Consider the following 132471-nt stretch of genomic DNA (forward strand, 5'->3'; position numbering starts at 1 on the left):
TTTTAAAACCTCAGTATAGGTAGTCTTTATTTGTATTTCTTTGAGGTAATAAGGTCTCAATTTGGTTATTGTAATATATGTGTCACATATACCACTGGTTGTTAACAATACCGACAATCGCCAGGATCATTTTTACAGACATTCATGTCCATTTTGACCATAAATCAGAAGATTCACAAAAGTCACTCAATGTGGTCACCACGCCTCCACAGCATGGTAATGAATGGCATCAAAAGCACATCAGACTGATAAGAAAGAACAATTACTAAAAACGGAGAGAGGGAGGAAACCAGTTCTGCTGTTCGTAGGAACAAACATATATACACACGCAGGACTTTTAATTTTAATAATATTATGAGAGCTCACTCATACGTAGGAGGTGTCCATAAGTCAGGTGTTCATAATCTGGTCCTCATGAAGGGTCCTGATAAAGGGTCTCGACCCGAAACGCCAACTGTTCATTTCTCTCCATAGGTGCTGCCTGACCTGCTGAGTTCCTCCAGTACTTTGTGCGTGATCTGGGAACGGCCTGCGGTTGTTGTTTTGCAATTGTAACATGCCATGTGACTTGTCTGTTGCCTGGGGATGCACACCTTTGCCAGGTCTGCCCTGCCTGTAGGGGTGACCTCTGTCACCCTGAACTTCAGGGCCCTGCATTATTCCGGCTGGGAGAGCTGATATCAGTTGGATTTCTCAGGGTGCCTCACACTACATGGGCTCTGGTGGGGGGGGGGGGGGCACTCTTTCTCCATGAGTGAAGATCAACTAATGCTGGAGGTGGGGGGGAGCATGGATTTGACAGGATTTAGAGCTTCTCAAAGGTTCAAGAAGTGACATTTTGAGTTCCCCTGAACTCTACAGGAATTTCAAGCTCTACCTCTCCCTGAGGAGGGATCTCCTGCCACCATCACCTGAAAATATTTATGGACACCATGTATCCAGGGAGCTTGTGTGACTCCTTCACTCTCAGGAAGCCTTTGGTGCCAATCATATTTAGAGTCATAGAGTCATACAACACAGAAACAGGCCCTTCGGCCCAAGTCATCCATACCTACTAAAATGCCCAACAAAGCTAGATTCTCTAAACTTTTCCAATCCACATAGCTGTCCAAATGTCTGAAATGTTGATATTGTACCTGCCTCACCCACTTCCTCTGGCAGTTCGTTCCACATACGTACCACCCTCTGTGTAGAAAAGTTGACCTTCAGGTTCCTATTTCCTCAGGCGCCTCTACTTCCTCAGGAGGCTAAAGAAATTTGGCTTGTCTCTTTTGACTCTCACCAACTTTTATCGATGCACCATAGAAAGCATCCTATCTGGATGTATCACGGCTTGGTACAGCAACTGCTCTGCCCAGGACCTCAAGAAACTGCAGAGATTTGTGGACACAGCCCAGCGCATCACGGACACCAGCCTCCCCTCCTTGGACTCTGTCTTTACCTCTCGTTGTCTTGGTGAAGCAGCCAGTGTAATCAAAGACCCCACTCACACGGGTCATTCTCTCTTCTCTCCTCTTCCATCGGGTAGAAGATACAGGAGCCTGAAGGCATGTACCACCAGACTTAAGGACAGCTTCTACCCCACTGTGATAAGACTATTGAACGGTTCCCTTATACGATGAGATGGACTATGACCTCACGATCTACCTTGTTGTGACTTTGCACCTTATTGCACTGCACTTTCTCTGTAGCTGTGACACTTTACTCTGTACTGTTATCATTTTTACCTGTACTACATCAATGCACTCTGTACTAACTCAATGTAACTGCACTGTGTAATGAATTGACCTGTACGATCAGTATGCAAGACAAGTTTTTCACTGTACCTTGGTACAAGTGACAATAATAAACCAATACCAATATTAAATCTTTCCCCTCTTACCTTAAAGCTATGCCCTCTAGTTCTTGATTCCCCAGCCCTGGAAAATAAACTGTGTGCACTCACCCTATCTATGCCCCTCATGATTTTATACACCTCTAATAATGTCACCCCTCAGTCTCCTATGCTCCAAGGAATAAAGTCCCAACATGCTCAACCTCTCCCTATAACCCAGTCCTTTGAGTCCTAGTAACATCCTTGTAAATATTTTCTGCACTCTTTCCAGCTTAATGGCATCTTTCCTATAGCAGGGTGACCAAAACTGAACACAACACTCCAAATTCAGCCTCACCAACGTCTTGTACTCATATTTTATACTTCTTTACAACATGAAAGGTGGCCACTCGGCCCCTTGAGTCTATGTTGTCTCTCAGATCAATCCCACCAGTCCCATTCCCCCACTTATTCTGGTATAACCTATTCACTCTCCCTTATCCATCATCCTCCCCCATTGCACTGCCACCCAACTGTACTAGGGGCAATCTACAGCGGCTAATTAACCTACCAACCAGCACATCTTTGGGATGTGGGAGCAAACCAGAGCACCCGACGAAACCCAACAGTCACAGGGAGAACGTGCAAGCTCCACACAGGCAGCACCAGAGGTTAGGATCGAACCCACGCATCTGGACCTGCAAGGCAGCAGCACCATCTGCTGCTACAGGGCATGGAGGGCTGGTTCTTGCAATTTTCCTCCTTCCTTGGCTCCTCAGCCCTCTCGATGCTCCCCATCGGACACTGGGTAGACTTATGGAGAATGCCATTTGAATCCTTCAGATGGGATTCCGTGTCAGCACAGATCAAGGAGTGCCCTGCTGTACTCGCCGGGGAAGGTCTAATGGTTCGCCTGCATGATGCACAAGCTGGACGTTGTCATTGGAATCGTCCCAAACCACCTGATGGCAAGTTCTGGAGACACAGAGGGATCTACTGAACCTGTCTCAATGTGGTGTAGCACTCCACCCAATAAGCTCTGCCCTGGTACCAGATGATGCTTCTCTCTATGGCTGATTGTTGACACAGGCATCCTCCTTCCCTCTCTCCCTCCTCCTCTTCCCCACCCTCCTCCTCCATTTCCCATCCTCCTCCTCCATTTCCCATCCTCCTCCTCCTCCTTCCGCAGTTTTCCATTGGTTGCAACTAAACTGGTGGAAGGAGAAGGAGGCAGCAGGTGGCCAGGATGGTCAACAGCAAGCAACTCTGGACTGAGCGGGTTAGCTGGGGATTGGACCATGGTGCCACCCTGGAGAGGTGCCGTCAGTGGTCTGGCCTGAGTGGTTGAGGGCTCTGTCAGAGTGGCAATGGCAAGAGCGCCAATGATGTCAGCCTAGAGAGGATAAAAAATTTATAAATCATTGGGTAGAGCACACCAGGAGTACTGTGTGCAGTTCTGGTCACCACACTCTAGAAAGGATGTGACTGCATCATTGGGTAGATCACACCAGGAGTACTGTGTGCAGTTCTCGTCACCACACCCTGGAAAGGATATGTCTGCATTGGAGGGGGTGCAGAGGAGATTCACCAGGATGCTGCCTGGATTGGGCCAGTTATGAGGAGAGACTGGAGAGGCTGGGTTTGTTTCCCCTGGAGCACTCCGGATGCAATAAAATTATGAGGGGCATAAATAGGGTAGAAAGTAAATAACTTTTCCCCACAACGCAGGTGTCTTAGACCACAGGCACAGGTTTAAGGTGAGAGATAGAAGGTTTAGAGGGGATCTGTGGGGACGTTTTTTCACACAGGCTGGAGTCAGGAGTGCACTGCCTGAAGAGGTGGCGAGGACAAGAGCTCTCACAACATTTAACAAGTGTCTGGACGAGCACTTAGATCACCAAGGCATTGTGAGCTGCAGACCGAGTGTGGGTAAATGGGATTAGCATAGATAGGCATCCAATGGTCAGCATGGACATGGTGGGCTGAAGGGCCTTTTTCTGTACTATATGACTCTATGCTTCTCGGATCCTTACTCTGAAGACACACAGACTATTGGCTGGTTTGAGGCATCAGGATGGTTGTAGTCAGTTGGAATCCAGACTACCATGCAGCCTTGAAGTCCTTCCCTATATTCAGATCCAGCACCACTATAGCAGCAGCAGTCTGTACCTGGCTTGCAGCGGACAGGTGCAGCACTGAGACTTTGGGTATGGTGATCTTATAACACACAGAAGGAGGCCATTCAGCCTATCAAGTCCATGCCAGCTCCCAGGGAAGCAATCCCATCAATCCTATTCCTCCTCTCCTCTGTACGCCATCCCCAGTTTATTTAGTTTCACACATATCTGTCACATCCCTTTGACTTTTTTTGCCGTTAACCCACACTAAGAGGTAACCTACAGTGGCCAGTTAACCTACCAGCATATCCTTAGGAAGCGGGAGGAAACCAGAGCATCCGAAGGCAACCCAATCTGTCACCGGGAGAACGTGCAAACTCCACACAGACAGCACCCGAGATCAGGATCGAACTAGGGTCTCTGGAGCTGTGAGAGGGTGATTCTGTTTCCCTGCCAGTGTGCCAGCACTTCCTGGCTGACAAAGACACCCTCCAGACACGGCTTAGAGTCCAGTGCAAGATTGTAGAAGAACAATCTGCATTCTTTTATCCTCCGCACAGTGTTCTCCCTAGCAGGGTGATGCCCCGTATACTCCCGCCAGCCTTTCCCTTCACATCCCTCCATCTGAGTTGCTGGGGGAAGGACCAGTATGCGACCTCACCCTCCAGGGAATTGATACAACAGCTATCCCACCAGCCTGACCCAGCTGCAGCCTCAGTACCAGCAGGACGTTCATGCCTCTGTAGTACTGTCGACATTCCATGAAAAACATGGATCTCAGTTTTCACACAATGTCTGGTTCCTGTACCTCGCTGAAGTCAGGCTCCTCAGGGGCACTGCCTAGACTGAAGCTCCAGCAATCTTGCAATGATAAAAGCACGGGAATAAGGTTACGGTGACTGTCATCTACAGGATATAACAACAATCAGAGGTGGGTGACACAGAGGAATGAGGGGTCTGGGAATGAGAGGCAGATTGGATATGGGCAGACTGTCATCCACTATGTCTTCAGCTTCCTAACTCTGTGGCAGCTGAGCATATTAAGGTTCGTTTCTCCACACAACTGAGCCATTGTGAATGGAAGGGGCCCCCTCCAGTGTGCAGCACCAAGCACTGGAAAAAATCTTTGTCCACTTTTCTCAATGTGTTTAAAGGGGATGGTTAGCAAGGTGGAAGAGAGAGTGTGTGTGTGTGTGTGTGTGTGTGTGTGTGTGTGTGTGTGTGTGTGTGTGTGTGTGTGTGTGTGTGTTTGTGTGTCTGTCTGTCTGTCTATGTGTGTATTTGTGTGTATTCATGCTTGTGCATGTGTGTGCATTTGTGTGTGTGTGCATGTGTGTGTTTGTGTGTGTTCCTGTGTGTATCTGTTCATGTGTGTATATATGTTTGAATGTAAGTGTGATTATGAGTGTACATCTGTGTGTGTGTGTGTGTGTGTGTGTGTGTGTGTGTGTGTAAGTGTGTGCGTACATGACAGGCATAGACAGAGAGACTTGTGAACTGTGTGTGAGTGCTGAGCCACAGTTGTGTGTAAGTGTTGCAATGTCAGGATGGTTATCTGCTGACTGTGGGATATGGCACTAATCGTGACCGTGAAGTGAGGGTGTTGAGGTTTTCCCAGCACGGGACCCAGGTCTGCGGTGACTCACCTGTGGGATTATTTACTTCCTGCCACTGATGTTTCACATCAACACAGAGACCACCCCACTCCCTCGGATCAGAACACCTCCTGCAGCTCTCAACCTCATCGATAAGGTTTTCAAGGCACCATCATTAAACTTGTGGCCTGCTCCCTGCCTGTTGGAAGATCTCTTGCAGCCATAATGAGAATACATGCAATTCAAAATCTCCCTGAGGCAGCAAGTTCATTCACCTCCCATCTGGTGTGAGAGTGCTGGGCTCAGTTAGCACCAGAACTGTTCCCTGTGCTCACGGTAATGCTCAGTGACAGACATTTGATATGTAATAATAAGAAAATAAAGGCACAAAATTTAAAATGTGTCTATACCCCTACTCAAGATAAGTGGTGGAAAACCAATCATCAGTTGGACTAGAGTCAACAAGTTCCCTTGCCTCACACGGCCCAAAGTTAGTGCATGTGCTCAAGTCTTGTGAAGCCTGTTGTAGGTAGTTCAGGTCTCAGAAGCTTAAAGAAAGGCAGTGCTTATTGCTGCCCTGTAGACCATGAGTCGTGTACAAAGTCTGAGGTCCTGATCTTCAAATATCTTCTTCCTTAATCAGACAAAAGCTATGCTGCGCATTGAAGATGGTGGTGAATTCCACCATCGATGAATGACTTCGCTGAGAGACGGCTCCTGAGATCTGGAAAGTGATTCACATTTCCCAGGGTCTAGTCGCTAACATTTATAGTCAGAGGGCATTGTGGTGCAGCAGGGGCAGTTTGGTAGAGGATGTTTGTCTTACAGATGTTCAGTGCAGAGCACTGGTGAGAAACCACCAATGCCATCTGCAAGAACCTCCAAGCTCGCTAGAAGGAGAAGCAAACCAGTGTGGGCATTCTCTCCCAGGCCAATATCCCCAGCTTTGAGGCACTTTTTACACTCAGTGTTTACACTGGGCAGACCATGCCCTCAACTGCCTATCACCACACTCCTAAAACAGATGCCCCAAAGTCAAAAAAACTATAGGTATTAGAGATCTAAAATAAGTTTGGAAACTGCTGGAAACACTCAGTGGATCAGGCAGCATCTATTGCATTTTCTATTTTTATTTCAGATTTCTATCATTTGCAGTTCTGATTTTCTGCTGAATTCACCATCACTTCTCCTCAGGAATGTTCACCTGCTCCTCATTCTCACAAGATCTCCATCCATCTATTTTGCCTTGAAAGGTCTTCAACCTGAAACGTTAACTGTTTCTCTTTCCAAAGATGCTTCCTGACTGCTGTGTGTTTCTAACATTTTCTGTTCTCATTTCTGACACAGACTCTCTACTCTGAGCTCTCTCACTGGAAGACATTACCAGACGTACAGGAGACCACACCGGGAGCACCGGATGCAATAAATGACACCCTCGGACTCACAGGTGAAGCGCTGCCTCACCTGGAAGGATTGTCTGGGACCCTGAGTGGTGGTGAGGAAGGAGGTGTAGGCACAGGTGTAGCACTTGGTGAGACCCGACAGAGATTGGGTGACCGGTCCGTCGAGCACCTTCGCTCCGTCCGCTGCAACAGCTAGGACCTCCCGATGGCCACCGACTTCAATTCCACATCCCACACCCCATACTGACATGTCTGTCCATGGCCTCCTCTACTGCCACATTGAGACCAGATGTAGGTTGGAGGAACAACACCTTATATTCCGCCTTGGGAGTCTCCAACCAGATGACTTCAACATCGATTTCTCTAACTTCCAGTAACCCCTCCCCTTCTTTTTCTTCCCCCCCCCATCCCCTTTTTCTTCCATTATTCCTGCGGCTCCCTTCCCCCACCTTGATGACCTGCCCATCTCCTCTCCTCCCCTCCTCCATCCTTTATACCATGGTCCACTGCCCTCTCCAACCAGATTCCTTCTTCTTCTGCCCTTTGTCTCTTCTACCCATCACCTTTCAGCTTACTACATCCTCCCCCCCCCCACCACCCACCCACCTACCTCCCCCTCTCACCTGAACTCACCTGTCCCCTGCCTGTGTGTGTTCGTCCCCCTCCCCCCACCTTCTTATTCTGGCTTCTGCCCTCTTCCTTTCCAGTTCTGATAAAGGGTCTCGGCCCGAAACGTCAACTCTTTATTTCCCTCCATAGATGCTGCCTGACCTGCTGAGTTCCTTCAGCACTTTTTGTGTATTGCTTCAGATTCCAGCGTCTGCAGAATCTCTTGTGTTTAAGTTTTCTCATCAAGTCCTGCACAATTGTAGCTGAACTTCCCTCCTGATTACTGTCTATTTCTGTCCATACCTCTCACTGCCTTGGTGAAGCAGCCAGCATAACCAAAGACCCCACCCACCCAGGTTATTCTCTCTTCTCCCCCATCCCATCAGGCAGAAGATACAGGAGGGGACATACAACCAGGCTCAAGGACAGCTTCTATCCCACGGTGATAAGACTATTGAACGGTTCCCTTATACGATGAGATGGACTCTAGACCTCACGATCTACCTTGTTGTGACCTTGCACCTTATTGTCTACCTGCAGTGCACTCCCATGTAACTGTGACACTTTGTTATTTTTTTTTAACCTGTACTATCTCAATGTACCAACTCAGTGTATCTGCACTGTGTAATGAATTGATCTGTACAAACGGTACGCAAGACTAGTTTTTCACTGTACCTCGGTACAAGTGACAATAATAAACCAATACCAATATTTCCTGGACCTGCATTCCTGTGCAAGGATTTTCAGTTGGCGTTTGCCAATGTGGTGATAGACGTGTGTCTTACATCTGCATGACTCAGTGAGAAGTAACGTTGGGACGGGCTTCATTGGAGAATAGCAAACACTGGTGGAACTTCTGTAAAACCCATGAAGGTCTATCATAAACATCATTAACTATCGACAAATTCTACAATATACGATCTTCAGTACAGTAGGATCTCTGGTGGTAACAGTATTGAATGGGAATGATCACACAGTGCAGATGTAACTGGCCTAGTAATCCAGTGAATACAAGTTCAAACCTTGACCCTGAAGTCTGGAGTTTAGTCCCAAAGTCCGCAAATAAAAAGTTGTGGTAACAAGAAAATGAAGGAATCAAGTTACCGTAAACATATCAACTGCTTTCTGCTGCTCAGGGTGGATGAGCAAACTTCTACAGATTCCCAGTGAATACACTGGAAATCTGGCCACTGAACCCTGTGTCACACCAGTTCAATTGAAATGACAGTGTGCAGACGCACAACTACAAGGGAGTTCCCTTTTGGTTAATTTAATTCTTTCAATTAATATTTTCAACTGAGTGAGGATTTGACCTTGATGCAGCTCACACACCAGAGTGTGATGCTCCCCTTGTTCCCTCACATGTGTGTGTAGTGATGAAGGTCACTACTGCTGGTCAGTTTTCACTGGTCTGAGGACCTAAGGCTGATTACAATGTCTTGATTTACAGCCTGAGGTCTTCTAACTCAGTATTCACCTCTGGGTCACTCTAGCTGTCTCCTTGCCATGACAGAGTACCAGAGCCGCTGGACGCTGTGGCAGTTCAGTGATGGTTGTCCTATTCATATCCCTATTGCCTCAACTCCCTGACATCTTAGATTGACAGATATTGATCAGTCTCAGACTTAAAATAAGCTGTTGATCCAATATCCATGGAAGAGATTTCTGGACTGCATTGTCCTCATCCATGTAGAAGTCTTTCCTATGCTTAGACCTGAAAGACTTGGATTTAATTTTTAGCCTGTGCCTTCCAGTTAGTTTGCTCAACCAATGGAAAAAGTTGCTCCCTATCAGTTCCTCCAATCATAGAGTCATACGGCATGGAAACTGGTCCTTCTGCCCACCAAGTCCGTGTTGACCATCAAACACCCATTTATAATAACTCTATGATAATGCTCCAAAAGCCCCAGCTCACTCAACCTATCATCATAAGACATGCTCTCCAATCCAGGCAGCATCCTGGTAAATCTCTGCACATCTCTAAAATTTCCACATCCTTCCTATAATGAGGTGACCAGAACTGAACACAATACTCTAAGTGTGGTCTAACCAGAGCTGAGATGTCACCTTACGGCCCTTGAACTCAATACCCCGACCAATGAAGGCCAACATAACATATGCCTTCTTAACAACCCTATCAACTTGCGTGGCAACCTTGAGGGATCTATGGACGTGGACCCAGAGATCCTTCTGTTCCTCCACACTGCTAAGAGTCCTGCCATTAACCTTGTATTCTGCCTTCAAATTCGATCTCCCGAAGTGTATCACTTCACACTTATCCGGGTTGAACTCCATCTGCCATTTCTCAGCCCAGCTCTGCATCCTATCAATGTCCTGTTGTAACCTACAGCAACCTTCTACACTATCCACAACACCAACCTTTGTGTCATCTGCAGACATATTAACCCATCCTTCCGCATCCTCATCCAAGTCATTTATAAATATCACAAAGAGCAGGGGTCCCAGAACAGATCCTTGCAGAACACCATTGGTCACTGACCTGCAGGCAGAATCTGCTCCATCTACAACCACCCTCTGTCTTCTATGGGCAAGCCAATTCTGAATCCACACAGCCAAGTGTCCCTGGATCCCATGCCTCCTGACTTTCTGAATGAGCCTTCCATGAGGAACCTTATCAAACGCCTTTCTAAAATCCATGTACACCACATCCACTGCTCTACCTTCATCAATGTGCTTTGAGTTCTTTCTCAAAGAACTCAATCAGCCACGTGAAGCATGACCTGCCCCTCACAAAGCCATGCTGACTGTCCCTAATCAGTGTATGCTTCTCCAAATGCCCACATGTCCTGTCTCTAAGAATCTTCTCCAGTAATTTGCCCACCACTGAAGTAAGACTCACTGGCCAGTAATCCCCAGAGTTATCCCTACTCTCCTTCTTGAACAAAGGAACAACAGTTGCTACCCTCCAATCATCTGGCACTACTCCTGTGACCAGTAAGGACGCAAAGATCATCGCCAAAGGCACAGCAATCTCTTCCCTCGCTTCCTGTAATAACCTTGGATACATCCTGTCCCGTCCCAGTGGCTCATCTATCCCAATGTTTTTCAAAAGTTCCAGCACATCCTCTTTCCTCACGTCAACATGCCCTAGTGGATCAGCCTGCATATGCCATCCTCACAAATGTCAAGGTCTCTCTCACTGGTGAATACTGAAGCAAAGTATTCATTAAGGACCTCCCCTACTTCTTCTGACTCCAGGCACATGTTTCCTATTTTATCCCTGATCGGTCCTACCCTCGCTCTAGTCATCCTCCTATTCTTCACATGTGTAGAACGCCTTGGAGTTTTCCTTACTCCTACTCACCAAGGCCTTCTCGTGCACCCTTCTAGTTCTCCTCAGTCCATTCTTAAGTTCCCTCCTGGCTACCTTGTAACTCTCCAGAGCCCTGCTTGATCTTTGCTTTCTAAACCTTAAGTATGTTTCTTTCTTCCTCTTGACAAGATATTCTACATCTCTTGTCAACCACGGTTCCTTCACTCTACCATCCTTACCCTACCTCAATGGGACAAACCTATCCAGAACCCCATGCAAGTACTCCTTAAACAACCTCCACATTTCTGTAGTGCACTTCCCCAAGAACATCTGTTCCCAGTTTACACACCCAAGTTCCTGCCTAATAACATCATAATTCCCCCTCCCCCAATTAAATACTTTCCCATATCGTCTGCTCCTATCCCTCTCCAAGGCTATGGTAAAGGTCAGGGAGTTATGGTCACTGTCTGCAAAATGCTCTCCCACCAAGAGATCTGAAACCTGATCAGGCTCATTGCCTAGTACCAGGTCCAGTATGGCCTCTCCTCTAGTTGGTCTATCCACATACTTTGTCCGGAATCCTTCTATCCTGTTTCTGACCTCCACCCACACTGGCTCAGTAGATGATCCCTCCAGGACGTCCTCCCTTTCTACAGCTGTGATAATATCCCTGATCAGCAAAGCTACTTCCCCACCCCTTTTACTTCTCAGGGACATTATCAGGTCAATTTACCATTTGGCTGCTGTCCTCAAAAACACACCTGAATGTACACTCATCCTTGTTTTCATGGCAAAGGGGTTGGGATGATTTGTCTTTAAAAGGGGAATCAGCATGACCTCCTATGATGATGGAACTAACAGAGGTGTCATCATCAAAAAGCTGAAAGGACATATCTAGAAGGAGAAATGGTCGACAGGCCTTGTTTTCTGTTTGAGTTATTGAATTAGAAACAGATTACATTTCTTGTAGTGCATCCTAATCAAAGTTTCAGTACACAAAGGACATCATTGATCATCAACCAGGTAAGAGAATTTCTTGCCTGAGTCATAGAATCCCAGTAAAAAGACTAAAGACTGAAAGACTTCTGTCCATTCTTATAGGGGCTTCAAAGCTAATTTTTTCCTATCTGAATACACAAGAACACAAAAAACAGAGACTTTTCAGGAGGCGTTTCCTGGGTGTAATAATGGGGTGAGCAGCAGCTCGCTTTACAATTTCAAAGGACATCACATGTATTCCGTTGTCAGATGATGCCAGAGTTCACATCCAAACTCTAGCCTTGAGGTGAGTGTAGGATGTAGGGAAGGCAGTGGGGGAGTTTTCCATCTCAGTTAGAAGTGAAAACTGTCCTGCAGTACTACCTTCTAGCACTTGTTGTAGCAATGGGACCATCTTAATTACTTCCCTAGCTTAGATAAACCATCAGTAGAGGTCTGGAACTGCAATATTCCGTGGCACAATGAATGTAAAAACAAGATGTATGTTCAGTGCAACCTTTTCTGAATGTTCCTCTCTCTGATGTTTTGGAAATGAGCCAATGAAAAAGGACATCACAAATGCTGCTTATAAATTTTGTAACCCACACAGTCTTTTTCCCAGGAAAAGGGAATCAAAGACTAGAGGGCATAGGTTTAAAGTGAGAGGGGAAAGATTTAAGAGGGACCTAAGGGTCAACTTCGTCACCCAGAGGGTGGTGCATATAATGAACGAGCTGCCAGGGGAAGTGGTTCAGGCAGATACAATAACAACATTCAAAAGACACTTGGGCAGGTACATGGATAGGAAAGGTGTAGAGGGATATGGGCCAAACGCAGGCAAATGGGACTAGCTTAGATGGGCATCTTGGTCAACATGGACGAGTTGGGCTGAAGGGCCAGCTTCCGTGAGAGGTGTAACGCAGCAATTTCACCTCAGCAAGGCAGAGAGAACTGTCACCTCCCTCAGGGCCAGCATCCAACTTCAGGTTGAACCCAAACCATGTAATTAATGTTTGTAAAATAGGAAACTTAAGCCAGTAAACTATTGAATTAGAATTCTAACTCTGACTTGTTAGTCTCTCCTATCCACGCAAGTCCTCGGGAATGGAAGAGTTAATGTCCTACAAAGGTACTGAGAAGGTGCCATAATTTTAATTGTCAGATGACACATAAAACTGATGACTTTCTGCCTCTCAGGTGAACTTGAATGTTCCACAGCACTGTTCAAAGAACAAGGGAATCCTCACTGGTGTCCTGGCCAATAGTTTTTATTTTCTTTCACTGGCGTGTGTGGAAGCTTGCTGTGCACAACGTCAGCTGCTGTTTCCCATACCACAACTTTTCAAAAGTTCTTCATCGAAATATTTGACAAGCTCCCACTTCCATCTTGGTTTGCATTGCAGTTGTAAACCTAAACCCAAGGAATGCATACACAAGAAATTAAGGTTGACTGCGTGCCTCATTTACAATTTATTTGCTATAAGTATTCTTTATCACCAAAAACTAACTGAGTAACATTAATTAGTCATTTTCATGTCTTAAGGAATTAAATACATCATTGAAATAATTTGCAGGTTTCTTCAATGGGACACGTGAAGGCTGCAAGGGTTGATTTTTTGACTGGACGCTCCAAAGCTCATCCACTCTGCTTGGAAATGTATAAAGTCACCTTCTGGTGGTACTTTGAAGTCCATATCTGTAGCTTCAATAACAATTCACAGCCATGTTTGTATTGATAAGCAGAGAAATCAGAGATCAAAAGGAGAGGGACACAGGCACACAGGTTTTGACACAGGATGATCTATTCTCTACGGAGCAAGCTTTGGGCAGCTCTACGGTGTTCATGGGGATCTATTTATCTGTGGGTATTTTTCAAAGTGCCTTTGACTCCTCCCCATAGTTATGGTGGTTTTGAAATAATGTGGCTGACAGTAGAACTAACCTCAAGTTGGCTCACGGACGCTCCTCTTACAAAGCCACAACTGCACAGATCTCCTCAACCAGAATGATCAAATGCCATAAAAACAGGTGCACTATCCACAAATTCTTGTTCGCTGATTTCTGTTCTATTTGAAAATAAATAGGTCCAAACTGACACTGGAGAGAACCAGATTCAGTGACAAATTTCACAAGGTTCTCGCCGTTATATCAACCTGGTCACACTATTTCACTCTATCAGAGAAATTTCCTTTGTTCCCCCCACTGCCTTCCTTCTACCTAGTCTAGCTTGGTTCTCTCTTTCTCAGTTCTGACGAAGTGTCCCAAGGCTGAAATGTTAATTGTTTCTCTTTCCACAGATGTTGTCTGGCCTGCTGAGAGTTTCCAGCATTTCCTGTTTTCATTTCAGGTTTCCAGCATCTGCAGTATTGCTTTGATTTCCTTTTACAGGTCATAGGGTAATTCAGAGCTGTGGGTTTAAGCCCTGCTCCAGCTGTTTGAACAAAGAATCAAGCCTTGCACTGTGGCACAGCTAGAGAAGTTGTTCTTTCCACATTTGGTCCCTCAGGTAAATGTAGAATTTCCAGGGTTCCATGTGAACATGAGAAGGAGAACTCTTCCCTGGACTAATCCCCCACTGAATTTACTTGGCTGTAATTGTATTGTGCCGAATGCCTGCTGTCTTTCAGACGCTGATCCCACATCAAAGGTGTCAGTATTTTGGGACCACCAAGGATGATGAAAGGTACTGAGGAGGTACAAGTGTTTCCTTCTTCTTTCAATACATTGACAAAGCTTCCCCAGCCCTTCTGTATCCACAGAGATCACCACTGTATTAAATGTGTGCTCTGGGCTCCTTCCAGATCATCTCAGGAGTTACCCCTGAGCAGGATGTATAATGCCTTTAAGTGGATATAGGCAGGCTAAGTAAATGTCAGATGGAATATAACATAGAAAAAAATAGTAGTTTTGAAATGGTTAGTGATTGAAAGGTGTTGATGTCTGGGTGTCCATGTACCTGAATCACAGCAAGTTAACAGAAGGCAATGAGAAAGGCTAACTGTATGACCATCTTGATTGCAAGAGGATTTGACTACAAGAGTAGAACCATCTTTCTTTAATTATATAGGGTCCTGGTAAGACTATATCTGGAGTACTGTGTACAGGAAGGATATGCTTGGAATAGAGGGAATGACCAGACTGACTTCTAGAAAGGAGATTGTCACATGAGGAAAGATTAAACAGACTGTGCCTAAACTGTCTTAAGTTTAGTAGATTGAAAATGCACAAAATTCTTAAGGCGCCTGACAAAGGATGCACAAAGAAGGTTTCCCTTTTAGGGCTGGTCTTTTTGGAACAGTCTCAAAATGAGGGATCAGCAATACCTCTTTGGAATTCTCTAGACTGGGGCAGGGCTTGGTCGTGGAGGCTCAGTCACTGATATTTCTAGATATTAAGGAAATGGTGCTGAGTAGAAGGTCAGCTGAATCTTGATGAATGATGGAGCAGGTTTGAGGGGTCTGATAGCCTATTCCTGCTCCCATTTGCCATAACTTAATGTACATAACTCCTTTCAACAGAGCATGGGACCCACACTATTTAAATGAAAAACTGTAAGGATGGATTGTAAGCAAATGGGATTTTCCTCTGCTTCCCTGTCTGTTGTCTCTATCGACAAACCAACAAACAGCTGGACGGAACCTTAGCCCTCGTGCCTCATCCTGTGTGGGTTGGGTTTCAGCTGCCAGCTTTTCCTTCAAGAAATCTGCAGCACACAGCTGGGCCCAGTGTAGGAGGATGAGCACAGTAGGGAGCAACTCAGAGCTCAGGTTAGTCCATATTTATTGGGCTGCCCTAAAGAGTTAGGAGTGTACCTTCATCAGCTCTACATGGGAGAGCTTGGCAACTGTTGTGATTGTACCAGTGACTGCCCTGTATGGAGTTGACACCTGGGCAGGTTACTGGAAGGTGGGCTCGTGCCACCATTGTTCACTATGCCTCTGAAAGTGAGACCCCAAAACCATGACACTACATGGGGCAGCAATGTTTCTCCTGTCACGGTCTAAAGTCACGGTCCCATTTTGTGTCACCGCCACACCTTATGTGTCTAAATGTGTCTGGAGTGAAGTGCTAGAATTAGAAATGAAACTGTAAAACCATTACCGTCCTACAAACCCATGCGGTCAGGGAGCATGTGCAAAGTCCACACAGACTACACGTAAGGTCAGAATCGAACCCGGGTGCTTGGAGAAAGCTGTTGCCCTTTAAGTTCAGCTGCTTCTTTGGAGTTGGTTCTCCTCTTGCCCCTACTTCTTTGTAGAACAAGAAAAGCTGCATTGGAAATACCTGCAGTCTACAGGTCCTCCCCAGCTTACAAACGCCCAACTTACGTACAGCCCGTACATACGAACGAGCGTTTGGGAGACCAGCGGGATGGATTTGCCAGCTGCTGTGGGCTTCAGGTATCTTCTGCCACTTGAGAACTCAGTTTGTGGTTGCATTTCCAACTTGCAAACTGTGTGGGTTACGGACAGTTCACAGGAACGAAACCCTGCCGTAACTTGGGGACGATCTGTATTATGAAATTCAGCTGCACCACTACACAACCACAGCCCTTCCTCCCATCAGTAATACTGCAGCTGCAACCAGTGATCATAAAATCTTCAACAACTTGCCGTTGCATCTTGCAAGGCACCTCACTGGTGTAAGACCAGAAGACACAAATAGTCAGTTCTTCCGATTTCAGGATTGAGGAGGGTCTTTGTAACTCCAGAAGTTACATATCCAGAGTGGTGCAAGTCCATAACATTTAGGGAATTGAAATACGAGGCACCGGAGAGTCAGGAAATGATGGTTTTTCAATTAATGTTCCAGGCTGTTGGTATCACTGGCGAGGTCAGCATTTATTACCTGTCCTTAATTGCCCTTGGGTCACGTTCTTGAACTACTACAGGCTGTCTAGTGAAGGGACTCCCACAACGCTGGTGGGTAGGGAGTTCCAGAATGTAGACCCAACAACGATGAAGGACCAGTGATTTGTTTTCAAGGGTGACATAATGCTGCACAACTCCAAGCACCCGAGTTCGATGCTGACCTTGGGCGTAGTCTGTGTAGACTTTGCACATTCTCCCTGACTGCATGGGTTTTTAGTGGTTTTACAGTTCCATTCTAATTCTACCACCCCACTCCAGACTTATTTAGTTACTTGAATATAAATTCCCATGGTGGGATTTGAACTCACATCTCCAGATTAATGGCCAGATCTTTGCTTATTTATCCTGTATCTTCACGCATTATACCACTGCACCGAGGTAGCACCGGCTGTATCAGGACATGTCATGGTGGAATAGGATAGGTAGGAATTTGTTGGCCAAAATTAATTAGAGGGGTCCTGTCCCCTTTTGGAAAAATATTGGAAAGACATTTTTAACATTATTTCATCTGTATTGAATATTGATTTACAACCTTATCCTATTACTGCAATTTTTGAATTACCAATGATGGAATCTGGCCATTTATCTGCTTCTGCTCGTCGTATGATCGCTTTTGTCACATTAATGGCCAAGCGATCCATTTTGTTCAAATGGAAGGATCCAATGCCTCCCACTACTTTTCAGTGGTTTTCTCAAACTATATCATGTTTAAACTCAGAAAAAATTAGGAGTGGTACTGTTGATCCTTTTCTTAAATTTGAGGAAGTTTGGAGTCCATTTATTCAATATTTCCATATGATATAAGCTGACCTTTTTCAGATCTCTTTCAATAACCCTTGAATACAGAGGAGCGGAGTTGACGACATAATAATGTTTTTTTTAATTGAAGAAATATCAGTCCAGTTTTTTTTGAAGTTTTTGGGTTTTTTTTGGTTTATTATTAATATTTCTTTTGATTTGGGGGTTCTTTTCTCATATAATTAAATCTCTTTTCAATTTTCCTTTTGTATTAAGTTCACTTAATAAGAGAGCGGGACGTCTAGATTACTTTTTTTTTAACTCCTTGTGATTATATATATTAACTGTTAAGATTGTTATCCTGATCTCTTTGTACCATATGTATAATTACTGATGTTATATATTAATTTGTACTAATTTGAAAATTAATTAAAAGATTGAAAAGTAATTAGGAATATCTAAATAACTATCACAAATAGACTACAGGTGCTGGAAATTTGAAACAAAAATAACCCAGAAAATACTGGAAATTCTCAGCAAGTCAGGCAGCATCAGTGGAACTAACACGAGCTCTGTTTCTCTTTCCACAGATGCTGCCTAACCTGCTGAGTGTTTCCAACATTTTCTGTTTTCATATCCAAATGACGCACTGACTGATCCAACAGCCTAGGAAAATCTGAGTTTGGTTGCAGTCTGCTGCTGATAGGGAATGAAAATGTCAGCCAGACGAACCGACAAATGGTGTGTGTGTGTGTGATATGTGGGCTGCAACTTAGAATGATCTGGATGCAATTGCACATTTGAATGGGCCACGTGTATTGCTGATGTTGGCTGCATGTGGCCATCCAACAGATGGCTGAGCTCTTCCACTGATTGCCTGCTGGCTTGAAACCACTTCAGGCAGTTGTCCTGGGTTAGGAGGAGATAGCTGTACCAGATTCCGTGCATATGATTAGTGGCACAATGGCAGCTCTGGTTCCTGAAGTATGAGCCTTCCTCATCTTACACCAACTCAGTCAACCATCAAATACATCCAAACTAAACCCCAACACTACTCATTGACTCCATCAATAGCACTGTTAATGTAGTCAATAAGTAAACTACATTAGTGATTTACTCATTGACTACATCAACAGTCCTATACCTGACATATGCCTCCTTTATCCTGACCAGAGCCTCAATATCCCTCATTTATTGTCTTCCTCTTCATGGTTACAATGGTACAGAATCAGAATGTCCCACACCTGATGACTAGGTTCAATGCCCTAAGTGGAAGGCTAGGACTACATCCTGCACTTGGGTGAATTGTTACTTCCCAGGTTCCTGTTGATACTCATTTTATGTGGTCTCATTTCCTCATGTGCTCCTGTTTGAACCAAGTCTTTACATGCTACCCACTAGCGCTGCCTGCTCTGATTGGATGTAATTCCCCAAGCTTCATCACGAGCTTCTCCATCAAATGCTCTGCCCTCTTGCTTTCTCATTGGCCACCGAATTCTTACAGGTCACACCTTCCCACATCTGGTTGGAAAAGTGAAAGGACTCTTCATTATCCAATAGCCTCTTTGATTGACAGCATTTTGTTTACCAACTTGACCAGCTTTATAACTAAAAAATCTTTCAGCACTATGTACCACTAATGTCTTTTAAACTTTTCTCCTGAGTTTGCTCCCTGTAGTGTCAGAGATTAAGTTACAATGAATGAAGCTTCCCAGTCAGTTCTAGATGGTTGGGGTCCTTAGTATCCAGTGTCGTACATGAAGTACGAGCTTCAGGCAGGGGAACGTTTGGAAATCTGAGCTGATTTTTAACAACCATTTTTCCTCCCAGCTCCCCACCGACTATCGTATCACCACCTGTTGAGGATTATCTGCGACATCTTCAGGAGTACTGGAATAGGAAAGTAACAAGTCAATTCAAATGAGAACCAGTCTTCAAAAAAATCTGTTCACAATTTAACTTCCACTGATACTTTAGGACCATCAAAATCAGTCATCAGGTGTGGGACATTCTGATTCTGTACCATTGTAACCACGACGGGGAAGACGATAAATGAGGAGGGATATTGAGGCTCTGGTCAGGATAAAGGAGGCATATGTCAGGTATAGGCAGCTGGGATCAAACTATAAGGGAAACAAGAGTACACTTCAGAGGGAAGTCAGTAGAGCAAAAAGAGGAGATGAGATCTCACGGATAAGGTATAGGAGAGTCCTCGGAGATTCTATGTATATTAAGAGCAAAAGGGTAACTAGGAAGAGTGTAGGGGCCCTTAAGGATCGGTGTGGTCATCTATGTGTGGAGCCACAGGAGGTGGGCGAGGCCTTAAATTAATATTTCTTTTATGAGAAGGTCATGAAAGCGAAGGAATTCAGGGAAGAGAATAGTGATGTCTTGAAATATATTGACAGTAGGAAAGAGGTGTTGGTGGTCTTAAAGCGTATAAAAAGGAAAAGGAAAGTAAATCCCCATGGCCCTGGCAGAGATATTTGTAACATCATCAGCCACAGATGAGGTACCAGAAGACCAGAGGGTGGCTAATGCTGTGCGTTTATTTATGAGACTGCAAGGACGAGGCAGGGAACTACAGGCCAGTGAGCTTAACATCAGTGGTGGGAAAGTTACTGGAGGGGATTCTGAGAGACAGGATCTACTTACATTTGGAAAGGTGAAGACTGACTAGGGATGGTCAGCGTGGCTTTGTGCATGGAAAAACATGTCTCACAAATTTGATTGAGATTTTTGAAGAGGACACCAAGAGAATTGACAAGGGCAGGGCAGTAGGTACCATCCACACGGACTTCAGCAAGGCCTTTGACAAGGTACCACATGATAGGCTGGTCTGGAAGGTGAGATCACATGGGATCCAGGGCTAGACAATTGAATACAAAATTACCTTGGTGCTAGGAGCCGGAGGGTGGTAATGGAGAGTTGCTGCTCAGATTGAAAGCTTGTGACCAGTGGTGTGCTGCAGGGATCGGTGCTGGATTCTCTGTTGTTCATCATCTATATTAAGGATTTGGATGAGAATGTCGTTGGCATGGATAGTACGTTTGTGGATGACACCAACATTGGTGGTGAAGTGCACAGTGAAGGTTATCTACCATTGCAACAGGATCTAGATCAATTGGGAAAGTGGGCCAATGAATGGCAGATGCAATTTAATTCAGACAAGTGTGATGTTGTATTTTGGAAAGTTAAACCAGGGCAAGACATACACAGTAAATGGGAGAGCCCTGGAGAGTATTGTAGAACAGAGAGATCTGGTGGTACAATTACTAATTACCTGAAAGTGGCAACACACGTAGACAGGGTAGTGAAGAAGGCGGTTAGCAGGCTTGTCTTCATGGTTCGGGGAACTCAGTATAAGAGATGGGACATCATATTACCACCATACAAGACATTGGTGCACCACACTTGGACTATTGTGTGCGGATCTGGTTGCCTAGCTACAGGAAGGATGTCACTAAGCAGGAAAAGGTGCAGTAAAGATTCACAAGTATGTTTCTGGGGCTGGAGAGCTTGAACTATCGGGAGGCTGGATAGGCTGGGGCTTTTTTCCCTGGTGAGTAGGATGGTGACAGGTGACCTACAAGAGGAATATAAAATCATGAGGGGCAGAGATAAGGTACGTAAGTGGTCACAGTTTTTTCCCATGGGTAGGGGGGTCTAAAACTAGAGGGCTCAGATTTAACGTGAGAGGGAAAAGATTTAAAGGGGACTTGAGGAGCAACTTTTTCACACAGAGGGTGGTGGGTATAAGGAATGAGCTGCCTGAGAAAGTGGTAGAGGCAGGTATAATTACAACATTTAAAAGTCATTTGGACAGGTACATGGATAGGAAAGGTTGAGAGGGATATGGGTCAAACTCAGGCAAACGGGACTAGCTGGGGTAGGCAACTTGGTCAGCGCGGACGAGTTGGGCTGAAGGACCTGTTTCTGTGCTGCATAACTCTAGCACTCCGAATGTTCATCCACCCTCGTTGAACTTTCAGGATGTATCAGGGAAGGCGTTAAGTGGCTATCTCCTGTATTAACACATTGTTAAAGATATAACCCTGCGCAGCTCAGGACATGTCTGTTTTGCCACTTAATATTCTGGCTGTTTGTATATCCAGCAAGCCATTCTTCAACACTGCAACAATTGTAGTATATTTTGGGCAACTGGTGTTTTGTGAACCCCTCGGACCAGAATATTCAAAGGAGTATTTGAATATTCTGTCAGGTGGGGTGTGCTTCCACTGTAAGTATGCAATTCTGTAAAGTCAGCTCCTCCTTTCCTTAACTATCAAACATTAGAGTATCACCAAGCAACTTCTTCCAACGTATGAAATCCATTGATGGTGCAGCTAGTGGAGCAGCTGCCTCACAGCTCCAATGACCTGGGTTCGACCCTCACCGCTGGTTCTGTCCAACCGGAGTTTGCACCCTCTCCCTGTGACCACATCAGCTTCCTCTGGATGCTCCAGTTTGCTCCCACAATTTACAGCAGCCAATTAACCCACCAACCTACACTGATTGGTGGGTTAATTGGCCACTGTAAATTGTCCCTAGCATGTAGGTGAATGGTAGAATATGGGAGACCATCAAAGGCAATGTGGGGATAATAGGATACCAGGAAAATCAATGGAAATGGGATTGCTCTGTGAGCTGGCACGGACTGATGGGTTAAAATACCCTCCTTCTATGTCATAAGGAAAAATAGGATCATGGCGGAAACATACAGCAAGACTTCTCCCCTGGTCCTGCCATTTCCCCCTAAAAACAATGCACGTTCAGGAAAGATCCAGTCCCCAGTGCACCCAAAACAACCATTCCAGATACTGATACAAGTTGAGAAAGCAAATCTCAGGGCTACCACTGTCAAACTCAGCTCTGCCCACTCCCATTGTTCAATGTTGATCAGAGCTGGGAAACGATGGCTCTGGAGTGGAGTGTAGGAGACTGGAAAAAACAAGGTAAATCACTGAGACCGTTGTCGACAGTGTTGATGATGACATGAGATCATTTAGTGAATGAAGTCCTTTTTTTTCAAGATTGGGACTGAATTTCACTGTCATGCCAAATGCATAACCTTCAAACAATGTCTTTAATGTGGATTGTCTGACCATTGCTGTTTGTGGAAACTTAGTCTCTTCAAATGGCTCCGTTGTTCCATACGTTCCATAATGGCTGCACGTCAAAGGCACTTTTTGCAACGTTAACTCTGGAACACTGTCATAATTTGATCATTTACATTTTGAGAGAGTATCGGTGCGCGAGGAAGGATGGGTCAGGGGTAAGCAGGTGATTCTAAGACAAGTAAGATCTCATAGTATCAAATCAACTTTCTTTGGAGTTAAGACTGACAGGTATTATATTCCAACCTTACAGGATTCAGTGAGGCTTGTGGACAGAGCAGGCAATCTAACAGATCTGGAAGCTGTAAGATAGCCATTGTGAGGGTGAAGATTGTAATTGTTTTCCTTTGATCTAGCCAGTAAATGGAAGGGATTTTCATCAAGGTTGATAAAATGAACCAGCTATTTGTATGATAAAGGACAGTTATTGTTACCTTTTACTTCATTTAATAATAACTTGCGAAAATTTTTGACTTCTTAGCAGGAAGACTGGACTTGGGGTCCTGCTGCAGGCAAAAGTGGGCTGTGAGAAGGGGCACCCAGCACCGATCCGGAGATAGAGTCAGCAATGCTCAATGGAGAGCGGCTTCAACAAGACCAGCTATCAACATTGATTTGTTAAAAAGCGACATGATCACATAAATTATGAAATAAATACCGAAGATCCTGTTTGGCATATTCGTCATAAAGTGGAGGCAGCACAGTGGTGCAGCAAGCGGAGCAGCTGCCTCACAGCTCCAGGGATCTGGGTTCAATCCTGACCTCAGGTGCTGCCTGTGTGGAGTTTGCATGGCCTCCTCGTTACCCTGTGGGTTTTCCCAAAGATGTGTAGGTTGACAGGGTAATTGGCCATTGTAAATTATCCCCTGTGTTCAGGGGTAGAGAACACAGAGAAGGTTTATATAACTAATAGCTGTAATGGCTCGTCAGTGACACAGAAAGAGACAGAAACAATGAGGTAAACAATCTTTTAAAGTTCCCAGTCTTCTTGTAACAACATACAAATACTTCACAAGCAAAAAACTGCAGATGCTGGAAATCTGAAAGAAAAACAGTAAATGCTGGATATATTCAGCAGGTCGGGCAGCCTCTGCAAACAGAAAAACCAAGTTAACATTTTATCAGATCAAGCAAATGCTAGAAAACAATCTTGTTTTAAGTTGTAGAGAAGGGGGAGGTGTGGAGAGAACAAAGGGACTGCCTACGAGAGGGCTGAGACCGAGAGACTGGATGACAACAGATGGTGGTGTTGACTGAGGGAGAGTGAGGGATGCTTGTTAGTTGCAATTGATCTGCCCAGAGGAGTAAACAGAGGGAGATAAACGAGAACAGAGTAGGGAGAAACAAAGCTGGAACTCTGCAAGCTCTGCTTTAAAACCAATATCCATGTGTCCATCCATCACCACCTTACTACGATGCTCCGTGGGATATTACTTCACCATGTCCAACTTGCCGCCATTGTGATGAAAACAATGGAGTGGACAGCATCACCAAGGAGATGGAGGAGACTGCAGGTGCTGGGATCTAGAGCAAAGAACAAGATGCTGGAAGGACTCAGCAGGTCAGGCAGCATCTGTGGAGGCAAAGCGATTGTCGAGATCCTGCATCAGGACTGAATGCGTAAAGGTTGAGATAACCAGAATAAAAAAGTGAGGGGGAGGGGTGAGGCAGGAGCTGGCAAGCAATATGTGGATCCAGGTAAGGAGGGGTTCATAGAGCCATACAGCATGGAAACAGGCCCTTCAGCCCAACCGGTCCATGCCGACCAAGATGCCCATCCAAGCCAGTCCCATTTGCCCGCGTTTGGTCCATAATCTTCTGAACCTTTCCTATCCACATACCTGTCCAACTGTCTTTTAAAAGTTGTTCTTGTACCTGCCTCAGCCACTTCCTCTGGCAGCTCGTTCCACACACGTACCACCCTCTGTGTAAAACCATTGCCCCTCAAGTTCCTTTTAAATCTTTCCCCTCTCACCTTAAACTTATGCCCTCTAGTTCTTGATTCCCCATCCCTGGGAAAAAGACTGTGTGCACTACAATGCTTATAAGCGGCATTTGTGATGTCCTTCTTCATTAGCTCATTTACTAAACAGCTGAGAACAGCCTATCTATGCCCTTCATGATCTTATACACTTCTGCGAGATTATCGCTCAGTCTGCTATGCTCCAAGGAAAAAAGTCCTGGCCTGGCCTGTAACTCAGGGCCTCTAGTCCTGGCAACACCCTTGTAAATCTTTTTTGCACTCTTTCCAGTTTAATAACATCTTCCCTATAACAGGGCGACCAAAACTAGGTTGATGGGCAGATGGGAGTGAGAGGTGAAGGAGGGAGTGGTCGAGACAGCGACAGAGGCTGGGAGGTGATAGGTGGAGGAAACAAAGGGCTGCGGACGATGGAATCTGATAAGGGAGGAAGGTGATGGGTGGAACCAGATAGGGGAGGGATGGTGGGAAGAGTAGGAGGAGGGGATAGGGGACCCAGTGGGTTGAGATTGTGTGTGACAGGCAGACGGAACCAGGTAGGGGAGGGGAAAGAAACTGACAGTAACACCACTAGCCAAAAGCATTCAAGACACACAAGGTATAAGAGATATGGGGAGAGCACAGTGATACATTGAGGCAGTGGATCAATGATTGCATTGAATGACAGAATATGAACAAAGGGCCAAATGGCCTCATCCTGCTCCTACGTTTCTTTTGCTTCTATGTTTCGGAACCCACCTATATTGTTAGAAACAGTTTGGTATTGAGTTTAATGGTGTAATTCTGTAGATAACCCAACTATAAGTGGCTCCATTTTTGTTTTTGCAGTTTTGATTTTTAAGATAAATGTTGGCCCCAGATTCCACAGCCATGGAGACACAAGAGACTGCAGATGCTGGAATCTGGAGCAACAAAAACAAAGTACTGGAGGAACTCAACGGGACAGGCAGCATCTGTGGAGGGAAACGGACAGTCAACATTTTGGGTTGAGACCCTAGCCATGGTTTCAGTTTGAAGAGTTTGGCTTCGGGGATGGAGCTGGACTGAACTAACGAAAAACGAATGACCTTGATTTTTCTCGTAATGCTTGATTTTTCTCATTTTCTCATTAGGTTTGAACTTGAGGGTGCCCTCTGGGTTAACTGATAATAACTGGAAATCAAAGACAAGTATAAATGGCCAAGAGAGCGAGCATCTACTCAGACGACAGGCCAGCAATGAGCAAGAGCATTGCCATGTAATACCAGCGTTTAATGACATGTCAGCCATCTTACAGAGATATTCCCAACCATGGGTACAGTAAAATGAAACACAAATGTCAGAGACAAACACTGACCTCACACACCTACATCAATAATTTGTGTACTCAATGACCAATTCTCTGCAAGCCAGCTGCAGAGCAACTCCCCGATATTCCGTGAAGAAATCAGACATCAGGCAAACATGAGGTAAAATAGGTGTGTTATCACAGCAAGCATGGATCTGATTTGTACAATTAACAGTGAAGACTCCTGTTCGAACCTGTGATGCTGTGATTTCTAGGATGGTTTGACCCATTTGCCAAACAGAATAGCCAAGAGATTCAGCGAGCTGACAAGTTCCTTCACGTTGCCTGAAGATGCACTTGCACAGCCAACCAGATTATTCTTTGAGCAGCAAAACAAAGTAAAGAGGACATGATAGAGTATTTGAGCTCTCCTTGGCCTGGCGCTACACAGCTTCAGCCTGGCTCAGGAATCTTCAGCAGATCAGAGATCACAGATAGAGACTCTCCAAAGTCAAATAAAAGCATGATAAGAACACAACTTAGAAGCACTCACATAAAGTGCTGTGACAAGACTACGGATAGGTGAAGGATAAAATAGCTACCATTTGAGAACTAAATAACAAACACAGCTTTTAAATAGACAAAGCCCTGTGCAACTAAAATGCTTCTTTCCATCTTCACTACTTGACTGGTCCAAGAACGAATACAAAGGTCTCTATCATATGACTTTCTTACCCCAAGACCACCCTGTTGCTCTCCCACAGGTTCTGCCAATCTTTGATGCTGCTCCCAAGGCTGAAAATCTGACTGCTCAAAGCCCAGCCATCAGTCCAGATGACGCTCTATTGCAGACATGCAATGTGGCAGTGCTGTGCACTGTCAACTGAAGTACATAGCACTGGCCAGTTAAAATACAATGGCACGATTCTCTTGTTTTTTTTTCGGATGCCAAACAGGGCCACAAAAAGAAGAATCAGGCAAATGAGCTGGTTAATGCAGTGCTTTTGTGACTGATTTATTTCTGCTCACTAAATTGGGGCCAGAATGCAAGAGTTCCCGCAAGTTCTGAATCTAAATGAACCCCAGCAGGACCATTACTTGCCCAAATAACCAGGCAGATAAATGCTATCCAAATAGCCCCCAACACTCTTCCAGACCCCACCTCTGTATGATCCAATGGATTCACCCATGATGCACAGACACCACCAGTTCATGGTAACTATTGCCTGTGCACACTCTACAAAATAGCCACACCCTGCTAAACTAGCAAAGGGAACAGGGACATTTTGGTCGGGGCTCTTATATCCACTTGCAAATGTAGAACTCCTCACCTGACTACTCTTTCTTGGGGGGGGGGGGGGGCAATACTAGCCTGACCCTGGGAGGGAAACCATGGGATTGGGCGCAATGATGGTTTTGCATATCAATGAGGCAGCAATCAGGCAGAGTGTGAAATCAGCTTTATTCCTGATCCAGGTTCCAGATGGGTAAAGTTTATCCCCATTTATTAACATCGTCTAAAGGAATTTCAGAGACTGTATCTCTGGCAGTGCCTCAAGAGAGAGGGATCAGTTATTCCAGCAACAATTAAGATTGGGGTTGGCAAGTTGTAGGTGATGTCTATTTATTGTAATGTCTTGCCTTGTGTGGGTCTTCACGCACTTGCAATGACCCATGGGGTATAGTTAGCTGCATTTTTCCACTATAAACCTAACTGAAATCTTGAGAATGAGCAGGGACTGCATTTAACCAAAAAAAATTTTGTCAATATGACTGTGCAGAAATTCATTCTTGGACCAATGTTAGTTCCTCTGCATAGATTACAATATCATCTGGATTTGAACAAAAGATCTACGAGGAGAAGTTATTCAAGAGTTGGAAACAAAGAAGGAATCAAATCTCATATGCCCACTAACAAAAAATTTGTTTTGCGTCAAATGTCTAAAATGCACCTCTAAAACTTTGAGCAGATATCTAGCCAGCCCATCCATTCCCCCTTCAAATTTAGTCTCAAATTTAGGCCCAATATCTAGTCAAAAATATAATATTTGTCCTAAAGATCTCTCTAAAATTGGGAGAAAAATAAGCCTTGAAATTCTATGAAAAGAATTTCTATAATTTAAGATCAAAAATAAATTCACACCCTCTATAATTTGATATTTTTACCCTATTGTCTAAATTCAGTACAAATAGGATTAAGATCCTTTGTAACCCTGTCTCCCCATCTAGCCTCAACACCATGCTAAATCTTTATAAAATCAAGTCATAAAAATAATCTTTCCCTTAATAAATAAATCCCTCATGTGTGTGCTTAATACACATGTTTCCATTATCAGCTGTACTTCAGGCAACTGTTTTGTCCTTGTGATGCCTAGTGAGGCCATTGCACATCCGTCCAGGAGATGTTGAATTTGCTCGGCACTTTTGAAGAAGGTCCAAGAAGCTTCAAATTTTATCTCTGACAACAAACTGTATTCCTTCAGCTACTTGAAGACAATTTCAGCTTCTTCCTCAGTTAGGTTATTCGGAAGTTTCTGTTTTCGAGCAGGCTGGCAGATCTGTTGGCAAGCGTTGCCGCGTCTTTGACCAGCTTGTAGCCAAACAACTTCATTGCAGGCTCACACACTTGTTGGACCACCCTGGCAATCTTGAACGGCAGACCAAGCCGCCACTTCTCGAACTGCTCCGAAGAGTTTTTGTGCGTTGAGTAGACATTGTCACTGGCCTTCGAAGCTCGGGTGTTTTCGTAAATCCACTTTTTGACCTCGGGTGTGATGGGAATGCCAGCAAAGCGGTACATCTCCTGTGCCCTCTTCACGGGCTCTAGCGCAATGTCCTCGTAACGCATCAGCATGAAGCGATCCTTGAGCCAGGGCGGTTGGCTGATACCAAGCTGCGCAGAGGCTCGGAGGTTTTCACAGTTCCCTCGGAGCTTACCGACCTCTTCGTCATCCGGCACTTCTCCTTCGTTGGCCCATTTCTTCCACGCTTCATACTTACTGGGGAAGGCCACCATCCGGGAAGCCAGCACCGCCCTGGGGTCCCGCACCAGCTGAATGATCTTAAGGTTGATCCTCAGGTCCTCCACCAGTGGCCGGAGGAACTCCAGCTGCCTCAGGCGGACGGTCTTCATGGCCACGTGCTGCTTCTGAAGACACGCCTGAGTGGCCAGGGTCATGTTGAGGAGCCCGCAATGACGCAACCGACAGGGAAATCTCTCCGTCCCCCCTTTTTTGGCCGGCGTGCAGACCGCTCCCTCACACAACGACTTGCTCGAGCCTCGCCGGAACAGGAAGCCCGTGATGTGGCGGTCAGGCATCGGTAACAGGAAGCTTTCCAACGCATACAAATCGCAGAGCATCAGCTGCTGCACCACGTCACGATAGATGATGGAAGAGGCCACACCATTCATTCCACCTGGTTCAAAAGTGACTGTCTTCTCCACATGCCACAGCGGTTCAAACAGGTAGAATATATTGCTGTTCTGGTTGAAGAATTCACCCACAAAGGAAGAGCCCGTCCTGGTTGTTGCCATCAACAGCAAGTGCTTCCTGTCCGTCAGCTCCCTCCTGTCTTCCCTTCTCGGCACTGCTTGCGATGACGAGCAGTTTCTCCGTGCTTTCAGCAGCTGCCAGAGGGCAGCGTTCGAGCCAGCGAGGAGGGAGTTATTCTCAGTCAAGGCTCTGGCAGAAATTGTGTTGTTTGGTCCCACAAATTCCACGTGTGGGAATTTCAGTGTAAACTTGTCAGACACCCTGAATGGGGAGAAGGTAACATATTAATAGAGTTCTCTCAATAGATCAATACTTTGGATATAATCAGTGGATGGCTCAAGAAAATTAAGTAAAAACTTATCAAAAATCAATATTGCAAATTTGTCAACAGATCAAAATTGTAAGGAGAAATTATTATTAGATGGATATTATGAATTACTATTAATATAACCAATCAATGCATCATGAATAGAATCTGTCAAGACATAAATGTTATAAATAGGGGCCAGCAATGGATGGGTGTTATACACAGAATCTATCAAAGAATCAGTATTATCAATGGGATCTGTTGATGAATTAACATCATGCACAGAATCTGTCAATGGACTGATATAATTACAGGCAACTGATGGTTCAGGAGAACAATCAGAATTGTTTCAAATAAACAAACGTACACATTTATTCTGTCAATAAATCCATATTATAAATATGGATTGTGGATCATTATTATGCTTAGAATTTATCAATGCACTTACATTATAAACCGGTGTTATAATCTGTTGAGTGGATATATGGCAGTATTATGGCATAATTTTATGCTACTAGGGTAGTAATCCAACCAAAATGAGCTCAAATCCCACCACAGGAGTGTGAGAAGACACAAACAGACAACAAAAGAGGTCATGTCCATAGGCTGAAAGGCCATTCTTTACCAGGGCTCCTCATACTGGATTCACAGCTAATCAGGACCTGCACTGAAGCAGCCATATGTACTCTGTGGATGCCAGAACATGTCACAGATTGGGTACATGGTGGCACAAATTTCATCTTCTGACGCACTAAAGCCTCACCACCATCAACCTAAAAAAAAATCAGGAGTGTGATTGATTATGCCCACTCAAATGTTCCTCAAGATGCCATTAAGGATGAAGAATTCAGTTTGATCAGTAACCCCACTCCAAGCTTTTCTCCCATTCCCCCTGCAACCTGCAGTCAGAGGCTGCACTGCAGCAGCTCATCAAGACTCTTGTATCAACTGCTAACAAATTCATGGCATCCGGCACCCTGGACAACAACAGAAGGTGCATTGGAACATCAGTGGCTCCGAGGTCCTCTGCAAGTAAAGATGTCTTTTCATCATCTCAGGACCAGTTCCTTACACACCCAACCCAACCCTTGGAGCACGTTCATCCTTGCCGCAGTTTGAGGAAGCATCTGACCATCACAATTTATTTGTACAATGAATGCTGAGCTTGCTGGTAACTGCCAAGCTCCCAGTTTATTTATGAAGAAAATATACAAACAGAACACATCAACGGATTGAGATTATAAATAGAAATGCAAGCAGGATTTATTAAAGGAACAAAGAGTGGAATTGCGACGGACCCAGCCTGCTTCCTGAACTCACTGCCCAAGCTCCCTACCTGCCCACACTTAACTGGGCCACATGAGGCAAACAACGCCAGAACATATAGCAGCAGGAGTAGGCCATTCAGCCCATCAAGCCTGGCCCACCATTCAATATGTTCATGGCTGATTTGCCCCAGGCCTCATCTCCTTTTCTCTGCCAACTGCCTATAGCTTCAAAAAGGTTGTCTTCCCCCTCTTTACATACGCCCAATGATCTAGCCTCCACAGCCCTCTGGGGCAAAGTAATCCAGAGACTCACCACTCTACACACCTCTGTTTTAATTGTCCACCCCTAATCTTATAACTAAATTCCTCATTCAAGACGATCCCACTGCTGGAAACATCTCAGCATCTACCCCATCAGCCCCCGGACATCTTGTGTGTTTCAATAAAATTACCCATCATTTCTTTAAACACCAGAAAATACAGATCTTCCATGGGAAGGTTAACTGAACCAACACTACACTTGGGATAAATCAGGCACAGTGAGGTATCAGCAGAGAGGGACCCTCAGAGAGCATGCTACTGATACCGCATCGCCGGAAAGCTCTGATGGTCTTTGATAGAAAGCAAATTGTGTGACAGAGCACTGTCCTCTGTCAAGATGGGCATTTGTGTAAAAGTTACTTGTCTCCGATGTTCAGAGACATTTAACAACTACTGCACTGGGTGTAAATGATTTAAAAATAATAAAATTCAAAACCTGTAAACATTAAGAAATAATTTTAAACATTAAAATCAAATAACTACAAACTAAATACCATCACTTTAGTTTTCTAACTTCCAGGCAAGGAATCAACCTTCCAGTCTCGCTCACCTACAGGGAATCCCCACAAGACAGGGATTCTCCCGATGTGGAGTCCAACAACAGAGGGAGCGACGGATACACAAGTGTCTGTTCACGGACAGAGACAGCACAGAAACAGGTCCTTCGGCCCACTGAGTCCATACCAACCCATTGACACTAATCCCATTTCTTATTCTCCCCACATTCTCACCAACTTCCCCCAGATGCCACCACTCACCTACATACTCAGGGCAATTTACAGCAGTCAATTAACCGAGTAACCTGCGCGTCTTTGAGATGTGGGAGGAAACCTGAGCACCCAGAGGAAACCTACACAGACACAGGGAGATCGTGCAAACCCTGCACAGACAGCACCCAAGGGTCAGGATCGAACCTGGGTCTCCGGGACTGTGGCGAGCTCTATCTCCCAGGTCCTGGAGATGCTGTGGGTCTGTGTGAGGCTGGGGTTAACAGGAGTGGCTAAACACTCACAGTTCCTTGCTCCCTCCAGGCACAGGCAGCATGGTTCGGTCCAGCCTGAGTAGCAGAAGGAGCCCCTGGATGAACTGGGATTATACTAGAGTTTCTGAGTGATTCCTAGCTTTGCTTTCTTAAAGAGTCTAAAAGAGATAAAGTTTGAAATCACTGGTATTTAATAAAGGAAAAAAGCAACTCGAAGATTCAGTGGACTTGTAGCAGATTAACAATTTCCAGTTTCTTTCACTTCAGCAGGGTTAGGGTGAACTAAACTCATCAAAAGATCTCAAGTTCAAGTTTATTGGCACCATTTATGTTTTGATGAGTTTAATTCAGCCCAACCCTGTTGAAGCGAAAGGAAATGTAAACTGTTTATCTACATTCACTTAAATCGGGAATTCTATTTAAAAGGAGACAGACTTACCTTGTAGGCTGCAATCAGTATAATGTCTACTTGTAAATTAATACAGAAACACAGGGGAGACTATCCAGCCCCTTGAGTACTACCATGAGTACTTGTATTACCATGGCAGTTTTGTCCTTTTTTTTGTACTAAGATCTTGCTTTTACACAGTCTATTTTATTCTCTGTATGGTATAATTTTATGCATAATTTATATTCCTTGTACTGTCTGTACCTACGTGCCTGTGATGCTGCTGGAAGTTTTACATTGTACCTATACCTCACCGTACCTGTGCACATGACAATAAGCTCGACTCGACTTGAGTAGGGTTGTCATTTAATTGGATGATCTGTATCTTAACTCCAGGACCACAAGAAACTGCAGAGAGTTGTCGACACAGCCCAGCGTTTCATGGAAACCAGCCTCCCCTCCATGGACTCTTGCTGCCTTGGTGAAGCAGCCAGCATAAGCAAAGACCACACCCACCAGGGTCATTCTCTCTTCTCTCCTCTTCCATCAGGCAGAAGATACAGGACCCTGAGGGCACGTACCACCAGGCTCAAGGACAGCTTCTATCCCACTGTGATAAGACTATTAAACGGTTCCCTTATACAATGAGATGGACTCTTGACCTCACAATCTACCTAGTTGTGATCTTGCACCTTATTACCTACCTGCACTGCACTTGCTCTGTAGCTGTGACACTTTACTCTGTACTGTTATTGTTTTTATCTGTACTACCTCAATGCACTCTGTACTAACTCAATGTAACTGCACTGTGTGATGAATTGACCTGTACGATTGATATGCAAGACAAGTTTTTCACTATACCTCAGTACAAGTGACAATAATAAACCAATATCAATTAACATAACTGCCATTATTTAGGTCTAGCTCTATTGAGCTAATTGCCCAGAGCTGCACCATCGAGATCAAGTGGTCTGTGCCAGACCATACAAGCTTATTCTCTTCAACTAACTCAGCCGTTCTGGAGAGGTAGATTAGGGTAAGAGGGGACAGCTTACCTTGAAATTATGTTGTTTTCTTTCTCAATGATCACAAGAGCAACAACAAAAAATAGGATAATTGCATATTTGCTCCTCATTCTCATCGCTACTGGCTTTGGGGCTGGAATGCTGATGCAATCCTGCACGGGAGGTCCCTACGCACTGAAGCCCGTTCTCAGTGGTCCGTCAGAGATTCTGTAAAACCTGCTCCCGTGCCAGCGCGAGGCCAGTCTGCCAGTGAAGGCATCGGTCACATCAGCTTTCTCCTGTTCCCCAGTCACACCAAATTGTGCTGCAAAGACAACACAGAGAAGCAGGTTTATTAATGGGCTCACCGCTCTCCCCGTACAAAACCTGCCCCGCTACCCCCATCAATGGAGGCTTCCTGAAGGTTTAAGTATCCTGACCTCCTGCCTCTCCCACTCCCTCCCTCCGACAGCCCCTCCCTCCCCCACCCTCTGATGGCCCCTTCTGCTCCGATACCCTCTCTCTTGTTCCGACAGCCCCTCCCTGTTTCCAGTCCCTCCCTCCTGCTTCCAGCCCCTGATGTGCCTCCAGTCCCTCCTTCCACCAACAGCCACCTCCCTCCTGCTCTGATGGCCCCCCTCCTACCCCTCCCTCCTGCCTCCAGTCCCTCCTCTTCCTGATCTGATGGCCCCACCCTCCTGCTCCAACAGCTCCCGTGGTTACTCACCCCTCCCTCCCTCTTCCCAATACCCCCTCTTCTGTGCCCCTGACAGGACCCACTCTTGCTGACAGCCCCTCACTCCTGTGCCCAATAGCCTTTCCAGTCGACCCCCCCCCCCCCCCCCCACCTACCATTCCCCTCCTGTCACCTGAAGACACTCTCACCCTCAAGACATTCTCTGAATCTTCTGGTGCCAACCGGAGAATAACGGACTTCTTCATCTTATGCCCGATTCTTAAGCATCGGTCAAACTACCTTCTAATATGTTATAAATAAGTGGCAGTACCGCCAAAGGAAAACAGAAAACCTGCAATCCTTTGACTGCCTTCTGATCTCCCCCAGCCCACCACCCACCCAGTGTTGCTCACAGCAGGGTCTAGAGTTTAACCTTCAGTACCTGGGGACTGCAGGACAGTCCTGAAAGGTTGGCAACATTTGTAGATCTACCACATCAACTTGTCCCACCTCTACAAAACAAACTTTCATTTAGGTAGCCATTTAATACAGTAAAGCATTGTCATGTGTTCACTGACATTGACTGAAAAATACAAACCAACATTCAGAAGGTCAGAATCGGTAACTGCACGCTTGCAAGTAAAAATTCTATTCTTTTTAAACATCTCCACAATCTCACCCATCCTAGGCACCTTATGCATTGTCCCATACCTCCTCCCGCTGAACATGTGCACCTGCCCCACTGATCTTTTACCCCACCATTGGAGACCTATCAGTCCTAATGAAACTCCAATGATAAACCCCACCAACTCTCAGTTTTCATGTTTGCGTATGATTCCTGCAAAGACTTTTGCACCTTTTTCAGTGTTTTTGTGCTGCAGGGACCTCAAAACTACATATAATATTCCTTAACAAAGGTCCATGTAAACTTAACACAATTTTTCTCTTTTTCTCATTCATTTCCTCTCGAAATGAACCCCTGGGTTTTTGTTGCTTTTTTTTTTGATTATTAACTTGGTCACTCTACATTGCTCTTTTTACTTTGTCTATCTGTCGACCCTTTACCCTCTAATCCCTGGCTCCATTTAGACCTTTAATTTCCAAGGAGTCAGGTGGCCTCCTTATAGCCTCTCCTAAGGTAAGCCTCTTGTTGCCCACAGCCATGCGCTGGGATACCTACTCCTCCCCGCCTTGGGTGGAGTTGGTTCTTGTTCTCACATCACTTGCTGTCCACAGAAACATCAAGCTCGTCATTATATTTTCCTAAAATCTCCGGAGCAATCAACACTGATCAATCTACAGTTACTAAGGAAGACACACGAGTCCTTAACTTCAGTTTAAACACAAAAAAAGAAAACCCCAAGGGCAAAATAAAAACAGGGCAGTTGAAACCACATTAAGGGCACAGAGGTAACAGCGCAATATGCAGGTCAAACAAACTGCAAGTGCTGCAGATCTAGAATAATAGAACCTGTTCAATAGGTATAGGTCTGTCTCTGTGAACACGTGCAATTAGGACTAACGACGAGTCAATAAGTAACAAGTTCCAGTTATGGTATGGGGCTTGGGACAAAGTAGGCCCCCATTTGCACAATTCATTGCCAATCCCCAATAAAACCCACTCAGCTAGTCAGCCCATTTTGCTTTCCATCCTTTCCCCAGTCCAAGTTCCCACCTCTCCCTTGGCCCAAACTTGCCAGAGTGCATTTCCACAGGGAAAGAGTAGACCAGAACTTGCACTGACTATGGGGAGTGTTCACTGGGCAGTCACCATGTGATACGTATGATCTGTAACCTGTTCTGGGGAGTGAGGACTGAATGCTAAAGAGCCTTTTCAATCTGGTTGGAGGAAGCGGAAGGAGTGCAAAGGGTTAGGAACCAGAGTCTGGCTTAAATAACTGGCAATTGGTTATTAGAAGGTTGACAGTTGATTCAAGACCCCATTGGTGGGAAAGGGGAAAAAATGGGCAACTGGTGAACAGTTAGGAGAAGTTCAATGTGGCCAGTTGGATACTGGGACAGAATCGTTGCAAGTAGTCCGTGGCCTCAGATCAGAACTGATCCCAAATGCCAGCCTGACTCCACTGATGACTGCAGCTCACCTGAGCCATTAACACCCACCATGCTCCTCCCCCCTTCCCCAGCCAATGGGCCACATGCTGTTTCCAACCACCACACACAACCTGCAGTCTTTAAAAATTGCTTCAGATTTTACTGAAATGCCTGGCCATCCCTTCTCACCCAGTGTCAACAGTGTCACCACACGAGAGGAAGAACTTTCATTACTGGAGTCTTTTTCCATGACCTCAGGATTTCCCAAAGTCCTGCCAAGCCAGCGAAGGTCCAGTCACTAACATGCAGAATGTGACATTGGTACGGCGAGGCCTCATCCAAGCAACAACATGATTATCATTATCTCGTTATCCTTCTCACACAGCGGAGCAGTTGGGCGTTGCCTCAACACCTCCCAGCTCCAATGTCCAACTTCTCTCCAGCCTCTCCTGACCCTAGAGCACACAGATATCACCAGTCCACCACCAGCCCGGCTCCCCAACATCAGCAGTGGGCACATCATACGTGCTTTGAGCTATGGACCCCTTTGCCTGCATGGATGATATCGCACTAGTCAGAATCTCTCCTCATTGATCATCCCAGCTGCAAAAATCCTGTCTATTCAGACAGCCACACTCTGCAAACAGATGTTGGGACTGATGTCTTGTTGCCCCGGGAGTGCAGATCACTTGCTCATTGGGACAGTGCCGGGCACTGGCATCTGCTGGGACCACATGACCCAGCTCAATGGTGAGGACTGGTCAGAGCCAGAGCTCTGCCAGCCCAGGGCCAGACCCTTCCCATCCCAGGATCAAGGCTCCTGCCGACCCAGGCCTAGACTCTTGCCAGCCCAGGGCTGAGCCCCTCCCAGCCCAGGGACAGAGCCCCTCCCAGCCCAGGGACACGGCCCCTCCCAGCCCAGGGCAGAGCGCCTCCCAGCCCAGGGACACGGCCCCTCCCAGCCCAGGGACACGGCCCCTCCCAGTCCAGGGACAGAGCCCCTCCCACACAATCCCAGGACTCTCCCAGTGCACTGATAGAACGGCTTTGAAAGCCGGTGAGACCCCACCTTTGTTACTGCACCTTCAACACTCACATTCAAACTCACTCAGATCCTGCTTAAAAAAAACAAAAATATTTTTAAAAAATAAAAAGGTTGAAAGACTAACACACTTAAAAGAAGTAGTCAAAACATTTGAACAAAATTAATCAATCAAATAATAGCTTCCAATTACCTTCCCCCAGCAGCCAAGCTCTCCCATTGATTACAAGTAACCTGCTCTACTCCAAGTTACAGCTGCGAGCTGGGAGTTCTGCATTAGTTCTCCTGCCCAGTTGGACTCCATGTGGTGGAAGGCCCCTCTGTCTGTACCAAAATTCTCTGGACTCTGGGCAGGTCCTGGCGGATTGGAGGACAGCAAATGTCACGCCACTGTTTAAAGAAGGATGTAGGCAAAAGGCAGGTAACTATAGGCCAGGTAGCTTAACGTTTGTAGTCAGGAAAATGCTTGAAGCTATCATTAAGGAAGAAATAGAGAGACATCTGGATAGAAGTGGTTCCATCAGGCAGACACAGCATGGATTCAGGAAGGGGAGGTCCTGTCTTACAAACGTATTGGAACTCTTTGAGGATATAATGAGCGCAGTGGATAGAAGGGAACAGGTGGTGTTGTATACTTGAATTTCCAGAAGTCGTTCGTTAAGGTGCCGCATAAAAGACTTATCTGTAAGATAAGGATGCATGGAGTTGGGGGGTAACGTATTAGCATGGATCGAGGATTGGTTTACCAATAGAAGGTAGAGAGTTGGGATAAATGGGTGTTTCTCTGGTTGGCAATCAGTGGTAAGCGGGGTGTCGCAGGGGTCGGTGCTGGGCCTGCAACTGTTCACGATATACGTTAACGATTTGGAAGAGGGGACCAAGTGCAGAGTATCTAAGTTTGCTGATGACACTAAATTGAGTGGAAAAGCAAATTGTGCAGAGGATGCGGAGAGTCTGCAGAGAGATATAGATAGGTTAAGTGAGTGGGCAAGGGTCTGGCAGATGGAGTACAATGTAAGTGCAAGGTCATACACTTTGGAAGGAAAAATAGAAGATCAGATTATTACTTAAATGGTGAAAGATTGCAGCATGCTGTTGTGCAGAGGGACTTGGGAGTGCTTGTGCATGAATTGCAAAAGGTTGGTTTGCAGGTGCAACAGTTTATCAAGAAGGCAAATGGAACGTTGGCCTTCATTGCCGGAGGGATTAAATTTAAGAGCAGGGAGGTCATGCAGCAACCGTACAGAGTACTGGTGAGGCCGCACCTGTAGTACTGTGTGTATTTCTGGTCTCCTTACTTGAGGAAAGACATACTGGCTTTGGAGGCAGTGCAGAGGAGTTTAACCAGGTTGATTCCAGAGACAAGGGGGTTAGCCTATGAGGAGAGATTGAGTCGCCTGGGACTATACTCGCTGGAATTCAGGGGATCCTATAGAAACATAAAATTATGAAAGGGATAGATAAGATAGAGGCAGGAAGGTTGTTTCCACTGGTAGGTGAGACTAGAACTAGAGGACATAGACTCAAGATTCAGGCGGAATAGATTTAGGACGGAGATGAGGAGGAACTGCTTTTCCCAGAGAGTAGTGAGTCTGTGGAACGCTCTTCCCAGGAAAGCAGTAGAGGCTACCTCATTAAAAATATATAAGACACAGTTAGATAGATTTTTGCATAGGAGAAATATTAAGGGTTATGGGGAAAAGGCAGGTAGGTGGATCTGAGTCCACAGCCGGATCAGCCATGATCTTATTGAATGGTGGAGCAGGCTCCACAGGCCAGATGGCCGACTCCTGCTCCTATTTCTTATGTTCTTACATAGTTATATCTGTGCTGGGACAGCCTAGGTGAGGGATATCTGTCATCAGACCCCAGCCGATGTTGACAGAAAATCTTCCCGCTGTAACTTGGCCAGATGTTTGGAGTCTGTGGTTGCAGAGGCCCAGGCTGCTCCTTTTGTAGCTGACGACACTACAGAGGCATCCCCATTGTACACCCGCTGTAATTCAGATTTAACATACTCACCTCAAACTTGGCAGATTGTGAGTTTTGAATCAAACTACAGAGGCTTGAACCCAGACTGTGATGTGCTCGGGGTACAGGAGGTGAGACTCTAAACCAAAGTCCTTCCTGCCCTCGCAGAAGGTCCCACCACAGTAAATGAGGGACAGCAGGAGAGTTCTCCTCAGTGTTCTGTGGAGCTTGCAGACAACACAACTGCAATGACTTGGGCTACAAACTCACAGAGTTGCACGTTTTCAATGTGTTGCCTGTCAGATTTGAGGTGAAAATGTGGCTACGAAGAGCAACTGACAAAACATGTACAGTGGTTACCTATGTGAGTGATGCGGCCACATACCGAGGTCACTACAGGCACAGTGTTGACATCAGTTAGCGAGCAACGTGAGTTAGTTTGGTGACACTGCAGGGTGCACGACACAAGTCCTGCACATAAACCATTGCTCTTCATGGCCCAGATGTCAGCATGGGTCTGCTGTGCAGCATCGTTTGTAGGAGAGCCTAGGATACTAGGATCCGAGGGCACAGCCTCAGAATAAAGGGACGTCCCTTTAGAACTGAGATGAGGAGGAATTTCTTCAGCCAGTGGGTGGTGAATCTGTGGAATTCGTTGCCGCAGAGGGCTGTGGATACCAAGTCATCGGAAGTATTTAAGGCAGAGATTGATAGGTTCTTGATTGGTAAGGGGGTTAATGGTTAGGGGGAGAAGGCAGGACAATGGGGTTGAAAAAAATCAGCCATAATTAAATGGTAGAGCAGACTCAATGGGCTGAATGGCCTAATTCTGTTCCTATATCTTATGGTCTTACTTCAGCAAGTGCTCCTGTTCACATTAAAATGTCAGCACCATCTGGTTGTTTATACTCTTGATATTGACTAGAAGAATCTCGAGGAAATGTGAAGCAGACATCATCCTCTTTTTGGCACTCTCTTCATTATATGAGGTAACGTTTCTGGCCATGCCTTTATGTGCAGTGAAGTCTTGGAGGATCGAGACTCCATCTCCCACTGCCTGCCTAGTTCAGCTATCTCCCAGCTTCACTGCTTGACATTTTTAGCACTGCAGAAGTTACTTGAGCTATTAAATAAGGAGGCATTTTTTCTCATGCTTACAGTGACATGCATTGAGAAACACACTGTACTTACCACTAATATAGAAGTGAAAGAGCACAGTCTCAAAGGAAGAACTCTTGGGGTTTTAACTGTGGCAGCACTGAGGCAGACTGGCATTTGTATAAACAAGCATTTCAGTGAAACTCAACTGCAATAGTACACTCCTCCTCAAGGTTAATGGAAGGAACAAAACTAGGATAAGGTGATTGTGACTCACTGTCTCCCAGGGAGTCTTTAACCCTTCCTTGTTGCCCTACTGACTTCTGAGGTTGTGATGTGATGGAACAACTGAGCAAGGTGATGGCTCAGATCACAGGTACAACGGGAAGCAAAGCTCCTTCTGCACTGCCCACCATGAAGCTTCCAGGTCAATGTAGCCCCTTTAGATTTGATGCAAGGTTCTCTACCTACTATCCCATCAAAGCTGGATCAGTTGTCGCATTACTCAGTGCCTAACCTCTGCTCCGTCTTCTCTGCCAGGTTTTTACATATTATGGGAAGAATGTAGGGGCGTACTTTATTTAAATCTCACCAGCTCTGCAGGGGTAGGGGGAAATGAATCAACTTCAGATTGAGCACTGGGTCTACCTAACACTTCAGGAACAGTTTGGTAATGCAGATGCATAGATATTATGTTCAGTTTTTGCCATTCAATCAGCTTTCCATTCTACACTGCTGGCTAGATTGCAGGACAAGCATTCATGTTCACATTTCTGTTTATAAATTTCAACCAATCCATTCAAAGCTTAGCTTCCATGCTAACCAAGTCCTTTCAGTTTTAGCTTCAACCATTTTCTCCAGTCAACAGTCTAACAGATACCAATTTTAAGGAGGCTTATATTGCCTGCTTTTGGCTCTGTATCAATTTGGATCACAAATCCTGTAAAGGAAGCATTTTTTGTCTAACATCTTTCATATTCTCAACCATTGCTTCATGTGGTTGGGAAAAGGGGAGGGCATCCCTTTTCATGGTACTCTAAAGAGCTACTCTACCCGGTTGTCCAGTTTTCAGCCCCTGTTCCCATCCACAACAGAACAGCATAAAGAGGCAGAGATTTATAAATGAAAGCACTTTTCAAAATGCCCCATGAGTTTGGAACTCCCTCCCTAACAGCACTGTGGGGACACCCACACCTCAAGGACTACAGTGGTGCAAGAAGGCAGCTCACCACCACCTTCTCAAGGGCAACTAGGTACGGGCAATTAAATGCTGGCTCAGCCTGCGTAGCCCACATCCTTTGAATGAATATATGAAAAAAAGGAAGTAGCCCAATGCAGTTTGAGAAGCGTCAGATCTTCAATGAGTTACACAGCTTCGTCAATAGCAAAATGTGGGACTTTGGGATTTTAATTTCCTCTGTTGGGAATACGACAGCCTGACTCTTTAGCACTGAGTGTTTTGGCTCGGAGGAGTAAGAGGGTATTCAGTTCCTCTCGTCTGTTCCATCAATTTACTTCATAGACAACATGTATCAACTCACCTCCTACTGCTCCTCTACTGCTGCTGGCAGGGACTAAGACCTCATTATTGTCCCATCATGGAGTATGCAACATAAGCCACAAATGTGGAAACCCATTCTTCATCAGACTCCAGAGTGCTCCAGGTAGTAGGAAAGTTGCTTGCAGATATTGAGGCCTTCTTAATCAGGCTGCAGGTAGCGTGCTGAATGTATCAAGCTAGAAACCAGGTGGTCTCCACATGGCCTTTGGGCTGGTGTGGTGGCTCAGAGATGGAGAACGGAGGTGGCCATTGTGATCCTCAGGGTGTGCACAGGAACACAAGGAAATAGGAGCGGGAGTAGGCCACTTGGCCCCTCAAGCCTATTCAACGTGGTCATGGCTGACCTGGCCCAGGCCTCAACTCCTCTTCTGTGCTGGTTCTCCACAGCCTCAATTCCCTGATCTTTCAAAAATCCATTTTAAGTACTTCTAATAACCTGGTCTCCATAGCCCTTGGAGGCAGAGGATTCCAAAGACTCCCTCCCCTCTGAGAGAAGAAATTTCTATATACCTCTGTTTTAAATTATCAGACCTTTATTTTGTAACTCTCTTCCATTCCTTGTCTTTCCAACATGTGGAAACATCTCACGTTGGAGGGTCTCAAGAAACGGAAGATAGTTACATCCTGTTAAACCCCCTTCGGATCTTATAAGATCACCCTTCATTCTTCTAAACTCCAAATACAGACCCAAACTGTTTAGGACAACCCTCTCATCTCAGGAATTAGCCCGGTGAATCTCCAATGGACTGCCTCCAATGCTACTATATCCTTTCTTAGGTAAGGGGACCAAATCTGTGCGCTGTACTCCAGGCGTGACCTCATCAACACTCTGTACAACTGTAACATACTTCCCTATTTCTAAATGCCTTTGTAATAAAGGCCAATATGCTGTTTGCCTTCTTAACTACTTGCTGTTTTTGTGATTCATGCACTAGAACACCTCAATCCCTCTGAACTTCACTCATTTGCAGTCTCTCTCCATTTAGACAATAATCTGCCTTTTGATTCCCTTCACCAAAGTGCATGACCTCACACTTACCCCACATTAAACTTCATTTGCCAAGCTTTCACTGTGTCCCGTTGTAGAATCACAATGCTCTCATCTCAACATGCTCTCCCACCTATCCTAATGTCATTGGCAAACCTGGATACCTTACATTTCATTTCCTCCAATTTATAAATAATTGAGAGCGAAGTCCTGATGTACTCTGCCAGTTACATCCTGAAAGAGACCCATTTATTCCAACTGTTTGCTTTCTATATGATAATCAGTTTTCTGCCTCATGAGTTCTCAGATTGTGCACTAACCTCTTATGTGGCACTGTGTGAAATGCCTTTTGGAAATCTAAATACACCACATCTACAGGTAGCCCCTTGTTCACTCTGTTACATCCTCAAAGAACTCAAGAAAATTTGTCCAACATGATTTACCTTTCATGAAACCATGCTGACTCGGTTTGATTACATTAAAGCTTTCTCAAGTGATTAACTACTGTTTGATTATGGTGTCTAGCATCTTGCCAGCAATAAACGTTAAACTAACTGACCTATAGTTTCCTGCCTTCACCATCACTTCTTTCGTGAACAAGAGCCACATTTGCTGTTTTCCAACCAAAGGTAACCTTTCGGAATTCACTGAGTTTTGGATAACTTTAACCAATGGTTCCGCCATCTTTGCAGCATTTGCTCTAAAGCCCTTGAGTACAGGGTATCGCGTACTGACAACTTGCCTACCTTTTGTGATTGAGATTTTATAAGTTCTTCCATTCTATTTGCCCAGAACTAGCCCAGAACAATCGAACATTATGGAATGAAATCCTTACTGTTGTGGAATATCTTGGGATTGAAATGAGGTGCCTTCATTGCAATGTAAGTGCAGTCAACAAGCCAGTGCACCACTGGGAAACTGCAGTACCACACACTCCATGTGGAGGTATGACTCGTTGCTCTCCGGTGTAGAATAGGATGAATTCAGCATTGCTAGAATTGATCATCTCTACGACCTCACTAACACAGTGATGTGCTGCAAATTACATGGTATTGTTCTTGCCCTGTACCGGCCTGATTTAACCTAGAAATTCCCCATCAACTTCACAGCAATGTTGTTCCGGCCCTGCCCCGCAACTGTAGCCGTTCCTTCAGTATGTGCCTTATCTCAAGGTCTATCAATGCTGCTCATGCCAACAGTGCCCACATTCCGAAACAAAGACGAACAAGTCGGAAAGAAAATCCTCAATGCTTCCTGTAGAACTGGAGCCATCTCAAACATGTTCCTCTTTGAACTGTATGGAGAAGGGCTCTCTGAAGGCTCTGGGTGGGCTGGACCTGCTGCTGGAGACCCCACCCTTCCCCCCTGCTCCTTTCACTCTCTTTTCAATCAAACCAAGACACGGTGAAGTGAGTGCGGACACATCATGCTTGGAATAACAGCCAAACATACACATGCAGCACCCGACCAGTGGACACCATGCAGCCCAATTTCACGATGGTTCAAAAGTAGCTACGCAATTACTCAGCATGACCATGTGTTCAATGCCCCTGTAATGTGTACAATGCCTGCACAATGCCTGTGCAATGTTCTGCATGGCATTCCATGCACTCGGATTGCTTGTGTGTTTTTGTAAACACTTTGTTCTCATACATAAATGCAAATAAACTTCCTGAAGTAAATAAATCGGCAACCTAATACATACATTTTTGATTCGTTAGTCATCAATGTGTCAGCTGCGTGCCTGTCGTTAATCATTGATTCATTATCGATCTGTCTGCTTTTCCATCCACCCACCTCCCAAGCTGCGCCAGTGAACGCAGCTCTCTGTCTGTGAAACACTTCGGCACATCCTGTGTTTGTGAAAAGTGCTATGGAAATGCAGCTTCTTTCTTTATCAGGGGTTTTATTGTGCTGCCTGGGCACATTTATCCGAGTTTGATTCACTAAACAAAAGAGGAAACTTTCATTAGATCACTAATGGATACGAACAAACCTAGGTCAGTCAGTTTTCAATTCCCACTACTTACCTTGACTTCAGGAGGCAGGCCTTTCAGCCGTATTCTGCTGCATCTTTGTGCGATCTAATCTGCCGTGTTCTCTCTCTCCCTCTATAAGTGTAATATTATCCCATGAAAGTATCCATTTAATTCCCTCTTAAAGCTAAAACCACATGAATGACAGAAAAATGGAGGGCTATGTGGGAGGGAAGGGTTAGATAGATCTTACAGCAGGATAAAATGTTGGCACAACATCGTGGGCCGAAAGGCCTGTACTGTGCTGTAATGTTCTATATTCTCATTATTGACTCTGCCTCCACCACCCTTTCAAGCAACACATTCCTGAACATTCCTCTCTTCTCACCTCTTTGCTGATTAAGCCTTTATCCCCAGTTGCTGATTCTCCTGTTGGTGGAAACAGCTTCTCCTTATTTATTCCATTGAAGCCCTTTGGGATTTTCAATGCCCCTACTAAATCCCTGCTCTTGAGAACAATTAACATCAGTTCCACTCAAGGCATTTTCGTATCAGAGAAAATATCAAACCAGCTTGCATAGTCCAACATGTCTGTTGACATGTCCAATAATACAGCAGTTTTAAACAAGATCCTATCAAGGTTGAATGAACAAGTACATCAGTTGAATTCCTTCAAGTGCAATAGTTTGGAGGTCTTCCTAAAAGCAGGGTTATGAACAGTTCTCAGAAAGAGTGGTCATCTGGTCTCCTCTGGTTACAGAGTTTCTTAGAAATGGAAAGTATTCTTATTGAAGCCAGTACTTCTGTATGGCCAGGGGATAACTGGAACTGGTTGGTAAATGACACGTAAATTATTACCTTTTGAGGACTCAGATGGAGAAACAGAGGAACTTTATTTGAGCTTTACTTAAATGCAAGCTCTACTCTAATGAACATGCTTGAGACATCTGGTCGATCTATCAATGGCCTGGTCACACATGTTAATCATTTGCATTATTCGAGCACCTTTGATAACTCTTTGGGTGCAGTTGGCCAGTCTGCAACCATCTGTGGCGATTTTAAAAAAGCCGTTTTACTGCTCTAGTTAATGCAGAGGCAAATTAACAGATCTGGTGATGACTGAATGGGTGCCACATGTTTTCCTAAATCAAACTGTGGCTTTGGATCCCATTCCAGACAGTCAAATGTTCCTGCAAGAAAAACTTGCATTTATATTATGTTTTTCACACTGTCCCAAAGTGATTTGCAGCCAATTAAATATTTTTGAAGTGTTGTCACTGCTGTCATGTCAGAAACACAGCAGCTATTTTGTGCACAGCAAGCTCCCACAAACAGCAATGTGATCGTGGCCAGATAATTATTTTGTAGAAGTGTTCACTGATTGATGTATATTGGCCAGGACACCAGGGGTACAACTAACTCTGGCTAGTTTTCAAATAGTGCCATAGAGGTTTGCATCCACCTGGGAGAGCTGGTGGTGCCTGGAATAAGACCCCATGTGAAAGATGTCTGAAACAGTGCAGTGTTCACTTGGTACTGCACTGGAGCATTAGCCATGACTGGGGTGGTCAGGCCTGCATGCAAGGTTTAGACTGCAGTGCAATTCCAGAGAATGTATTCTATTGCCCCAGCTGCAGTCCCCTGGATGTTATGTTAAACTGAGACCCTACTGATGGAAGTAAGATATTCCCAAAAACTATTGATAGAGAAGTGGGCAACACTCTCCCTGCTCCTTGGCCAATATTTACTCTTCAACAACAGCAGCATGTGGACCCTAAAAGGCTACTGTGATTTTGAAGTGACCAAACATCAAAGGTCCTCAACTGAAGTAAGAATAGCCTTTATAAATGGAAGTATTTCTTCTAGCAGTAGAAGCTATTTCAAAGATGCAGAAGAGGTTTATCAGGACGCTGCCTGGATTAGAGGATACGAGCTATAAGGAGAGGTTGGACGAACTTGGGTTGTTTTCTCTGGAGCAGCGGAGGCTGAGGGGAGATCTGATAGAAGTTTATAAGGGGCATAGATAGATAGCCGGTATCTTTTCCCCAGGGTTGAAATGTCTAATTCTAGAGGACCTGCATTTAAGGTGAGAGGGGGTAAGTTCAAAGGAGATGTGTGGGGCAAATTTTTTTTGTTTAAAATACAGAGAGTGATGGGTACCTGGAATGTGCTGCCAGGGGCAGTGGTAGAGGCAGATACGATAGAGGTGTTTAAGAGACCTTTAGATAGACATATGAATATGCATAAAATGGAAGGATATGGACTTGTGCAGGGCAGGCAGAGGGACTAGTTTAGTTAATTAGTTCAGCACAACATTGTGGGCCGAAGGGCCTGTTCCTGTGTTGTACTGTTCTATGTTCTATGAAGCATCCTTTCAGTAAAGTTGACAGCAACTTGCAACAGTGAAATTGGCAATCACTAAAATTAGCAGCTTTTAAATTTAATTGTGATGATTACTCTGACTGTCACTTGTACATTCTACCATCCCCACATATTTTGTTGACGATGGTTTACAATCCCAACCCATCATCCCCACCTCCACAACCCCCAAACACTGGCACCTCCAGGAACCTCGATGCATTATAACACCAAATGAAACAACTGGGAGTTCAGCACAATTAGTTCATTGCTTCCAATGACTCAGGCTGGCATTGTTTCATTGAGGTTGGTGGAAGGTGTGAGGTGGAGGTGTGAGCAGTTAGGTCATTGGTGACTCACCTAGGAACCCACTTACATGCAATTGCCCAGCACACCGGTCACCACATACTCACAGACCGACATTGGTGCCCAGTCAGACATGTTAGAACTCGGACAAGGTATCAGCCCTCACTCAGTGGAGTAATCCCTGCCTCAGCCTCTCACGTCTCTGTCCCATTTATCTTCCCGAGTCTTCCAAGATTTATGTTCGTCCAATTGTGGTTGCACTCTTCATTTTCATTACTGGACCGGTGGTAACTGTCCCTTCACCTGCCTGTGCCCAGAGCTCTGAAACACCTGACACTCACTAACACTCCTCATTTCAACTCTCTTTAAATAATTCTTTAAAATATACCGCCAACCAAATTTTGGTCACTTGTCCTACTACCACTTGTAATGCTGTGTCAATAATCCTTTGGATACCTTACAGTATTGAAAGCACTATATAAATGTAAGTTGTTGTTTGTGTGAAGCCAGGAAAGAGCATTGGTCGATGGTTTGTGCATGAAACCAAATCCCACCAGCACTAAATGTCCTCTGCAGCGTGTCACTGTGTGGTGATCAGAAGCTGATGTTCAGGCTGCTGGTTCCTTTGAACAGCACCTGGCATTCTCTGGAATCTCCCCTCCCTAAACCAAAAGCATCACTAAACCAGGCCTTAAAACTAAAGGTCGAAGGTTGAATGTGCTTGATTTTTCATTGTGGGCTCAAGTTACCTATTATTAAAGTTTACTATGCCAGCAGCTTCCCCTTAGCGAAAAGGAGAGGTGTGCTATAATGTTAGATACTTCATTTGTCTCACACTTTACTCTGTGAAGATCTGTTTTAAGTTTTGTTACCAATGCAAATTTTCCATAAACTGCTGGATTCTGCCTTCAGACCCATGAAGTATTTTGGAAGAATTTTAGTACATATATAAATGTGGTTTTGTTGTTGTTGCTGGTTGAATATCTCCTCCTTACATTGCAGACGTTTCATTGGAACAGTCAGGCAGGTTCACCATACAGAGTCATAGAGTCTTACCACAAGGAAACATGCCCTTCAGCCCATCAAGTCCGTACTGACCAGCAAGCACGTACCTACACAAAGGTCATTTTATTCTCTTCATATTCTTGTCAACTCTCCACGGATCCTACCACTCACCTACACATAGGGCCAATTTACAGCTGTCAATTAACCTACCAACCTGCATGTCTTTGGGGTGTGGGAGGAAACCGGAGTACCCTGAGAAAACCCACATGGTCACAGGGAGAACATGCAAACTCCACACAGACAGCACCGGAGGTCAGGACTGAACCCAGGTCGCTGGAGCTGGGAGGCTGTGTCACTCTGACGCCCACTTCTAAACTGATTCAGGTGCATCAGATTTCTCACTGCCCTTCCTCTGTGAGTGCACTGGGTTCAGCCAGGGTCAAATTCAGCAAACTGGGTCACTGAAGCTGAGAGGCTGTCCAAAAGGAACATTAGATCCAAAAGTATTGGGTGGTACCCATCACCTTGCAACCCACACCATTCTTGTGTGTTACGTCTCTCATTGTTGAAGGCAATAAGCCGGGCACAATATGGTAAGTCTGTGCAAGATAACCGGTACATAAAGAACTTAAGTTTCTTAAAGAAGCTTGAAGTTATGGGAAGCACTGAGATGTCTTTACTTACATGGGCATGTTGGGACTGGCACTGCTTATAAACCATGTGACCAGACAGCAAAACAAAAGAACTTTTCAGAAAACCAATCAATTCAAAACCCAATACCTTTGTTTGTTGACTTTCTATTCTTTCCCCTTCCTTCACCATTTTGTTTGATCCCACATTCAGTCGACAAACGCAGCTTCCTCCAGAGCTCACCTACCTCTCCCAATGCACCAGGCTCCATTGTCCTGCCCAATGGAGCCATCCCTTCCATCCTATAATCCCATGGCCACCAGTCCCACCACTTCTGGGACGTAAAGAATAAGTCACATTCCTGCACATTTTACCCAAGATCATGGGCCCCCATGCTGTCTGTGTGGAATTTGCATCTTCTCCCTGTGATCCTGGAGGTTTCTTCTGGGTGCTCTGGTTTCCTCCCACATGTGTGGGTTGGTAGGTTAATTGGCCACTGTAAGTTGCCCCTAGTGTGCGTGTGAACTGTGGTAGCTGGGGAGAGTTGATGGGAACGTGGGGAGAACAAAATGAGATTCGTGTAGGAATGGTGTGGGTACTTGATGGTCAGCATGCACTTGATGGGCCGAAGGACCTGTTTCTGTGCTATATCTCTCTATGGCTGTGGTCAGCTTTAGCATTCAGACTCGATTAAAGCAAGTTTATGACTCATCTACGCACTAGGGCAGCCAATTAACCTACAACCAGCACTTCTTTGGAATGTGGGAGGAAACTGAAGCACCCGTGAGAAACCCAATGGGTCACACAAAGGATATGCAAATTCCACACAGATAGCACTGGAGGTCAGGATTGAACTCAGGGCACTGGAGCTGGGAGGCAGCAGCTCTACTAGCTGTGTCCTGTGTCACCTGTAGCAGTTAACGTTACTATACCATGTGCTTAACACATTTAACATAGGATAACCTCCCAAACCTTGGCTGCTTCAACAATTGCTGGTGACAGATAATTCTATGTTCTAGCTGTTCCCTGTTAAGGTTTAAAGCTTTCTCTTTACTAACTAGTGGTTATCATCTCATCAATCTACAGCTACAATCTTTCATTATTTATCTTTTTATAACCATTCTTAATTTTATGGTTCTCTGTCAGATCTGACTTAACCTTCTCATCTCTATAATTAAGGCCCTCATATGGCAATATCCTCCTCCATTGCTTCCTTATAAAGCAGTGCTCAAAACTTCATACAATATAGCTGAGACAAGACCTTGTACAAATTCAATATCCACTCTGTACTTTTGGATTTCATATATTTTACATTTTCTTAAGCGAAAGAAAGCTATTTGGTCCATCAAGTCTATGTTAGTCTGGGCCAAATGTGACATAATGCATTTGACTTTTAATAGACCTCCAAAATGGCTCATCAAGCCACCCAATTGTACCAAAGTGCTCCAAGACAATTATGGAAGGAAAAGGGCGCTGCTGGTATATTAATCATTCTAACAGCGCACCAACTCACTCTTGAAGCTTGTAACATCTCCAGTTACTTCACTGAGCACATGGATGATCAGTGGTTTACGGCACAGAGAGAACTGTGTGTGGGTGCATGTGTGAGGGTGCACATATGCATGTGTAGTGTGTGTGTGTGTGTGTGTGTGTGTGTGCGCGCGTGCGCGCATGTCTTTTTATATAAATCAGCAGCAACAGTTATATAGTGTCACTAAAATCATAAAATATCCCAAGGTACTTCAGACAAAAATTGACTGTATGTCAAGGGTAGTACTAGGAGCTGTCATGTTTACAAGCAGGTCATGGGGTCTTTAGCAAACAGGTAAAGTAATACAGCTTTAGGAATACTGATATACAAAATTAGGCATGGAGTTAAGCTATGAAGATAAAGTTGCAGCTTGCACAGATGAGGGAAGATCAAGATACAGCAGGGCAGATCATGGAGCTAACTGCAACACGAGTTGTGCGGGGATGATTAGGCTAACAATTTATATACTGGTTTCTGGGGAGAGACACATTAAGCCAGATATACACTGGAGATCTAATGGAATGGGTGGGGCCGAACCAGTGATGCTGTTCTTTCCTTTTACTCATTAGACATGTATATTACTGAATGCTGCATGGTCCTGCTTCATTATACTTTGCAATAACGGTATTAGATTAGAGAATTTATTTACTGATGATCTGAGTCTGCTCTGCAGTCTATTTCCCAAGCCTGCAAACCGCAGAAGTGGTCCCAAACATTAGCTAACGTCGTCCAAGTGCAGGCAACTTTACACATCCAATTAGTGGCTGACTTCCAATGGCTGTGCACACACAATTTACCTGATGAGGAATAAGAGACGTCTTGATCACAAGGTCTGTACAGTGATTTGTCTGAAAGCCAGTGGACAATACCTGATTGGTAGTAAGGTGGATTAATCTTAAAGAGTCAAGCAGAGGTGCTGAGGGGAGGGGAAAGAGGGTTAGGAATCCAGCCCATTTACTACAACACAGAAAACAACTGGAAACAAGGTCGACCATGCAGGAGTTTCAGACTCTGTGTTCTTGTTCCAAAGGTACATCTACCCATATTGGGCATTATTTTGGAAAAAAGCCTCATTGAATGTTAAATGTAAAGGCTGTAAGTAGCCACATCCATATGGACCAAGCTCCTGTATTCCTTCATACACAGAGGGGGTTCCTCGACAACAATATACGTCCATCAATGCACCTTCCACGAAGTAAGAAGCATCAAATATGCTTCGGACGAGAATTGTTATACATGGAGAGATGACAAGGAGCGTCAGGAAATACTAGAGGGCAGATTTCTTATATTTTCTCCTTACAACATAGAAGGCCATTCAGCCCACCAGTCTATACTGGCTCTTAGAGCAGTCCCATTCCTCCACATTTCTCTGTAACCTGCTCTCTCTCACACCCCACAAGCTTGGTCAGAATGGGCTGGGCCACATTTTAAAGGAAGGAAGGAGAAGTAGAGAAACTGGATGGTTTAGGAAGGGAGTTCCAGAGCTTGGGGACTTGGCAGCTGAAGTAACTGCTGGTGGTGCAATCAAGTTGAAAAGTAAGCCATTGCCCAGAATCAGTGGAGCTCAGAGATCTTGGAGGTTAATAGCACTTTTACCAGGACTCAATATCCTGCATGCTACAGACGAAATGACATCCCCTACAAGGCAAACTTGCCCCTAACTCTCACCCCTAAGCCCGCCACCATCACATCTCCAAGGTGCACTACCCAGCAACACATAGACCCACCGTGGGCCAACAGGATTGATTAACTTCTCCCATCGTACAATGATGCATTAACTTTATACCCATATCTGTGCATAATTACCCCCCATATTGCATATTCCTGATGACATAACCACTCACTTATTTTGATTTTGCTCTGAATTCTGTTTGTTCTCATACTTTAAGAAGCAGTTCCCAATTTTGTGGTTGTGACCTGATTTGCAAAGATGGAAAATGAGTTCACAGCAAAGAAGTATTAATTTGATTACTTTTACTTGACAGGCTAACTGATTCCCCATGAGTACAACATGACTTCTTTAAATCAGTTTCTTTATTTACAGAATAAAGCCCATAAAGGGGTAAAATATCGTATTGTGTAGTTATGACAACTTGGGGATGTAAAACATCTCCGGTGTTTAAGTGGAGTCCTGCAAAGGAAAAGATTGAGAAGCAGAGTCATCTCAGGCACTGGTATTTGGCAGCACTGCTGACTTCCCATGAGTGTAGGCAGCTATTGACTGCACTCATGTGTCCATCACGACTCCCATTAATAACCCAATCCTTTACACCAGCAGGACAGGTTTTCAGTCCTTCAATGTACAGGTCATGTGAATCACAAAGAGAAAATCTTCCTGGTGATGACCTCGTTTCCAGGAAGACGACAACTCCTCCACCCTGAGGAACTCTGCACTGCTGGATCTGCTCAATAGCCGGCGCTGCCCAGATGGATGGACCCTGGGTAAAAAAAGTCTACCCTCTACTTCACCAGCTCCTTATACCCATGTGCACTCCAACCACAGCAGTTGAGCGCAGATACAATTACCAACCTTATAGATGCACCATAGAAAGCATCCTATCCAGATGTGTCACGGCTTGGGACGGCAACTGCTCTGCCTGAGACTTCAGGAAACTGCAGAGTGTTGTGGACACAGCCCAGCACATCACAGAAACCAGCCTCCCCTCCATGGACTCTGTCTGCACTTCTTGCTGCCTCAGTAAAACAGCCAACATAATCAAAGACCCCACCCTCCCCGGACATTCTCTCTTCTCTCCCCTCTCATTGGGAAGAAGATACAAAAGCCTGAAAGCACGTACCAGCAGGCTCATGAACAGCTTCTATCCCGCTGTTATAAGACTATTGAACGGACCTATGATAATACGGACTCTTGACCTCAAAATCTACCTTGCACTTTATTGTCTGCCTGCACTGCACTTTCTCTGTAACATTATATTCTGCATTCTGTTATTGCTTCTCCCTTGTACTACCTCGATGTAGTTACATGGTGAATGATCTGTATGGATGGCATGCAAAACAAAGTTTTTCACTGTACCTCGGTACACTGACATTCATAAACCAATTACCAATATCATTTAGCCACTCGACAACCACAGAGGAAGAGCAGAAAGGAGCCCTGGAGCACGAGGGATGAAGGAGCCTGGAGACCAAGAGGGAAAAAATAAGGTCCACCAAGGGACGTCCTGCTCAGCATCCACACCTCATCTCCCAGCAAGGCAAGCGCAGGCTGCACGGACTTATATAGGATTCACTATCAGAGAGGCAATATTCATAAGGAGTCGACAAAATACCATTCCCAACACAAACCGTGTGACCCTCATGTGGTACATCCGTGCCAGCCCCACATCCCATCTGCCTCCAATTCACGGCAACACAACTATGTCGACAGACACTCTGATCTTCTGCACTGTGAACAAATGCTAAAGGCACCTTGCTGGCATGTGATAAGCTGCCACAATGTACCACATACAATACATTTGGCCTTTAGGAGGTGTCAGCCTTGCAAGTGGAGATGCAATTAGAACTAATTAAACATGCAGGAGGGCTTCACATTACCAGTAACCAGGAAGCCTTTCAGCTGCATAGGCCGATTCAGTGAATAGAGTTACATGGTAATTACATACATTTTAAGCTTATAATGTATTAAGTTGCATGACTGGTCTTGTTCAATGAGAAGGTGGCTAATGAAGGGGTTGCACTTACATTGCCGTCTCACTGAGGAAGCACAAAAATTAGCACAGTACGTTCAGCTTTAATCCACCAATCATTAAACCCTGCATCGCCATGAAACCCCACTGTGACACGGGAATCACACAGTGCAGCCAATACACTTGGCTATCATTAGAATCCCAAATGATTAAAAGCCGCTCTTAGAAAGTTGCATTTACATAGCACCTTCCATGACACGCCAAAGTGCCTCACAGATGATGTAATACTTTTGAAGTGTTTCACTGCAGAAAAGCAGGAAGAGTTGCACACAACTGCTGCACAGCGAGCTCCTGCAATCAGCAATGACACCAACCATTTTGGTCAAGGGACGGAGACTGTGAAATCACTCTGAGACCCACCCTGGTCTTTAGATAGTGTAGTGCAGCGGTTAGCGTAACGCTTTACAGTTCCAGCGACCCAGGTTCAATTCCGGCCGCTGTCTGTAAGGAGTTTGTATGTTCTCCCCGTGTCTGCGTGGGTTTCCTCCGGGTGCTCCAGTTTCCTCCCACATTCCAAAGACGTACGGGTTAGGAAGTTGTGGGCATGCTATGTTGGCACCAGAAGCGTGGCGACACTTGTGGGCTGCCCCCAGAACACTCTACGCAAAAGATGCATTTCACTGTGTGTTTCGATGTACATATGACCAATAAAGATATGTTATCTTATCTCAGATAGTCTTAATGATTGGATTGGTTTATTGTCACAGATACCGAGATACAGCGAAAAACTTTTTTTCATGCTATCCAGACGTAAGTACATTGAGGTAGTAAACAGGAAACAGAATGCAGAATGTAGCGTTGCAGAGAAAGTGCAGTGCAGGTAGACAGATAAAGTGTGAGGGCCACGACGAGGTAGATTGGGAGATCAAGTATTCATCTTTACATACAAGAGGTCCGTTGATAGCGGAATAATAGCTGTCCTTGAGCCTGGTGGTACGTGCTTTCAAGCTTTTGTATCTTCTACCTGACAGGAGGGGCAGGGAGAAGAGCGAATAATCAGGGTGAGAGTCATCCTTGATTATGTTGGCTGCTTTCCCGAGGCAGTGGGAAGTGTAGACAGAGTCCATGGAGGGTTTGTGTGATGAACTGGGCTGCGTTCACAACTCTCTGCAATTTCTTGTGGTCTTGAGCAGAGCAAGCTGTGATGCATCCGGATGGGATTTACATCAGGTCCCTAGAGTGGGGCTTAAACAAACAACCTTGTAATTAGGGAATCAGATTTCACCACCTCGGGCCACAGCTGATACAGTTAACTATGTGTCAGAATTTAATGAGATTCTCAGTTGAGAAGGGCTGCGAGATTAGTGTTAAAGATTCTAAATGGGTTCCGCTCATTTGTTGCATGCCTTGGCAAACCCTGGATATGCTGGCTCTGAATCAGCAGTGTTTAGTTTGAACTATACAGGGTGAGTTACAATGAGTATTAGAGAAAGGGAATTATATAAGGGAGCAAATTCCCAGGGCAATGGGAAGGAAGTGATGGAGGATGGGTTAGACCTGGCACAGACACAATGGGTCATTTGCTCTCCTTTTGTACTACTGGTTCCATGACTCTATGCTTCAATGTCAGGCTGGTTGGGAGTAAATTTTTGATTGCATGCTGTTGACAATGAACCTCACACCCTGAAAATAGGTGCCCGATATTCCGACATGCACAAATCCAGTTTCCCATGTGTGTTCCCAATCAGCCACACTTCCCACCAGAATTGTAAGATTTGAGAATTATTTCTATATGCATAAGTAGTTGTTTGGAGGGAGACCTCGACTGACATGTTATGCACAGGGTGAACACAAAAGCTACTGTAAACAAAACCAGACACTCTGGGAGGTAGAAATTCCATGTCAAAATTACATTGAAAATATGTTGGCTCAGGATCTGCTTAGAAGTTGGCAGATCCAGCAATGGGTCTCTCGGAGACTGAATGGGCCCTTCTTGAAAATATTCTATATGGTAGATAAAGAGGAGAGTTAAGATTCATTCATTACAATTGTTTCACAATTAATAGTCATAGAGTAATACAGCACGGAAACAGGCCCTTCAGTCCTACTCGTCCATACCGACCAAGATGCCTATCTAAGCTAGTCCCATTGGCCAGCATTTGGCCCATACCCCTCTAAACCTTTCCTATCCATGTACCTGTCCAAATGTCTTTTAAATGTTGTTAATGTACCTGCCTCAACCACTTCCTCTGGCAGCTCATTCCATATACGCACCACCCCATATGAAAAATTTACCCCTCAGGTCCCTTTTAAATCTTTCCCCTCTCACCTTAAACTGACACCCTCTAGTTTTTGATTCCCTTTCCCTGGGGAAAAGACTGTGTGCGTTCACCCTATCTCTGCCCCTCGTGATTTTATAAACCTCCGTAAGGTCACCCCTCTGTCTCCTACGCTCCAAGGAATAAAGTCCCGGCCTGCCCAACCTCTCCCTGTAACTCAGGCCCTCGAGTCCCAGCAATGACGTCAATGACGTGGTCATATGAGTCTTTGCAGCAACATGTTTGCCAGCACTATCTTTGCGGTAGAGTACAGGAAGGCAGTGAAGAGAATTAGGGGCTTGTCATACGCTGCTGGTATCTCTGAAGAGTAAAATCTCTTTTTGCTCCACTCAGCCATGGCCTCTGATCTTCAAGAAGCTCAATCTCATCCACCCTAGATGGGGTTAATGTTTTACCAACTATAAATACCATTGTGATGTGAGCCAGTGTTCAAGTGGTAGCAAAGCTGGGGATGCCCAGTTACTTCACTTGGGTCTCTTGCAGAGAACTTTCTATTAACGGAACTGAAACACAATCCAGGAAGCAAGAGTGACAGGGGAATCTTAACTAAAGCCATCAAGTGTTTCTTTTCCCTCTCCTGCAGATCACTTTAAGCAATAGGTGAAGGGAAAGGAAGAGGATAATTGTGAGGAACAGTTGTGCTGGAGGCGAGGAGATGGTTCTACGGAATGTTGTCCTTGCTCCGGTGGGACTACGGTTAACCCAGAAGCACATTTTCCAGAAGAAAAAGCAAAATCTAGGCATGATGCCTTCAGAAATTCAGCCATTTCTCCTGAATACATTTTCAAGAGAATTCCGGAGATTTTTCTGTGGGTAAATACCAGCCCAGAGTACACATGCCAATGCAGCATGTCACAGGAATGGAGTACATAGGACGTAACAGCACAGGCCCTTCGGCCCACGATGTTGTGCCGACATTTTATCCTGCTCTAAGATCTATCTAACCCTTCCCTCCCACATAGCCCTCCATTTCTCTATCATTTATGTGACTATCTAGGAGTCTCTTAAATGTCCCTAATGTATCTGCCTCCACCACTTCTGCCGGCAGTGCGTTTCACGCACCCACCACTCTCTGTGTAAAAAAACTTACCTCTGACATCCCCCTTATACCTTCCTCCAATCACCTTAAAATTATGCCCCCTCATGTTAGCCATTGTCACCCTGGGAAAAAGTCTCTGACTGTCCACTCGATCGATGCCTCTTATCATCTTGTACACCTCCATCAAGTCACCTCTCATCCTCCTTCTCTCCAAAGAGAAAAGCCCTAGCTCACTCAACCTATCCTCATAAGGATGCCCTCCAGTCCAGGCAGCATCCTGATAAATCTCCTCTGCACCTTCTCTAAAGCTTCCACATCCTTCCTATAATGAGGTGACCAAAACTGAACACAATACTCCAAGTGTGGTCTAACCAAAGTTTTATAGAGCTGCAACATTACCTGGCAGCTCTTGAACTTAATACCCTGACTAATGAAGGCCAACACTCCATACACCATCTTAACAACCCTATCAGCTCACGTGGCAACCTTGAGGGATCTATAGACGTGGACCCCAAGATCCCTCTGTTCCTCCACACTGCTACGAGTCCTCCATTACCCTTGTATTCTGCCTTCAAATTCAATCTTCCAAAGTGTATCACTTCACACTTATCCAGGTTGAACTCCATCTGCCATTTCTCAGCCCAGCTCTGCATCCTATCAATGTCCTGTTGTAACCTACAGCAACCTTCTACACTATCCACAACACCACCAACCTTCATGTCATCTGCAAACTTATTAGCCCACCCTTTCACATCTTCAGCCAAGTCATTTATAAGAATCACAAAGAGCAGGGGTCCCAGAACAGATCCCTGCAGAACACCATTGGTCACCGACCTCCAGGCAGAATACGCTCCATCTCCCACCACCCTCTGTCTTCTATGGGCGAGTCAGTTCTGAATCCACACAGCCAAGTCTCCCTGGATCCCATGCCTCCTGACTTTCTGAATGAGCCTTCCATGTACAACATATCCATGAGCCTTCCAACCTTATCAAATGCCTTACTAAAATCCATGTACACCACATCCACTGCTTTACCTTCATCAACATGCTTTGTCGCACCCTCAAGGAACTCAATCAGGCTCATGAGGCATGACCTGCCCCTCACAAAGCCATGCTATCTGTCCCTAATCAGCCTATGCATCTCCAAATGCCTATAAATCCTGTTTCTAAGAATCTTCTCCAGTAATTTTCCCACCACTTAAGTAAGACTCACTGGCCTGTAATTCCCAGGGTTATCCCTACTCCCTTTCTTGAACAAACAAACAACATTTGCCACTCTCCAATTATCTGGCACTACTCCTGTGGCCAGTGAGGACACAAAGATCATCACCAAAGGTGCAGCAATCGTCTCGCGCTTCCTGTAATAACCTTGGATATATCCCGTCCGTCCCCGGTGACTTATCCATCCTAATGTTTTGCAAAAGTTCCAGCACATTCCCTTTCCTCACATCAACATGCCCTAGCGTATCAGCCTGTTGTACGCCATCCTCACAAACGCCAAGGAGTAGACGAAGCCATTATACAAAAAACACTTTCTTCTGGCTGAGCCTGCTCAGTGTATTATACTTGGTTACAGATTACAGAAAACTCTTCCCTGCTTCAACAAAGGTGGATATGGCACATTCCTGTCCCTACTTCTCTCCTTGCCCACATCCTCCCTGGGGGACAACAGGGCCTTTCCAGTTGTACAACTTGGTGCCTCACCCCCAACGGTCAGTTGTCCTTCCAGAGTGAGCTAGCCCACCCAGTCACACAGTCGTGTTATCGAGCCCGTACAACATCCTTTTTTCATTCGTCCCATTCTCCAAACAGCACTTGCGATGTGCATGCACGAGTTCTGGAGCTGGCATAAGGTGCCCTGATGCCAACTTGCAACCCTCTAAATCTCGGATTAGTAAGGACATAGTGCTGAGTGCCCCGGTTCTCCCGAGCCCGAAGACTCGAGAGATTGTAGATGCTGGAATCTGGAGCAAAAAACAAAATGCTGGAGGGACTCAGCACAGCAGGCAGCACTGGTGCAGGGAAATGAACAGTCAAAGTTTCACGCGCGCATACCAAAGTATCAAATGTCCATTTCCCTTCACAGGTACTGTCAGACCCACTGATTTCCTCTAGCCTTTTGTATTCTACTCCTGAGCCTATTTCATAACAGTTGCTGTGTAAAGCTTTGAGTTCCAATCCATGTCAGTGCAGATTAAAACTTGTGCTGTATGACAACCGACATCAATCGGTGCCCGTCTCATGCTCGGGAACCTTCAGAGGCACTAATATGGACTGTGACCAGAGGTGCCCGAGTCTAATTTTGTACTTGGTGCAATTTCACCAGGAAACAAATGGTAATGTGATTTATTCCTGATAAAGTTGACTTTGGATTGCATACCCAAGAGAAAAGCACTACTCAAAACAACTCCTGGGCTAACTTGTCAAAGGACTGCTGAGCTCCATCCAAGTAGGAGGCTGCAGCAGTGGAATATCAATGAGGGGAAGTATACTTGGGGTGTCCAGTGCTCTGGCCAGACTGCACCTCGAATACTGTCTCAGTGCCCAGACCTGGATACAAAATGAGATATTGCTGAAAGCAGAACAAAGGCAGCTCATGACTGGGTTCCCGTGCCAAGGGACTGGGTTATAAAGAAAAACTGGAGAAACTTGGGCTTTTCATTCTGAAGAGGTGAACTTTATAATGGAGTACAGCATCAGAATACTGAAAGGGGAACTTAGGGTTGAAATCAGCAGGTCCTTCTTCACATGCAGAGTGTTGAACAATTGTTCCTTGTTTGGAACAGTAGAGGGAAAACTCAGAAGAACCAGTTTAACGATGTAATGAGCAGGGATGAAGGAAGAACAGCGATATATTACTAAGTTGTGATGATTGGAGACTTGAAGGACACTTGGAGGCGATGGTGTTCCCAAGCATTTGGAGCTCTCCCCTTTCCGACTGATGGAGATGCTGGGCGCGAGAGGTCTCTTTGCAAATCGTGCAGTGGATCTGGTAGATGGGACACAACTCGGCAATGGTGAGGGTGCCATGAGTGAGTAAGTGTTTAAGGTAATGGACTGTCTCATGGGAAGACAGTGATACTAAAGAAATCTTGGATCAATAAGGGGCAAGTAGTCTTCCCGAACCACTGATCGGACAGGCCAGAGAAAAATTTTTAAAAACTGCAGATGCTGGAAATCTGAAACAAATACAGAAAATGCTGAAAAAATTCAGCAGGTCACCAACCCAAAACATTGACTATTTCTCTCTCCACAGTTGCTGAGTTTTTCCAGCTTTTTGTTCTTGTTTCAGCAAGGAACGAACCTTGGCTGTGAGCTCAGCTTCCCAGACGTCAGCTCTGGTCAAAATCCATACGAGTGCACCTGAAGATTTTACCCCTGGTGGGGCAGGTGCAGCCACTGCCTCACAGCTCCAGTGGCCCAGGTTTGATCCCGGCCTCCAGTGCAGTCTGTGTGGGACTTGAATGTCCTCCCTATGACTGCGTGGGCACTCCTGCTTCCTCCCACATCACAAAGACCCCTCGGCTGATGTGTTAAAAGCTGCTGTAAGTTACTCTTATTGTACGTGGGTGGGAAGAGCATTGGGGGGTGGTGGGGAGGAGGGGAAGGAGACAGAATGGGTCGTAGGGAAACTGATGGGGAAATGGGATTGATAGGATTGCTCTAAGAGCTGGCATCGACAGGGGGTGAATCACCTCCCTCTCCATCATATATAAAAAATAAAAGAAATAACATTGTAATTGCTGGCTATGATTCATAGAGAATGCTGCTCTCTGAAACCTCAGCATAGCCTCAACAAGAGGCTGTCATTAGTGAGCTGATTTGCTTGAGGGCCTCAAACCTCAGCCTCAGACAATCTGCTTGAGGGTGCAAAGCCAGCTGGTTGAAAAAGACTTTTTCCTGCAAGTGTCCAGGCTGCACAGAATGTGGACACTCCAACTGATGCACCTCAAGCAGCCTCGAGCTCGCCATAGAGAGTGACAAATCCTCATGAGCTTCTGAAGAAAGCAGGGAGTGAGGAGCAGGCCAACTCATTCTGCCCGTCAGCTCCTGTGCTCTGAAGAGCCATGATCAGCACCACTATCAATGGCCCACTGAGCAGCTCTGCACCTCTGCCAAGCTACAGAAACCAGGCTTAATAAGAATTACGCAGAGACAGACCAGCCAACCCCTGACGGTTCTTGGGCTTCATATCTGCCACCCCAATAGGCCAGCTGACCCATTCTCCACCGACAGGTCACTGACCCCTCCTGCCCTTGTATTGGAGACCTTCCTGTCCCCATATCCACCCTTGGGATGGAATTGACAAAGACAACAGTGGGTCACAACAGAGCGAAAAGAAACACACAGCGACCAACTGCCAGCAAGAAACAGTACCTTCCACACTGAGCGACGCTGGCTCTCAATAACTTCCAGTGAAGGGAGTTATTAGACATAATGAAAGACAAAGGTCATGGTGCACTACCTACACGTCCACGGGCAATTAAAGACCAGGTAAAAGATTCCCATGCTACCATCATTGGAAACTACCTGGAATAGGCACTTGGTACAATCGTCCAGTGACACTAATTCCATTATCACCACTTTAGCATTTGTGTTTACACTACTTCAGATTGCACAATCTTTGCACCAGTGTGTTTTTTTTTGCTCGCTGTAGTTATTGCTTTATACTGTTTACTCGTGAGCTTTCATTGCACCCTGGTGTACATGACAATAAACTAATCTGAATCTGAACTTCCAGCAGCTCCCCAGCACCCGCATTCATTCTCCCTCGATTCGTTCGCCCTGCAAGTGTGGTGGTCGATAGCTACCCACTCTGCCACTGAGTAGCCTGCAGCACAGCTGGTACCACAAGCTCAGCTCAAACTACGCCAAGCCCTCACACTGATGGAACTGATGGACTGCCCTGCACCAGAGGTTCTCACCAATGTGCAGACAGAACCCGGGAGTGGGGGGTCATCGTCTGACTCTGGGCCTGAGACACCTGCAGTGCGTGAGTGAGTGCACACCACTTAGCCAAATCTCCAATTAGCAGCCTTCAGAGGTGCCCACAACGTGGAGATCCCCACGACCCGTGTGGGCGTCCAACGAGAGATGGAATCGGTTTGACTACGCTCATTAACTATCTTCAAGCATGCCCGGAGCAGAGGGAAGAACTGTAGGGGAGCCAAAGTCAACGGCTCCAGATAGGGGAAAAAAACACAGGGAAGATGCTAACTCACTAAAGGACACTCAGTTGGAGTGGAATGGGTTTGGCATGGGTGCCATCTTCCATAGAAATGGCACCAGTAGCTACAAATGACTGTATAGGCCATATATCTCATGCTTCCAGCAGACATTTGAGATAATCTCCTCAGTAACTCACTCTTTAAAGGAACAAACACTACTAGGGGTTATGCAAAAATATGTCACCGGTGTAAGTGACCAGCCACGATCACATCAAATGGCACAGCAGCACAAAGGGCCGAAGAGCCTGCTCCTGCTTCGACTTAAAACCCCAGCATTAATCCTGTTGTTGAACGTGTGTTGGAACCTGGATGTTTGAACTGGTTGCTGGCACGGCCAGGAGAGAGGCTGCCTGTCCTGGTACAAACATCAAGAAGCAGATTGCCAAGTCCAACATAAAATCAGCTGCTGGTGAGGAGAAAGTGGGCACCAGAAATAAATTGTCATAATGAGGCTCAGATTAACAGCACTTCAGCGGTGATGGGGGTTTGGAACATTGTGGGGATATGACGTTGTGTGTTTCTTTACCATTTTGTCTTTGTACCTGCTCTTTAGAAACTGTAGCACAATGGATTGTCCTTTAAATAAACCTAGGTTCAGAATGCCAAGTGTACACTTTTGCACTCTCTGTTGTCCATCTTGCTTCCTTGCCAAGGACACAGGTGGAGACTCATAGCAGTTCACAGCTGCACAAATTGGGTCTCAAAGGGAACACAGTGTACATACCGAGAGCTGCAATGTAATTGCATAGTGTACAGACGTGAGAGCATCTGATTTTAACAAGAGACCCATAAGCTGTCATTACTTACAAGCTGCTGCCAGTTTTACTGTCACAGTCCTGGGATAGAATCCACATTAAAAGATCATTTTGTCTCCACATGGTAGGCAGATCCAGAAGATTACGATGCATGGGATCTACAGTGAATTGGCCATTCGGATTTCGAATTGGCTTGCCCATAGAAAACAGAGGGTAGTGGTGGAAGGATGTTACTCTGGCTGGAGGTCTGTGACCAGTGGTGTTCCGCAGAGATCGGTGCTGGGGCCTCTGTTGTTGATAATATACATAAATAACTTGGACGAAAATGTAGTTGGATTGGTTAGTAAATCTGCAGACAACACAAAAGTTGATAGAGATGCAAATAGTGAAGTAGGTTACCAAAATATACAGCAGGATATAGACTATGGTATGGGCAGAGAAATGGCAGATGGAGTTTAATCTGGTCAAGTGTGAGATGTCGCATTTTGGTAGGTCAAATACAAGGAGAAAGTATACAGTAAATGGCAGGACCCTTAATAGCACTGATGTACAGAGGGATCTCGGGGTCCAAGTCCATAGTTCCCTGAAAGTGGTAACACAGGTAGATAGAGTGGTAAAGAGGGCATATGCCATGCTTGCCTTCATCAGGCAGAGCAATGAGTACGAGAGTCAGAAAGTAATGTTGCAGCTCCAAAACGTCGACAATTTCTTTCTTCCCACAGAAGCCACTCGACCCGCTGAGTTCCTCCAGCAGATTGTTGTATAAAACTTTGGCTAGGCTGCACTTTGAGTATTGTGCGCAGTTCTGGTCACCCCATTACAGAAAAGATGTGGAGGCTTTGGAGACAGTGCAAGAAAGGTCCACCAGGATGTTGCCTGGATTGCAGTGTATTAACTGTGAGGAGAGGTTGGACGGACTTGGATTGTTTTCTCTGGAGAGTCAGATGCTGAGGGGAGATCTGATAGAAGTTTATAAAATTATGAGAGGCAGAGATGAGGCAGATAGTCAGTCTTTTTCCCCAGAGTGGAAATGTCAAATACTAGAGGACATAGCTTTAACGTGAGAGGGGGAAAGCTTAAAGGAGATTTGTGCAGCAAATTTGGGGTAGGTGGCATGATAGTCAATATTGCAACAGGTCACAGGAGGATATTAATAAACTTGTAGAATGGGAAAATAATTGACAATGAAGTTCAACACTGATAGATGCAAGGTGGTACATTTTGAGGGAAGAGTAGGGAGACCACTTCAAGCTGCAAGTCTAATCCTCTGCCCCACCCAGCTCAGGAAACTCAGAGAGCACATGCACCAACCACAAACGCAGTAGAGGCTGCATAAAAAATAGCAATTCAAACACGGGTGTATTTCCGAAGGGATAGAATTGAAAAGAAGGGAAGTTATGCTAAATCATTACCAAATCATTGTTAGATTACATCCTGTAGTTCTATGTGCCATATTATAAAAAGAGTATGGAGACACTAGACAATGTGCAAGGAAAATTCACAAGGATATTACCAGGAGTGGAGGGTACCAGATATTCCAGGAATGGATGAACACTTTCCTTGTGAGAAAGGAAGACAGGGTCGCGATTGACTGGAGGTCTTTAAAATGATGGAAGGTTTTGATGGAGTGGATGCAGAGAGAATGTTCTCACTTGTGGGGAAAAGCATCAACCAGAGGCCATCAATATTCACCACAGTCACCAGGAAATCCGATTGGCAATTCAGAAAACCTTTTTTGCTCAAAGACGGATGAGAATGTGGAATAAGGTGAACAGCATCAATACATTTAAGGGTAGTTGAACAGGCATGAGGAAGAGAGGAGGGAACAAGGAGTTGCAGTGACAGAGTTAGATGAGGACAGGCAGGAGGAGGCTACGGTGGATCAATATCACCAGCATGGATTGGCGGTCTCTGTGCAGGCTTTTCTGTGTCAACCTCTGTAGTGGGGTGAGGAGTTTCATTTCTAACGTTAGACTGCAAAAACTGGTGGCGTTCTTGAAGCAAACAAAGATAATAGATTTGGAAAAGATCACAACCAATTCAGACAGAGCAAATAGGGAGAAAATATTCCCATTCCCAGATGGTTCAACAGTCTAGAGACAGTGATTTATAGTGATGGACAAAGATTCAGGAAAACATTTATTACCAGTGTGGTTATAATCTGGAAATCAAAAACATACAGGTGCCAGAAATTAGGAATAAAAGAAAATGTTGGAAACAGTCAGCAGATCAGGCAGCTTCAGTGGAGAGAGAAACAGATTCAGGTCCAGAACCTTTTATCAGAACTGACTACAAGGCAAAGGGGACAGACAGAAATCCCAGCTGTGAGTGCAGGAGAATTGCTTCAAGGTCAGTGTTTCTAGAAGTGGCAGTGAGTTCAGCTGTAATGAAAATCAAACAACTGCAAATTCTGGACATCTGAAACAAAAACAGGAAGTGTATGTCAGAGAGTATCAGTGGAAAGAAAAACAGTTAATATTTCTGGTCCGGAACCCTACATCATAAATATATTAACAATTAGCCTAGACGCATGAACAGTAAATCTGGAACTAATGAGTTGTTGTAAAAACTCATCCAGTTCACCGACATCCTTAAAGGAAATCTGTTATCCTTACCCAGCCTGGCCTATATGTGACTTCAGATCCAACAATAGCTGTGGAACAGAGGCACAGCTGTTGCCCAAAAGCTCCAGCAACCCAGATTCGATCCTGACCTTGGGTGTTGTCAGACTTGGGAGTCTGCATTTTCTTTCTGTGACCACGCAAGTTTCTTCCAGGTGGTCCAGTTCCCTCGCACATCCCAAAGACGTGCGGGTTGGTCGGTTAATTGCCCACTATAAATTGCCTCTGGTGTGTGGGGGGTGAATTGATGGGAATGTGGGAAGAACAAAATAGATTAGGGTAGGATTAATGTACATGGGTGATTGAAGATCAACCTGGACTCTGTGGGACAAACCACACAGAAACAGACAGCATCTCGTTATGAATCTAATGAGGTTGAACTTTAACTGCCATGGTTCAGTGGGCAATTAGAGATTGACAATAACTGCCAGCATTGCCTGAGATATCAACCTCGTATGAATTAAGAGAAAAAAAAATCAGCTTCTGGAGTCAGAAGCAGCTGTACGTTTTCACTACAAAGTGCTTTTGGCTGATCTACAGCAAGGCCACGTTGAGAGTAACTGGTGCACCCTGGAGATAGAAATGGCAGCAAGCTTCCAACACAGCTATGCTCTGTGATACAAGCTGAAAACCCAGTTGCTGGAGCCAACAGTCAGTGCCAAGCACAGGATGGAATGGAGTCAGGAACTTATTATTCTAGAAGTAGTTGGGACTAAAATAAAATCTTTTAACAGGCAGTCCTTCAGCACACCAGATGATCAAGGGAACCTCACTTCACCACACAAATACAGAATTGGTTCCTGGGCTAAGGATTAAATAACGAGTTTGATCTATTTCTGTTCCAGGAAGGGATTCAATCATGCCACGACCACGCTACCTATATATAGGTATTTCAGAGCTGAAATGAACACAACATTGAACAAATGTCAGTCTTTTTGTAAACATCGAACGTTTTCCAGCTGGGGCAGTTTGTGTTGGTTTTGCGATTTAAGCTGGAGTGGGCCACCTCATCTACACTTAGCTCCATCGGCTCCACGTAGCCGGAGCTTCACTGATCTGCATTCACTCTTCAAGTTCCTCCATGGCTACGTTTTACCATGCCTTTACACAACCTACTCTGGTCCCACTTAGTTCCTCCTCTATGGGCCATCATTGAATTCGCTGCCTTTAGTTGGGCGGGTCGCTCCTTCTCTGCCACTCCGTCCCAAGGCCGCTCCACTGTACAGGCACGGTAGTGTAGTGGTTAGCATACGCTTTACAGCACCAGGGATCCAGGTTCAATTCCGTCGCTGTCTGTAAGGAGTTTGTACGTTCTCCCTGTGTCTGCGTGGGTTTCCTCCAGGGGCTCCAGTTTCTCCCACATTCCAAAGGTTAGGAAGTTGCGGGCGTGCTATGTTGGCGCCGGAAGCGTGGCGACACTTGCGGGCTGCCCCCAGAACACTCTACGCAAAAGATGCATTTCACTGTGTGTTTCGATGTACATGTGACTAATAAAGAAATCTTATAAAAGGGAGGAGATTGTGTGCGGTCACACAAGAGACTCTGCAGATAGTGGAATCTGGAGCAACACGCACAAATTGCTGGAGGAACTCAGCAGGTCAGGCAGCATCCATGAAGGGAAATAAACAGTCGACGTTTCAGGTCGAGACCCTTCATCGGGACTGGAAAGGAAGAGGGCAGAAGTCAGAATAAGGTCGGGGGAGGAGGGAGATTGTGTGTGGTGGTGTGGGGACGTTAGTGGGTAGGTAAGGTGGGGTATGGGGAAGAGCAAAGGATGACAATGGGTGACCAATAGTGTATGTGCAATCCACAGGTAGCCCAACCCTAACCCTCTCGAGTGCTGGCCTGGATTTATCTTCAGATGTTGCCCAGAATGTGCTCCAGTGAAGTATATTGGGATATTTTGATACATGCTTCAGTCCTGTAGAAGGGCAATTTGGTGTTGCTTGCAAGTTTCTCCGTTGGTTTAATGAACATGTACAAAGAACGGTGTGACAAAGGTCTTTACAATATTCACAATGAAAAATAATGCGAACTCCAATCAAGTCCGTTACTTCCTATAGCTACCACATCCCACCAACTCATCCGTCGGCAAGTCTTCCAAAGACCGGCTCAGTAGGAGAGCTGGCTGCACCCAACAGCTGGCTGTTGACAGCACCTTTTACAAGAAGTGGCAGATAAAGATCGTGGCGATGGCGATGGGGAAATCTCAGGCGGCTGCAATCCAAGTAAAAACAAGAAGGGGGCACGGGGCAAGGGGAAGTACTTTTATATTTTGCTCCAGGGATCCTAGCAGTCAGGTTTTGGATGCCGGCGTTTCTCAGCTGCCCAGGGTCTGCCAATAAACTATCAGTGTGGAATCCACTGCCTCAAGGTGAGCGGGATTAACCCATGGATGGGCAATGGGAATAAAAATAAGTGGCAAATGGGAACAATGGGATGGGTGAAGGGAGGACTGAAAGATGAGATGCGCTGGTCGTATTATTGCCCCCATCTCTAAACAGTGGAGAGAAGGCAAACAGGATGCTAAGTTACATGGTCAAGTAAATCCCCAGGGTGATGTACTGGACTTTGGTCGGACTGCATGCCAGCAGTGCAGAATGGCCTGCCCTCCATGATCTGCCTGTTGTTCAGTGAACAGTATTCACTTAGTCTTTCCCCCAATTGGTTTCAGATTTTGGTTCGGTTCAGCTCAAACAGTGACATGTCTGATGAGGCACATCATCACTCCATGTGAGTTACACGCTCAACGCAACCCAGGGAGCTCAAGACGGCTACGGTGCAATACTAAGCTTTTATACGGTAAGATTTCTTTATTAGTCACATGTACATCAAAACACACAGTGAAATGCATCTTTTTTGCGTAGAGTGTTCTGGGGGCAGCCCGCAAGTGTCACCACAGTTCCAGCTCCAACATACCATGCCCACAACTTCCTAACCTGTACGTCTTTGGAATGTGGGAGGAAACCAGTGCACCCAGAGGAAACTGCCACGGACACGGGGAGAACGTACAAACTCCTTACAGACAGCGGCCGGAATTGAACCCGAGTCGCTGGTGCTGTAATAGTGTCACACTAACCATTACACTACTGTGCCTGCCCTTTTGTGCTAATTTCTGAAATTTCCGTACAGTTTTCTGGATTAGACAGAAGGTTTTGGCAATTCCCAAAAAGGGAGAAATTGCGCAAGGCCTGGTTGAGATATATGCTTCATTGTTAGCGACAGGTGACGTGCCAGGAGACTGGAGGGTGGCTAACGTTGTGCCGTTATTTAAGAAAGGCTGCAAAGAAAAACCAGGGAACTATAGATCAGCAAGCCTAACATTTGTTTTAGGCAAGTTACTAGAGGGGATTCTGAGGGATAAGATATTCAAGCATTTGGAAAGACCGGGGTTGATTAGGGATAGTCGGCACAGCTTTGTGTGTGGGAGATCATGTCTTATGAACCTGATGGATCTTTGGACAAACTAACTCAGGTGGTCCATGAAGGTAAGGCAGTGAATGTAGTCTACATGGACTTCAGTAAGGTCTTTGATAAGGTTCCACATGGTAGGCTGCTATGGAAAGTTGGATCGCATGGGATCCAGGGAGAGCTGGCTAATTAGATACACAATTGGTTTGATGGTAGGACGCAGAGGGTGATGGGGGAAGGTTGTTTATCAGAATGGAGGCCCATGACTCGTGGTGTTCCCCAGGGCTTGGTGCTGGGCCCATTGTTATCTGTCATCTATATCAATGACTTGGATGAGAATGTAAAAGGCATGGTTAGCAAGTTTTCACATGTCCACTAAAATAGGTGGTGTCATTGACAGTGAAGATGATTATCAGGATTTACAGAAGGATCTTGATCAGCTGGGTAAGTGGGCCAAGGAATGGCAGATGGTGTTTAATTCAGATATGTGCAAGGTGTTACATTTTGGGAAGACAAATGGGTGTAGGACTTTCACAGGGAACAGTAGGTCCCTGGGGAGTGTTGTAGAACAGAGGAATACAAGTAAAGGTTCCCTGAAAGTGGCATCGCAGGCAGATAGGGTGGTGAAGGCAGCTTTTAGGATGCTGGCCTTCATCAGTCAGGGCACTGATTAGGGTAGTCAGCACAGCTTTGTGTGTGGGAGATAATGTCTCACAAACTTGATTGAGTTTTTGGAAGAACTAACCAAGGTGGTCGATGAAGGCAAGGCAGTGAATGTAGTCTATACCGAAGTTGGGATGTAATGTTGCAGTTGTAAAAGATGTTGGTGAGGCTGTCTTTGGAATATTGTGTTCAGTTTTGGTCACCCTGCTGTAGGAAAGATGCCATTAAGCTGGAAAGAGTGCAGAGGAGATTTATGAGGATGTTGCTGGGACTCGAGGGACTGAGTTATGGAGAGAGGTTGAGCAGATTGGGACTTTTATCATTGGAGCACAGGAGAATGAAGGGTGATCTTAAAGGAGATGTATACAAAATCATGAGGGGCAAAGATAGGGTGAATGCACAGTCTTTTCCCCAGGGTTGGGGAATCAAGAACTAGAGGCCATAGGTTTAAGGTGAGAGATTTAATAGGAACCCAAGGGGCAACTTTTTCATCCAGAAGATGGTCAGTATGTGGAATGAGCTGCCAGAGGAACTAGTTGAGGCACGTACATTAATAACTTTAAAAAGGTACATGAATAGGAAAGGTTTAGAGGGATATGGGCCAAACAGGGGCAAATGGGATGAGCTTAGATGGGAATCTTGGTCCCCATCGACCAGTTCGACCGAAGGGCCCATTTCCGCACGGTATGACTCTATGACTTGTACGAAAGAGCTACTGATGCTATCTGGTGAACTTCCTTTAATGTATTACAGGAAGTCTCACTGACGTTACAACACAAGTATTTGGCTGCAGTCCTCTGCCTGAGCAATTGTTCTGTTCTCCTGTGTCAATCCTGCTCCCATATCCCTTAATCTTCTTTTCCCTCAGCATCCAGTCTAACACATTTTAAAATGTTAAGCAACACACAAAACGCTGGAGGAACTCAGCGGATCAGGCAGCATCTATGGAGGGAAATGGGCAGTCAACATTTCAGGTCCAGACCCTTCATCTGGACCAGTCCAGATGAAGGGTCGCTACAAGAAATGTCGACAGTTCCTTTCCTCCCACAGATGCTGCCTGACGCATTGAGTTTCTTCAGCATTTTGTGGTGCTTCTGATTCCAGCATCTGAAGTCTCTTGTGGCTCCTGAAATGTTGCTCCTTCAATCACCAGCATCTTCCAGAATCCTACAGCCACCTGTGTAACAAACAAATCTCAGTTTCTCTGTCCTCACATTGTCTTTTATTCTACTTGCTCAATGCAAACAATCAGCAGCCCATTCTGTTCAGCGTGGTTCCACATTTTGATAAAAGCCTTTCCTCTTAAAAAAAACTGATGTATTAAATTTAAAGTAGATTTACTTTTTAAATTTGCCTACTCTTAATCTGTCAGGGTTTATCTAACACTGCTACGAATGCCTGTATTTTGTGATAGAGTCATTCAGTACAGAAACAGGTCCATCAGCCCATCGAATGATGTCGACCATCAGTACCCATTTATACCAATCTAATTGCTTAACAATGCTAAAATCTAAAACCTACACACCTACACATGAGAGTCAATCTACAGTGGACAAATAACCTGTTAACCAGCTGTAGGATCCGGCTCAAGCTCTCTGCATGCTGCAAAGTTTTCACTGCAAAGTTTTTCTTAACTATGATGAGCATATCAGGTGTGGGATTGCCAAAATTGTTAGAGCTGAGCCAACAGATTTTCACCTATTGAGCCGGCTTTGGCAGTTCTCTAGATTAGCGTGTTTACATGACTCAACAACAATGCAGTGTCTTTAACACTGTGAAGTGCCCACAAGGTGTTCCACAGGAGCAACAGCAGATGTCTGCTGAGGTCTGATATCAGTAGCAGTGAAAGTGTCATTATTTGTCATTATGAAGGAACACAGGACACTTAGAAACTAGTAACACGACGGGGCAGAGTCCACATGGGCCTATGAAACAGAAATATCGTTTGCTGAAACTGGTGGAATTTGAGTTTATAATAAGCAGAGGGGATAAGGAGCAACACTGGAAGTGGTATGCTTGGACTTTCAGAAGCTCTTAAGTAAGGGGTCCCATCGGGTCAAGAATCATAGAGTCAGGTGTCACAGAGAGATTCAGCATTGAAACAGGTCATTCAGCCCACTGTCAACGCCAACCAGCAAGTACCCATTTTACACATTAATCCTACCCCAACCCATTTAGTTTCCCACCACCCCCCCCCAATTCTCATCAGCACCCATCCCCTACCAAATTCTTCCACTCATCTACATCCTATGTACAACTAACCTACCAACCTGTCTGCCTTTGGATGTGGGCCGAAACCAGAGACCTTCTGGGGGAAACCCCCACAGTCATAGGGAGAACGTGCAAACTCCACACAGACAAGACTGGATGTCAGGATTGAAACCAAGTCGCTGGAGCTGGGAGGCACCAGCTGTACTAGCTGTGCCACTGTGTCACCCTTTAACATTGCTAAGCAATATTAGAGCACGCGGGTTTGGGAGCAATAGACTGACGTGGATGAGGACTGACTAACAGACAGAACGTGGGAGTGGGAATGAAAAGGGTGTTGGGAGGCTGGGACTGGTGGGGTGCTCCAGGGATGTGTGCAGGGGCCCCAGCTGTTCACCACCACGGGACGACTGGAATTCCTTAAGAGGCCACAGTTAAGAGGAATACAGGAACCCTGGGGAGTTGTAGGTCCAGTAGGGTGGTGAAGAAAGCATGCAGAGTTGGAATGCAATCTTACCAAACATTTGGACTACCGTGTGCAGTTCTGGTTGCCACACTATAGAAAGGACATGATTGCGCTGGAGAGAGTGCAGAGGAGATCCACCAGGATGCTGCCTGGTGTGGAAGACTTTAGTTACGGGGAAGAGATTGGATAGTCTGGGGGTTTTTCCTGGAGCAAAGGAGGTTGAGGAATGACCTGATAAATTGGTATAAGATTATGGAGAGGCATAGACAAGGTGATAGTCAAAATCGTTTTCCGATGGTAAGAGTATCAAAAACAACAGGACATAGATTTAAGGTGAGAGGGAACAGTTCTAACGTCGAACTGAGAGGAACCTCATTTTTACACAGAGAGTGGCTGGTATCTGGAATGCACTGCCAGAGGAGGTGGTGAAATTACATACAAATCACTACATTGAACAGGCATTTAGAGACACACTTAAATGGGCAAGGCATAAAAGGATATGGACCTAATGTGGGCAAATGAGATTAGTGTAGATGGGCAAAGAAGTCAGCATAGACTTGGTGGGCCGAAGGGCCTGTTTCTGTGCTGTACAACACAAGGAGGTCACTGAAGCCGTTGCTCACCATTCAGAGAAATAAACAGATAGATAAGCTTATGGAAGTAAATACACAGATTGGAAGGGCAGTTCTCTGGGGAGAAACAGCACAACCACTGGATGTTGAGAAAGTTATCAGTCTCTTAGGAAGATATTCTGGCATTTCCTGCCCACTCGAGAGTTCTGTATCATCTACTGTACCAGAAACTGTCCCACAGCACCAGACAGCAGAGGAGGGTAAATGTTCAAAAGGGTGATTTATAATCAAAAAGAGAGCGACTCCAAACTCCTTTCAACCCACATGTACTAATCGAAGAGTCCAGACATTTCCCGAGAAGCCAGATGATATCCTTAGCTCACCTCTAAAGCAAAATCTGAAAAGGTTCACAACTCAAAGCACCGACCTAACCAGAAGCTATAAGCAATGGGTAAGCTGAGGCCTTGGAGTCACCACTGGTTAGTTGGATCTTTACATGCTCAACCCTGTTTGCTGTTCCTTTTGTCTCTTCTGTAGTGTGAGAAGCCAGTGTTGTCGAAGCAGACCTGAAACAATGGTGAGTCATTTCTTCCGTGCATTAGATCCCACACACCTTCTTTTCAATTGGATCGTGGATTTGGGCCAGATGTTGGCCACTTCCCAGATGTTGCGGTAGCTTTCTCAAGCCTTTGTGAAGGGGGAGGTTGGTTTTGCCCACAAAGAGGACATTGGAGTCTCCAAAAATGGTAGTGGGGCCAGTGAGTTTAAAAGGTCCCTGTCACCACCTGCATAGTGTCACTGTGTGGTGACTGACCACAAGGTATAGGAGCAAAATCAGGCCATTCGGCCCATCAAGTCTGCTCCACCATTCAATCATGGCTGATTTTTTTTCAACCCCATTTTCACACCTTCTCCCTGCAACCCTTAACCCCCTTACCAATCAAGAACCCATCTCTGCCTTAAATACACAGAAAGACTTTGCCTCCAAAGTGCACTGTGGAAACGAATTCCACAGATTCACCACCCTCTGGTTGAAGAAATTCCTCCTCATCTCAATTTTAAAGGGAAATCCCTTTATTCTGAGGCCGTGCCCTCGGATCCCAGACTCTCCTACTGATGGAAACATCCTCCCCACGTCCACTCTATCCAGGCCTTTCAGTATTTAGTAGGTACAGGCTGCAGGGACACAAGACAGGGTTGTAATTCACAGCAGAGCGCACCAGTGCCAGTGCTGTGATACAGAGTGTGCCCACTCGATCCATCACTCCCAGCAGGTTTAGCCTTGTCTTTACCTGTTAGCTGGCTTTAGATGGTCAGTCAGGGCAATGAGTATAGAAGTTGGGAAGTTATGTTACAGTTGGACAAGATGTCGGTGAGGCCACATTTGGAATATTGTGTTCAGTTTTGGTCGCCCTGCTACAGGAAAGATGCCATGAAGCTGGAAAGAGTGCAGAGGAGATTTCCAAGGAGTTGCCGGGACTGGTGGGACTGAGTTATGGAGAGCGGTTGAGCAAGTGGTGACTTCTTTCGTTTTAGTGCAGGAGAATGAGGGGTGTTACAGAGGTGTATAAAAACGTGAGGGGCATAGAGAGTGTGAATATGCCCAGTCTTTTTCCCAGGGTTGGGGGTTCAAGAACTAGAGGCCATAAATTGAAGGTGAGAAGGGGGAGATTTAATAGGAACCAAAGGGGCAATTTTTTCACCCAGAGGAATGAGCTGCCAGAGGAAGTGGTTGAGGCAGGTATATTAACAACATTTAAAAAAGTAATTGGAGAGGTACATGGATAGGAAAGGTTTAGAGGGAAATGGGCCAAACACAGGCAAATAAGGTGAGCTTAGATGGGCATCTTGGTCAGCATGGACGGGTTGGGTGGATCTATGAGTCCAGTCTGGGATGATACCAGATTATTTAGGGTTGCTCATGGGGAGGCTGCCGACCACAGGAGCAAACTTCAAGCATCATCATTGTTCGGGTGGAACATGAATCCACAGACTGGGATGGAAGGAAAATGTCAGCAGAAAGTTTCATTGTTTTATCAACCAGTGATTCCATGCCAGTGGTTTTTACGATCTACTCCTCACTTGCCCTGTAAGCGTTGACTTTGTCCGAGATCATAGTTTCTACCTGCGCTGCAAACCAGCATTTTAGCAAAGCGAGCGAGGGTGGAAAGTGCGGGCACTGTAGTCAGCTGTGGTAATACAGTGGGCGCCCGGAAGTCTCAGGTGGGCAGACTTGTATCAGGGCCATAGCAACTGCCTCAAACAGAGCAAACAAAAGGCTGTAGAGCTTACAATTCTTCAGTCTTTGCAAGATTGGGAACTGCACTATCCCAAGTGTCTGCGGAAAATTAAGCCATTAACGTTTCAGATCTGGGACCCTTCATCAGAACAGAGAAATTCTTTCTCAGTTCTGACAAGGGTGCCAGACATGAAAACAACTGTTCTTCTCCCTGCAGATGCTGCCTGATCTGCTGGGATTTTTCAGCATTTTCTCTTTCTAATTTCAGATTTCCAGCATCTGCAGTATTTTTGCCCATTTACTGTGCTTGGATTGTGTTGAATACATTTCGATAGTTTCTTTCACAACCTCAGAGTGTCCCATGAACTTTTGAGACGTTGCCACTTATTAATAATATTTATTGTACCCAGGACACAGGAGAGTTGGGGAAACACTCCTGTTCTTCAAGTCTTACTTTAATATCTTATCCAAAAAACAGCACTCCCAACAGAATTCCAGTACAACATTAAAGTCCAGTGTGGATATTTTGCTCGAAATCTCTGCAATAAGAATCGAACCCACTACCTTCTGACTCAGAGGCAAGAATGTTACCCACTGAGTCATCGAGAAGCACCACCGAGAGGCAGTAAACATATCTTTCCAGTACCATACAATAAGTCAGTCTTGGACTTCCACACTGCACAGCCAAGCATTAATAAAGCCCCATTCATTCACTAGAGACGGTGAAACATTTTAATTGGCGACACACATCCCTTGATCAAGTGTAGCAAGATGCTGGCTGAAGGGAGTACAAGCAGCCTATGTTGCAATATCTGTTATGTATGTTTGGTTTAGCCAGACCAGTATGACCCCAACTCTATAAACAGTGGCAGAAACAAGTTATTATAGAGAATAGCCACAGCTGCCAGTGCATTATGCATACTTTTTGTCAATGTTCCACCACTAGCACGAGTTTCAATTACGAATTTTAAATCACAGTTATTAATGCAATATCAGTGCACCATTAGGGAAAAATGAATTTATACAACATCCTTCATAACCTCAGGACATCCATAAGTCCTTAGTCAATGGCTGTAGTGTAGGAAACACCACTGAAATTCTGCACAGTTATGTGCCACAGACAGCAGTGAGATAAATAACCTGGTAGTCTGCGTCTGAAGGACATATTTTGGCCAGGGCATCAGAGAGACTGATTTGCTCTTCCCTGAAAGAGAGCTGAAGGATCTTTTACATCCTTCTCAGAGCAGAGGGCACCTCAGTTTAATCACCTGGAAGACAGCATTTTCTTTGGAGTCCCAATCGAAAACATTTGCTCAAATCTGTGGGGTGAAACTTGAACCAACAAACCAGAGGCAAGGATGGTACTCGATGTGCACAACTGACGCCTTCCTCTGTAGAGGAACAAGGATTCCCTTGTTTGTGTTGTTCTTTACTTGAAGAGTAAGCATTATCTAGAGGTCCAAAAGTTATCCAATTATCCACAGCCCAAGAATTAGCCAAACATTGAGGACCACACATGTTAAATGATACGTAGGTCCACATGGTTTGCCTCAGTAGATGGGACGGGAGGGATTGGTAGAAGAAGCCACTGCAACACGGGTAAAAGCACAACCCAGGGTGATAAAGGAAGGCCCAATGTTCAGACTAATCACAGCCCAGACACCAATTTGGTCCTACGATCAAGGTTCGCAAATTAAAGAGGAGAAAAACCAGCCAGTTAAAACTACCTGAGCATTAGCCTCAGATTGTATGGAGGAGAAGGTGTGTGTTGGAAGTGGATAATGATGTGATTGTATCTGCTGGTGTTGGCTCCCAGCACTGCAGAACGACTCTGGAACAATATTCCAGAAATGGCAGCTACAGTCTCTCCTGGGAGACTGTTCCAAATGGTTTGAAGATATGCCGGAAATGTTAACCCCTTTGGGCAATGCAGTGGCCCACTAGGCCTCTGGTAACCTCAGCAAGTTCACACATTTTCAGTGACTGCTACAACGCTATTCATCGTAGTCCTCACCAGTCTACCAGTTACACATACATTTGTCCATTGATAGAGTGACCAGCACACTGTCCTTACAGAGACAAAACCCTGACTTCACACTGAAGACAGCCTCCATTACATTATGTAAGGTGACAACCATGCTAACTGGAATAAATTCAAGACTGGCCCGGCAGCTCAAAACTGGACTGCCTTGGCACTAGAGACCACCAGCAGCTAAATGAGTGTACAACACCACAATCTGCAACTTCATGGATGCTCAAAGAACATTATCATCATGGATGACGGTAGGGTCCAGCATGTTGAGACAAGATCTGAGTGATCATAACCATGTTCAGTCAGAAGTTTTGAATAAATGATCCATCTCGTCTTCCTTCTGAGATCTCCACCATCACAGAGGTCAGTCCAAGGCCAAGTTAAGAAATGATATCAAAAAGTGGCTGAGAATACAGAATATAGCAAAGACAATAAGACCAGACAGCATCCTGGCCGTATTACAGCACAGACCTGCACTCCAGAGCTAGATACACCTCGACCAAGCTGTTCCAGCACAGTTACAACCCTGGAATCTACCTAACAATGTGTAAACTTGCCCAGATACATTCCATTTACAAAAAGGATATATTCAATCAACTAATTACCACCCAAACAGTAAACTCTCAACCATCAGCCAAGTGATAAAATGTCTCTTGAATGGTGCACTTACTCACCAACTATTTGGACTTCACCAGGACTACCTGGCTCCAGAGCTCATCGTAGCCCTGGTCCAAATGCAAGCCAAAGACCTGAATTCCAGGGAGGTGTGTTGAGAGACTACCTTTGACAATGAAGCAGCATTTGACTGTGTATGGAATCAAGGAGACCTGGGAAAACTGAGGTCCATGGTAATCAAGGGGAAAAACACTTCAATGATTGGAGTCACCTTTTGTACAAAGGAAGATGGTTGTTGGCAGTCAGTCATCATCTGGAACTTCACTTCAGGAGCAGTGCCCTAGGCCCCACAGCAGGTACATAGGAACACCACCACCTGCAGGTTCCCCTCTAAATAGCACACCATCCTGACTTGGAAATAGATCCCCATTCCTTGCTGGTTCCAATGGCAGCTCAGTGGTGCAGCTAGTAGAGCCGCTGTCTCAGGGCTCCAGTGACCCTGGGTAAATCAGGACTTCCAGTGCTGTTTGTGTGGAGTTTGTACATTCTCCCTGAGACCGGTGGGTTTCCTCCGGGTGCTCTGGTTTCCTCCCACATTCCAGTTATGTACAGGTCAGTAGGTAAATTGGTCGCTGTGAGTTACATCTACTATGTATGTGTGGCAGGAGAATTGGAGGCATGGTGTGGGGAGTTAATGGGCATGTGAGACAGAACAGGTTACAGGGAAATAGCAGCAGAAAGGGACTAATTAGAATGCTCTGAGTGCCAGTATGAACTCGATGGGCCAAATGACCTTCTTCTATGCCATAAGAAAATATGAGAAATCTAGGAACTCCCTCCCCAATGGCACCGTGCAGTTACCTTCAGCAGAAGAACTGCAAAGGTTGAAGGTGGTAACTGAGCATCTCCTTAAGGGCAATTAAAGATGGACAATAAATACTGACCTTGGCTGCAAACCCCATATCCCAAGAAAAATAATGAACGTTAAGAAAATGTGGTTATAGGTTGTGAATAGCTGGCAATGCCATCTCTCATTACCCACCCGTAACTGCCTCTGAACAGAGGAACCCATTAACTTAAAATCACATTTGAGGTCTGGAGTCATACATAGTCTAGATTGGGCAGGGCTGGCAGATTGTCTGCCCTGAACAACACGGGTGAACCAGAGAAACTTTAATAATCATCCAGTAGTTTCATGGCCAGATTTTTGCAAACCTGGATTTATTTCATTAATTTAATTTACGTTTGGATGGTGGATTCATATTCACATCCCTGGATCACCGGTCCAGATTTCAGGCTGCGAGTCTTAAAACTTAAATCGCTAGGCTTCCGTATGCCCAACATACAGGTTTGGTTACAACCCATACGAGACTGGTTACATCATGGTCTGGTACGGCAATTCAAATGTACAGGAACGCAAGAAGCTGCAGAGAGTAGTGGACTCTGCCCAATACATCACGGGCACATCCCTCCCCACCACTGAGTGTATCTACAGGAGGCGCTGCCTCAAGGCGGCAAGGTCCAAGGATCCCCACCACCCGGGCCATGCCATCTTCTCGCAGCTACCATCGAGTAGGAGGTACAGAAGCCCGAAGTCCCACACCACCAGGTTCAAGAACAGCTACAACCATTCGGTTCTTGAACCAACCAGCACACCCCTAATCACTACAGTTTAGCAACACTCTGACCACTTGGCACTAAAACGTTCTATGTTTTTTGTTCGAATTGTATTTTCTTGTAAAAGTTGTGTATAATTTATGTTTAATCTATGTTTTTCTTGTGAATGCTGCTTATCTGATGCTATGTGTCTGTGATGTTGCTGCAAGTAAGTTTTTCGTTGCACCTGTGCACACATGGACTTGTGCAGATGACAATAAACTCGACTTTGACTTTAACGATTCCAAATTGAATCAGGCACCTTTAGCAAATGGACAGCAGCAATTAACTATCAATAGAGGATCGACACGGTGCAAGAGGACGGGGAAGGAGCGCACTTCGTTACAACCCGACTGAATCACTTGAAGAAGAATGAGAGAATTCTCCCTGGTTTCCAGGCCAAATCTGAATCCCTGAACCAGCACAAATATCTCATCATTAATTCAGGAATGTTTTTGGGAGCTTCCTGTGCATGGATTGGCTAGCATGTTCCCTTGAACAGTGTCTACACTTCAGAGTTACTCCATGGGCTGGAAAGCATTTTGGATATCCTTAAAAATGTTATAAGAATACAGGGGGTTCTTTCACAAGTCAGCAACTTATTAGGGACCCACCCACCTCCAAAGCCAGCCAATGAATGGGTCAGCTCAGCACCCAACATTTCAACAGGCCCAGCGGGACTCAGGGGCTTGGCAGCTATCCTGGAAAATGGGTTTGAACCAAGACTGGACTGGTGATATTGGTTTAAGAAAGCCATACAAATGAGGTGGTGACATTTGCAATTGCTGCATGGGCACTGGTAGACAAGCAACATGGAGTCCTAGCAGTGGCCTGGCCAACACTCCTCCCTCACCCAAGAAGAACAGAAATAGGTACTCTGATTTACATTCATCTGCTGCTGGTGAGCCTTGCCAGTACAACTTTGTTGATGTCCACGAGGGAATGCTTCCCCATTACTTGGCCCAGCAAGACATTCAGCTGTTGAAGGAAAGTTCCACGGGGTAATAAATGGCCATTTCCTCAGAATGAATACAGGCAGTTGGTTCCTACACAACATCAGCGAGATTATATACAAGTTAAACCACAGCTTGTAAAGTAGGTTGTGAAGTCCTGAGGATGAAACAGCTGCTACAGAAATGCAAACATTTTCTTTCCTTGTTTGAAGAATGGAAAGAAACAAGGAAATCTTGGACTCTGGACCAACCGAGCACCAAACGTCACAAAGACAGCTGGAAGCAAAACCAGCGTGAAGCAAAGTTATCTGGGAAAAGGGTGAAAGAGGAACCAGTCAAGCAGAAACCTCATTTCAACATTCAGGAGGGACAGAGGGGCTGTTATTCAATAATCAAATAACAAGTAAGAACTTACTATTTTCTCCCCAAGTCAGTCACTACAATTGTTTGGATGGAACACAACAGATGAAAATACATGCAGAAGGACTGTGCAATATCATGGTCTTGACTCCCATCCATTTCACCGAGGGTAAAGGAAAGTTAGGCAGGTTGTTGACTGCAGCTCGAGTCTTCTGTTGATTCATACATACATTCTAATATAGAGATAATTAGTATATTTGGGTGTTTGATGATTGGCACAGACATAGTGGGCCAAAGAGCCTGCTTCCGCGCTGGGTGACTCGACAACTATTACTCCAGGCAGCACAGAGAGAGCTTCACACTGTAGCTAATCAGTCCAGAACTCAAGAATCCTCGATGCTCATCAGCTACTGAACTTAAATTTCTCCCCTCCCTCAGTGACCTAAGGAAGCTCAGTGACCTTTGAGAATGTTGTGCACAAGCTCTTGTTAAAGGATTGAATAAAGACACGGAATTATCCCTGAGAAGATTCAATCCAATTCTAACTGTAACCAATTCTGCACCACATGCAGGGAACGCCAGTGTAATACCACACTGCAGTTTTCGATTTACAGGCTTAGTCTTGTGTAATTTAGTATCTCTCTGTCAGCACCCTCCCTGAACAAGAAGGTGGTGGGTTCATAACTCTTCCAAATTCCAACACATCATCTAGGCACCTGCTTCCCACAGTATGAGAGTGACACTGTCCGAGAAGCAATCATTCATGAGAAATTAAGTAAAAGCTCAGTGGGACATAGAAGATCCTGGGGCATTATGCAGGGGAGTGGGGGAGGAGGAGGACTACTCTCCTGCTGTACAGACTAACATCCATCTTTCAACCAATGTGTAAAAAAAAAGATGATCTGGTTATTATCATATTGTAGTTTGTGGGATATTGCTTTGTGCAAATTGGCTGCTGCATTTCCTACATTATACCAGAAGCCACACTTTAAAATGTAAAATGTTGTGGGACATCCCAAGATCATGAGAGGACTATATGATTGGCATCAAAAACAACTTGCATTTATATAGCACCTTTAATGCAGTGAGACATCACAGAACAAAATTCAACCCCAAACAACACAGAGAGTGATGGGCTTGGTCCAAGGGGTAGGTCAGAAGCAGCTCCTTAAAAGAGAAGAGAAAGGTGGTTAAGTTTAGGAAGGGACTTGGGGCATCAGAGATAGGCAGGAGCCCAGGATCGGAGAAGCACTCATCTGTCACAGGACTGTAGGACTTGAGTATGGTCCAGATGCAAGAGCTTGAAAACAGATGAGAGTTTTAAAATCAAGGCAGTACTCACCAGAGGCCCTGTACCGATCACTGGACACAGGGGTGATGGAAAGAGTTAAGAAGCAGGCAGAAAAGTTTTCCATCAGCATAGACTTATGAAGTGTGAAAGACAAGAAATCTGTCAACACCTACCTGGGATGGTTGAGGGGATGGGTGAGGGTTTTAGTGTCACATGGTTGAGGTCAAGGCAGGGAGGCAGTCATTGGGGATCACTGTGTGGCTGGGACTCAAGACAATGGCCTCAGCCTTCTCCATATTACTTCAGTGCAGAAATTTCTGCTCAACCAGTGCTGGATGTTGAACACGGGGGTAGAGATGAGAGAGCTGGTGTTGAGACAGTGCTGAACAGCAGCAGAGTTTAGAGGTCACCAAAGGGGGTCAAGATCAGGTGTCTATCACTGTCCCCTCCTTTGGCCCTATAAATGTTCCAAGATAGCTTTCCTCCACTCACTGTCCTAAATGAGTTGCTACGGTTACTCATCAATACCAAGTGGCATTCACAACACAGAAGTTCTAGTAATGACCCTCTCCAACAAGGCTGATCACCTCCAACTGCAAGTCAGTGTCACCCAACACCAGCATCCTGGATGATATTACTGACCAGAAATTTAACTAGACTGTCACACTACTGGAGCTACAAACACAGGTCAGAGGCTGGGTATTCTGCTGAGAGTCTCTCACTTCTAACTCTTTAAAGACCTTCCACCATCTACACAAGCCACTACAGTGATGGAATACTTGCCTGGAGGAGTGGAGTTCCATCAACACTGTAGAAATTCAACACTATCCAGGACAAAGCAGCCTCAGTAACTGGCAGCTAAACTCCATTCTAATCATTCCCCCTCTTCACCACCATGGCTGCAGTATGTAGCACATTTAAAATGCACTGGGGGAAATCATCAAGCTTCTTTGAAAGCACCTCCAAAGCCCACAACTTCTGCCACTTAGAACAGCATGGGCAACAGGGGCATGGAAATTCTCTGGCTGCAAGATCCACTACATCACACACTCTCCTGCTGTGTTATTGTTGCTGGGTCCAAATGCCGAAACTGCTCACACAATACTCCCTGGAAGTACATTTCTAAACAAACCATAACAATTAAAGACAACAGCTCACCACAACCTACTCAAGGACAAGTAGGAACTGACTGTTTAAGCCATGCCTGCAATGATTCAGTCCATGCATGAATAAAAATATCCATGTTCCCAAGTGGAACAGTTAGCAGGACCTTCACGGGACAGCCAGCACTGCCCAAGAATCTGTACACTCATTCTGAAGGCAAAAGATGAGGATGGCTCCATCCTCCAGCCAAATGCTGGGCACATCGTGTTAGCTGGTGTGTTATGCTCCAGTTGGCCAATTGATGTCAGGATCTATCTATTCTCCATTCTTAAAATCAAGGCAAATGTTGCACATCCTAACCTTCCAAACAGAGTGGAGAATTCCAAAGAGTTGCAACCCTCTGCATGAAGAAATTTCTCTTCACCTCAATCTTAAATGGCCAGACCTTTCTCTCAAGACTATGCCCATAAAGGAAGGGGAAAGCGTCACAGTATCTCCCCTCTCAGAGCTAGGTATCAGTGTAATCAACCCAGATTCTTCAAAACGTCAGTGAATAAGGGACAAGATTATCCAATCTCGCCTAATGGGCACAACATCCTCATCCCAGGAATCGATATAATACAGGTTGTACTGACTGGAAGTATTTCCTTTAGATTGGAAATAAAAATGCACATGCAAGACTTCACCAAAGCCCTGTCCAATCTGAGACGTACTTCCTTAGACTCACAACAGGTCCAGTGTTGAACCTTGCCTTCCTAATTGCTTGTTGCACCTACACCCTTGCTTCCTGCGTTTCAGAAACTAGTGCAGCCAGATCTCTCTGTACACCAATGTTTACTGTCTTGTCACCGTTTCAAAAATATTCTCCATACCACAGTGCACAAGCTCACACTTTCCTACTTTGTGATCTAAATCTGACCACCTTACCCTTTGCTGATCCATATCTCTGCTACAATGAGTCCTCCTCACTGCTCACTTTCCCATTGAGCTTTGTATCATCGGCAACGCACAGTTCTTGAATGAAGTCATTAACATGATGGGTGAATAGCTCAGGGCCAAGGCAGTCCTTGGGGGTTCTTCTTCTCAGGCAGTCCTTGGGGGTTAACGATGACTTGCTTCCCCTCAGGTTTTGTGGGATCCAAGGTGGTTGATGAGGCCAATGTGAGAACCAGAGACTCTTCCACTGGTGGGGCAGGAGGTGCAGGACTCAGTTAGTGAGGGGGTGTGCTTCCCAGGTTGAAATAACTGGATTGTTGCCACTCTCTGCTTGTTCTCCTTTAACCTGTTCACTATCCATGATGATACATTATCCCTGCTAGGTGAGCTCATATTTTAGACAATAACCTTTTGTGTACGGTAGTGTAGCAGTTAGCATAACACTATTACAGCGCCAGCAACCCGGGTTCAATTCCGGCCGCTGTCTGTAAGGAGTTTGTATGTTCTTCCCGTGCCTGCATGGGTGTCCTCCGGGTGCTCCGGTTTCCTCCCACATTCCAAAGATGTACAGGTTAGGAAGTTGTGTGCACGCTATGTTGGCGCCGGAAACATGGTGACACTTGTGGGCTGCCCCCAGGACACTCTACGCAAAAAGATGTATTTCACTGTGTGTTTCGATGTACATGTGACTAATAAAGATATCTTGTCTTATCTTATCAAACGCCCTTTGAAAATCTTTAAATGCTACATCCAATTCTTCCCTTGTCACCCTTATGGTTACATACTCAAAATATTATTAGAAATACAATTTTCATCCTGAATCGTGTTATGATTTTCTAAGAGCCCAGTTTATATACCATTAACAACATTTTGACAACAGACTAACTGATATATAGTCCCCCATTTTATCTCACTCTCTCTTTCCTTGAGTTGGACGTTATATTTGCGACCTTCTGTTCTCTGGGACAGTTCCAGTATCAAGGGAATTTGAGGAGAGCATCACTAATTCGCCCAATAACTCTGCAGTCATTCACGTTGGGACTTTGGGATGCAAATCCCCTGGACCCGAAAGTCTGTATGGTTTTAGTCCCTTTAGTTTCTCAGGTACTTCATCTTTCATGATATTAATGATTTTTAGTTCCTTAAGTTTTGAGCATAAAGCGCACTGTACCGATGTAAGGGGTCCATTACCACTCATATCTGTATAATATGCTCTAAGTGCAAAACTCTAGTTTCCGATTGATTTGTCTCCCTCGAGCTGTATTTATTCCAATGTGATTATTTTCCCTGGAGGATTCCCTTCCTGTGAAATCACTAATTAATCCCTGCAGACGCAAAGTGAACCTCCTCTTCTCTACCCCAAAATGAGCCTTGGAATCATTTTGTTCTGCCAACCTAACGATTTACTTTATTGCCTATCATCCACCCCAAACACATGTTCCACATTTGGTGGCAATTGGAGGCTGGTTTGATTTATGTCCCTCCAGCCAGAAAGAGCTAGTTTAATATTAGTTAAACTCATTTCCTATAGAGCCATAATCATGGTGAAAAGGCCACTAATTTATCACATTTCACAAATTAATAACTTGTAAGATGGGAATTAATGACAAGAGACTCTTGTGCTGGTTTTCCCTCCAATCCACCTACACTGACAGGCAGTCAAATTTACATAAAACATTGACAAGAAACTCTTCTTAGCTCCACAGTGTATACAATATGTAAGTAATGAAGAACAGACAACTTTTAAAGAGGCAGATTGCTGCCTACCTTTTGATCCATTACAGGAAGTTAGAGCTTTTAGGAAATGTTCTGCCAATTATTTTCAAACAGCACAAACATTTTGTTAATTTACAATTGAAAAACTTTGAACCTGTAGTAAATCTTTCCATAGTGACTGCGATGAATGATTGGAACTGAGCTTTATTAATAAAGCACAGCTGCAAGAGAGAAAATGCATGTCTCATGGGCAAAGGTTAATTGAATCTCATGAATGTTTTTTTTAAAAAGCCCATACTTCCTTGCCCTCCAAACTAAAATGCAAGATGAGAAGATGGCTTGCCATAAAATTCAGACAGATGTTACTCGGGCAAATGTTAAAGCAAGAATTTCTCTGGATGCAAATAAATCAAAAATCTCTCACCAGATTCAAGACTGCATGAAAGTGCTGGCTTCTCAGGCTACATAAGATGATCTTTGTGCTAACATTCCACTATACAGCACTGCCTTGCCAAGGATTCACACAACTAAAAGGAATGTTGGGGTATAGAAGAAAACCAGATCTGTTAGTAATGCAACAGAAACAAGAATACTGGTGCAATGGAAATGGACAGCTTAATTCTCCAATGATCTAACCACTCCTAAACTTAACCAAGACAACTCTCATTTGTAGTATCCTTTACTATCCAATGCACACTTTGGAAAATTCCACCAGCATTTGTCCTTGCTGCACATTCCCCAATGCCTCGCTCTTCTTTCCGCTGCAAAGAGCATTTGGCATCGCTGTCTTTAAGCCTTCCACAGTGAACATGATGACACGTTGCAGTAAAAGGATCTGTTCATCTGTTAAATATTCTGATTGTATGGAAATGCCACACCAGGAAGTTGGTAACATCTCCAATGCAACCACAAGAATGATCCCTGAATGAAAGGCTTAACATATGGGGGGTGTTTGATGTCTCTGGGCCTGGATTCCATGGAGTTCAAAAGGATGAGGGGGAGATCTGATTGAAACCAACCGGATACTGAAAGGCCTGGATAGGGTGGATGTGGAGAGGATGTTTCCATTAGAATGAGAGTCTAGGATCCAAGGGCACAGCCTCAGAATAAAGGAATGTCCCTTTAAAACTGAGATGAGGAAGAATTCTTCAGCCAGAAGATGCTAAATGTGCAGAATTCATTGCCACGAAGGGCTGTGGATGCCAAGTCATTAGGTGTACTTAAGGCAGAGATTGGTAGGTTCTTGATTGGTAAGGGGGGTCGTTAAGAGTTACGGGGAGAAGGCAGGAGAATGGGGTTGGGGAAAAAAAAATCAGCCATGATTGAATGGTGGAGCAGACCCAATGGGCCAAATGGCCTAATTCTGTTCCTATATCTAATGGTCACATCCCTCTTGGTTCCCCATCGGCAAGCAAACCCAAGCTTTTAGCCAATAAAATCCTGGTCTCAAAACCAACCAAACACCACCAAAATGGCCACTGGAGCCAAGAGAATACGAGAGGATAGATGAGTAAAAGACCCACAATCCCTCCTCCCGCCAAAAAATAAGAGCCACAAGTTGGAGCATGAAGAAGAAGAAAAGTGCTTTAAAAAGTGGAATAAGGAGGGAGAAATCGGGGTGGAGGATTGGTCTAAAGATCTTCTGGCAACCAGGGACAATAGTTGAATGACCTAAAACTATTTGAACAAAAACAAAGAGGAACTAAGGTGAAGAACTAGAAAAAATATAGGATGGCAGAGATTAAATTATATCAAAAGGTATTTTGATAATTCATTTGCTTGTGACTTAAGTGCTTAATCAGCATTTTACTCAATGGTTGTCTCCCAAAGGCTCTCACTGCTGTCACCATTTTATTGAAGGAAATGCAGCCACAATTTGTCCACAAACAGCAAAGGCCAGGTCATCATTTTTACTGAGTTGGTGAAGACCTCTCTTGTTCCTTCAAGTGGTAGAGGTGGGTACTATTATCAGGTTTCAGACATTTGGACAGGTACATAGCTAGGAAAGGTTCAAGGGGATATGGGCCAAACACAGGCAAATGGCACTAGCTGAGGAAGACACCATGATCAGCATGGACAAGTTGGGCCAAAGGGCCTCTAGGACAACCAGTCTATGAAACTTTAACATTCTCATTCCTGTTTTTGGTCTGGAGTCTCCCCATCCTACACACTCTATGCCTATTCTGGTACTACTATACTCAGGCTATAAAGGCATCCACTCTCTGTGGTTTCTACACATTCACGAACCTTTTCACTCCACCACTGGCAGCTGTACCTCCTGCTCCCCAAGCTCTGGATTTCCCTCCCTAAACCCCTCCACCTCCCTATCACCTTGATCAAACTTTTGGTCACTTTTCATAATTGAGTCTGGGCCACAGAAGGTGCAAAGTTTGTTTGATAATCTGTAAGGTGAAATGGGGCACCTTGCAACATTAAAGGCTCTGTAAGATTGCAAGTTATTGATATTTCTATTGTTGACTTAAAAACATAGCCAGCATTCCAGCATCTATGTGCAGAACTCGACTCTGCAGTATAACAGCACTGCTTTGAATAAACTCCTGGTCTGCAAATGGACGCTGTAGTATAAAGGGTTCATTAAGCACACCACTCTCCCCTCTCCTGCAAATCCAATGGGAATTTGGGGCTATGAGGATAGATCTATACTGAGCCACTGTGTAAAGATGAAGAGTGACTGTAGGCTATTTGCAACAAGCAAGAGAAGCTCTGTGCTCACACTGGCAGGGGCCTTAGCATTGGAAATGTAATATAGCCCAGCATGGCAAACACCATCAACCCTGGGAGATCACCTTCAATGCAAGCTGCACTGAATGCAACTACCAAGGGAGTGTAGTGAATCCAGATCCACTCCCCCCTGAAACTAAGTCAGATCTCTCAGCACACTGCCTCAGTATTCAGATCGTTCTTTCTCTGCCTCCTGACTGAACAATAAGAGAAACATTTCACTGTGTCCCTTCCCCGACACCGATCACTCCTACACACTGCCCATGCATAAATCCAAAGCCACTGAAACGGTAGAAGAGCCAAATTAATGTGGTGGCGGGAACTCTTAACATTTGAGAAGCATCTGAATGAGCCAAGGCAGAGTAGGCTACTGACCAAGTCATGATAAATAGAATTAGTATAGATAGGTTCTTGATGGTCACCTGAGACACGGTGGGCCAAAGGGCCTGTTTCCGTGCTCTACTACTCTGACATGCGATGACACTTTTATTTTGGCGTCAAGGCCCAGCGACGATGCCAGTAAATCCTTTCTTAAAGGGGGAACCAAAACTATGCACAATACTGGCATATAAATTAAGAAATCATTTTATCAATCAATTTTGCAATATCTTTGCCACTAGTGAGGCACATTTGAACTGTTGTCACATTGCAGGCAACACCACAGTGAAATTGTCCACACCAGGCTACAAGAACAGCTTTGCACAGTGATCAGATCATTGATATGTTTATTAAGGGATAAATGCTAGCCAGTGTACCAGGAAAATCTTTTTTGACATAGTAACGCTTTACAGGCCTTTGGTTTAATGTCTCATTCACCATCTCCACATCGAACACACTCATCACTGCACAAGCAGAGTCAGGCAGGAATATCTTTTCAAAGGAGGAATCTAACGGCAGGCTATTATCTAAATGGAGAACAATCTCAGATGGGCAAAGTACAGAAGGATGTAGGTGTTCTCATCCGTGAATCACAAAAGGTCAGCAGGCAGGTGCAGCAGGTGGTCAGTACGACAAATGGCACATTGGTCTATGCTGCAAGGAGGCTGGGGTTTAGAAACAGGCAATACTGTTACAATTGTACTGGCGAGGTCACACCTGGAATACTGTGCACAGTTTTGTTCCGCTATTTAGGAGAGGATACTCTGGCACTGGAGAAAGTCCAAAAGAGATTCACCAGGTCAATTCCTGGGGTGAGGAAGTTTCTTTAAATATGGATCTAATTTCTCTAACTGCCTGCAGTTATCCTACAATTGGATATGTATTCTTTGGAACTTAGAAGAATGAGGAGTATAAGGTCCTGAGGGGACACGACAGGGCAGATGTCGAGCTGCTTCCGCTACTGACAGAGTCTCAAACAAGGGATTTGGTTACAGAATTAGGGGATGGTCATTTAAGATGGTCACAGAGGGTGGTGAATCTCTGGAATTCTCTGCCCCGAAGGCTTATAGATCACTGGGGGAATCTGAAGAGGAAGGAGATAAATTTTTGAAAGAAAGATCAGGGAAGTGGAGCAGAAGGGGAGATGAAGCTTTGGGCAGGTCAGCCATGATCATACTGAACAACGGGGCAGGCCTGGGCCGAGTGGCCTATGCCTGCTCCCATTTTCTTATGCAAGGTCACAGAAGGGGCAGTACCAAGACCCTATTGGCTTGTAAACACCACCACTGTGCCAGTGCACCTGAAGAGAGGGCCCCTACCTCTGCTCAGGCCAAAGTTCTCCATTTAAAGTGCAACTCCTGAGGAGCCGGCAGGTCACACTGCCAATCTCCAAAGGCAGGGCATCGGGTTCCAGCCAGGTCTCACCTCTTGTCATATCATTATGGTTGTCTGACTGGGAAACATTGATAGCACACATTGCTATGAAAACTGACATTAATGTGGTTTGCATCTGGTTTGTCGTGGGGTCCATGCATACATGTATGGTGAGTGTGCATGCCATGTGTACATACATGTGCAACTATTGCATGCAGAGCATGTGTGCCCAAGCAGACTCTGTGTATTTTGAGAGAGATGCAGATGTATACACACACGCACACAGAGAGACCATTTTTCTTAAGTAGACACACTGAAAGCTCCAAGCTCTTTAAAATCTCAGTTACAAGGGCCACAAGGTAGAAAGTAAATACCCTGTGAGGTTCTTCTTTGCTTCTCTGAAAAGAACTCCAGAGAATATAATTTGTTACAATCACATGATATTATCCAGCAACTTTTTCAAAATAACGGGAAGACAAATTTATACGCATTCGACTCCGTTCACCATGTGGTCGTGGTCTCGGGTAGAAGCTGATTGATAACTGGTCCAGCCCTTGAAGTCTTACATACTCCCATAAGGCAAATTGGTATCATTCCTGCTCATTGGATGGCACAGAGGCTCCTCCAGTAAGCCTAAGCTCATCCTTATGTGACCCAAGTGCAATGAGGGTCTTCCTCAAACTGCATCTACTTCGACAACTTTTATCCACTCAAATTTTCTTCGGGAGAACTGCAGCCAAAGATATCAATGTGAACAGTGCACCTGGTCTGAGTAATAGTGGGCAAGGGTCTGTCAGATAGGGTGATAACGAGCTGAGGATATAAGAGCAAAAGACAAGAGGTTTACAAACATCACTAAAGGGTATCTGACTGAATATGGGTCGACAGCCAGCGCACTAACTGATCTGGTTGTTTCCTGTCAAAAGAATCAGGATTACCACTCAGTACAACCCAGCTGATTTTGACTCCATGTTATTGTGTCTGCTGTTGTGACTGGAACCCCGTCTGCCTGTTACCCTGTTACAGTTTAGTTCATCAAGTCTACTTGGCATAAGAGGATTTAAAAGATACTAAAGCTCTTGTTGGCAAAGTCTTGCTGCTTGCTCTGGTAACACAACCTGCACTATATCATTTAACCAATGAGAGAACCTGGTGATTTCCCCACTCATTACATTGGTATCAATCAGTGAGATAAGTGTAATTAAACACATTCTGTGGGGCATGGTTCAGACCATTAGAGGCCCTCCTGATCTACACTGATCTTCACAGAGACTGGAAGAATGTGCAGTTTCTATATGTGCCATGTTCCATCTTGGATGCACTCTTATATCACTTTTGCAGCAGCAGCAATACCAATGCCAAGCTTTCACTCGCTGCACCATACTCATGGGTTATGGGAACACAAAGGCTGAGTTTTGGGAAGAGCAGTTAGCGTTCTGGACCATTCATCCAGAAACAAGAGTTCAAATCCCACCTCGGCAGCTGGGAATTTAAACCCATGCAAATAAATAAATCTGGAAGTTTTTTTTAAAAATCTGGTTTTGGTAATGGTAACCACATTTGATTTTATTAAAATCCACCTGGTTCACTGACATCTGTCGGTGAAGGAAATCTGTCAGCCTTACCCAGTCTGACCTGTATGCGACTCTGAGCCCAATGTGTTGCCTCCAAAGGTTCAGGGGCAACTAAGGATGGACAACAAATGCCAACATAGCCAGTGGAGTCTGCATGAATAAAACCTCCCCATAATTGGCTTCCAGCTCATAATACTGTAATTTAACACCATAAAAATGAACCAGGTGTGAAAAATTGGCAGTTGACTCTTCAGATGTTGCCTAACGGATGATAAAAATCTGGAATTCCCTTCAATAGATGGTACCATAATTGGAACATTCAAAACACTGAGACTGATAGATCGCCTGTGTCAAGAATTATGGATCAAAAGGTGGATAAATGGAATGCAGGGGACGGATTAGTCATGGTGTATCAGCCTTAGAGGACATGGAAGGTACAGGACGTGGCCAAAAATATTATCATCCATCTTAATTCTTGGGCTTCCTTTGGGAATGTTAAAAAAAAACGAATAAAAAATAGACTGGGGGCCTGGATGTGGCAGACATCCTTTTAATAGCATTTCAAACAAGTCCCACATTTCTGAAGGCAATGGACCCAATCACAAGGCTGCAGTTCAGCCAGTAGAAGTAATTTAAGTTGAAGGAATGACATGTTTGATTGTGGTACTAGGATCGGTTTTGTCCTACAATATGTATCAATATTTCACCACTTTGAAGTTGCTACATTAACATGAAAGGCAAACCAAAATTACAGGACAATAATGGAAAGACCATCGCTGAGCCACTAACATCAAGCAAATCTCAGGAGTGATCTCTCCATGCTCTCTCTTTTCATCCCTTTGATCATGAAGTTTTGGGCATGCCGTCTTAGTGCTCACTTGTGAAGCCAAACAACACAGATTGGACTGGTCTCCCTTGCAGACCATCACAACAACCCACTCAGCCCTGGCTCAGTCATTCCACTTTTGTCTCCGAGTTAAAAGATTCATCCCAGCACGAAATCCTGCCTGGCACCTACGCAATACTGAGGCTTCAAACCCAGCCCAAACTAACCTCGTAAAATATTCAGCAACTTTGCCTCCAACTTCCACCCTGTCCTCAAATTTACTTGGTCCATCTCTGACACCTCTCTCCCTTTTCTCACTCTCTCTGTCTCCATCTCCAAAGACAGATTATCCACCGACATATTTATTTTACAAACCCACTGACTCCCACAGTTACCTTGGCTACACCTCTTCTCACCCTGTCACTTGTAAGGATGCTGTCCCCTTCTCCCAGTTCCTCCACTGCATCTGTTCCCATGATGAGGCTTTCCATTCCAGGACATCAGAGATGGTGGTGGGTTTCCCTTCCACCACCATCAATGTAGTCCCCAGCCCCATCTCCCATACATCTGCCCTCACACCATCCTCCCCTTGACATAACAGAGACAGGGTTCCCCTTGTCCTCACCTACCACCCAACAAGCCTCTGCACCCAACACAACATCCTCTGCAACTTCCGCCACCTCCAACAGGATCCCACCTCCCCCCGCCCCTCCGCAGGGATCGCTCTTTCCTCGTCTCCCTTGTCCACTCGTCCCTCCCCACCAATCACCCTCCTGGCACTTAACCCTGCAAAGTGTTACACCTACCGCTACACCTCCTCCCTCACCAACATTCAGGACCCTAGACAATCCTTCCAGGTGAGGCAGCTCTTCACTGTGAATCCGAGAGTGTAACTTATTGCATCCGGAGTGGCCTCCTGTACATCAGTGAGACCCGACACGGATCGGGTGACCACTTCGTCGAGCACCTTCGCTCCGTCCGCCACAACAGCCAGGATCGGATCTCCCAGCGGTCAGCCACTTCAATTCCACTTCCCATACTGACGTGTCCATCCATGGCCTCCTCGCCACGTTGAGGCCAGATGCCGGCTGGAAGAGCAACACCTCATTTTCCGTTTTAGTAGTCTCCAACCTGACAGCCTCAACATCGACTTCTGTAACTTCCAGTAACCCGTCCCCTCTGGTTTCCCCTTTCTCTCCCTTCGTTTTCCCTCATTCCTGTGGCCCCCTCACCCCTTTCCTTTCCCCTCTCCCGCCCTCGTGGCCTGCCCATCACCTCCTAGTCCCCACCTCCTTCCCTTTACTGCATGGTCTACTGTCCTCTCCTACCGGATTCCTTCTTCTTCAGCCCTTTGCCTCTTCCACCGATCACACCCAGCTTCTCACATCACTCCTTCTCACACCCCCCTCCCCATCAACCTGCCTTCCCCCTCTCACCTATCACCTGACTGCGTGTGCTCCTCCCCCTCCTTTTTTATTCTGGCTTCTGCCCTCTTCCTTTCCAGTCCTGATGAAGGGTCTCGGCCCGAAACGTCGACTGTTTATTTCCCTCCATAGATGCTGCCTGACCTGCTGGGTTCTTCCAGCAATTTGTGAGTGTTGCTCCAGATTCCGGTATCTCTTGTGCCTCTAAAATATTCTAAAGATGCTTGGGAGTTCCTTCTGATGTCCTGGCAATATTCCACCTCAGTCAACATTACCAAAAACTCAGTCTGATCAATAACACATCCCTGTTTATTACCCATACCCTGGGCAAACAGGCTGTGGGACGTGGCTGCAATGCACCATGGAACACACCCAGGTTGCGAAGGCATTGTGCAAACTGCAAGTTCTTCCTTCCCCATAGTATTTTCCAAGGATATGAAGGTATAAAATGAACGGCAAAACTTCTCTATCTGATTGCCCGTTATTCGATCTGAAAATCCGCTCACTTTTCTCCGAGGGTAGTGAGTAAAGGTACAAAAACAATATTCACAGCGTCGACCCATGAACTGTCGTGGTCTTTGGGATTCTTGAAACAATTTGCCACTTCTGTTGAAAACCGTGACCCCTCCCCCATCGTCACTCTGAACTAAATGGAAAGTCTGCACATAATCCAGAACCCGAACAGGTAGCTGTGCCGGTCTTTGAGGTGGGCATGATGGTCAGTCCGCTCATCCCACAATGAAACACTAACTGTTGATGCAACGTTATCAACTTGGTGATAATGCCCTCTGGTCCGCTCAAACCTCGCTGGACTTCCGACAGGAAGTGTCCACGACCGACTGCTGCTGACTGGCACCTTCCTGGTCTAGGATTACATGCCGAGAGATGTGTTGAAGCAGTTGACACAAAGGTTCAAGGGGAAAGGCCAGTTTAAGGCCTTCTTACCATTGCGCACTGAGGGGGTTTAAACACAGAAACTTTTGGACTGCTTGCTCAAAGAAAATGTATACAGGGAAACTGACGTTGTGGTGACAGTATGTAAATAGAACAATATGTCTTGGACTGAGAAAGACAACATATAAAAGTACCCCATCATTCTCATGCCTCCATACGACAGAGATGGAAGCCATTCCGATCATCGGATCTATGCTAGCTCTTAAAGCAGCCTGAGTCCACCTCTTATTTCCTTTTAACCTATTCTCTCATGAGCCCATTAATGCCTCCCCCCACCCCATTCTCCCACCACCCAATTACACCAGGGGAACTTTACTGGCCAGTTAATCTATCGATACGCACATCTTTGGGATGTGGGAGGAAACCTGAGCACCCAGATGAACCCACGCGGTCACAGGGAGAACATGCAAACTCCACACAGACAGCGCTGGTGTGTGAGGAAATCCAGAAAATTTGCAATTGTTTGAAGTGATGTATTTGGAGTAAGAACAATGTTGCTTGACTGAATATCATACACATACATGAAGTCATGGAGTCATAGAGCGATACAGCACGGATACAGGCCCTTCGGCTCAACGAGTCCATACTGACCACAGTGCCCACCCAGCTAGCCCCAATTTCCTGCATCCAGCCCATATCCCTCTAAGCCCTGCCCCTTCATGTACCTATCCAAGTGCTCCTTAAATGATACTATTGTACCTGCCTCAACCCCACCTGTTCTGACAGCTCGTTCCATATACTCACCACCCTCTGCGTAAAAAAAGTTGCCCCTCAGGTCCCTTTCAAACCTTTCCCCTCTTACCCTAAATCTATGCCTCCTGGTTTTGGATTCCTCTACCTTGGGGAAAAGACTGTTATCATCTACCTTATCTATGCCTCTCATGATTTTAAACACTTCTATAAAGTCGCCCCTCATTCTCCTACATTCCAAGGAACAAAGACCGAGCCTGGCCATCCTCTCCCTGTAACTCAGGCCCTCTAGTCCTGGCAACATCCATAAATCTTCTCTGCCCTCTTTCCAGTTTAACCACATCTTTTCTATAACAGGGTGACCTAACAGGGTGACCTAACAGTACTCTAAGTGCGTACCCACCAACGATTTATGTGTGATCTCTAAAATAGGGTTTAGGGAGGGAAATCTTCAATGGGATATAACTGTTCTACAGGCACATCGGTAGCATAGTCCAAGTTAATGGGTGGAAAATGGAGTGCTTCCTGATCAAATCTTTGGTTAGGCACAGCTGGCTTGTCTCCTGTGCCTTGTTTATGTGTTGTATTGAGTCTTTAGCCAAGTGCGGAAGGAAGGATGTGGTTGGTATAAGAGTGACAATTCCAGTTAATAAAGGCACACAAGACAGTCTCCCTGTAAGTGGGATCCATGCAAGTCTGCAGACATCTGGGACCAGTCTGAACTTGCAGAATTTATGGCAGCAAAAATGAAGCCATGTTCTTTGGCAACTGGTCCAAGCGATCCTTTTTCTCCTCCACTGTCAGACCTGACTATATAACAATGCTGGGACAGTGGTTCAGAGAACCCGGGCACACACCAAGGACTGGGTGGAACATAGAGTCAAGGTGATCCAGGAGGAGGATTGCAGCACTAACGCTCTCTCCCGATTGCACGAAGGAACCTGGTCACCAGGTCGGTCTCAATATCGCCCTCAGCGATGGCCAGATATCAGAACCTTTGTGCATGTTCGTTATCTCAGCACCACTGCAGGTTGCCCTCAAAGCATCTCTCTTTGCATCGAGGCATGGTACAATCCTTGGCACTCAAATCAATGATGATTTCAGCAATATCAGAAAAATCAGTCTTTCAGCTGATCCAATAGCACTCCTGAGTTCTGTATCTTACAGTTCCAGCGGTGCGTTTCTCTCTCTCCTCTGCTGTTATTTATCTTTCTCAACCCACACATCCTCCAGACAGGCCGGCTGCCATGAACGAGTCTTCACCTCCCTCTCGGCAGGCACCACCACCATGTAGGTCATTCAGTCTCTCTTGGTCTGCACCCAATCGCAGCCCGCTCCCTTTGTCCCCCGCCTAGTCTCCCTTTCCTGCAACTAAAATAACATGCACGTTTCCAGCTTTACCCCCCATGAAAGGCCATCTCCTGGAAATGTTCACTCTGTTTCTGTCTCCGCAGATGCTGCCTGACCTGTTGAGTATTTATTGTGGGTCTTTTTTTTAATTTCAGATTTCCAGCATCTGCAGGTTTTTTGTACAATGTATTGAGGAACGTTCTGTGGGGAAAGGCCAGAGCTAAGGGCTCTCCTGCAGAGGACTGGTTCACCAAGAGCTGGATATTGGCAGGGGGTGACGGAGATGGAAGGGTAGCATATGAATGCACTGCTTTATTTACAAATAAAACATTTGGGGGGATAAAAACCCTTAGCTTCTTCCCCACTGCTAGCAGCCTTCTGAACCAATGACCTCGTTCACACCCCCTTCCCACGTTCTCAGACTCTTATTTTTAACTCTTCCATTATCATCACTGCAGCATTTTTTGCACTACTTGAGATTGCACAACAATCTTTGCACCAGCGTGTTATTTTGTGTTCGTCGCTGCATTTGTTTTTACCGTGTGAGCTTCATTGCAACCTGGCGTGTGTGACAATAAAGCTATCTGAATGATACTTAACACCTCACTCGAAAAATCAACAAATAGTGCAATACTTCCCCGCTGCAGCTCTATCTGCCAGCAACATGCGTTCAAGTGTTATTTACCCTGAAAAGCCCCACAAGTTGACAAACAATGAACGAGCCCAAGTAGGAATGGCCGTGAGACCAGCGGAGGTTTGACTGGATTTCCGGAACCCGTGCAGTGCCGAGGTCTGAACACTCCCACCGGGCACGGGGCGGCCAGAATTAGTTAGTGGAGCCCCGATCGCCATTGGCCCCGACTCAGAGGCAGGAGCACCGCCAGAGGCTCCCTCCTCGTGGTAAACTTTTTCACAAGACTCAGATTTGCAACAGGGCGAGCGTTCGTTAAATAGCAAAACTTGCATCTCAAATTGGTCGAGAGCATTTATTTCAGAGCCGTCCCGGTAGGGGCTGTGTCATTCGTTGGAAACTGACATGATCATTGTTAAATCCTGGTAAAAGTCCAGGAATTTCATGTAACTACAACAAGATTTGACAACCAATTAACACAAGCCGGTCCCAACTGTAAGAGGACCAAATCAGGAAATGAGCCAGAGTTCCTCGAGGAGAAATCCATGCAATGAAAGCCAACATTTGGATAAGTACCTTTAAAACTCCTCTGGGTACCCGAGACGATATGCAGCTCAGTCGATTTAATAAGACACATCGAGGCAGCTGAGAGCCTTCCCTGAACACATTCAGTCCTGAGAAAGAGGACTCGGGGAAAACAGACTCAAGTATGGAAGCAAGCGTTAAAAAAATATGGGCCACCAGACGGTTTCTGGTCTGTTAAACAGTCCATAAAACAGAGCCTTTGAGGGGTCTAACCCAGCCCATGCGCTTTACATTTGGAAACCGCTGCTGTTGCAAATCAGTTTAGATCAAACGAATCTGGCCTCGACCCAGAAATCCATCCAATGCAGAAAGCAAGTCATTTCTTTAAAAAAAGCGGTGTTATTTAACGACTCCTCCACCCCGAACCAATGTCAAAGCACCAAGCACTGGGTCTGAACCGTTCCTCAAAGTGCAGAAAGTGGTTTGAAGTGTTCCAATCTGATTTATAGGAGCGCCCCTGCCCATCCCCCTTCCAATAAAGACATCCCTTTGAAAGCTTCTAACTTTTAATACAAACTTTCTCCCTCCCCCCGAAGAAGCACATCCCCACCGGCTGATTTCTCAATGAAACGCCAACGACTTTCAACAACAAAAAAATCGCTGTGAAATCTGCATGCCAGATTGTGGGAAAACATATTTGTCTCTACAATAAAGAATGGAACCAACAAAGAACGAAGCAGAGTTGCAAACGACTTGTGCTTTGCAGCGATAACGACTATTGCCCCGCCGGGTAGTGTGGGGCTGGGGACGGGCGGAGAGCGTGAGACAAGGCGGCTACCGATCCGGAGCCACCGGCTGTGCCGTACGATGCACCACGCTCCCCAGAACCGATCGCCGTGTATCCGAAATGCACAGAACGTTAAAAAAAAACCTACCTCGAAGTGCGAAGGCGAGCAGAACCGGCTTCGCATCACCAGGCTAACCCTCGCTGCAGATGTGGGCTTTGAACTGCCTTCTTTTCCGCAGGCATCGTGGCGACTGGGAGCAGTCCCAGAGGAGGGGATCCACGGTGGGACGGGACGCGCCGACCCACTCTTACAAGTAATGAATGAAACGCTCTGGCCTCACTGACAATGGCGCTGCGCTTAAATACGGTGGGCGGTCGCCTGGTCCAACCCCTCGCAGTCCTTTCCCAGCGATCTGGGATGGGACAGTTGGAAGCATCCTGGATCGGGAAGGGAGCGCCGCCCCCGGCCAGCCACATCACCCAGCAACGCCTGCAGAGGGATGGAAACCACCCGGGGCACCTCCTACCCAGGGGTTCTAACCTCTTCCAGCTAACGGAGTGAGGGCTCGGCTCCCCGCCCCGCCGTCTGCAGCCGGGACCTGACTGGTGCAGAAACTTTCAGCGCTTCTCCCAACTCCCCGGGACGTGTCTCTGAAGAGCCTTGAAAAACTTCTTGCTTGACCGGCACAGACACGACGGGCCGAGTGGCCTAGATTAGATTAGATCAGTTTATTGTCATATACACCAGGGTGCAATGAAATTCCTTGCTGGCGTGAAGCACACAGAGTCAACAGTTTATCAGAATCAGGCTCATTATCTCTGACTTCCATGACCTGAAATGTGTAGTTTTGTGGCAGCTGTACAGTGCAAAGATATAAAAATTACTATAAATTACAAGATAAGTTAGTACAGAAAAAGGAATAATGAGATAGTGTTCATGGACTGTTCAGAAATCTGATGACGGAGGGGAAAAAGCTGTTTCTAAATCGTTGAGTGTGGGTCTTCAGGCTCCTGTACCTCCTCCCTGATGGTAGTAACCACGGAGATACATGGGAATGATAAATCCAGAGTACATAGTAATAAATACAGTCTATGTGGCAATAATAAATACAACGAGCACAAAACACCCAGCCAGCCTGGATCACCGAGCAGAGTGAGTGGGAGGCTGTCTCCTCTCTGCACAGACTTGAGATCAAGTTCACCCTGACACTGGGCTGTGGTACAGACACAGGCCGCAGCCTTCAGGCGGGGTGCTGAAAACAGACCCGTGCTCTCCCAGTCGATTACGACCTACCCCGCCGCGTGGCCCACTTCCAAAGTGCAGGGGTCCCGAAACATCGACTGTCTATCTCCCTCCATAGATGCTGCCTGACCCGCTGGGTTCCTCCAGCACTTTGTGTGTTACTCCAGATTTCCAGCATCTACAGTCTCTCATGTCCTCGCCCTTGGTGGTTTCCGTAGTACCCATCCCCACAACCAACATGGCTTAACTGATTACTTTGTTATCACACAGCTGACTGTGGGTGCTTGCTGTGCATGGGTTGTTATATCACAGTAACTACACCTCTGACAGTAAAACTGTCGGGGTGTCCAAGGCATGAAGGACATTTCTGCTGGACTTGTTCCATTTGCCTCATTTCTCTGCGCTGCCCAATGACCTCTGCTCCACAAGTACAGGCAACCTCCGGCACTTTTTATGTTATTGTTATTGGGATCTGGATGTCACAGGCAAGGCCCATGTATTGCCCATCCCCAGCTGCCCTTGAGAAGGTGTTGGTGAGCCATCTTATTGAACCACTGCAGTCCTCCTTGTGAAGGTGCGGTGCTGTTGGGAAGGGAGTTCCAGAATTTAGGCCCAGAGATGATGAAGAAACGGTAATATATTTCCTAGTTGACTTGGAGGGGAACCTGCAGGTGGTGGTGTACCATGCACCTGCTGCCCTTGTCCTTCTGTTTGGGGTTTGGGATGTGCTGTTGGAGCATCCTGAGAGGGTTACTACAGTAAATTTTGTAGATGCTACACCAGTGGTAGGTGAGTGGATGTTCAGGGTGGTGATCAGTACAGGTTTGGCCCAGATGGTGTCGAGCTTCTTGAGTGTTGTTGAGCATTCATCCAGGCAAGTAGAGGATGTTCCATTGCACTCCTGAAGGTCCTGTTTCAAAGCTCTATTACTCTATGACTCTACGCCTTGTGCCTTGCACATGTGGAAAGGCCTCAGGGTGTCATGAGGTGAGTCACTGGCCACGGGACACCCTGACCTGCTCTTGGACTCACAGTATTTATTATGGTCCAACTACAATTCTGATCAGCAATGATTCCCAAGGATATTGATTGGTAAGAAAGGGGTTAGGTAACGGTGATGCCATTGAATATTGATGATATTGCAAATGGAATTACACATTGTGCAATCATCAGTAATCATCCCCACTTCTGACCTTAGGATGGAAGTGGCTGGAAATGGTTGGGTCCAGGACACGGTCCTGAGGAACTTGAACAGTGATGTTCTGGACTGGTATGATTGGCCTTCAACAACCTCAGCCATCCTCCTAAGTAGGAAGTGTGACTCCAACCACTGGAGTTTTTCCCTTAATTCTTATTGATTTCAATTTTACCAGGGCTCCTTGGTATCACATTTAGTCAAAGCTGCCTTGATGTCAATCACTCTACCTTCTCCTCTAGAATTCAATGTTTGGATCAGGGCTGTGATGAAGTCAGGAGCCAGATCTCAGTGAAACCCAAGGTGGGAATCAATGAACAGATAATTGCTGAGTAGGTCCTCAATGACAGCATCATCACTTTGCTCATGATTGACAGTAGACTGACTGGGCAGTAGTTAGCTGGATTGTACTTGTCCTGCTTTTTGTGAACAGGACATACCTGGCCAAACTGTGCTGGAACGGCTTGGCTGGAGATGCAGCTGGTTCTGCGGTTCAGATCCTCAGTGGTCAGCTGGGATGTTGTTCAGTCCCACAGCCTTTGCTGTATGCCATGTTCTCAGTCATTTTTTGATATCACATGGAGTGAATTGAATTGAGTGTTTTTGTGATGGTGGGGATCTCAGGAAGAACAGAGGTGGATCATCCACATGGCACTTCTGGCTGAATATGGTTGTGAAAGCTTTAGCCTCGTTTTTAGCACCTATCTTTAGTACCAGCAGAGATTGAACAACGTGGAATGAGGAATAATTCCCAACAGTGCACACATGTGTGGCCGTGCAGGGGTAGTGAGCTGGCTGGTTAACCTAGAGCTAATCCCAGTCCCACTGGAAGGTAATCTCCTGGCATTGAAGGTGTGGGCTCAGCATGATCCCAGGTTGATTTTCTCCACCACACTGTTCTAGGCCTACCACGATGATACCAGAGAGAGAGTCCCAGACTTATTAGTTGGGAGACACAGTGGACCAGACATGGGATTCACAGCACAGAAACAGGTTGCTGAGCACAAGGATTCTGCATCAACACTTACCCTGCACGCAAGCACTTTGCTCTAATCACATTTACATTCTGTGATCTCAGCTCCCTTGACCTGCTTTTCCCTTCAACTCAACATCCGTCTAGTCCCAAATATTAACACAGTTTCCAGCTCAACTCCTAGGTGAACTCCACAGCTTCACAACCCAGAGTGAGAAGCAGTTTCTCCCGCCTTCTGTGGGATTCAACTCCTTCACAGGAAAACTGTTCTGCTCCTGTCCTCCCTGGCTCCTTCACAATTTAAAATCTGCTCAAAAAAAAAGAAAAAAGTTGCTTCCTTAACAATTTTTTACTTGGGGGGTAGGGGGAAGCAGAACATTATCATGGAAGCTCCGATTTCTTTTCCCGGGAATAGCTTCCTACTCAGGGATTTGGTGTCATTTCTCAGTTACTCCCAAAGCAGTGGACCCAGCAACAAAGACAAGTCGTTCTCTGGTCTGATTCCACTACTGACACCTCAGTGTCTGCAACAGTTAGTCACTGGTTATTAGCTTGTTTAATTCATTCATTGTCTGCATCATCAAGGATAACGTCAGAACTGCAACTGGCCCCTCCCTCCCATGCACAGTCCCTGACCCCACCACCTTACCCCTTCCCTCACATCGTGACTCCTCTCCCCCTCACACCCAGTCCCCAACCCCTCCAGCTCACTTCTTCCCTGACCCACTCTCCCACACACAGTCCCTGAACCCCCCCTCATTCCTTCGCTGCTCCCCCCAGTAAAACATACCCCATCCCCTAACCCCACCTCCTCACTCCTTCCCTCACATCCTGCCCCGTCCCTCCCACACAACTCACATCTCCTTCCTTGCCCATATACACAGTCCCTGCTCTCCTACACCACCTGTTCCTTCCCCTCCTCCCCATCCTGGTCTCACTCTATAGCCTAGTCTCTCCTCTATCCCCCAACCTAGATCCTTATCTCCTCCCCACCACACATCCCACACACGGCTCATCCACATCCTGCCTTATGCTTATTCCTATCCTGTATGATTTTGGACTTGATAGTGGTTCAAATTAATTAATGGGAATACAAAGGCATATTATAACTGCACTAATATATAGAGGTCACCATCACCTTTGAAACGTATAACAGGATGGTTGTCCAGGTCCCTAATATATCTGAGTAATATTTCTAGAAGCAAGGTCACTATTGTGCTGGAGTACAACGGAATAAACAACTTTATTTACTCCGCCTCTACAGTTGTGTGACTGTACGTATCATAGAGTTACAGAAATGTACAGTACAGAAGGAGACCATTCAGCCCTTCATGCCCATGCCTGCCAAGAAGAAACTGATCAGTCTGATCCCAGCTCTCGGTCCATGGCCTTTCACATGAAAATGCTCATCATGTACACTATAAATGGGATGCTCCTTCTAACCAGAGCCTGTCCACTCTTTGCAAGAAATTATTTTTCTAGAACAAACAGAACATAGACCAGTACAGCACAGGAACAGGCCCTTCGGCCCACAAGTTCTGTGCCGACCATGATGACGTTCCAAACTAGTCCCACCACCCTACACATCCCTCCATTCCCTGCCTGTTCATGTGCCTGTCTAATTGCCTCTTTAAAGTTGCAATCATGTCTGCTTCCGCCACTTCCCCAGGCAGTGCAGTCCAGGCACCTACCATTCTCTGTGTAAAAAAACGTGTCACATAAATCTCCTTTAAAGTTTCCCTCTCTCAGCTTAAAACTATGCCCTCCAGTATTTGATATATCTACCCTGAGAAAAAAACTCTATCTACCCTATGTATTCCTCTCATAATTTTATATACTTCCATCAGGTCTCCCCTCAGCTTCCAATGCTCCAGAGAAAACAATCCAAGTTTGTCCAACCTTTCCTTACAGATAATACTCCTTAATCCAGGCAACATCCTGGTGAAACTCTTCTGCACCCTCTCGAAAGCCTCCACATCCTTCTTGTAATGTGGTGACCAGAACTGCGCACAATACTCCAGATGTGGCCAAAGAAAAGTTTATATATCTACCATATGACTTCCTGATTTTTATATTCAACACCCCAGCCAACGAAGGCAATATGCCGTACACCTTCGTTACCACCCTATCTACTTGTGTTACCACTTCCCGGGAGCTATGGATTGCACCCCAAGATCTTGCTGTACATCAATGCTCATAAGGGTCCTATCATTTCCTGTATACTTTCCTCTAGCATCTGACCTCTCAAAGTGAAACACCTCACAAATTATCCAAATTAAACTTCATCTGCCATTTCTCTGCCCACATTTTCAACTGCTTTTTATTTCCTGCTGAATCTTTTGATAACTTTCCTCACTATTCACAACTCTACCAACTTTTGTGTTGTCTGCAAACTTACTGATCAGCCCACCTACATTTTCATCCAAATCGTTTTACGAACAGAGGTCCCAGCACTGATCCTGATGGGACACCACTGGTCACAGACCTCCAGTCAGAATAACATCCCTCCATCACTACCCTTTGTCTTCTATGGCCAATCTTGAATCCAATCTCCGAAGTCTCCATGGTTCCCATTTGCCCTGTTCTTCTGGATCAGCCTACCATGGGCGACCTTGTCAAAAGTTTTAATAAAGTCCATGTAGACAACATCCACTGCCCTGCCCTCATCAGTCATCTTCACCTCCTCAAAACAATCTTGTAAGCCATGATCTCTGCTCCATGTTGACTATCCCTAATAAGTCCATGTTTTTCCAGATGTGAATAAATCCTATCCCTAAGAATCTTTTCCAGTGATTTCCCTACCACTGATGCAAGGCTCACCGGCCTGTAAGTTCCTGGTTTGTCTCAGCTGCCCTTCTTAAACAGAGAAATGATATTGGCTACTGTCCAGTTCTCTAGGACCTTGTCTGTTACTAAAAAGGATACTAAGATCTCTGTCAAGGCCCCAGCAATCTCCTCTCTTACCTCTCTCAATAAGCCGGGATAGATCCCATCAGACCCCATGGATCTATCCACCTTCAAGAGCCCCAGCACCTTCTCCTTGATTTCAACATGCCCTGGAAGTATAATTTATGTTTAACTTATGTTTTTCTTGTGAATGCTGCTTACATGATGCTCTGTGCCTGTGATGCTGCTGCAAGTAAGTTTTTCATTGCACCTGTGCATACCTGTGCATCAATACCAGAGGGCATGCATTTAAGGTGAGGGGGGTAGGTTCAGAACAGATGTGAGGGATACTTTTTTTACTGAGAGAGTGGTGGATGCCTGGAACGCGTTGCCTGATAGGGTGGTGGAGGCAAATTCATTGGGGGTTTTTAAGGGGGGCTTGGATGGGCACATGAATGAGAGGAAAATAGAGGGATATGGGCATTCTGTAGGTAGGAAGGGATAGCTATGTCGGCACAACATTGTGGGCCGAAGGGCCTGTTCTGTGCTGTACTGTTCTATGTTCTGTAATATCAGCATACCTCTCCCTGATCTTTCTACCCTCTATGTCCTTCTCTTTGGTGAATACCAATGCAAAGTACTCATTTAGTACTTAACCCACTTCCTCTGACTCCAGGCATAAGTTCCTTCCTTTGTCCTTGAGTGGTCCTACTCTTTCTCTAGTTACCCACTTGTTTTTAATGTCATTATAAAATGCTTTAGGATTCTCTTTAATCCTTCATGCAAAAGGCATTTCATGGCCCCTTTTAGCCCTTCTGATTCCATGTTTAAGTTCTCTACTGCTGCCTTTATATTTCCTGTCCAATATCAGTTTCCTAAACCTTACATGTTTCCTTTTTTTTGACTGAATTTGCAACATTACTCATCATCCAAGGTTCCCAAGACTTCCCATCCTTGTATTTCTTCCTCACAGGAACATGTTGGTCCTGAACTCTGACCAGTTGGCCTTTAATCAACCTCCACATGTCGGATGTGGACTTACCCAATAACAACTGCTCCCAATCTACTCTTCCCAGCTCCTGCCTAACACTGTCGTAATAGCCTTCCCCCAAAGTAGCACTTTCCACCAAGGTCCAATCTCATCCTTATCCATAACTAACAGAAAACTTACAGAATACTGTTCCCAAAATGCTTTCTCACTGAAACTCTGATCACCTGGCCAGGCTCATTTTTCCATTACAAGGTATAGTATGGCCCCTTCCCTGGTTGGACTATCTACATACTGTGTCAAGAAACCCTCCTGGATGTACCTAAAATATTCTGCCCCATCTAAGCCTCTGGCACTAAGGGAGTCCCAGTCAATATTGAGGAAATTGAAGTCACGCACTTCAACTACCCTATTGCTTTTACACCTTTCTATAACCTGCCTACACATCTATTCCTCCATCTCCCTCTGGCTATTGGGAGGCCTGCAGTGTAATCTCATCAGAGTGACTACACCTTCCTTAGTCCTGCGCTCTACCCACATTGCCTCACTGGATGACCCCTCCAGGATGTCCTCTTTAAGTGCTGCCGTAACGTTCTCCTTGAACAGTAGTGCAACTCCCCCACTTTTATTTTACACCCCCCTTTATTGTGTCTGAAATAATTAAACCCTGGAATGCTAAGCTGCCAGTCCTGCCCTTCTCCCAACCAAGTCTCTGTAATGGCTACAACATCATATCTCCATGTTCTAATCCAGGCCCAATATTAATGTGCCTTATCCGTAATACTCCTCACATTGAATAAAATTCCTTGCATTTCTAATGCTTCTATCTTTGACTTTATATCCATGCTCCCCAATTATTCACTGCTCTGCTTAGAGATATAGGTCATTCCTAATTGCCTTAACTTGTGGTCTCATTATTTTATACACTTCGGTTAAATTTCCCCCTGAAATAACTTCAGCCTGGTCAATCCTTCATAACTAAACTTCTCCAGCTCAGGAAACGATTTCACAAACCTCCTCCTTACTCTCTTCAGCGCTATCACATTCTTTTCAATAATATGTTTGCCAGAACTGTGCATGGCACTCTATCTGCAGCCCAACTGTTTCCATTTGTATGGTGCTAACATGAGGTCTCCTTACCACATTCCAAGTGGCTGCCAATAAAGATGGTATCCTGAATGTCTTAACTAACCTTAACTATCTAACCTGCTAACTGTGGGGATCTGTGCATATATACTCATGTTACTCTATACTCTTCATATACCTACCACTTATTGTACACTCCTTGCCATGTATGCCCTTCCAATTTTCCATACCCAACAGTTTTCTGGATTGATTCCGATTTCCTGACCTCCTTACCCTTCCTTTCGTATCTTCCTGCACCTTTATACACCTTTATTACTCACTATCAACATTGTCAGTTCTTCTCCCTGCACTGAAGTTTAAATCACCGATAAGTACCATGGAAACCAAGTCTTACCTATCATCTACTAATCTTTGTTTTCTGCCACTCAACCAATTTTGGGTGCAAACTGTCCCTTTCCCTTGCATCCTATTTTGCTATTTGAGGATTTGTTCAATGATTTTGGTAAAATTGACACAGGCCATGTCAAAAGCAGCATCCACATCAATCCTTGTTATTGCCTCAAAAGTATTCCATGAATGTATGCAGATGTGAGCTTTCCTGACCAAATCCATGAGACAGTCCTCGATTAAACTGTGTCATTTGATTACTTCATGGTGCTTCTCATATTTTTCTCCAAGAATTGTAAGACAAGGACCTGCAGGGCTTTGGGGAAAGAGTGGAGATGTGAGATTAGCTGAATCACACTTCCACAGAACCAAACTAATTCAATCTGTACTGTAACCTTTCTGTGAGTCTGTGATTCTAAATTAATCCAGTACCTGTGTTAGGTGGGCTGTTTTGTAGTGACTTGGTCTACCACTTTTCCCTTTTTCAAACAATGGTATCACAGTAACAACATTCTAGTCCCTGGGCAAATACCTGTGTCGCCTGTCACAGGGGCTGGACATTTAAAACCAAGGTACATGGAAAATTATTCTCATGGAGGTGGTGAATCTCTGGAGTCCTCTGCCCCAGGGGGTTGTGGAGGCTGGATCGTTGTAAGTATTTAAAGTGAAGGTGGATACAGTTTGGAAAAAATTAGGGGATTGTAGGGCTGTGGGGATCTGGCACAGAGATGAGTCCTGGGGTAGATCAGCCATCATCATATTAAATGACAGGGCAGATTTGAGGGGCTGAGGGGCCTATTCCTTTCTCCTATTGTGTGTCCTTGTGCCATTTTTCTGAAGATTATCGCAAAGTATCCTTTGGAGTTAAACTCATGTTCTCTGCTTCCACACACTTGTTGCCTTCTGACAGACCCCGTTTTATACATAAAATGTTTTCCTTTTATATAACATAGAACAGTACAGCACAGGAACAGGCCCTTCGGCCCACAATGTCTATGCTGTTCATGATGCCAATTAAACTAATCCCTTCTGCCTGCACATGATCCATATCCCTCCATTCTCTGCCTGTTCATGTGCCCATCTAAATGCCTCTTAAGTGTCACTATCATATTTGGTTCCACTACTTCCCCTGGCAGTGTGGTCCAAGCACTTACCACTCTCTGTAAAACCTTGCTTAGCACATCTCCTTTTAAACTTTTCCCTTCTCACCTTGAGCCTAGGATTTGCCAATATTTCTCCATGCCCACCTTCCCTCACTTAATTTCACCCCTGCAGTTTTTATACTCCAACACACACCACACATTATGTTCTGGGTCTTTGAGGTATGTCCCTTCTCTGCTTTATCCCATCCAATATGATCCTTGACAGCCAAGTTCCCGGTGAGTGAGTCTGTGTGTCCAGATTTGGGAGCCCAACCTATTCTCACATGGGCACATCTTTGTTCTGAAGCATCACTACCTTCTCCTAGGTTACTTCCCAAGTTCTGATACTGATTTCCTTCAAGTCACTATTTCTAAACTACTTTTGTCGAATCATAGATTGCGGAGCTCTGAGATGCAGAGGGATGTGGGTGCCTCAGTGCATGATTTTCAAAAGACATGTATCTAGGTCTAGCGAGTAATTAGGAAAGTTAACGGAATATTATTTATTTCAAGGGGAATGGAGTGCAAGAGGAGGGAAGTTATGTTTCGGTTATATAGGATAACGGTGATGCCATATCAGGAGTACTGTGCCACAGTGCCGCAGCTAGAAGAGCTGCTAACTCACAGCCACCAGAGAGCCTGGTTCAATCCAAACCTCTCTCAGTGTGGAGTTTGCATGTTCTCCCTGTGGCTTTGTGGGTTTCCCCTGGGTGCTCCGGTTTCCTCTCACATCCCAAAGATGTGCAGGTTGGTAGGTTAATCCGCCACTGTAAAGTGCCCCTGGTATATGGGTGAAGGGTAGAATCTGATGGGGAATTGAGGCGAATCTGGTGGGGAGAATAAAAATGGAGACGAGTGTAAGTGGGTGGTTGATGGTCAGTGTGGACTCAGTGCCTGTTTACGTGTTGTATCTCTCTATGACATTATAACACTAAAGCTTTAAGAATAAAGGATCACCAGAGATTGGTAAAATGGTTGGAGGCTTTGGAACTTTCTTCTGCACAGGATGGTGAAGAAAGTCTTTGAATATTTTTAAAGCAAAAGCATATAGATTCACAATGAGCAAAGGAGTGAAAGGTCAGCAGAGGTATCGAAGAATGCGGTGTTGAGGTTACCGTCAGAACACTCATGATGTTATTAAATGGTGAAGCAGGTGTGAGGGGCACACTCCTGCTCAGAGGAGCACACCCCTGCTCAGAGGAGCACATTCCTGCTCAGAGGGGCACATTCCTGCTCCTAATCTGTATGTTCATTACCCACAACTAGAACACCACCAAATGAGAACTTTTACTCCAGTTCTGTATTGCTCCTTTCCATACCTCTGCCCAGTCTAAGTGAATTATGATCACTACCCACAAATAATTCTCACCTCTTTCAACTGGCATCTACATTTCCTAAAACTCAGACCAGAGGTATCCAAATCTAGAGATTGCAGTGCTGCATTAATGGAGAGCTTCATGCTTGTCACACATCAAGCCAAGATAACTTTATTAGTCACATGTACATCAAAACAAACAGTGAAATGCATCTTTTTTTGCATAGAGTGTTCTGGGGGGCAGCCCGCAAGTGTCGCCACGCTTCCGGCGCCAACATAGCAAGCCCACAACTTCCGAACCTGCACGTCTTTGGAATGTGGGAGGAAACCGGAGCACCTAGAGAAATCCCACACAGACACGGAGAGAATGTACAAACTCCTTACAGACAGCGGCCAGAATTGAACCCGGGTCACTGGCGCTGTAATAGTGTTATGCTAACCGCTACACTACCAACATCATTTCAGTTGTGCGGAGACCCAGGAGACTGCAGATGCTGGAATCTGGAGCAAAGCAAGAGCTGCTGGAGGAACTCAACGGGTCAGGCAGCATCTGTGGAGGGAAATGGACTGTCAATGTTTTGGATTGAGATCCTTCAGTCTATATGAAGTGTCTCGACCCAAAATGTCAACTGTCCATTTCCCTCCACAGATGTTCCCTGACCTGCTGAGTTCCTCCAGTATCTTGTTTGTAGCTAAAGTTAAAGCTCATGGTGGTGACTATGACTGGGACATTGCCTGAGTGTTGAAGAAGATGTGATGAATGAGGTCTTGTGGGACCAGTATTGGGCCACAGCTATTTACTATGGTTTAATTGATGGGAAAGGACGCTGTGTTTCTACATTTGCTAATGGCACAAAGATAGAAGATATTATAAATAATATAATGAAGGTGATAAGAGGCATAGATCGAGTGGACAGTCAGAGACTTTTCTCAGTGCGACAATGGCTAACACGAGGGGGCATAATTTTAAGGTGATTGGAGGAAGGTACAAGGGGGATGTCTGAGGTAAGTTTTTTTTACACAGTGATGAGTGCGTGGAACGCACTGCCGGCAGAGGTCGTGGGGGCAGATACATTAGGGACATTTAAGAGACTCTTAGATAGACACATGAATGATAGGAAAAATGGAGGGCTATGAGGGAGGGAGGGGTTAGATAGATCTTAGAGCAGGCTAAAATGTCGGCACAACATCGTGGGCCGAAGGGCCTGTACTGTGCTGTAATGTTCTATATTCAATGAAGACGGAAGCAATAAAATACAATGAAACACAGCGGATACAAACAAGTGGACAAAACTGTGGCAAGTGGATGACAATAAATCTAGAATCGATGAAGATCCGGAGACTGATGGATCTGTGGGTATCATGGATGTATCGTACGTAATCATGAAGTCTAATGGAATTCTGGCTGTTTGTTAGATTGTGAAGGAATGGAAGTTATGCCACAAGTCTGCAAAGTGCTTGTCAAACCACTCCTGGACAACTGAGCAGTTCTGGGCTTCACACCTTAGGACAGAGATATTGGCCTTGGACTACAGGCAGTTCAGATTTACCAGACTGATAGCCAAACTTCCCCAGGGTAAATTAAGAGGATAGATTACAGCAATTTAGGTTGCATCCCCTGGAATTTGAGTGATTTGATGCTTACTCATTGCCAAGGAGAGCTGAACGGGTGGAGGTATAGAAATCACTGCTGCTGCTGTGAATTCAGGGCTCAGAGGGTGTGTCTGAAAACGAGAGCCAGGCCTTTCAGGAAGGAAATTCGGAAGCACTGCAGGCAAAGGGTGGCAAAATGGAACTCTCTTCTGCACACTGTGGTAGATGTTGGGTCAGTCTTTCAGTTTAAACTTAAGATTGGGATATTTTTGTGAAGCAGAGGAATATGGAAAAACAGGTGAACATGTGGAGTTGGATCATTGATCAGTCCTGATCTCATTGAATATCAGACCTAGTTTGAATGGTCAAATACCCCACTAATGTTCCTATATTCCTCTTTTCCTACATAGATATTAAATGTGGAAATGTCAGAGGCATCAATATCTGAGGTACCACCACACCCTGGGTAGTGAGGGCCCATGAACGTGCAGACACTGGTACCTCAGTGGGCAGCCCACACTGTTTACACGAGTTCCATTCGGTACAAAGTAGTGAGAAACTGAATGATACAACTGAAAGGACCACACACAACATTCAGGGTCATCAGGATGTGGGCAGGGAGTACCAGTTACACTTCTAAAGTCAGCACAGAACAAACTGAGCCACCCAAGACAGCAGGATGGAAGTTGCCCTAAAGAACCATGCACCACGGACTTGACAATCACGGGTTGACGACTGTGAACATTACCAGTTGCTTTAGCGAAGAGCACATGCTTTAACAAGATTCTAACCTTGATGCGTTGTTAGCACTCAGGGTTGGTGCTTAAATCCTACACCCGTGACCAGTGCACAGGCTCCAGCGGTGTGGTGAGGAACCCGGTCCAAAAATCAGGGCAATCGTCCCAACACCACCCTCTGCAGGACAAATTAGCAACACCAAGTCCCGACAGCTGGCGCACTCTCTGCACTGAGCGTCTGCATGATCAGAGTGGAACACTGCTACAGGCTGACCCCTTGTCTCTGAAGATTTGTTGGGATATCTGCAGCACAAGATCCCAGCCCTTTAACATCAAGTTGTCCTGGTCATTGTTTTCTTTATTCTCTCCACTTTAGCTTAGATCCAGGATGTTCCCAGTGGTGGGGAAGTCCAGAACCAGGAGTCTGAGGATACAACATCGGAATTTAGGACTACGATGAGGAGACGATTCTTCAGACAGAACGATGATCCTGAAGAATTTTCTAACTCAGAAGGCAGCTGAGGCCAAATCATTAAATATATTCAGAGAGGAGTTCGATACACTTCTCATGACTTGGAGGGTTTTGTTTTCCCATGGCTTTCAGTGAATTTCGGAATGAAAGGGCTTTCATACAATGAGCGTCTGTCGGCTCTTGGACCGTACTCACTGGAATACAGAAGAATGAGAGGGGACCTCATAGAAACATTTCAAATGTTGAAAGGACTGGACAGAGTAGATGTGGCTAAGCTGTTTCACTGGGTGGGTGAGTGCAGGACCAGAGGGCACAGTCTTAAAATTAGAGGGTACCCGTTTAGAACAGAAATGAGGAGAAATTTCTTTAGCCAGAGGGTTGTGGATTTATGGAATTCTTTGCCACATACAGCTGTGGAGGCCTGATCATTGGGGGTGTTTAAGGAGAAGACTGATAGGTATCTAATTAGTCAGGGTATCAAGGGATATGGGGAAAAGGCCGGAAATTGGGGTTAGATAGGAATAGTTTAGTTTAGCTCATGGTGCAGACTCGATGGGCCGAATGGCCTACTTCTGCTCCTTTCTCTTGTGATGTTGTGATTTTACAACTGAACCAGGATATTACTCATAAGTGACCCAGAACCTCCATCTGCCTATGACCTGCTGAAATATTGAATTCAAAGGAAACAATAATATAATTCAAGTCTGGAACAGAGTAACAGGATGTGGAGGCCATCTTTCAAAGGATTATTGTACTATTGACCGAGGAACACTTTAGTAATATTTAGGGACGGGTTCTTGTTCCTGGAACACATCCTCCTTGGTTTGCACTATTTTGATACTGGTTATTTTGGACTATTGGACACCACACTCCAGCGACTCTTTGGTAGGGTTAACCCTTTATCTGTTATTTTTATATTGACATGATTCAGCGACTGGACAGGCTACAAGTCTTGCACCCTGACATCTATAGCCCAGGGTTACTGATGGTAATAATAGCAGAACTGAAGGTGTGCGGTAACATTCAGCGTTCATCCCTGGAAACAAGATTATCTGAACCCATGAAGCAGGAGCAGTAGTTGGCCACTTGGACTCTCCAGCCCGCTCCACCATTCAAAGTAATTGCGACAGATCTGACTGTAACGTCAGCTCCACGTTCCCATATTAGCCTTTCACCCCTCTGTTTATCAATTATGTATTGACCTTTCTTCCTTGCCATTGGGTCTAAATCCTGGAACTCCCTATCCAACACTACAGAAGTATCTTCAGCAGAACTGCAATGGTTCCAGTGGCAGGTCAAACCACCACCTCAACGACAAACCGCCTTGCCAACATCATCCAGATCCCAAAAAATTTACTTGATAACAGAAAACCTGGCATCCCCATGTGGAGTTGGTGCAGTCATCTCACATGTGTTCCCTTCAAGTGTGGAACAACCAATTACTTTCATTTCCAGGACCCTAGCACCAAGTGAGCAAAATTATGCTCAAATTAGAAAAGCATTGAACATAATTTTTGTATTCATGATATTTCACAAGAACAGATGAAAATTCAGGTTGTTGAGAGGTCACAAACCTCTTTGGACCAATGTCAGCACTTCAATCCTCCAGCATTGAGAATGCAGCAACTGGGCTTTGCCTCTGTTGCCTTACAACAAGTACAGATGTTCAGGACCATGCAGTTATCAGTGTGCTCTTTTGAGTGATGTGCAAACATCACAAAGGACAGATAGGCTCCTCCTGCTCGTGATTTCTGTTCTTATGGCAAATTGGGGACCTACCCATGGCGTCAAGTGACATTGCAACAGATTAAAGATGGAATCCCGATCTTTCAAAAGACTTGGATTTAACCCTGAAGAGCCAGCCCAACTTCCTGAGAGACACAACACTGTGTCCTTTCTTTCATAGAGGAGACTAGATCAGGGCCTCATCCTGTGACTCCCTAGAGTCATAAAACCTCAGGAAACAGTTGCTATCCACAAGGTACATTAGTGTCACCCTGGCATTTCTTGCACTAAGTCCTTGGCCCGGTGTTATCCCTGGTGGCTGGAATAAGGACACAGAATTTTGAGAGTCAGGGTGCACCCTGTGACGCTGTTTGGAATCAATCAGACCCTGCACCTCAACATCCATGGTCCTGCGCCACTACACCATGGGAATGCTCTCACACAGTCCACACAAAAGCTGCAGTTTCTGGGTTGTCATTTGTTCCCCCACAAATAGCAACCACTGAAGGACTGTGAATCCTTGGAGGCATTTCTTTACATCTTGTGGATTAGCAAGGCAACGTATCAGACAATGGTCCTCACTTTGTGTACAAATTTGAGCTCTTCCTGAGGGCCCATCATATTTTGTCCCCAACATGTTTTCCTGTAAATAACCTTCATGAAGGTCTGGACAAAATAGGGTTCTCAGTCCATTCCTTTTTTTAAAAAAAAGGTTGGTTTTGTTTCTCTTTGCATACTGGAACCTCTCACTTGGTGACTGAGGGGTTTCCCACTGAGTTGGTTTTGAAACAGCAATCTCACCCTTGGTTGACTTTGCTGAAGCCTGGTTTATCCTCAGTTTCCAAACATCACTGCAACAGTCGAGGTGATACAGTATGACGTGATCAGGCTAGTCGGGATGTTGTATCCTGAGGAAAGGGGGATGGTCTGGGATTTCAGAAACCCACTTCTGGAGATGTCGTCAAGCATAAGAGAACGTTGACCTACGCAGGTCAAGTTGAACGTAGACTTGCCCACGTTCATGTGGACTTTCTTCATACCTTCACGAATTCTACCACCACCAGCAGATATACTACCCGATCATGGAGGACTTTGCCCCTCCTTGTGAGAGTGCAGCAGGATGTGTTCCACAGGCAAATGATCACCCAGCATCAATCACTCTGAGTGAAAATATGAAACAAGGCAATGGAATACACCAGAGAGACTTGGCCTTTAAATTGAATACATCAGCTATGGCAGCAAGGTCTAAAAGTGGGAAGAATAATCTGGATCCTTTCCAACAATGAACAGTCTGCTTCAGCCCAGGAGTTGATAACTGTTTTGTTCTGTGTTGATGGGTTGTTATAATCTGTATACTCCTGGGGAGGAGTGTAGTATATTGAGTTGGGTATTTCATTGTGGTAATCTGCATTGGGTTGCTGTAGTGCCACCTTAATTAGCAGGGGGAGCTTGGGGGGGGGTGGTGTCGGGGGCAAAGGCAGAGAGAAATAAAGGTGACTCCATGCAGATAAACCAGCTCATCACCATTTCTGTATTATTGTAATACAAGTTACCACACCTTGGTAAATTAAATTGGTTTATTATTGTCACATGTACCAAGGTACAATGAAAAACTTTGTTTTGCATGCCATCCATACAGATCCTTTCATCACATTAGTACGTCGAGGTAGTACAGGGGAAAAGCAATAGCAGAATGCAGAATAAGGTGTTACAGTTACAGAGAAAGTGCAGTGCAGGCAGACAATAAGGTGCAAGGTTATAACAAGGTAGATTGTGAGGCCAAGGGGGATCAAGACAGATTCAGGGAATGGGCCAGGACATTCTAAAGGATTACAGGGTGGAAAAAATTAATATGTAGAGTTATTTTAAATAGTGAGGTCCAGAGGGACCCAGGTATCCTTATGTACAAATGATGTGCAGATTTAGCTACAGTTGGGAAGGCAAATGTTGTTTAACCTTTATTAAAAGATGATTTGAACACAAATGTGAAGACATATTACTGCAATTACACAACAACTCTGGAGGAACTCAGTGGGCTGAGCAGCATCTGTGGGGGGTGAAGGAAACCCTGCATCGTGACTCAGATTGGAGGAGGTGCATGTGAATCTTTGCCTCACCTGGAAGAGCTGTTTCGGTGGATAGTGGTGAGGGAGGAGGTAGAAGAACAAGTGTTACAACTCTTGTAATTGCAGGCTGTTTAGGTCCCTGGTTTTGATCCAAAACATCAACATTTCCTTCCCCCCCCCCCCCCCCCCCACCCACCCCAGATGCTGCTCAACCCACTGAGGTCCTCCAGCAGATTGTTTCTCCAGATTTCAGCATCTGCAGTCTCCTGTGTCTCTGTGATTACGTAACGTCCTTTTGAGACTGCACCTGGAATATTGTGTTCAGGTCCCAAAGTAAAAATATGCTTTCTGTAGAGAGGGTGTAATGTAGGTTCACCAGTTGATTCCTGGGATATGTGGTTGATATTATGAGAAGATATTAAGCAGACAGGACTTATCCTCACTCAAGTTCAGAAAAACAGAAGATCTTGGTAAAACATACAAGATTCTTCAAGTGCTTTATTGGGAAGTTGTAGGGAGAATGGTTCACCTGGTCGAAGAGTTCAGAATCAGGGGTCACAATCACACAAGTAAGAAGCCAGTGGTTCAAGACAAAGGTAAGGAGAAGTTTCTTCAACCGAAGGTCGGTGAGTCTTTGGAATTCTTTACCTGAGAGGGCTGTGGTTGTTCAGTCACTGAGTTATTCAAGAAATCAATAGATTTTTGGATATTAAAAACATCAAGAGATATTAGTGCAGGAAAATAGCACTGAGGTACAAGATCGGCCATGATTTTATGGAATAGAGCAAAGTCAAGGAATGAATGGCCTGTTACTAGTTCCATCTCTTGTGACCCCAGTTGTTCTCTTCCTTTTTCATTCCTTAGTCCATGTATCCCAATGTATTTCTCTCATGCTCCCACATCTTCCCTACCTCTCCCAACCCCTCCATTATTTCATCTCTCCTAATCCCATCCTTATTTCCAATCTCATCCCTGCTCCACCTCTCCCAATCTCATCGCCCAGACCTCCTAATCACATCCCAACTCTCCCAACCCTGTGCTCCAAACCACTTATAAGCAACCTCGATGGCCTGATCTCACTTTCCTCTGTGTGCTTTAACTTTAAAAAATTGCAACTGTTAATTTAGCAGTCAAACAATAGAATATCTGGGCTGACTTCAGGTAAATGTCACTGGCTGCTGTTTCCTTTAAGATGAATTGTTTGCTGGTAAGTTGGCTCTGTAAACTGCTTTATTACCGCCCCACTGATCCGAGGAAAATGAGATTATTTCATGCCCAACTCCAGATGGATCTCCGTAATCCTTCCACCCCAACTGGAAGACACCAGGGCACAGATCTCTCCGTAAGCTCCACATTTTGACGGCTGCAAGATTGGAAGCACAGAGACGGAGTGGGATAGTGATGCAGCTAGTAGAGCTGTTCCCTCACAGTGTCAGAGACCCAGGTTCAATCCTGACCCCGGGTGCTGTTGATGTGGAGTTCGCACGTTCTCCCTGTGACACTAGTGTGTGGGTGAATGGCAGAATCTGGGGGGGAGATGAAAAGAATTAAAAATGGAATTAACGTAGGGTTAGTGTAAATGGATGGTTGATAGTGGGTATGGATTCAGTGGGCTGAAGGGCCTGTTTCCTTGCTGTATGATTCTATGATGAAATCATCTCAGGTCACTGCTGTTAAACAGTCACAAGTGTATCACCCACCCTTGTACTCCACCACCACCCGTCCCCTGCATCAACCTCCATCAGGTGATGTGTTGTAGCTGCATGATGTGGGAGCTGGTGGACCCCATTGTGGTTCCTGGTGACCACATCTGCAGCAAGTGTTGGTTGCTTGAGGAACTCAGGCTTAAAGTTGATGACCTGGAATCTGAGCTTCAAACACTGTGACATGTCATGGAGGGAGAGAGTTACCTGGACACTGTGTTTCGAGAGGCAGTCACACCCATTAGATTAACTACTTCAAATTTGGCCTGTGGTCAGGGACAAGAGGGTGTGGCTGTGAGTGAGGCAGGTAGGGGGATCCAAGAGGTAGTGCTGGAGGAGCTCAGCCCTTGAGCTTGTCCAACAGGTCTGAGATTCTTGCTCCCTGTGTGGGCGAGAGTGGGGGCTGTAGGAAGGATGAGCAACGGAACCGTGGCACTGTGGCTCAGGGAGCCATTCAAGAGGGGCCAGAGAAGAGAAATGTCATTGTAATTGAGGATCGTATAGTCAGGGGAATAGACAATTCTCTGTCGCAAGGATCGAGAGACCTGAAGGCTGTGTTGCCTGCCTGGTGCCTGGGTTTGGGACATCTCATCTGACCTGCAGGGGAATTTGGAGTGGGAGGGGAAGGATCCAGTTGTCGTAGTCCATCTGGGTACCAATGACGTAGGTAGAACAAGGAAAGAGATTCTGCTGAGGGAATTTGAGCAGCTGGGGACTAAATTGAAAAGCCGAACTAAAAAGGTAATAATCTCTGGACTGCTACCTGAGCCACGCGCAAGTTGGCACAGGGTCAATAAGATCAGAGAGTTAAATGCGTGGCTCAGAGATTGACGTGGGAGAAGTGGGTTTGAATTTTCACCAATCACCAGCCCAACTGTGTACCTCACCTCACTCACCTGCTCCCCTGCCATGTTTCCCCTCAACTTCTTAATCTCCCCCAAAATGATCCATGTCATAGTGACCCAGAAGTTCTCCGAAAACCCCTCTCTGCACCACATGAACCCCAACACGGTCTCTTCCCTCCCTTCTTCTCCACTGCAGGTCTACCAGCTGAAGTCTTTCCACTCAATGACCAAGAAGCCTATCAAAGCAATTGGCTAGTAAGGCAGTTTAGCAAGTCCATCTAGACACAATCTACCCCCTGTCCACATCAATCCTCTTGGTCACCTCTCAAAAAACTCAGTCAAAAATGTGACACATGATTTCCCATGCACAAAGCCATGCTGACCATCTCTAATCATGCCTTTCCAAATGCAGATAAATCCGGTCTCTCAGAATCTCCTCCAGTAACTTTCCCACCACTGATGTTAGGCTAACCGGCCTGTAGTTCCATGCTTTGTCCTTGCAGCCCTTCTTAATCAAGATTAGCCACCCTCCAGTCTTCCAGTACCTCACCTGTAGCTAAGGAAGATACAAAAATCTCTGCCAGGGATCCAGCAATTTCTTCTTTTGCTTCCCACAATGTCCTAGGATACACTTGGTCAGGACCCAGGGATTTATCCACCTTTATGCACCTCAAGACCACCAACACCTCCTCTTTCGATATATCAATAGGTTTCGGGACATTACTGTTTCCTTCTCTGAATTCCCCAGCTTCCATGACCTTTTCTAACATAAACATAGATGAGAAGTATTCACTTAAGACCTCACAACCCTCCCACCATCTCCAGTAGCTCCACACACAGATGACATATTGATCCTTAAGGGGGTCTATTGTCTCCCCAGTTACGTCTAATACACTTAGGAGTCTCTTAGGATTCTCCTTCATCGTATCTTCCAAAGATAACTCATGTCCTCTTATAGCCCTCCTGATTTCCTTCTTAAGTATACGCCTACATCCCTGATGCTTTATCCCAGCTGCCTATACCCGACATATGCCTCCTTTTTCCTGACCAGATCCTCAATATTCCTTACCAGCCAGGGTTCCCCAATCCTGCCAGCCTTGCCCTCACTCTAACAGGAAAATATTGGCCCTGAACTCTCCCTACCTCACCCTTAAAAGCTTCCCACTTGCCAGACGTCCCTTTACCTGCCTCTTCCAATCAACCTTTGCAAGTTCCTGTCTAATGTCATCAACATTAGCCTTGCCCCAAATGAAGAATCTAACTTGAGGACCAGTCACATCTTTTCCCATAACTACTTTAAAACTAATAGAATAATGGCCACTGGTCCCAAAGTGCTCCCCCACTGACACTTCAGTCACTTGCCCAGCCTTATTTCCCAGAGGAGGTCAATTGTTGTACCTCTCTAGTTGGGCCATCTACATATATGCACAGTTAAATTCTGACCCAGCACTTTGGCAATCCCAGTCAATATTAGGGAAGTTAAATCACCTGTTATTACAACCCTATTATGCCTACAGATATCTGTGATCCCCCTACATATTCGCTCCTCTCATTCCTGACGACTACTGATCCCATTCCCGTGGACCTACTATTTATGATTGAAGAAGGTTTTCTGAATCATACCTTCCTCCAGTGTTCTGAGACTCTGACTTAATGTTGGGAGATTCATTGTCTGACATTTCTGCCAGTTGCTCTAGTGTCTGAATTATTTGACTGTGCAGTCCTGAAGAGAAAGCTTAGTTCCTCAACACCTGGTAAAATGTTAAATTCCTGTTTGATTTTATGAGGAAACGTCCATCTCTCCCAGAATTATTTAACATGACTGTCACGCCTTATCCAACAAACCCTCCTTATGAGTAAGTGAAGCATTGTGCTGTGAGTGATCGGTGCTCTGGCAGTGAAGGGCAGTTTTCCATCCAATTCAGCCGGGTTAGTGGATCAAAGATTTTACATGATTTCATTGAAGGGAAAGTGGAGATCCATCTCAAAGAACTGACCCCAATATCCAAAACACTGCATCACATACCATGTCAGACAACAAAAGTTTATTCATATGATACCAAAGCTTCAGGGACAAATGGTTTGACTTAATTGTGTGACTGTTTCTGTTGTGACAGCAACCAGTCAATGCAAGTCTCTCAGAACACATCCTGTTCATTCTAAAATGTCAGATTTATCAATAGGCAAGTAGATAATAAGATGTCCCTGAGGAACAATAGTGATAAAAACTTAAATGTAATGATGACTCTTTGGATCTTGTTTCATCCCTTTTCTTTGGACTTCAATGCTCTGATATTCTTTCTTCAGTTCTCTTAGCTCCTGAATAAGTGCTCTCAGATTTCCAGTCCCACTTAATCATGTTGTCTCTCTATCCAGTTGCCTGTTCCCCGAGCCAAGCCCCCTCCGTGTTATACTGTTGTCCCTTAAAAGTAGCTGCTTTTCTCTATTATTAAGTTACATTTTGTGTTCAGAACCTCCCTTTTAATTCCAGACTGAAGTCCAACTACCTCGTTATCATTGTCCTACTTTCTTTTGCTCTAAATCTATTTTCTGTTTTGTCTTTTCTGATTTCTCAGTTACGGTCCTGTTACACTATTTAATATATTCTTTATGCATTTACTGCTACAAAGCCTATTTTGTTTGTTATCTCTAATGACTATGGGTTGTTTCTCTGACCGTTCATTAATGTAATCCAGGCAAATCAATTTATATGTTCTATTTAATATTTAATGATAAGATAAGATATCTTTTAGTCACATGTACATCGAAACACACAGTGAAATGCATCTTTTGTGTAGAGTGTTCTGGGGGCAGCCCACAAGTGTCGCCATGCTTCCGGTGCCAACATAACATGCCCACAACTTCCTAACCCATACATCTTTGGAATGTGGGAGGAGGAAACCCACGCAGACACGGGGAGAACGTACAAACTCCTTACAGACAGTGGCCGGAATTGAACCCGGGTCGCTGATGTTTTCTTCATTGATCCTATTCCTCCTTAACTGTTGGGCCAAATTGATCTGAAGCATATTTGCCATCTGCGGAGCTCACCGGGTTTGGATGCGGAGGGGTGAGATGCCAACCCTTTGTACCTGGGAGGGATGGGGCGAGGTGTAGCAAAGCCTCGACAATAAGGAGACCACAGGCAGCATACCACTGAATATCTGACCCAGGAAGCCTCAATGGCTTTTGACAGAAGGCAGGCTTGGGATAGAAATCTGCCTGATGTCTCTATTAAGGCTCTCTATTATAATGAATATTATAGAGATACTTCAAAAACATTAAAATCACTGCAAAGATTTTTCAAAGTTTATTTAAAAAATTGAAAAGCATTAAAACATTAAGAAGTAATTAAAAGAGATAAAATAAATAACAACTTACCACCTTCCTCCTGATCTACTGACAGAAATTCCCTTTCAAATGTCCAGAGGTGCTGGATGCACATTGGGCCTGGCTGCTTTGGATGATAGAAGCAAATTCCTGGGCATGAAGTACAGGAATTTACAGCATGAGGGAGCATCTTCTTCCTGTTAGGATTCTATTCCAGTCTCCCTGCTACAGGAGTTCAAACACTCTCCAAATCCCCACAATAATCAGTCAAAACTCAAGTTACTTTATTCACCAGTCCTTTCAAGAATATACAATGAAGTCCCCTAGATACATTGATACAGGAAGACTGCAACATCACAACTTATACTTTAAGCATAGAGCTGTATCATCCAATTCCAAAGTTACACATCATAGATGAACAATGTCTTGACCAATCCTCAAACATTTAACTATTAGCCAGTGACCAACCAGAGGTGAGACCCCTGGCCCTGGTCAGTATCCTGATCATAACCAAACACCCTTGATCCAACCAATCAATGGGTGCCACTTGTAACTATTACTTATATTAGTAGTCACATCCTATTGACCAGATGTTCCTAAAGCCAGCACTTCTCCCACATTCCCACAGAGGTTAATTGCTGTAGCCTATGGCCCCTTTGAAAACATTTCCTTTGAAGCCAACGTATCAATTAAGCCCTTATATATCTTTTATTTGTTTGTTCTTACTTGAGCTAGCACCCTTTTGTTCTTTTATATCTTTTACCAGCTGCACCAATATCTCCAGTGCCATAAAAACATACCCCTACACTCTCATTTTTTCTGGCTCCATTACATCAGTTCTGACAATGACACTTTCCAACGGAGTACTACTGAGGTGCCTTCCTTTTGCCTCAGATGGGGTCTCCCCTGCACCACGGTTGACAAAGCTCTCAGCCTCATCTCTTCCAAATTCTGCACTTCCTCACTCTCCCACCAAGAAGTTGGATAGGCTTCCCTGAACCTCATCTTTCACCCTACCAGCCTCTGCGTTCAACAGATCATTCCGTTACCATCTTCCCCTCCTCTGTCAGAATTCCAAAAGGATCAATCTCTCCTGAATTCCCTGGTTCACTCTTTCATCTCCACCAGTGCCCGCTTCTCATTTCACTGTACCTTCCCATGCAACACCGCTCTCTTCCCATCATCCAGGAAAGCAAAGAGCCCTTCTGGGTGAAGCAGTGATTCACTTGGACTACTTCCAATTTAGTGTACTGTATTCAGTGCTCATGGTGTGGTCTCTTCTACACTGGAGAAGCCAAATTCAGGTTGGATGGTCACTTTACAGAACACCTCCGTTCAGTCCACAACATTGATCCTGAGATGCCAATCACCTGTTACTTCTGTTACTACTGTTACCTCCCACTCCCACTCTAACCTCTTTGTTTTTGGACTCCCAGATTGTTTCAATGAGGCTTCCAGCTTGGCACATTGCAGTACTGAGGGCTCAAAAACAAATCCAATAATTTCAGCTAACCAGTCCTTTCAACTCTGTTTCTCACTTTTCCGGTATTCCGCATCTTCCTTTGGATTTTATTCCTCTTCTCCTATGCACACCTCCTTCAGACACACCTTTTGTTATTCACCAACCTTGACCACCCCTTCGTTCAGCTGACTACTGGTCTTCACAATCAGCCTCTGCTGGATTCCACACCTGTTTTCTCCCCTTCTCTGCACGTTGTTTCATTTTTAAGTCTTCCCGGTTCTGATCGAAGGATGATGATCTGAGACATTAAACCTGTTGCTCTCTCCCCATTGTGCTATACTACCTGCTAGCTGTTTCCTGCATTTTCTGTGTTAAATGCAGAAATTTTAGCATCTTCTGTTGCTTGTGCAGTCCTACAGTTCTAGTTGGGAGAGGGTTTCACTCTGCCTCATCTTTTTCACATTCTTTCTATCTCAGCAGTAGTTTCCCCCTCAGCAAAGATGGACATGCGCCTTTCATAGTCACAACCCCATCAACTGCAGCGTGCTTGCCCAGCTCTCGTTGGTGGACTGACAGCCTCACAATCAAAAACTCAAAGCTTAAATGAGAAGCACAAGTGCTGGATTTTAGATATCTAGATATCTTTATTAGTCACATGTACATCGAAACACACAGTGAAATGCATCTTTCTGGGGGCAGCCCACAAGTGTCATCATGCTTCCGGCGCCAACATAACATGCCCACAGCTTCTTCACCCATACGTCTTTGGAATGTGGGGGGAAACCGGAGCACCCGGAGGAAACCCATGTAGACATGGGGAGAACGTACAAACTCCTTACAGACAGCAGCGGGAATTGAACCTGGGTCGCTGGCACTGTAAAGCGTTACGCTAACCACTACACTACTGTGCCTGCTGGAGGCTGTACACAGTTAAAAGCTGCTGTTGGCAAATCGTCTCCAGTGCTGCTGGTAGATGAATTAACTATTGTAAATTGCCCTTGTTGTAGGTCAATGGAAGGAGTATTGGGGGTTGGGAGGAATGGATTGATGGGAATCTGAAAGGAAAAATTGGGGTTGGTGTAACTGGGTGCCTGATAGTCACATGGACTGGGTTGAAGGCCTGTGTCTGTGCTTTATGACTCTGTGAGATAAGGGTGAACTGAGGGAAGGATTAATAAGTTAATTAACAAGCCATGACATGAAATCATTTTTGTATCAGTTGCTTAAGTGGTTATAGGTGTTAGTGTCAGAATACAAGGGAATGAGTGAGATCCTTCTGATCTTTTGTAAATCACTTCTAATTACCAATGATTTGCCAAGGAAGTGTTAAGTTGTAACACACTATAAATCATTATATTTGGATGGAGGCCTTTTTTTTTACCTGTTGTTTCATCAAAAGTACGCACTCCAACCTAAAACCACTAACTATCCAAATTCACTGCAAAATGTAGTTCCGCTGTATAAGAAAGGTGGGAAGCAGCATAAAGGAAATTACAGACCTATTAGTGTGACATCGGTGGTGGGAAAGTTATTAGAATCAATCCACAAGGATCAGGTTATGGAATAACTCGAGGTGCAAGGCAAGATAGGTCCAAGCCAACATGGTTTCATGAAGGGAAGATCCTGCCTGACCAACCTATTGGAGTTTTTTGAAGAAATCTCAGGTAGGGTGGATAAGGGAGAGACAGTAAATGTTGCGTATTTAGACTTTCAAAAGGCCTTCGACAAGGTGCCACACAAGAGACTGATTAATAAGATGAGAGGTCATGGAATTACAGGTAGGATAACAGAATGGGTGCAACATTGGCTGGTTGGCAAGAAGCAAAGGGTGGGAATAAAAGGATCCTGTTCTGGTTGGCTACTGGTTACTAGTGGTGTTCCGCAGGGGTTGGTGTTGGGGCCGTTTCTTTTTACCTTGTACATTAACGATTTGGATGATGGAGTAAATGGTTTTGTGGCTAAGTTTGGGGATGACACCAAGATAGGTGGAGGAGTAGAGAGTATTGAGGAGACAGGAAGGTTGCAGAGAGACCTAGATAGTTTAGGAGAATGGGCAAGGAAATGGCAGATGAGATTCAATGTTGAGAAACGTGCAGTTGTACACTTTGGAAACAGAAATAAACGAGCAGATTATTATCTAGAAGGGGAGAAAATTCAAAGTACAGAAGTACAAAGGGACTTGGGGGTACCCGTGCAGGATACCCTAAAGGTTAACCACCAGGTCGGATCGGTGGTAAAGAAAGTGAATGCTATGTTGGCATTGATTTCGAGAGGTATAGTGTATAAAAGTAAGGAAGTGTTGATGAGGTTCTACAGGGCACTAGTGAGGCCTCATTTGGAATACTGTGTACGGTTTTGGGCCCCATAACTTAGGAAGGATGTGCTGATGTTGGAGAGGGTTCAGAGGAGATTTACGAGGATGATTCCCGGAATGAAAGGGCTTACATATGATGAGCATTTGTCGGCTCTTGGACTGTACTCACTGGAGTACAGAAGAATGAGAGGGGACCTCATAGAAACATTTAAAATGTTGAAAGGACTGGACAGAGTAGATGTGGCCAAGCTGTTTCCCTTGGCGGGTGAGTCCAGGACCAGGGGGCACAATCTTAGAATTAGAGGGTACAGGTTTAGAACAGAGATGGGGAGAAATTTCTTTAGCCAGAGGGTAGTGAATTTATCGAATTCCTTGCCACATACAGCAGTAGAGGCTAGATCATTGGAGGTGTTTAAGGAGGAGATAGATAGATATCTAATTAGTCAATATCAAGGGATATGGGGATAAGGCCGGAAACTGGGGTTAGAATAGTTTTTTTTCATTGACCCCCCCCCCCTTCTCATTCCTTTATCTTTTTTTTCCCCTTTTCTTTGAAGCAGACTCGATGGGCCGAATAGCCTACTTCTGCTCCCTTGTCTTGTGATCTTGTGATCTTTGATAAGTGATGACCAGGAGCAGCACTGGAACTAATTCAGAGGGGTCCTGACATGGCTAGCACAACTCCTTTTCACTTTATCCTGCATTAAGAAACTGTACAGCTACAATCTGTGTGCAGGCCTCATTTTGTTTCCACGTCTCTCCATGCCTTTGTCCCTCCCTGACTTGTAACCACCTCCAACCCTGCAATGCTCCAAGAACTTCTCCACTTCTGACCTCTTGCACATCCTGGATCTTAAACACGTTACACTGGTGGCTGAATCCTAAGTTCTGAATTTCACTTGACTCTTCAACTCTCAGTTTCCATTTTCTTGTTAAATCTTACCTTTGAACAAGATTTTATTTAAAAATACTTATGTGGCATGGAATCAACTTTTGTTTAGCAGTACCCCTGTATGAAGCCTCACTCCCCACCATGATATTTTACCTTGGAGGTCCTACAATGTTGTTGTGGCCACAGCCAATACATTCAGTCAGAATCTTCAGACTAACTTCAGGTTTGAAATCCCATTGGTGACTTTATTGGATTGATTGTTGTGGCTTAGGCAGAGGGAATAAAGCTCGGTGTGGAGACATGGTTCCAACAAGGATCATCCACCTTTTACTTAAAGGGTCGGTCAGGCCCATTACACAAATATCTCTGCACTCATCTCCCTCTTGACCCACCCTAACATCACAGCTCTTTTGAGTCACTTTGTCCTCTTTCTCTTTTGTATCCGATTTTCAGTCAGAATTTTCCTGAGCTGCTTTTGTTTTATTGTTCATTATTAAACCACAGTGCCCTTCATTCTTATCTTACAGCTTTCAACCAAATGTTCCCTCTTATCTGCTCGTGGACATCTATTCTCCATCAGAATCATTTTTGCTCCTTTTGTTCTTGCCCTAGTTTCTCTCAGTCTCCATTTCCTCTCCTTTCCTTCCTGCTGTCTCAGTTACACCACTGTTTCCATTCTTGGACTGAGTTAATTTTCCACAATGAAGTTTCTCAGTTTGCTTTACTCACTACTATTTTTTCTGTTAACTGCTCTTCAATCGTTTCTCTGGATTCCCCATATATTTTCCATTTCTCTTCACCATCTTAACAACACTTTCATAAGCTCATGTACTGAGGACAGTCAATGGAAGGTTTTAAAATATATTCCGAAATTTTGCACAATAATATCATTGAGAGGCACAAGAGAGACCGCAGATACTGGAATCTGGAGCAACACACGAAATGCTGGAGGAACTCAGTGGGTCAGGCAGCATCTGTGGAGGAAGATGGACAGCTGACACTTCAGGTCGAGACCCTTCAACAGGACTGGAAAGAAAGAAGGGAGATGGCCGGTATAAAAGGATGGGGGGGGGGGGGGTGGAGGACCAAGAGCTGGCAGGTGATAGGTGGATCCAGGTGAGGGGGGGTTGATAGGCAGGAGAGGGAGGAGGGGAATGGGAATGGTGTAAGAAGCTGGGAGGTGATAGGTGGAAGTGACAAAGGGCTGAAGAAGATGGAATCTAATAGGAGAGGACAGTGGACCGTGGAATAAAGGGAAGGAGTTGAGGAGGGGAACTAGAGGGAGGAATGTGTGGGTGATGGGCAGATGGAGAGGGCAGGGGAGGGGAAAGAGAAGGGGTGATGAGGGTAAAGTGAGATAAGGGTAAAAATATAGTGGATGGGACAGAGGGGAGTGGTTACCAGAAGTTAGAGTAATCAATGTTCATGCCGTCAAGTTGGAGACTACCATGGTGGAATATGAGATGTTGTTCCTCTAATCTGCATCTAGCCTCAACCTCACAGTAGAGGAGGCAGTGGACAGACATGTCGGTGTGGGAATGGGAAGTGGAATTAAAATGGCTGACCACCGGGAGCTCCGAAGGAGCTCGACGAAGCGATCCCCCAATCCGCGTCAAGTCTCACCGATGTAAAAGAGGGAGCACCGGGAGCACCGGATGCAATAAGTGACACCAAAGGATTCACATGTGAAGCGCTGCCTCATCTGGAAGGATTGTCTAGGGCCCTGGATGGTGGTGAGGGAGGAGGTGTGGTGGTAGGTGTAACACTTAGCACGGTTGCAGGGATAAGTGCCTGGACGGGGATCGGAGGGAAAGGACAAGCGCACAAGGGAGTCACGGAGAGAGCGATCCCTGCGGAAAGCAGAGAGGGTAGGGGAGGGGAAGATGTGTCTGGTGATGGGATCCCGTTGGAGATGGCGGAAGTTGCGGAGGATCTTGGGGTGGTAGGTGAGGACAAGAAGACAATCCCTGCATCCCTGTTTTATCAGTGGGGGGGGGACTGGGGTGAGAGCAGGATGTGCGGGAAGTGGAGGAGATGAAGGTGAAGGCTGCTTCAGTAGTAGTGGGAGGAAACCCCACCTTCTGAAAAAGAGGTTCTGGAATGGAAAGCCTCATCATGAGAACAGATCAGTACGTTTGAAAAAGGTGTTGGTGTATCATCTGCCTCCCGAGATGGAGACAGAGAGGTCAAGAAAGGAGATAGAGGTGTTGGAGATGGACCAAGTGAATCTGAGGGCAGGGTGGAAGTTGGTGGCGAAGTTGATGAAATTGATGAGTTCAGCACAGGTGCAGGAAGCAGCCCCAATGCAGTCGTCAATGTAGCGGAGAAAGAGTTGGGAAGCATTACCGGTCTAGGCTTGGAACATGGACTGTTCCATGTAGCCAATGAAAAGGCAGGTATAGCTGGGGCCCATGCGAGTGTCCGTGGCTACTCCTTCTCTGGAGAAAATGGAGAAGCCAAAAGAGAAGTTGTTGAGGGTGAGTACTGTGTTATTTTGTAGTTATAATAAAGAACTACAGTTCCCAGTAGGCAATGCAAGGGGTCACATGGAGGAACAGGAACTGGCTGCAAAAAAACAGAGGGAAAGCAAGTCAGTCTGGTGTTGGTTAATAAAATGTTCAGATGTTAAACCCACGTGAAGTTTGTCTCTTGATGAAGAACAAACATAACAAGTACCGGTTCTGCCAGACGAGGAGGTTAGTGGTGGAGGGGAAGTGGTTGGGTCTGTTATCCAGAAAGAAGCGGAGATCCCTGAGGCCTTCCTGATGGGGGATAGAAGTGTGCAGGAACTGGACATCATTGAATCCTCAGAGTGCAGACATCACATGGGTGAATGTACAGTAAAGCTCCCTTTACAAAACTAATGATCCTCTGAGCACGTTCTGCTAGATAGTCCCATCATGTTAAACGTACTAGCCCAGAATGTCTTGTTTACTTGCCAGCCACCTGATCACCTGCCCTTCAACCATACTATTTCTTCAAGGATGGTCCAAGGCACAATGTTTCCAATCAACCGGTCAGGTACAGCGTTGTACCCTCCCAAGTAGCTGGCTGCCCTCCCAGAATGGTGTCATAGTGGCTCAGCTGGTAGAGCAGCTGCCTCACAGCGCCAGAGACCCAGGTTCGATCCTGACCTTGGGTGGAGTTTGCACATTCTCCCTATCATCAAGATGAGTTTCCCCCGAGTGCTCTGGTTTCCTCCCACATCCCAAAGACGTGGGGGTTGGTGGGTTAATTGGTCGCTGTAAATTGCCCCTAGTGTGTAGGTGAGGGGTAGAATCTGGGGGGAATGTGGGGAGAATAAAAAATGGGATTAATGCAGGTGAGCAAATGTGTGGTTGATGGTCAGAATGGACTCATTGGGCAGAAGGGACTGTGTTGTGCTGCTTGTACTTGACTCTGTCTTTCTTTGTGACTCTGAATGACGTCAACACTCAACAAGGCCCCACACCCAGGTTTACCTGCAGTTAAGTTGTTCTTTACCTTGAATATCTGACATTGACAAACATTTAAAATTACAGGGAATATTAAAAATGAAAGTAAGACATAAAGGAATTTTTTAATATAAAAATAAGACCAGAAAAAGTGGAGTAGTGCACAGACGGTAGGGCCACTGCCTCAGAGTTCCGTCATCCCAGTTCGATCCTGACCTCCGGTGCTGTCTGTGTGGAGTTTGCGTGTTCTCCCTGTGTGCTCTTGGATTTCCCCCTGAATGCTCAGGTTTCCTACCACATCCCAAAGATGTGCAGGTCGGTGGGTTAAATGACCACTGTAAATTGCCCTTCGTGTGTAGGTCAGTGGTAGAATCTGGGGGGAGTGGATGGGAATGGGTTACAGGGAAATTTAGTGGAGGAATGGGATAGCACTGTGAGCTGGCATTGACTCAAGGGACCGAATGGGCTCCTTCTGAGTTGTAAGGAAATATAAAATATGAAAAATTTAATTAAATACATTAAAACCAACCAAATTAAATGAAAAAAGCTCCATTTACTATTCTCCTGATAGTTGTTTCTTCCCACTGATTTCAATGGGCACTTTGTACTTGTGCCAGGTTTGCCCTGGCACAGATTCAGCAGTCAGGTTTCCCAGCTTGAGAACGGGGAGAGCTGAGGAAGTTTACGTCGTTCTGTTGGAACCAAGGAGCACAGGTGTCCTGGGGGCTGCCAGTCAAATAGAACGGAAGGCTGCACTTTAGATTGCTTTTGATTAAGTGTTTCAGAGACAGATCAGAGTGGATCTGTCAGCACTTGCCTGTTTGTCTGCTCTGTCCAAAGCTTTCAGCGAGGTCAC

At 45.3% G+C, this 132471-nt stretch overlaps 1 protein-coding gene across 1 annotated transcript; it reads right to left on the reverse strand.

Moving 5' to 3' along the window:
• Positions 1–25738: 25738 nt before the first annotated feature.
• Positions 25739–100124, reverse strand: chst3a (carbohydrate (chondroitin 6) sulfotransferase 3a). Its single transcript, XM_052041572.1, has 3 exons — positions 99976–100124; positions 33579–33852; positions 25739–29518 (listed from the first exon to the last, which is right to left on the reverse strand). Exons 2-3 carry the CDS (start codon positions 33662–33664, stop codon positions 28279–28281), a joined length of 1326 nt encoding a protein of 441 aa, XP_051897532.1. The 5' UTR covers positions 33665–33852; positions 99976–100124; the 3' UTR covers positions 25739–28278.
• Positions 100125–132471: the final 32347 nt, after the last annotated feature.

Source organism: Pristis pectinata, chromosome 30, assembly GCF_009764475.1.
Source record: "Pristis pectinata isolate sPriPec2 chromosome 30, sPriPec2.1.pri, whole genome shotgun sequence".
Lineage (NCBI taxonomy): Eukaryota > Metazoa > Chordata > Chondrichthyes > Rhinopristiformes > Pristidae > Pristis > Pristis pectinata.

Bases quoted from the DNA above. Each gene is read 5' to 3' on its own strand.
- chst3a (XM_052041572.1), bottom strand. From the start codon at position 33,664: ATGAGAATGAGGAGCAAATATGCAATTATCCTATTTTTTGTTGTTGCT. The intron at 29,519-33,578 runs GTAAGCTGTCCC...CTCCCCATTCAG, and splicing joins GAAAACAACATAATTTCAAG to GGTGTCTGACAAGTTTACAC.